Source organism: Corylus avellana, chromosome 1 (genome assembly GCF_965113065.1).
Source record: "Corylus avellana chromosome 1, dhCorAvel1.hap1.2, whole genome shotgun sequence".
NCBI classification, from domain to species: Eukaryota; Viridiplantae; Streptophyta; class Magnoliopsida; order Fagales; family Betulaceae; genus Corylus; species Corylus avellana.
The window spans coordinates 19,508,427-19,628,624 of NC_142490.1; the positions used below are offsets into that span (position 1 = coordinate 19,508,427).

Here is a 120,198-nt window from a genome sequence, read left to right on the forward strand (position 1 = left end):
GGTTGCAATCTTAAACAGAATGCTGCTTCTTATCACAGAAAAGACTCAAAATAAATTTTAAGCTACGGTCCTAATTTAGCAGTTGAAGAGCCAAAACAATCACTCAATTAGGCTGCCAGCCTGCCAAGTTTCAGCAGCAGCTTCTTTGGTGGAAATGCCATTAGAATCAACTCTGTGATATGTTTTAGGGCTTGAAGGTACAGAAAATTAGGGGTTTCTTTTTTTTCAAACTCAGGGCATTCACAAATAAGAACAGATTCAAGGAAACGTGCGATTTCCACCAATACCATCTACAGAAAATATCCATAATCATTCGAATTGGCTATCAAGAAAAAGAAAGAACAACCCAAAAGTTTTCAAGCAAAATTTCCCACGTCGACAAATTAGAATTAAAGGTTTCAATTTTCTCGTGTCCCAAATGGTAAAAACTCTGACACCGCAGCAAAACCTTTTCTGGGTACCCAAACAGACAAATTTTCTTCCAAAGGAAACCCTTTTGCAGATGAGTGAAGTAGCTAAACTACCACATAAACAGAAGTGAAAAAGCATTCCCATATCTATATTTGTACATACACTACTATACACATAAAGAAAGCTATACATATACCTATATATCTATATATATCATTTGGGATACCTGGTGAAGAAGCTTTGTGAAGTGTGGTGCTGTTGTATTGTAGTCTCAGTCAGAGAGGATGCTGGCGGAAGAAGGCAGAGGGTAAACGGTGGTGAACTACGCCTAAAACCCTTCTGTGAGATTTTTTTTTTTTTTTTAATCGGTATTATTATTATTATTTTGTACTTTTTTGTCGGTTAATTATATTTTGAGTACTCTACTTTTCACTTGCAGTTTGTATTTACATGAGAGAGAAAGCATGGAATGACATTAGTTTTTTAATTGGACGTAAGACCAATTTATAAAATTGTTAATTGTGGTATCTTCAGGCGTCAGAAGTACAAATTTTTATTTATTTATTTATATTTTTTTAATGTTAGAACGAGGACTAAAGTTTTTTTCGAGTTCTCTTATATATGATGTGATTTTTAAAATCAACAATAAATTAAAATTTAATAATGATTATAACAATTTACAAATTTAATTAAAAGAAAGAAAAACTTTACTTACTACCTTTGAGATTTCATCGCTTTTGTAATTATGTTTTTAAACTTTTAAAAAGTATCAATTTAATGTATCGATTTTTCAACCTTTTTCAATTTCACCCCCCATTAGGATTTTCTCTTAAATCGAAAAGGAGGGGTGTCAAAATTTCTAAAATACCCCTCTATTACAAGGATTTATGCCTTGGTTAGGATTTAATGAAATTTGCAAAAACCTGAATCTTTAGACAAAAAAATTAATATATATATAAAGCAATATTTTTAGAAATTTTAGAATTTTGATAGAATTTAACAAAAAATGTTAACAGTGGTGCGAAATTTAAAAAAATTGAAAGATAAATATACTAAATTCACACTTTTTAAAAGTTTAAAGATATAATTGTAAAACTAATAAAAAATAAAAAATAATAAGTAAAGTTTTCCTAAAATAATAGAAATCAATAGTAACCACACAGCATACAACGATCTGTTGGCTGACACGTCTTTATATTAATGAAATAATAGAATTCAATAGTAGCCACAAGGCATAGAACTCTATTGCATTTGTATATATAATACTCGCGGTTGGTCTTCGTCAATATCAAGTCCAGGGGTGTACAACCAGTTGCTGTAACTATTATTTTCTCATAACTGCAACAACAACTAATTTAGGCGGTTATCACATTTTAAAGAAACGCAACTGCAATAGGCGGTTATGTAGTTATTGAAGATCAGTTATAAATCAGTTATTAACCGGTTTTAATAAATAATTTTATCATATTTTTTCTTTGTTTTTATTTTTTGAATAAAACGTCTAGCATATCATTAATTAAGCAAATTGTTGCTCAAAGATTACAACTTCTTGAATACAACTTGGACACCAAGTGTCCATTGCCAATCCACACTCAAAGAAAGAGCATACTTTGCTAGACAATGTGCAGCATTGTTAGCACTGCGTTTAACATGAACAATATTCCAAGACCGAAAGAGACTCAAACATAATTTAGCCTCATTTACAACCTGACCAAACCGACCCAAACAAACTCCCTCCATCTTCAATGCTTGTACAATCTCCAGAGAATCCCCCTCAAACAGCACACTGTGGTAGCCCAAGGATGCAACAACTTCAATCATTTTTCAAGTAGAAATGGCTTCAGCAATCCCTGGATCCAAAATGCGAGGCTTAGTTGCACAGAAAAAAGCAAGCACACGCCCAACAGAATCACAGGCTAAGAAATCCATGCCCATTTTCTACTCACGCTTACAAATTGCAGCATCCCAATTAATCTTAATAACACTAGCAGGCGGAGGTATCCAACTCAGAATACGTTGTGGCTGAGGAGGGCGTATCCTACCACTGAGTTGCAACTGTTCAGCACTAAGAAAGGCTTTCATCTACTCCTTTGCTAGATAAATAACTCTGGAAGGAGAGAGGAAATCACTTCCAAAAACAAATGAATTTCTCCTCAAGCAAATCTGTCTTGCTACTACCGCAAAGAATTGTAACTCTTCAACATCCAATCTTTCCACGAGAATTTCAAGTAAAGGGAGAAAAGAAACAGGAGCAAAAGAGCATTTTTGGAATTTTATTAAGATTCAGTCCACACATCCATAGCAGAAGGACAACACCAAAGAATGTGTTCCAAAGTTTCAGTCTCCAGGGTACAAATAGGACAATAAGACTCAGGGACAGCACCTTTCTTAGCTAAATTCTGCTTAGTACGGAGGATATCATTACAAGCCTTCCAAATAAACATTTTAACCACACGTGTTCCCTGGATGTTCCAAATCTGATTCCATAACCTATCTAGATTAATAGAATCTGAACACATACCTCTATCCATAATCGAAATCTCCTTAGAATGATGGTACGCACTTTTAACAGAGAACGGACCATTATTAGTGCCCAACCAAATCAACTTATCTGATTGGCTTCTAGGAGAAATGGGCATACCACAAATAAGACATGCTTCCTCAACTGAAAAAATCTCATTAATAAGCGAAATATTCCACCAGTTGGAGTCCGCATCAATGAGTGAATCCACTGTAGCATCAAGCTCAAGAAAGCAAACAGGGTACTGGATACAATAGGATGAAGGGGAAGGAATCTAACGGTCTTTCCAGATTCTAATGGAGCTGCCATCACCTACCCTCCAAAAAAGACCAGCAGCTTCTTTGCATACCAAATGCTTATCCAAGCATAAGAAGGCTTATACCTGATGTGGTATTTTTGTGACAAAAAATATCAATAATAAAAATAACCACTCGCAATAGGACGAATCTTTGTAGGATACGGCTATAGAGAGGGTGTCAAACCTCAAGGACTGCAGGGGTTTGTTATCAAATTCGAAAGATTAAAATTAACTTAATTAAAAAGATATTTGATTTGATTTTCTTTAAAACTAAAGTGCATGAAAATAAAAGAGATTTAAAATAAGAGAGAGAGTGTAGGGTATTGACTTCACCTCTATCCGCACAATAATGGTTAATTATAATTAATCCCAGAAATTCATTCTATGCATGTTATAAATAAACAAAAAACTACCTTATTAAAGAATAAGCATAATCTATTTTCGGTTGGCACGGATCGTCTACCTAACCACTAAGATGCGGTACGACCCGTCTTACCTAGGTATAAATTATCAAATTCTTTAACATGATACATACAATCAATGAATAAGTGTAACCTATCTTTGGTTGGCACAGACTGTCTACCTAAATTATACTAAACTAGGGTGTAGTACAATCCGTCTTCCCTAAACATGACCTATCAAATCTTATTGATCATATGTCAATTAAACCCATTGTATAACCATCATCCTCATAATCACAGAAAACAAGAATGATTTGATTTCAATAAAAGCAAAATACTTTCTAAGACAAGAGAAGAATTTCACAAATATTGATTTTGGAATTTAAGAACAATTGCATTTAATATGAAGAACAGAAATCAATTGTAGCAATCCTCATAGTTATACAATCAACATGCATAAATTGAAAATCTAGAAATTAAATACAATCAAACCATTGTGCTTAGATAGGATTACATCAACACCCCACAAAGGGGTTTAGCTGCTCATGATCTTCTAAGCTCCAAAGACAAATTTCTGATTTCTTGCTCCAAGAAGCGGTGTGTCTTTTTTCTCAATGCTTAGAGGCCTATTTATAGGGCTTAAGAGAGTCCTAGAAGCCTTAGTAATCCTATAAATTTCGGAGATTTAAGTCCAAGTCCAATTAGGATAAAGAAAACCTAAGTCCATGGCCAAAATACCGAGACATATGCAGAATCCAAATTTGAATCGAATCCGATTTTGACTCCAATTTGAAAAATTCCGAATTAATCCTTTTCTTTATTTGATTAAACTTAACTACAACATATAGGTCCTCTGTTATGATTGGCTAAGCTTAATCATCTCAAAGTCCGCTTTTAAGCCCAAAATCAATGAAATTAATTGCATCTTTATTTATAACCTGAAAACACAAAAACAAAACAAAATCAAACAAATAACAACGCTAAGGAATTAACATATGCAAATTAAGGAGTTTGAATGTGCAACATTCGGCGCTCATCAATACCCCAATTCTGAATCCAAGAAATCAACCTTAGAAAAATATTTTTCCTTCATAATTCTTGCAGCCAAGCCATCTGGATTTTGAAGAAAACGCCATCCTTGCTTAGCTAACAAAGCCAAATTGAAGCACTCAAGATCTCTATAGCCCAAACCTCCCTTCTTTCTAGATCTTCCCATTTTGTCTCAACTCATCCAAGAGATGTTAGAATAATTATATTTGTGCCCCCACCAAAACCTAGCCATCATAGAATTAATATTGGAACATAAGGCCTTAGGGAGCTTAAAGACACTCATGGTGTAAGTTGGAATAACTTGTACAACAGCTTTGAACAACACTTCCTTCCCAGCCTGAGACAAAAACCTTTCCTTCCAACCATTAATCTTCGCCCAAATCCTTCCCAGCAGATTGGAAAATGAACTAATCTTTTCACAACCAATAAAAGAAGGCAATCCCAAATACTTTTCATAATGCTGAGTAGAATTCACCCATGCCACACCCAGAATAAGATCCTTAGCTTCTTCTCTAGTATTACTACTAAAGAATATAGAAGTTTTATCTCTGTTAAGCTTTTGTTTAGAAGCCTACTTATAAAGTAGCAAGGTGTCTTGAAGAACCAGCCACTCAAAAATGCTTGCCTTCCAGAACAATAGATAGTCATCCGCAAACAACAAGTGAGACATAGGAGTACCTCCCCTCGAAACAGTAATACCATGTATACTCTTATTCACTTCAGCTTTGATAAGAAGAGAACGAAGACCTTTAGCACAAAGAATAAAGAAGTAAGGGGAAAGAGGGTCTCCTTGCCTAATTCCCCGAGAAGGGAAAAAGGGATCATACGGTTGGCCATTGACCAGAATTGAATAAGAAACAAATCTAACATACATCATAGCACAAGGTATCCATTTCTCTGCAAAACCTAACTTCCTCACAATAGCTTCCAAATAATCCCTTTCGATTCTATTATACGCCTTAGACATATCCAACTTTAAAGCCATAAAACCTATTTTGCCCTTCATCCTACCATCCATAGTATGAAGAGCCTCAAAGGCTACAAGAATATTATCAGTTACAAGCCTTTCTAGAACAAAGGCGCTTTGATTTTGAGAAATAAGAGAGGGCAGAACCTTCTTCAGCCAATTGGCCAAAACCTTGGCAATAATCTTGTAAATTATGTTACAAAGACTTATAGGACAAAATTGTGACAAGAAATCAGGTTGCTTAACTTTGGGAATTAAAGCAATAAAAGTTTCATTTAAACCAGCCTCCATAACACCCAAATTCAGAAAGTTGAAAACCACCTTACATACCTCATTCTTCACAATATCCCACAACTGTTGATAGAAACAAGCTTCAAAACCATCAAGACCTGGCGACTTTAAAGGATGCATGGAGAACAAAGCCTCTTCAATTTCTGCAACAGTGCAATCCTTAGTAAGCAAAAGGTTCATCTCCTCTATTACCTTCTCCCCCACCCCACTAAGACATTCTTTCAAGCAATTAACTGATTCAGTTGAGAAGAGGTTCTTATAAAAATCAACAAAAGCCATCCCAATATCAGAAGGCCTTTTCCATTCATGACCAACAACATCTTTAATCTTATGAATAAGTTTTTTTGTCTTCTATGAGTAGCCCAAGAATGGACAAAAGGAGTGTTGTGATCCCATGTTGATACCAATTCTTCTTGGACCATTGTTTTCATTTAATGTTTTCTTGTTCTAATATGACATCAATCTCTGACTGCAAGCTTTTAATAACCTCCTTATTATCTCTACCCTCAACACACTAAAGCTCTTCCAACAACTAAGTCTTCGCTGCAATCTACGAAAATTATTCCCAAATTTCCTAGCACTCCAACTGGAAAGAATGGACTTACAACTTAGCAACCTCAGGGAAATAGTGGACGAAGAACCTCGAATCCTCACAGTATTTGCAGACCAGGCATTATTAAGAACTGGAAGATAGTCCTTGTCGACCAACATGCTTGCTTCAAATTGAAATCCCCTCGTACAACATGGCCTTTCTTCCTCATGGAAAAGGAAAGAAATGACCAAAGGCTAAGATCTGAGGATCTAGCTACCAAAACATTAACCACCACCTCCTTGAACATTTGACACCATTCAACATTGGCAACAACACGATCCAAACGCTCCTTAGTAAAAAAATCATCACTCTTCCCATTCGACCAAGTATATTTAGAACCTATGAAACCTAAATCATTTAGATGACAGTCCAACAAAGCCTCACAAAACATGGCCATTTACCGTTCCCTCTGCAACATAGCACCAAATTTTTCGTTACAAGTTGTTATCTCATTAAAGTCGCCACAACACAGCCAAGGACAAGGCTGAAATTCCTTGAGATGCTGAAGGAGGGCCCAAGACTCAAAATGTTTAGCACTTTCAGGATGACCATAAAATCCTGTAAATTTATATTCAAAGGCTACATTAGGTTGCTTCACAATAGCATTTATATGCCTTCTCGAGAAATTTTGAATCTCGAGATCACAATCATCCTTCCATAACAACGCCAACCCACCACTACGACCAATAGGATCAACAACAAAGACCCCAGAAAAACCACATTGAACATGAATTCTTTCCGTCAGAGTCTGCTTACTAATAGTCTCCATAAGAAACAGGATGGATGGTTTCTTCTCCTTCACCAAAAGGCGAAGGTCATGAACTGGACGTGGGTTTCCAAGCCCACGGCAGTTCTAACTTAAAACGATCATGGATCTTGGCGGGGTTGTGAGACAGCCTCCACCATATTGGAATCAGAAGAGTCAATGAGTTGAAACTTACCTCTTGCTTTCTTGCTGTCTGTTGCCGCACCAATAGGTCCAACCAAAAGCTTCTTATGCTTTCCCAAGCCCAAAGAAATAGGAGCAATAAGAGAATTATGCATAGAAACCCGCCGCGCTTTCTTCTTCATGTTGATGAAAGAGCTTTCCCCTTGAACCTCAACCAAGACCTTTGCAAAGAAGCAACAAACATCAACAGACTGGGTACAATCCACATCAAACATACCATCAACAAGAGTTTGAAGAGGTGCACATTTATTAACAGGACTCACAGCCAAGTCCGTATTCAGACCAAGAGAAAAGTTATCACAGCAATCAACTCATGCCACACCTTTAGACAACAAATGGGGAATCTCCTCAATTCCATTCTTTTTAAAAACAGAATCTATTCGACTAATAACAACATCGTGCTTTTACGTGGCAGAATTATCATTAACCCTATGACGTGTCAAAACGCCCACACTTTTAACTGCTTCAATTGATTGTCCAGTTAGTTGACAGTTACCATGAGAATGGTTAGCCTGAGAAGAAAAACGGCCTCTTGCCAAGGATCTGGCCTGAAAATTATCACCACCATGAGAACAATGTTCCTCTTCAAACACAGGACATGCTGCACTTCCCTTGTATCCAACAGAACCACCACCACCATGGCGCCTTGGATCCTCCGCACGTAACTTGACACCCCATTGTTTGTCAACCAAAGCAGAATTAAAACGCATATTCTACTTGAGAGGACAGCCCTTCAAGCCATGCACAATACAGCCGCAGTTAAAACAAAATAGAGGAAGCTTCTCATACTTGAAGCTAACCCAAATAGCTTTCCCTTCCAATTGCAGTGATCTACCTATTCTAGAGGCTTGGTAATGTCAATAGACACGCGAATACGAAGACACCTACCCTAGCCAGTGCCATCACCAGCCACATCCACGTCCTCTGGGGCTCCCAAGGATTTTCCAATTCTAGCACCAACCCCTTTGGTCATACAAAGAAGAGGTATATCATGAACCTGAATCCAGAAGGGAGAAGAGGAGAAATCCATTTGAGAAGGCGGAACTTGCCCATCAAACTCCTTAAGGAATAAAATCTGACAATCGAAAGACCAAGGCCTTCCCTCCAAAACTCTTATTTTATCATTACTAGCAGCAAATTCAAAAAGCCATAAATTATCTTGTTATTCCTTAAAAACCACATTGCCAACAGTACGCCAAAGCCTAGACAACATTGTTTTGAATGCCTCTTTATTAACTTTGCGATCAAGTCGAAGACACCCAACTAGACAATTGGCACCTTTGCTACGAACTTCGGCAATTTCTCCTTCAGAGACAAAATTCTACTCTTCTCACCATCAGTCAGCGAAACCTTCCCACACAATCTTTCCAAATCCTCCTCCATAACTAACACCAGAAAACCAAAATAGAGACGAAGCACTCAAAATACTGTCAAAAAGGCACGAAAACTCCAAGATCTAACTGGCAGAAGGAGACGAAACCCTTGACACCATAAACTACTCAGAGAGCATTCTAGACGAGGAATTACTTTATCATTTTTTTTTCTTTAATATAAAACTTCAAATTTGTTAATTCAAATGATAAACAATGTTCATATTTCATAATATATGGTTAATTCAAACTACTAAAGTATTAAGGCCTTATAATGGTGTTATTATTTTATGAATATATTGAAATAACAAATGAAAATTTATATTATTTCTTGTGAACATGTGAAGAGTTGAATTTATTTAACTATTTTTAACAATGCAACCTATAATAACTGTATTAACAAACTCAACTGGATTATTAAAACAATTCTAAAAACTTTAATAAAGAAGTATATAATAAAGTGAAACTAGAAAGTAAGAACCTGCAAATTTCGTTTGCAAGAAATACTTGTATTGCTTGAGAGCACTAAATTCTTCCTCTTTAGTTGCCAACACTCATGGGTTTCTTTCTCTTCCTTACCGATAATGCGTCCTATCTTCTTCTTCCACTTGTATTTATATCACTCTGGTTGGTCCCCGTCAAGATCAACCCTCTTTAATATCTCTCTTCCAGTGATAAAAACACAAGGAAAAAAAAAATTCAAAATAAGTTCTTACGATTATGTTCAGTTACAATTAACTTTATGCCATATGAGAATTGGCTAGAAATTTCATACAGTAAGCAAAAAATATATATTTCTTACAAATTGATTTGTAGGAAATTCAGTCTCTAAAAGTGATGTTATATTGCGACATAGATCTCTGCAACTAACTTTGGTTTAAAATTTTAATGAAAACCATTAGACTAATATGTTAGCACCAATCATACTACTGCTAGAGATGCTAAAGATGTTCTAAGAACACCAATAGGAAGCAAAGTTAACTTTGGTTAGCGTTAATTATTCAGAGAGAGACTCTGGTTAAGAACACAAATAGGAAGCTTAACTAATGAGTACTACTTTCAATACTTATTTCCTTTAATTATTCCAAAAGACATTCCTGGTACACTTTTTAATTATCATCTCTCTTTCTCTAAAGCAATGCCCATGAGATTTTTCTATTCCTTTCCTTTGTTGAAGTTACTTCTTTTTTAAAAATTCTTTTCTTTAGGTTGTTGGCAATAAACAACGTGTTCGGGATGAATGACATGGAGACTTATACTTCAGAGTTAAGTTTGTTGATGAAGAATTTCAACATGAAGAAGACATTGAAGATCCTTCTCAATGTTTCTTGGATTTGAATTCTCCACCAACTTATGATATGTCGACGATGAAGATCTTATAGAGCTAGAGAAAAATTTTCTTTTCGAAGGGGAAGAAATAGTTGATCATTTTTGGGAGATTTATATGCCGCACGAATGAGAGAAGATAAATAAATACCGTGTGAAGATTGGAGTATCTCAATATGATATGAAGAGTTTTCAAACTACTATTTGCAGTCATGTTGTGATGGGTTGTAAATTGTTTCTCTTTTGGTATCAAGTTTTATTGATGTTGAGAAGTACAGGATGGAAGGGATTAATTGGACATCAAAAAGATCGATGAAAAGATGATTTGAACTCGAGGGTGAGTTCTTTCCAACCCGGAGAGATTGATGCAGGAGAAATTTGAGAAAATTGTTATTTTAATTATACATGTGTGTTTTAGTTTTCCTTCTTAATAAGGATTGGGTGTTTCATTTCCTATTAGGATTTGTTTTCCTTTTCCAATTAGATTTGCTTTTCCTTTTCCTTGTTAATTTGGGAGGTGTCTAGCTTAAATAAAGGTATCTAATCTTCGATATTTTATGGTTAATATAGGGAATTAAAGTTTAGTTTGTGCGTGACATTGACTACCCAGGACAAAAAATATAATAAAATAAAATATAATAAAATGTAATGAAATGAAATGAAGGGTCTTTAAGGAATATGATCTAAATGGATTGGAGAGTATCCAGTTCATTGTCAGGATCTCTTTAAAGAGATTCAACGATCACAACGATGCCACGTGTCCTATTAATAAAAAAAAATATTATTTAAAATTTTCTCAAAAAAAAAAAAAAAAATTTTTTTTTTTTTGTTTTTTTTTTTTTTCATTTAACCCTTGGGGTGGCCGAAGTCACCCTTAGGCCCAACGGTGGCCCTCGGGGGGTGGTACGGCTACCCCCAAGGGCCAAATAAAAAAAAAAAGAAAAAAAGGAAGGCCCTTGGTGGTGGTATGGGGGTGGCCAAAGCCAGGATCTCTTTAAAGAGATCCAACAACCATAACGATGCCACGTGTTTCATTAATATAAAAAATTATATATTTTTATTATTTTGTTTTTTATTTTTTTTTTTAATTTTAAATATTATTTTTTTATTAGTGGGACATGTGGCATTGTTGCAGTCGTTGAATCCTCTTCTTTGAACAAATCCACTAATCCTTGTCATGGTTCGCATATCCTTCAATGCAATTGTTTTTGTTAGGGATATTTCAGTCCAATTGTTTTGAATTGGCCTATGAATCGAAGCAAATTGATAATTTAACAGGATGATAGATTGAGAAGATATAATATACTTTTTCAAGGTTTCTTTAATAGATGCAAAAGGTATAGGTATTTGGACTCTTGGTGAGTTACAAGCACTATAAAGTAGATGTAGTGGTATTAAATTATATAACTTAGAAGAATATAAGCAACAAATTTGTAATGACTCAGAGAAAACGTTAGCCACATATTCACTATCACCTTAAAAAGGACTAGTCAATTTGTAGCTTCCATAGAATCATTTATAAAGCTCAAACTCCCGTAGTAAGTAAGCATTTGAAACTTACTATCCATGAGTATCTTTATAAACCACCCGCTTTATGTGAGCTACTAATCTTCTCAATGTGGGATTGGAGTATTACAATCTCTCCCTTTAAACTCCCAACGTCCTCGTAAGAACCATGTCATGTAGTGCTCCACTACCACACGACGTTACAACCTGACTCTGATACTATTTGTAACGACACAAGAAAAACGCTAACCATATCTAAACTATCATCCAAAAGGACTAGTTAATTTAAAACTTCTTTAGACTCACTTATAAAGCTCGATCTCACCTAATAAGTAAGTAATGTGGAACTTAGCACTTATGCGTGTCTTTATAAACCACCCACTCTATGCGGGCTACTCATCTTCCCAATGTGGAACTAAGGTGTTACAAAATCGAGACAAAAAGCAAGTTCCTTGATTCTGCTAAGCATTGCAAGCATTGCAGGTAGGCCCCATTGTGAGTTTTTGGAATATTCTGTGTAGAAAAATTCAGCAACGGTACTCCTTTTAAGTTTCCAATCTTCAAACTCTTTTATGATCCATCTATGTTGCACGAAGAAGATACCATCCTAAGAAATATAGTAAAAGAAGCTGTGTAAATGCCAGTAACTTTTGTGAAATTGTTGGTTACCAATCAAGTTACAAACACAAAATTTGGCTTGATGGCTACAAGGCTGACCTAATTTTTTTGATACTACAGCATGTTGGAGAATAAAAAATCATGTTGAATAATGGAATGAATGTAATTGGAATGGGAACTTATAAACAAGTCACAACAGAAATAAATGTGGAACATAAATTAATACATTTGTCATGTGTGGGAAGTTAGAGTAGTGGAGGGTGATATGAGCAGTAGCTGTTACCAGACATTTGATCATGCACAGTGATAATGAATGAATGCTTAAAGATTGAGAAGGATTATAACTTTATTTAAAGTACTATAGGATCAAGAAGATGACCAAATATGGGTCAAGGCAGTGAGAAATATGATGAACTGTGATATATTGATTGTGACATAGGTGAGAAATGAATGCTGTAATTGATACCAAGATGTTGGTTCTACTTATAGTATATAGTAGAACCTAGAGTGCTCAAACTAGAGTGCTAGTCCCTTCATCTTTGCTGTGTCACCTTTGCTCAAGTTCATATTTTCACAAGTTGCACATTTGAATGGATTATGGTTTACTTGTAATTATCCTTTAAAATAGATTTCTTCAAGGAGAGGATCTTTCTGGTATACTTCCACCAGCTCTAGTGAAGCTACCATACCTGAAGCTAATGTAAGGAGAGTAACCACTAATATTTTTATCTTATTAGCGACTGAAAATTGATATACGCTTCTAATTGTATAATTTGGTCTTGATTGTAGTTCTCTCTCACGCAACTACCTCAGTGGTAATATACCACGTGAATGGGCTTCTATGCAGTTGGAACATATGTAAGTGACTTCTCAGTTCATGTGCAAGGTTAGCCAATAAATGCTCATTTTTGTTGAATGAACTCACTGCAGGTCTTTCACTGTGAACAACTTATCAGGACCAATTCCAAGCTTCTTGGGAAACATAACCACTCTTCAATATTTGTATGCTCATTTTTATGTTTTTCTTTCTCACAAATTATTTACAAAGTAAAACTATGTCATAGATTTTTCAAACCCTGCTTTAACGTTTAAGGGCATTGTATTCTCAGGTCCATCGAGAACAATCTGTTTTCTGGAACTATTCCACCTGAGCTTGGAAATTTAGTTAACTTGGAGATTCTGTCAGTATTTCTTTCTCGTCTTTTATTTGAATTTCATATCACATTTGATGAGACACTTCTAAATTCTAAATGATTTGATTAATCACTTTACACTTGAGCTGCTGTGAACTTTCCTTTTGGTGACTACAGCATTCTTAGTGGTAACTATCTAAAAGGACAGCTGCCCACGGCTCTCACCCGCCTAAACAAATTAAGAGAATTGTAAGTGTTTGTAGCCTTTTACACTGATGTACTAATGATAACATCAGATTTCACCTAGAAAAATCCTCAAGTTTTATGTCATTTAATTTCTTTCATTTTTGGTTACATGCAGTAGGATTAGTTGTAACTATTTCACAGGAAAGATACCAGATTTTTTTCAAAGTTGGACGCAACTTGAAACATTGTAAGTGCGCTTTCCTGTTAAGCATTCTAAATCTCCTTGATGTAAAAGTTTTATGATTTATTGTCCTTGACAGAGAGATCGAAGGTAGCGGTCTCAAAGGACCAATCCCTTCTAGCATATCCGTCTTGAAAAATCTAATTGAACTGTGAGTTAAACTTTCAAAGATGATAGTTCGAGTTGCATTATCACAATTAAAACTTATTAGCAATAATTCCTTTATTCTGAAAATATATGCAGAAGGATTAGTGACTTGGAAGGAGAAGGTTCACTTTTTCCACCCTTAATGAACATGACAAAGATGATGCAATTGTAAGTCATTCTTGTAGTCTTAAAATGCTACAGAATTAGAATAATTGTCAATTGACATGACCTTTCAGAAAATTGTGATCATACAAACTCGATTTATTTTGCAGGACATTGAGCAGCTGTAACATCTCTGGAGAGATCCCTTCATATATATCAAAGATGACAAATCTTAGAATACTGTAAATGTGTTCTTCTCATGGAAATTTATCATTTTTGTTATCGTTATGATTACACTGTCAACACATTCATAAATTCATAGTGAAATACGAATTTTCCCTTCTTTTTTTGTTGCATGATGTATATATTTAGGTCTCAACGTTTAAAATTGAGGCGGAAATATGTTTTAGCTTCTTGTGATTAGGTATTAAACAGGGAACTTCCTTGAAATTCAGTTTGTACATGCAACTTCCTTGTTGTTAGGTTCAAGGTGTAAAGTGAACTTATCTAGTCTATAACCAATCACATTATGGTAAGTCATGAATTAATATATACAGTCTCCATCCTATCAATGTATATAGCCAAATGATAATGATGATTGTCATCCTGAAAGTGAATATAAAAAATATTCAGTAAAATTACATTTTCTTTTTGGCTAGGAGATAACCTCTACCTTAAATTTGACTTTCATACTTTGGACATAACCATGAGAAAGTTAAGTGTTACAAGCTAAATTTTAGAGAAGTTTCATGTTTTACATCCTAATCAGAAGGGGAAATATATATATATATATATATATATATATATATATATATATATATATATATATATATATATATATATATATATAACCACCACTTGTTATAGCAACAATGGTTTGAACTCATGATATTTGGTTCTGATACCACGTTAAACCACTCCTTGTCCCAAAAGCTTAAGCTTATAGGAAGAGGTAAATTTAATCATGGAAATACCGCTGGTGCTTCTCAAACTAGGTTATCCGAATATGTTCATTTTACAGTTGCAATCAAGAGTATTTATTGGACTGAAGTTGATTACTTGTGGATTTCATTCTGCTGAAAATTCTTGAATTCTATTTGGAATTTATGTAAAATTCTCTGTTTAAATCTAATAAAGTAAGTGCAAACCATTGATGAGGCTTTCCATATGGAAAGAGGGTTTTGTAAGAAAGATACTGGCTCTTTATAGCCATTGCATCAGATGTCCTATGTAAACATAATTGAATTATGTCTACGTTTGTTGCTCTAGTCTCTGCAGCATCGTTGTTGGGCTCAAAGATGAATGATGGATCTTTGGTTAACAATTAAAAAAAATTAAGTTATATACTCTTTTAAGTAACATCCTGGGCCATTGATTAAGTATATTACTTTTCTTTTTCTTTTTTTCTTTTTTTTTATCTTTATGACTGACTTATGCCTATGGTTTATGTATGACCACGTTTTTAATGGTAGTGCACCTTTTTATCTTGATTACTATATTCTGTTTGTAATAAAAACTTTGTTCCATGACATCTGTCTTGCGATGTACTTGCAGGGATCTCAGTTTCAACAGATTGGAAAAAGAAATTCAAGAATTGGAAAGTCCAGTAAATTTGATGAACATGTAAGCTATGTGGATTTATGAGAGAAACTAGCATACCTTGGGTCTGCATAGGAGGCCTTGAAGATTTTGTGATTCTATATTCTGAAACTTCCTCAGTTGTTGAACCATATATATGAGTAGTCTAATAATAGAAAGTTGGAGTTTAACTACAGTGTGATATAAGTTGAGCCATAGTGTGATTATGTTGCATACTGAATAGGTATCTAACAAGCAACTTGCTTACTGGAGTTATTCCAAACTGGATGAGGAATTGTGAAAGGTATGTTTTTCATGCTAAAATGTTGCACGAGCTTATCACTTCTGTATATATTATATATGTATTTTATTTGGAATGCATGGAAATTACATAAGATGAATGTGTTTGCTTGAAGGAACGTAGATCTTTCTTACAATAATCTTACTTGGAGCTCTGAAGACACTTGTACAGGAACAAAGCTGTAAGAATATTTGTTTCTTTTTTTTTTTTCCCTTCCTTTGTTTTGTTCTGGTCTTTTTAAGCATTGAACATTTAACTCTCGATTACCTTCTAATCTTCAAAAAAACTTGTTTTTCATTTCATCAGGAATTTGTTTAAAAGTTTTAACGGACAGAAAAACTCGTAAGCTTCTTAGTTATTAAACTTTCAAGTGTCAATCTATTTCCTTACTTTTATTTTACAGAAGTTAATGTTTTTTTTTTCTTTTTCTAATCAGTGTATGCCCAGAAGACGACCGATGCCCTAAAGGTAATATACATTTACACATCTCTTTGAATATAATTATAAGGAAAATGCTTCAATTTTGTTGGATTTTCTTCTCGATAATTTCAATGGAGGAAAAAGTCAGTTAAATATCTAAATATATAAATTAATAAAACACAACATCATTTTCATCCCATTGTGTTAACTTAAGTATTGAATACCATTAACATGCTACTGCTTCTGTGTAGATTACTATTCATTGCATATTAATTGTGGTGGAAGTATAACAACTATTGGAAGCATAAAATATGAAGCGGACACAGATTCTGGAGATCCATCAAAATTTTATGAAGCCGGAACTAGATGGGGATTTAGTAGCACGGGACACTTTCAAAATGCAATCAAAAAAGACCAAAACTACATGGCAAATAACGTATCTGTGCTCACGATGGATGACTATGAATTGTACACGAATGCACGTGTCTCTCCTCTTTCTCTTACATATTATGTGCAGTGCTTAGCAAATGGAAAATATACTGTGAGACTTCACTTTGCGGAAATAGTATTTAGAGGCAACAAATCTTTTTACAGTCTTGGAAGACGGATATTTGATGTTTATATTCAGGTACTCAACCAAATCAGTTATGCGCTCCATATTTGTTGAAGATCATTTGATTCGATTACTTAATATGTTGCAGGGGGAACTGAAGCTGAAGGATTTTGACATTGTGAAGGAAGCAAAAGGGGTTGATAGAGCAGTCATTATAAACATTAAGGCAGTTCCAGTTACTAATAAAAGTATAGACATTCGCTTTCATTGGGCTGGGAAAGGGACAACAGCTGCTCCAAGAAAAGGAACATATGGTCCTCTTATTTCTGCCATCTCTGTGGAGTTTAGTAAGTAATGTAGTTTTTTCTTTATTCATCTTTTTCTGGTTGACATGGTAGTACTTCTCTCCCTCTCTCTCTCATTTATCTGCATTTCATGATCTTTTATTATCATTTTTTTACCTGGAGCAGATTGATGAATAAATAGATTGAAATAGCAAATATAGTGGAAGCAGTTCCATTATTAGTGGTGTGAAATTAGACTTAAAAGAAGTTTCCTTGGCAATTTGGTGGAAGTACAATCCAGAAGTTTCCTTTTCAGCTTGCATCTCTGTAACATCCTATCATATCATGTGTGCCTTTATATTCAACACACATCACAGAATGCAATCATACAATTTATTTTTTTTTTTTTGATAAGTATGCCATCATACAATTAATATTCATGGAAAATTTTATTTTCATATAGATTCCAGATCTAGCAAATGGGAGAAAATCATTGCAATTGGAGCCACAGTTTTTGTGTTATGTGTTATTTTTATGATTTTAGGCATTCTTCGGCGGAAAGGCTTTTTGGGAGGCAAGATTTCAAGAGTAAAAGGTAATAAATACCATGCAAATCTTGATGTAGAAAGGTTTAAAAAATAATAATTTTCTCCAGCTATTTGAGTAGTCAGAACATTGTATTGCATTTGAAAGACTCAGTACTCTATTGCAGCTTCCAATAAACTTTTTTTTTTCCGCCTTTATGCCTAGATGAAGAATTTGCAATTCAAAGTAGAACCTTAAAAGGAAGCTATATGATTGCATAACATAAGAACCAATCTCTGTAACACCTTTTTTTGGTGAAATTTTAACACTGCATGAAATCAGAATGTTGCAATTTCAACTATCTTTAGTAAATGAGCTCACCCGTTTACCATTTATATTTTAGTTCATTGCTTATTTGTAAATTTTAAATGATGGCAATGTTTATGCAAGCAATGATTAGATAGTTCAAGCTCACCACTCGAGCGTATTTGTTAGAATCATTCTGTTTCAAGTATGGGAGAGGATAATGAAATTTGGTTTAAGTTGATTTGTTTTCACATTTCCACAAAGTTGTATAAAATTGAGCATATATCTTAGAATTAATTTCATTTCTTGGTATGGTACTCTCAAAGATCATCTAAAAACACTAGAGGCACTTAGATACAAAATTAAGAATAACTATTTTGTAAGATTCTGTCAAACTTCTCAATCTCATTCTTTGGACAGAATTGAAAAACTTGGATCTGCAAACTGGTTTCTTTACCTTCAAACATATCAGGGCTGCCACTAACAACTTTGATGTTGCACATAAGATTGGGCAAGGTGGTTTTGGATCCGTCTACAAGGTATCCTAGATTTCATATTCCTTTCTCTTTTTCTTTTTTGTGAATGTTTTGCATGTATGCTCCTATTTGATTTCTTTCATATTGGTAAGCAAAACTTAGAGGAAAACCTCATGTACATACCTGAAAATATATCTTTCTAATGCAGGGTATACTGGTAGATGGTACTATAATTGCCGTTAAGCAACTTTCTTCGGAATCAAATCAAGGAAATCGTGAATTTGTGAATGAAATGGGCACGATATCTGCTTTACAGCACCCAAATCTTGTTAGATTGTATGGATGTTGTATTGAAAAAAATCAACTATTTTTGGTGTATGAATACATGGAAAACAATAGCCTGGCGCGTGCTTTGTTTGGTAAGCTTAATGTTTTGTTTTAGTATTTATGTTGACTTGAGAAAGCATAAGAACTTAGCACCGCAAATGGTCTATATCATGAACTAAGTTGATGAACTTCTCATTGGACTATCCACAAAATATGCAGGTCCAGAGGAGTACCGCTTAAAATTGGACTGGCCTACGAGGCAAAAAATATGTGTTGGCATAGCAAGAGGTTTGACTTTCTTGCATGAGGAATCAACATTAAGAATTGTTCATAGAGACATTAAAACTTCAAATGTGCTACTCGATAGGGACCTTAACCCAAAGATTTCTGACTTTGGCTTGGCCAAGCTCCATGAAGAGGAAAACACCCACATCAGCACCAGAATTGCTGGAACAATGTGAGCTACTTTTTTTCCTCTTTCTTTTATTATGGAGTTTTTTTGTGATTCTATTCTTCCTTTTCTTTTGGCCTCCCAAGCTATTGACTATCAGATAAATAGGAACATATATTGATCTGTATGTCTCTATGAGATGCTTTCCTAAAAGCAACCCCAGACTTTACATCATTTAAAGTCCCTGTATATTTGAAAAGCTGAAACTGGAAGCAACTAATGTAAGGTCCAAAGAAGCTGCTGATAAACATTGTCGGTACAAATAATTTCAGGAGGGGGATATGGTGATGGTGTTTCTATGCAAAGAAAGATTTCCAATTGGAACTTATAGCAAGCTCAAGCCAAGGAAATATGGGCCATATATATATTTGAAGATCTACAACATAAGCATAAAGGCATTGAGTTGTAGACGTTTGGTATTCTATTTCACTTTTCATTCAAAACTGAAACTTTGTGGGTGGATTCCGGATATTTTTGGATCAAGTTGCTTAATCCAAATCCCCCATCATCTTCCACTGCATCAAAGAGGCAAGAATTTATATGGTTAAGCACTAAGCCCTACATCCAAGGGCAAGCTGGCAAGAAGAAATTCACTATCAATGGAAGAAATTACAAGAAGAGAGGTCTAGACACTTAGAGGAATGGTGTACAACCCAAATACCCCTACTCTTACAATCCCACGCTCTCAGAATGTATTTAAACACCTAAACACACCTTGAAAGCAGCCCAAATACCTTGAATCAAAGCTTTGCAAGAGATAAACCCTTGTAGAGCAAAACCCCTTCCTCTCTTTTCTCTTTTATGTCTCTCATGTGTATATATATAAAATCACACAGTGCATACAACTTATTAAAGAGAAAGACCACTCCTTCTTACACCGCTGTTATGGTCTGTTAAACTCATTCTCACATCTCTAAGAATGTCTTTTCAAAAAGAAGATAGCAATAGAAACTTATGAAATAAGCATGTAATATCACATTCCCAACGTGGACATACTTTGTTGAATATGAAAGATCAAAGGTTAATACTAGTTTTGTTTTGTTTTTTTTTTTTCTTTTTTCTTTTTTTTTGAGCATTCATAGTAGTGATCTAAATTAATTATAATCTTAATTTACAGAGGATACCTGGCGCCTGAATATGCATTATGGGGTTATTTAACCTATAAAGCAGATGTCTATAGCTTTGGGGTTGTTGCACTGGAAATTGTTGCCGGGAAGAGCAACATGAAATATCGAGCAAATGAGGATTGTGCATGCCTTCTTGATTGGGTAAGATTGATCATTTTCTTTTAATATGTGCTACTATAAATAACATTTGGAGGCTTGGTTGCCTTTTTGGTCCCATTCCACTCAACTTCGTCACTCTAGTATGTTATTCTAGATTCAAGCAGCAAAATAAACTAAACAAAAGTGAAATTGTTTGACTTGTTCACTTCACACTTGAGTTCAGCTTATTTCCTTTCCAAATGTGCGTATGGCTACTTTATTCTCCTTTTCTGACTTGCTACTTTTCTTTTTCATTCTCTTTTCTATTCCTATTGAAGGCAACTATTCTACGACAAAAGGGTAATCTAATGGAAATGGTGGATGCAAAGCTGGAGTCTGAGTTAAACAAGGAAGAGGCTATTAGAATGATCAAAGTAGCTCTCTTATGCACAAGTCCATCACCAGCACTTAGACCCACCATGTCTGAAGTAGTAAGCATGCTTGAAGGCCGCACCATTGTTGATGATTTTGTCATAGATCCAAGTAGATATGGTGATGAGTTGAGGTTTAATGCCTCGAGAGACCAATTTGATCATATCGAAACAGTACTAATTAATGATCTCAACTGAAGCTGAGAGCCTTATGCATTCATCAGATGCCACATGGAGTGGATCTGCTTCTGCATCTGCCCAGGATCTTTACCTAGATAATCTTGCTTCTCAGTAATTTCAGCATAATATTGCCCCAAACAATCCTAAATGATTTTTCAAATTAATAAAGCTGCATTGCTTTATTAGCTCAAAGGGTTAAATAAACAATTGTGTGGTTTTAGTCCACTGTACTAGTGTAATTTGGTTGGGGCTGTGGGATTACCATAGGAAACAGTACATACCTTTGTTGTTTTTCCCATTGTTGAATTCTGTATAAAACAATATGCTGTAACTGAAGATTGTTATAAGCTATAGAAATTCTGATGGATCTGAAAAGTGTGAAAGCCGAACCCAGGAAACGCATGATATGTGCGATCTGTTTCACGTGCATGGAACAGGGGAGAATATAGGAGTTATTTTGTGAAGGTACTTCAGAATTGTTGTCTGCAGTAGTTGACTTTGTTGTATCCTAGAGGTGAATTGCTTGCAACCCGACAGCAAACTCTTTCAAGTGGGGGCAATTATCACCTTAAAGATAATGTTTATACACACCTCAAAGTCACATTGATTTTTTCTAATTATTGTTTATGCTTGATTTTCCTCAAAAGGGGCAATGTGCAACTTGCAAAGTAGGTATTGCAATAGGTGTTGTGGCTGCATCCTGTGCATTCAAGAAGCAAGATTAAGTGTATGTGACTTGTTATGTACGGATGTTTCATGTAGAAGGGGCAGGAAAATAAAAATCACGCATGAGGCTTAAAATCTCCTTCCATTTCCATTCCTTATCACTATCAAACTCACCTCTTGATCATAGACTTTGTTACATTATAGGAGTTAAACACCATAGTGCATATATCCCATGAATAATACCTTCTAGTTCTCTCTGCACATCCTGTTGTGTTGGAGAAAATTGATGCTTTTAGACTGCATTTGACAAAATGAGAAATGCAATTTCGTTGGGATTCCTATGATGTCTCTTACTCTTCTTGTATGCGTGAAACTGGCATTAGAATGTAAAGAATAATGGAGACTACCTTAAACAATGCAAAAGAAATCACTTTATAGTGAAAAAGATTACAGCAAACATGGTCAATTCACACGGCAATTGATTTGTTTAGGCCTTCCAAGTCCAAAAGTCTATAGCGTGTGGGGCCTCCATGCACACAAGCAGTTGACCCTATTTTCCAGTCTTTCATTTTATTGGCCGTGTTAAAGGGTCTGGACCCAAAAATAAAAAAAAATTCAAAACCAATTCTAACATTCTTACGTTTTACATTACATTAATTATTTTTTATTATTATTCAAATAAAAAAATTACTACAGACAAATATTTTTATTTTTTTATACAAAATATTATTATTTCTTTTTTTCTTATGTCAATCAAATTTACTACAGTTTCACTTCTTTTCTCCATTCCATTCTCAAACATAGCCATTATTTTCTACTTTGCTTGTCCACTCAGCTCAACAAACCAACTCCGGCGTACTCGTGCCGACCCATTAAATGTAGAAGGGAGGAGTACAATAATTTTTACAATATTTCTAACGTGTTTTTTGGTTTTTTGGTTTTTTTTTTTTTTGGTTTTAATCCCATGTCTATATTATATATATCTACGCAGCTTTGCAAGTGGAGCTGGTGGAAAACTCTTGTCAGTGGAGAGGAGATGGCTGCAAGATGTCTTCTATATGTTTGTTTTATTGTACTACTCATCTTGTTGCGTATTTGCATGGAAGCACAAGCTGGCCTGCTATGGCCTACTCCTGATGAGGAAGGTGATGATCATGGGTTTTTCTTCTTCTTTCTGTCTATTAATTTATGTGGGTGAACTTTGGAAATCAAAATCTATAAATTCAGGCCTCACCCCAATGACGCTTTTAGTGGCAGCATGCCATATACACTGTGGTATGTAGAAGGGCAATACTGCCATCTAGTAGACAGTTATCTGTGGATACACAATGGTGACTTTACTGCTGTAATTTGGTCAGCTTTCAAATGTGGAAGAATTAACCAGAATTCGTTGAAGTCTCAAATAATTTTGTCATGGAATTTACTAAATCAACAACAAAAAAGTTGAGACACTACACTTCCAATAAAAAAAATTAACTTCGATAAGATTGATGTGTGCAGTGGAAGCCCTTGGTGAAATAGCTAGAAAATTAGGGAAAAAGGACTGGAAGTTCAGCATAGATCCATGCCTTAATGACAGTACAAGCTCGTACAATAATAGTGTCAGCTGCAATTGCCACTACCCTGGAGGTGTTTGTCACATAGAACTCATGTAAGCTCTCTTCCACAAAATCCTTCAATAATTTTCTTGATATAGGGTTTTCTATGGTTGGCTTAATTTTTTATGATTTATTTCTGTTTTGGATTTTTAGGTTTTAGGATTTAGTTCTTTATAATTAATTCTTCGAAATGTGATATCGAACGTTTTTGGAGAAACTGTAGTTACTATCTTATGTGCGGAAACAGAGAATATTTGGAAAACAGAGAATATTTGGAAATGGCAGCTTACTTGATGTTGCTGACCATTCTTTCATTTATAGAAGAGTTCGTAGCTTTACAAATGAAGATAAAGATAACATGTAACTAAATTACAAAATTCAAATAATACATTTAAATAATACAGATATCTATCTTATCAACGGAGAAGTTTGAATATTAGAGGATGACTTATCCAAGTGATAATCATCATCTGATATTTGAACTGAAAATCTCTTATCAGTTATACCAGCTGCTGACTTGGAATCATTGGTAGTAGATAATATCTTAACATCTTATGCTATTATTCTATTTATAATATTGTTTTTATTGAAGTATCAATTTATTCGATTGATATCTTAATTTAAATAAAGATCCAGAGCAACCAAAATATGGGTGATAAAAATAGTAAACGGAATTTTATTCGTGTGTGTTCTTCAGATTAGAGAGATGGGTTACTTAGGATATTTCTATGTGAAAGCTAAATCGTTAGAGATTCATTATGAGATTGGGATTGGTGGTGTCTGTATAGTAGAGAGGAGTCGACGTACTTTCCGAGAGTTGGGTAAGCGTAGTTTGGCTGATGAAATTGTTGGAGGAGTTGATCAAAGGAGAAGACCCAAATGAATTTTGTAGGACATTTCGAGGGGGCAATCCGACGTATATCATGCCGCAACGGGAAAACAATCATGGCAGGTTCCTGGAGTTGTCGGATGCATCAACACATTTGTTGTTTGTGGGAAGTTAGAGCTGTGGAGGAGAAGATGAGCAGTAGCTGTTAACAAACATTTGATCATGTGCAGTGATAATCAATGAATACTTAAGGATTCAGAAGAATTATAATTTTAGTTAAAGCAACATAAGGTCAAGAAGCTAGGTGAACAAATTTTGGTCAAGGCAGTGAGAAATATGATGTCTTGTGATATATTGATTATGATACAGGTGAGAAAGGAATGATGTGGTTGATACCAAGATGTAGGTTCTACTTATAGTATATAGTGGCATCATGAAAGTTCTCAAACTAGAGTGCTAGACCCTTTTGATATTTCTAATCTATGCTCAGTCACCCTTGCTCCAAGCTCATAATTTCAAAAGTTGAACATTTGATTGGATTATGGTTTACTTGTTAATATCATTTCCATACAGAAAACTTAGTGGGGAGGATCTTGCTGGTATACTTCCATCAGCTCTGGTGCAGCTACCATACCTGAAGCATATGTAAGATGAGTAACCATTATTTGTTTTACTTATTAGCGCCCAGAAATTGATTTATGCTTCTGATTGCAAAAATTCCTCTTGATGTAAGTGACTTCTCGGTTCATTTCCAAGGTTATCCAATAAATGATCATTCTTATTGAATAAGATGAACTCACTGCAGGTCCTTCACTGGGAACAACTTGTCAGGACCAATTCCAACGTACTTGGGAAACATAACCACTCTTGAATATTTGTATGCTCTTATTATGCCTTTCTTTCACACTAATCATTTACACTGTAAAATCATGTCATAGTTTTGCTTGGCCTGGGCTTGCTTTAATTTTTAATGCATTACTCAGGAGCATAGAAAACAATCTGTTTTCTGGAACTGTTCCACCTGAGCTTGGAAATTTGGTTAACTTGGAGACTCTGTCAGTATTTCTTTCTCCTCTTTTGTTTGACTTGTCATATCACAGTTGTTTAGTCATTTCTAAATTCTCAATGATTTACTTAATCACTTTACATTTGAATTGCTATGAACTTTACTATTTGTGACTGCAGGATTCTTAGTGCTAACAATCTAACAGGAGAGTTGCCCGCGACTCTCACCCGCCTAAACAAATTAAGAGAATTGTAAGTGTTTATAACCTTTTAAACTACCGTACTTATGATAACATTAGATTTCTACTTGAAAAATCCTCAATGTTTGTGTAATTTTATTTCTTCATTTTCGGCTATGGGCAGTAGGATTAGCAGTAACAACTTCACAGGAAAGTTACCAGATTTTTTCCAAAGTTGGAAGCAACTTGAGAAATTGTAAGTCTGTGTTCCTGTTGTCCATTCTAAATCTCCTTCATGTAAAAGTTTTAGGTTGTATTGTTATTGACAGAGAGATCCAAGGTAGCGGTCTCAATGGGCCAATCCCTTCTAGCATATCTGTCTTGAAAGATTTAATTGAACTGTGAGTTAAGCTTTCAAAGTTCATATTTCTTGAGTTTCGTTATCGCTATAAATTCGTATTTGCAATAATTCCTTAATTGTGCAATTCTATGCAGAAGGATCAGTGACCTGCATGGAGAAGGTTCAGACTTTCCACCTTTAATGAACATGAGAAACATGAAGGAATTGTGAGTAATTATTTTGATCATAAAATGCAATGGAATTAGAATAATTGAAATGAACTGTTCAGAATTGTGATAATAGAAACCGAGTTTGTTTTGCAGAAAATTGAGCAGCTGTAACATCTCTGGAGAAATCCCTGCATATATACCAAATATGACACATCTTGGAAAACTGTAAATGTGTTCTGCTCAGGGGAATATATCTTTGTGGTTATCATTATTATGAGATTATTATACTGTCAACACATTCATAGACACATAATTAAATATGAGTTTTCCTTCATCTTTTTCGTTGCATATGTATATATTTAGGTATCAAAGTTTTAAAATGTAGGGAAAAATATATTTTATCCTCTTGTGATTAGGCATAAAACAGGGAACTCCCTTGAAATTCAATGCTACATCTTGTCTTGTTAAGATATTAAAATCTTAAATCAAGGTGTTCTTTATGAATAACTTATGCCTGCAGTTTATATATATGACCACATTCTTAATGGTAGTGGCCATTTTTATCTTGTTTATTATATACAGTTTAGTTGTTATTAAACAACTTCCTCCCATGACATCCATCTTGCTATATACTTGCAGGGATCTCAGTTTCAACAGATTGGAAAAGGAAATTCCAGAATTCGAAGGTCTAAAAAATTTGACGAACATGTAAGCTTTGAATACTTATGAGAGAAACTAACGTACATTGCAATGCATAGGAGACCTTGCAGATTTTGTGATTCTATGTATTGTGCAGCTTAGTTGTTGAACCATAAGAGTAGTCTAATGATATAAAGTAAGAGTTTGATCAAAATGTGATTATGTTGCTTACTGAATAGGTATCTAACAAGCAACTTGCTTACTGGGGACATTCCAAACTGGATCTTGCACAGTAATCAGTATGATTTTTGTACTAAAATTTTTCAAAATTTTCCAAGAGGTTTATTTTCACTTCTGTAGTTTCTTTAGGCTGCAGGGGAAATTACATTAGAGGAATATGTTTGTTTGTAGGAACATAGATCTTTCTTACAATAATCTCACTCGAAGCCTCGCAAATACTTGCACAGGAACAATTCTGTAAGAATATTCTTTTCTTTTACTTTAGCTTTGAACATTTAGCTCTATTTTACCCTCTAATCTTTGGAAAAACTTGTTTGTCATTTCTTCAGGAATTTGTTTAAAAGCTTTCATGGACGGGAAAACTCGTAAGCTTCTGATTTATTTTACTTTTAAATGTCAATTTATTTCCATACTCTTATTTTACAAAAGCCAACTCTTCTTTCTTTCCCTACACTAATCAAGAACACTCGGTGAGTGCCCAGACGACAACCAATGTTTAGAAGGTAATATAAATTTACACATCTCTTTGAATCTAATTATGATTTGATGCTTCAATTTTGTTGGACCTTCTTTTCGATAATTTCAAATGGGAGACAAAGCCCATTTAATATTCAAATTATAAATTTTAATAAAATATGTAACATTATTTTTGTTCCATTATGTTAGTTTGTATCAGAATACCATTAACATGCTGTTGTTTTGTGTAGATTACAATTCATTGCATATTAATTGCGGTGGAAGCAATACAACTATTGGACCCATAATTTATGAACGGGATATAGACCCTGGAGGTCCATCAAAATTTTATGAAGCAGGAGATAAATGGGGATTTAGTACCACTGGACACTTCCAAAATGCTAAAAAAAATGACCAAAATTACATAACAAATAACGTATCTGTTCTTAAAATGGATGACTATGAATTGTACATGAATGCACGTGTGTCTCCCCTTTCTCTCACATATTATGTGAGGTGCTTAGCAAATGGAAAATATACTGTGCAACTTCACTTTGCGGAGATTGTATTGAGAGGCAATAAATCTTCGTATAGTCTTGGAAGACGGATATTTGATGTTTATATTCAGGTACTAAATCACATAAGTTATGCATTCCATGTTTTTTGAAGATGATTTGATTCAATTGCTTAATATGTTGCAGGGGGAACTAAAGCTAAAGGATTTTGATATTGAAAAAGAAGCAAAAGGGGTTGACAGAGCAGTCATTAAGAACATTACAGCAGTTTCAGTTACTAATAAAAGTCTAGAGATTCGATTTCATTGGGCTGGGAAAGGGACAACAGCTGCTCTAGAAAAAGGAACATATGGTCCTCTCATATCCGCCATCTCTGTGAATTCTAGTAAGTAATGTAGTTGGTTCTTTATTCATTCTTTTTCCAGTTGACATGTTAGTATATCTCTCTCTCTCACACACACACACACAGACTTACCTGCACTTCATGATCTTTTATTATCAACTATTTTTTGGGAAACTATACTTAACCCCATCGAACTGACACCTCATTTACAACCACACCACTAAACTTTAAAAAGTGAAAATTGACCCCCTTAAATTATGAGGCACTCACTTTGCCCACACATGACTGTTAATTTGAACAACATTTTGAAGAAGGCATGTATAATGGACATCTTAAGTCATGTGTGGGTCATGTGATGTATTTTCTATCCAAGTTAACAGAAAATTCTGATGGAGGGGGCAAAGTGAAAGTGCCTCATTTAAGGGGTTCAATTATCACTATTTAAATTTGGTGGGATGATTGCAAGTGGGGTGCCAGTTTGCGGGATAAGTGTAGTTTCCTCTTTCTTTTTTTTAAACCTAGAGCAGATTGGTGAATAATAGATTGAATAGCAGATATAGAGGAAGCTGTTGTATAATTAGTGGAAGAACAATCCAGATGCTGCCTTTCCCTTCTTTTCTGTAGCATCTTTGTACATTCCAATCATATCGTGTTTCGGATTGATCACATAAATTTGTGCCTTTATATACAACACAAATATCAGAATGCAATCTTAAGATTAATCTTCTTGCAAATTTTTCTTTTTCATATAGACTTCAAAGCTAGCAATTGGAAGAAAGTCATTGCAATTGGAGCCGTAGTTTTCGCAGTATGTGTTATTTTTATGATTTTGGGCATTCTTCAATGGAAAGGCAGCTCGGGAGGCAAGATATCAAGAGAAAAAGGTAATAAGTACTATGCAAATCTTGATGTAGAAAGGATTAAAAAAAATTCAATTTCTCCAACTATATGAGTAGTCATTTCATGTATTGTGTTTGAAGGACTCAATACTCTATTGCAGACTTCTAATAGACTTTTTTTTTTTTTTTTTTTTTGGCTTTATGCCTAGATGAGGAATTAGCGATCCAAACTAGAACGATGAAAAGCAGCTACATGATTGCATAGAATATGAACCAGTCGTTATAATACTTTTTGAAAAACACCCAATGACCCCAAATAACAACTAGAAGGGGGTGAATAGGTGTTTGGAGACGATCACAACCAACAAAAATATCCAAACCACAATAACAATCACCAAAATTAAACTAAGGAGTAAAGAAATAAGACACAAAAATTTTTATGACGAAGTGGAAGCCTTTTGAAAAATTATTCAAAAGTAAAACCGCTCTTGAGGCGGCTAACCTCAGGAAACTTATCCACTATAGTAGAAAAATTACAATAAGTTTATACTTACAAAACCCTTGTAGTTAAAATTTGACCTGTACCCAACAAATGACTCGTTTGTCTTTTATCGAAGTAGCTTTAGAACTCTGGCCTTTCTTCTATAACATTTCCTCTACAACCAAGAACTCTAGTGGCTAAAGTTTTTGATCTGTGTGGTTTAATGGAATAGAGAGATTTCAAAATCAAAGCATAGGAAGATAAATTCACTCTCTAAGAACAAGCTGCCTTGGACAAAATGATCTCATTCAAACGCCATTCAATCGAGGTTGCAAACAAGCTATTTTTTCCTTCACTTTGAACCAAGTTTTTGATATCTTTTGAAGACCAACTTCAACCTCAAACCTAGACTTACAACATAACAAGTTTTGACATTGAATTTGCCAACATGAAACCTAACAGTACGTGAAATTAGAGTGTTGCATTTTCAACTTTCTTCATAAATGAGCTCACAAGTTTACTATGTAAATTTTAGTTCATTGCTTATTTTTAAATTTTAATTGATGGTGCTGTTTATGAGAGCAATGATTAGATAGTTAAAGCTCACTACTTGAGCATAATATATCTTAGAATCAGTCCATTTCAAGTGTGGGAGAGGAAAATGGGTAATTGACTTTGAGTTGATTTGTTTTCACATACCCACAAAGTCGTATAAGATTGAGCTTTTTTGTAAGAATTAGAGTTGGTGTCTTTTAGTTGCATTTCTTGGTATGGTTCTCTAAAAAATCATCTAATCAATCTAGAGGCACTCAAATACAAAATTAAGTTGTCTAATTTTTTTCTAAGATTCTGTCAAACATCTTAGGCTCATTCTTTTGACAGAATTGAAAACATTGGATCTGCAAACTGGTTTCTTTACCTTCAAACAGATCAGGGCTGCCACTAACAACTTCGATGCTGCAAATAAGATTGGGGAAGGTGGTTTCGGATCCGTCTACAAGGTGTCCTAGATTTTATATTCCTTTCTTTCTCTTTCTCTTTTTATTTTATCTCCTATTTTTGTGAATATTTTGCATGCATGTTCTTATTTGTTTTCTTTCTTATTGGTAACATAAATTATAGGAAAGTCTTATGTGAATACTTGAAAGTATGTATTTTAAATGCAGGGAATACTGTTAGATGGTACTATAATTGCCGTTAAGCAACTTTCTTCAAACTCAAATCAAGGAAACCGTGAATTTGTGAATGAAATCGGCATGATATCTGGTTTACAGCACCCAAATCTTGTTAGACTTTATGGATGTTGTATTGAAGGGAATCAACTATTTTTGGTATATGAATACATGGAAAACAATAGCCTAGCACGTGCTTTGTTTGGTAAGCATAATGTTTTTATTTTAGTATTTTATTTTGACTTGAAGCATAAGTTGATGAATTCCCAATTGGACCATCTACAAAATATGCAGGTTCAGAGGAATACCGCTTAAAACTGGACTGGCTTATGAGGCAAAAAATATGTCTTGGCATAGCAAGAGGTCTAGCTTTCTTACATGAGGAATCAACACTAAAAATTGTTCATAGAGACATCAAAACTACCAATGTGCTACTGGATAGGGATCTTAACCCAAAGATTTCTGACTTTGGTTTGGCCAAGCTTGATGATGAGGAAAACACCCACATCAACACCCGAGTTGCGGGAACAACGTAAGCTACCTTTTTCCCTATTTCCTTCAATGTGGAGTCTTTCTGTAATTCTATTCTTCATTTTCTTTTGGCCTCCCAAGGATTAAGCACTATTGACATCCTGGATTAAGTATTTGGTACAATTTCTACTTGTTTGTTGCTTACATTTGCAACTCAACCATGCTTATACAGGAAAATTCATGGCTACATGAATCATATATCTACCAATATTCATGCTTGGCAAACTTGCCTATACATGAAATATGTATTATTAACCTGCTATAACTATCATATGCCTCAATCCTTGATGTATCAAAAAATCAGCTCAATTTCCTAATAAAAATAAAATTGCTGGATACAAGAAAGCAAAAAAGGAAAGAAAAAAAAAAAACAAAACAAAACAATCTGTCTATTAGACTATTAACACAAACACTCTGACTCCTAAATCTTGTTCTTTGATTGCATAATTACATGATGTATTTCTGGTACCCAAGTTTCTCTTGATGTTGGACTTTGTTGAATATGAAAGATCAGAGCTTCATACTATTGGCCTTTTTTTTTTTCTAGAGCATTCATACTAGTGATCTAAGTTATAATATGATTTTTATTTGCAGAGGATACATGGCACCAGAATATGCATTATGGGGTTACTTAACCAATAAAGCAGATGTTTATAGTTTTGGAGTAGTTTCATTGGAAATTGTCGCTGGAAAAAACAACATGAAGTATCGACCAAATGAGAAATACGCATGCCTTTTAGAATGGGTAAGATTGATATCTTTCTTTTAACACACTCTACTATAAATAATGTTGGGAGGCCTAATTGCTTCTTTCTCCTCTTTTCTTTTTTATCTTTTTTTTTTGAAGGGGGTGAGGGGAAGGCATTTACCCTTTTCTTTTTCTGTGTATGTGGCTGCTTTGTTCTCATATGTTGATTGGCTACTTCTCATTTCCATTCTCTTTTCTATACTTATTGCAGGCGCTTGTTCTACAAAAAGAAGGTAATCTAATGGAGCTGGTCGATGCAAAGTTGGGTTCCAAGTTAAATAAGGAAGAGGCTATTAGAATGATCAAAGTAGCTCTCTTATGCACTAATCCATCGCCAGCACTTAGACCCACCATGTCTTCAGTAGTAAGCATGCTCGAAGGCCAAACCATTGTTGATGAAGTCACCTTGGATCCGAGTATATATGGTGATGAATTGGGGTTTAGTGCCTTGAGAGACCAGTTTGAACAACTCCATTCAAAACCAACGATCACAAGTGCAGCAAAAAGCCTTATGAATTCATCAGATATGATTTGGGTCGGATCTTCTTCTACATCTGCCCAGGATCTCTATCAAGTTAATCTTGATTCTCAGTAATATGATGTCTCCAATATCATTTGTATTTGGTATGATGTCTTTCATTCTCTTCTTCTTGACAATTTATTTATATGCCTAGAAATACCATTAGAGTAAAACATAAAGGATAATGGTAGAGTGCAACAGAGCTTGACTAGTTCCAGCTACAAGTAAATCTACAACATAGTTTGGATTCGTATGATGTCTTTCATTGTCTCATCCATTAGACGATGGATACGTTTTTTCTTAGTTTGGTTTTCACATTTTCTATTTAGAAGAAAAAAAATAACATGAGAATTCCAAGAATTATGAATTCAATTCTATGATGCATTATTAATTTCATCAGATTAGATGTATACATTAAAATAGGTAACTGTATCTACTATTTCTTTAATCTCCATTTATATTTAGGAGGTCATTTGAGTAACATTTGAAAATAGACAATAAATAAAATGTTGTATAAAATCTATTAAGTTACTATGGCTATTTTAATAGACAAAATTGTATTTAACTGGTGACACAACATTCTGAATCAAGCAGTAGAAAAAAACAAAATAAAATAAGTTAATCATACAAAACATCAAAATTTATGTGATTTATCTTAACAAAATAAATTTCACTATTAAAAGATAAAGTACAAAATAATAGTCATAAAAAAATCACTCAAACCCAATACATTCAGAGCCTTGCACTCTTCACAAAAGAAGAAACTTTCTTGCTCTCTTGGTGTGGTTGCTCACAAAATTCTCATTTTTTTTGTGTATTAGGTGGCTCAAAATTTTGTCTCTCTATGTCGTGTAGCCGGATTGCACGGATTGAGATTCTTAGCAATTATCTGCTCCAAATTGCTAGTATTCTGGACAGGCAATTGTGAGAGGGCCCACCTACCTAAACATAACTTGATCAAGCACCTACTAGCCCCTATAGGTACTCTCTCACGATTGTCTACCCGAATTGCTAAGTAATTATTGGAGATCTTAATTGGTGTGGCACTCTCTTCGGCAATGTCTCTTTTTGTTTTTCTAACCGGATTTATGCCCCCTTTAATAAGAATAGATGTTGGTTAGGTATTTAATGGAGGCTACCAAAAACTCCTACTTGAAGACTATCACTGTAGTTACTGGTGAATAGTTAAATATTTTTACCAAGCTAACCTAGCTAGAGTAGAAGTCTATTTGCATTCATGTTTTTCCTATAAATAGAATCATATTATATTGTAAATATTACTCAGAGAAATAAGAGCTTAATGCAGCCTTAGAGTTTGATCTTGTGGATATAGGTCATAGACCGAACCACGTATATCTCTAGGCTTAAACTTTAATATATTGATAATAGAAGTATCATAAAAAGAAGAACATAAGTTGCCTCCCAATAGGATTTTAACCTATTCTAAAAGTTGTAAAGACTTTTTGTCTTATCCGTTAGACAATTATAGACACCTTTTTTTTTTTTCTTTTTTTTTCTTCTTAGTTTGATTTTCACATTTTTTTTTTTTCATTCAAAGAACAAAAATATGTGAGAGATAAAGGTTTGTGCCCCACTAGATAATTGGTCCATGCACGTATCCCTCTTTTAGTTGGCAATTGTTAGACGCAAATGAGTTGTTTGTTTGTTTACTTTACTTTCTATTGTCTCTTGGAGGCCGACACACAAAGAAATATCATAGAGAAAAGTGCTTTACATCTGTCAATGAAATCGACCCTGCACTACCTTCGTCAATCAAATCTAGATGTCATGTCACACAAAGTACAAAGTTGCTCAACTTTACTCACCAAGACGCCGGTCACATCTACTTATCTTTCTACAAGTATTAATTAACTTTTTAGCGTCTCTTTTGGCTGTGTATGACAATGAAATGGAATGAAAAAAATAGAAAAATAATATTGTAGCAGATTTGATTAATATAAGATAAAAAATGAGAAATATTTTTATATAAAAAAAAAAAATTTGTAGTAATTTTTTTTACTTGAATAGTAGTGAAAGGTAATTAATGTGATGTAAAAAGTAAGAACATTAGGTTAATTTTGAGAATTTTTTTTGAATTTTTGGATCTAATCCGATCCGGCCCTTTGACAAACACAGCCAAGAGGTCTGAGAAAGCAAAATAAAGACAGGAAAATGCTTTACCTCTAGATGTCATGTCACACAAAGTACAAAGTTGTTCAACTTTACTTGCAGGGTCTCACTAAGACGCCGGTCACATCTACTTATCTTTCTAAAAGCATTAATTAAGTTGTAATTAGAACTCTAAATTTTTTTTTTTTTTTTTTTTTGAAGTATAATATCTCTTATTAAATAATTAATGTGTGACTTATGGTTTGTTTGGATGTGCGTTTGAGCAATTTAAAAATGCGTTTAACACTTAAAATATCTGTTAAAAAAAAAAAACTTATTTGATAAAAAAAAAATTAAAAGCACTTCTAAAGATCTTCAAAGCCCAAAAATGACCAAAATATACTTTTAGCAAAAGCTTAAAAAGCAAAAAGAATTTTTTTTGACTTAAAATTCTATTTCTCAAACATAACCCAAACATACTCTTATCATCCATAAATTCTTTTTCTTTTTTCTTTTTTCTTTTTTTTTTCCTTTTTTTTCCTTTTTTTCAAAAACTACACAGAAAAGCGACATGGAATGGTGGCTCACTGGCTCACATGACTTGATGTCAATTTGGGAAACTACTGATCAGACTCTGCTTTTCCAAAATTTGAAGTTGCTTTAAAACTAAGGTTTTGTGTGATAATATAAAGTTTTGAATTTTTTTAAATAGTAATAAAAGAATAAATGATGCCATATAAAAAGTTATAAAAATGAGAATGTTTGGATATTGATTTTTTTGAAAAAAAATAAATCGTGATCAATAACAAAAAGTTTAAAGGATTTGCCAACCACTACCTAACTGCAATGGCGTGAATCAAAGACTTATCTCAAGTCAAAGATGGCGGGAATACAAATCCAAAGGCCAATCTCCATCGTTGAACACTTGACCTAAAAGGTTATCTGTTGATGAGATGACATTTAATGGATCACGTTTCAGACCAATGTTGAAAGGTGGTTCTTTCCATACGTGACGGGTGTTCAGTATACAATTCTGGCTGTCAATTTTCGATTAACGAGCCTTCACATCAAAATAGTCCAACATATAATAGTCAACGGATGCTGCTACATACCAACCAAAGGCTCTCAAAGGAGAATTCTTATCTGCATCATCTCCATGCAAGTTTGAAAGCAAACCAATTAACTTGTTGATCGGTGGAGGAGCTAGAAGATGGCAAGCCAGCCTTGTATTCCAAAGACCACCTTTAGTTTTGTCATGGTTTTAGTGCTCACCATGTGCATGGGAGAAAGCAGAGTAGTCAAAGCACAAGCAGGGCTTCTTCCGGATGATGAAGGTGCTTCCTTTTCTGTATATTGCATATTGGTTATTCTTTTTTTTGTTGCTCATCATCTCTAGATTGAAATTTCTACTTATGGAAGTTTAAAGCAGCAACAAAGCAGTCAGAAAACTACCATCAGCTACAGCTAATATCTGGGTCTTTGGAACAGAGCAAATAACTGTTTGATGTGTTTGATATGTGCAGTGGAAGCCCTTCGAGAAATTGCTACACAACTGGGGAAGAAAGACTGGAATTTCAGTGTAAATCCATGCAATGACTCAAGCTGGATAACACCACATTCAGATGATGAGAGGCCATTGTACAACAGTACTGTCAACTGCAATTGCTCCTCCCCTGATGGTGTATGCCACGTGGTTAACATGTAAGCTCCCTCCACTCACATAATGCCAACTTTATTCTTATTGAAGTTTCTTATTTATGATGGTTAATTGCAAGAAGCAATTAGTTTATGAGTACTTTACCAATTGCTCCTAATGAAAAATAGTTGGCTCCATAGCTCTTGGGTCTCTCTTCTGTTATTCATAGCTCTTAGCTGTGTAATGGACTACACCTCTAACTTTATTGTGGTTAAGGCATCCTATTTAATCTAGAGCATAGATTTGAACTTTTTATGTACACACCCCGCCAATATAAATACAATAATTTGCATTATCCACGCGGTGCTACTACTATTACCTTACAATATTGCGGCGGAAATAAGTCACCGGAACACAAACCACAATACATTGTTTATAGTCACATAATCACATCTGTCTTTCCAACTTGTTGGGACAAGAGAAATCCCTCCAAAGGCCCATTACCGAACCACCGGCCCCTCGGGTCGGCATGATGAAAAGGTCCTTATTTACACAAAACAAAGCCCAAGGGCCCATGAAGTATCTCACTGGTCACCTTTGACCCACCCGTGAGCCACTCACGAATGGTCGCCACCCGACTCGCATAGGAGGAGGGTCTTGAGTCGCCAGGAGTGTCTCAAGTCGCCCCTCGAACTATGAGAAGGTTGCCACCAACCCCCCTCGCCTACCAAATTTCGAGCTCGTCACCTTGTCGCACCAGCAATAGCCAAGAAAAGTCAAGACCAATAGTGACCCAAGCAGACAGACCTACATCTGTCCCATCACTATATCTCGAGCCCCAGGCCTACACCTATGCTCAACAAATTTGGTGAACAATGTAGCTCAACAATTCATAAGTTAAATTAATTAAAAAATAATATGATTTTCTCTCCTCCTTGGAAATAGTAAAAATAGATAAAGAAATGATATTTTAAATAGAATAACGAAAGTGGCTAGCTAAAATGTTGAGCTAGATGTAAGTATTTTAAAAAAATTGATAGTTAAAATAAAATAAAGTGTTATTTAGCAAATATTTAGTGAGCCGGACATGAATGCTTTAAAGGGGAGGGGGCTTTTGTTGATTGAAGAAGAAGAAGAAGGGTCGCTGGGGGAGGGGGTGAAAACCCTTAAATTTTCATAATTTACATAACTACCTCAAAAATCATTAATTTTTCTTCTTTCCCCCTTAGTTTATTTCTAATTAAATTAGGCAAATCCCCTTAACTCCCCTAATTATCTCAAATTTTATCATTTAAAATTTTATTACAAACATTTATTGTTAATATTTTCCATATTTCCTGAGTAGGGTACTACCTTTTATCTACAAAATTTGTAATCTATCATCTTTTTTTTTTTTTTTTGACATGCAGATTTCTCAAAGGGCAGAATCTTGATGGTGTGCTTCCACCATCATTGGTGAAACTAACCTACCTCAAGACAATGTAAGAAGAGCTTCCAATTATTTATCTTTCATCTTATTACCAAAAGTTTAGGTTATAAGCTTCTATACTAACATCAAATTTTTCTCTTGCTGATAGTGATGTCAATAGGAACTACCTTAGTGGTACAATACCACAGGAATGGGCTTCTACAAAGTTGGAAAATCTGTAAATGATTCACTAAACTTTTGTGTCCAAGGTTGACGTGTAAAATCTAACTACTGACCTAATGGAATGTATCAAGTGCAGGTCCATCAGTGCAAACAACTTATCAGGGCCTATTGACTACTTGGGAAAGATTACCACTCTTAAATCTCTGTATGCTTTAGATCTCTATATTAAAATGATCACAAAGTTTCATTTGGTTTAGCCCTTTTGTAATCTTGAAGGACTGTATTTCAGGACCATAGAGAGCAACCTGTTTTCTGGACCTGTTCCCCCTGAGCTTGGGAACTTGGTGGACTTGGAGAGACTGTTAGTGTTTCTTTCTTCCAAATAACATTTCTAAATTCTCAATGATTTTAGTAATAATTTAACATTAGAATTAGTCGAACCGGTCTAAAGTTTTCATCTGATGACTGCAGCATTCTGAAAGCTAACAATCTCACGGGAGAGTTGCCTGCTACTCTCACTAATCTAACCAAATTACAAGAACTGTAAGTGGTCATAACCTTTTCCTTTGCTTTATTAGCAATAACTTTAGATTTTTTCTTGAAAAATTTTCAGCTTTTTATTTCACTCAATCTTGTTTCCATTTGGCCCATATGCAGCAGGATTAGCAGTAACAACTTCAGTGGAAGAATGCCTGACTTCTTTCGAAGCTGGAAACAACTTCAGGAATTGTATGTGATTTTTACTTCAATGCTATGTAAATCTCTTCTACCTGAAATTTTCAGGTGTAAGTTGAATCCATTGGAATTGTGTTCTTAACAGAGAGATCCAAGCTAGTGGTTTTGAGGGGCCTATTCCTACTAGCATTTCTATCTTGAGTAATTTGACCGAGCTGTGAGTTTTGCTTTCTAATTTAACATTTTCGAGTGCATAATCTCTATGATACATTCATGTGATTTTTAAACTAATAAAATGTGTTGCTGAAGGCGATAACAGTTCTTGATTGATGATGCAATTCTATGCAGAAGGATTAGTGACTTACTAGGAGAGGGTTCATCTTTTCCGCCATTACAAAACATGAGAAGCCTGGAAAGATTGTAAGGCATTTTTATGTTGTAAAATGCTCTGCAATTGGAATAATGCACCTCTTGTAGCAACACTTACATGAAGTTTGTTTATGGTTCAGGATGTTGAGGAGTTGTAATATCTCTGGACCAATCCCTCCATATATCTCAGAAATGGCAAAGCTAAGTAGATTGTAATTCTTCTGTCTATTATTTCTCTACTTTTCAGTGCAGTACATGGAGATTATGACTTGTATAATAATATTTACATTGAAATGTATGGACTTATCCTTCCATTGGAGCTTCTTGCAATTTGCTAATATTTGGCATTCATAGAAGTTGGAGACCTTTTAATGTTAGCTTGACAGAATAGAATGTAGTATTAGGTGTTAGCAATTCAAGAGATAGGATGGTATCTGCTTTATAATGAATGTGACTTTCAATGCCAAGACAGAATGTTAGCCAAGTACACATATAGATTAGTAAGATAATGAAATTGCATTGGTTTGGAACTCCTGCACATCTCATTAGTTTGGTATGACATGAAAGCCTGTTGCATTTTCAAAAGTTTGCTTGATAACTGAGAGTTTTAGTACATAAACCACACAATACATAAAAGTGACAAGTAGATCTAGAATTTTATTTAGGAAAGGCAAGTAACTTAACAATGGGAGAGGTCATATAAGAAATAAGTCAATATTTGGATGTCTAATATTCATAATACCATGATAATGAGATGAATCAAGGTCATTCAAAAAGAATCAAGGTTGAGACTAATCATTTAGGTATATCTTACACATAGATATTTGTTTCGGAGTGTGTTTCATGAGACAAATTCTAGCTGCTTAAGCCCATTTCTTCAGCCACCATATCTAGAAATACCATTTGTGTGATTCTCAGTTGGGTTATTCTGTGCAGCTATGTATTCATCAGATACGCACTAGGTACTCATTGGATTATTAGTAGAAAATAAAATAAATTTACACCAGGAGTGTTAAAGTATTGATTAACTAATTAAATTTACTTCTTTCTATTATCTTAAACATTTTGGGACAATTGATGATTTAACATAAATTTCCCCACAAAACACTCTCATTTGGGAAACACACATATCTCTTGTCTCTACCATGTTCAGTCGAAAACTTCTTTATAATTTTTTGTTCTTAGACCTCTGTTTTTCTTTCTTTCGTTTGTTTTCTTTCTTTTGCAGAGATCTCAGCTTCAACAGATTGGAAGGAAAAATTCCAGATTTCGAAGTTCTAACAAAATTGGACACCATGTAAGAAATCTAAATTCTTGAGGAAGGCTAACTTACAGCCTGATGCCTAGGGGCCTCATTAGTTTGTGTTAAGCTTGACATTGATTTACTCCCAAAAACAATTCAATGGTTTTTTGTCCTCTTTTGTTTTTCAGTTTTTGCATAGATGACCCTAGCTAATAGCTTAAGCTTTTGGTACACAATTCTTTTAACTTATTTTGCCATGCAAGGACTGCAATTCAATATAAGTTTTCTATAAGAAAATTTAGTGCAGCAGCAAGTTTAGATACTAAATAATTTGAACCAGAATCACTAGAATGCAAGTAGCACATATTCACACAATCATCACCTTTAGGATTGTAGCTTAACAAAGAGATGAGGCAAAAGTTTTAACCCTCGTCGATCCACTTGGAATGGACTACTATGATAACAAGTCATGTCTGAAGGCTTCATACATATGGAATCAGCTCATGGAAGCTTAGAATTTAAATATTTTTTTCTGTATGAACGTTTCAAATAGTAACAATCTGAACATTTCTAACGGCAATGTGATTTTTGTTGATAACTGGATAGATATCTGACGGGCAACTTGATCAGTGGGCCTATTCCAGAATGGATCAAGAGCAGAGATAGCCGCTAGTTAGTTTTCTATCCTAATTTCTACATCATTTTTGCATGAGATTTCCATTCATTTATGTATTACACTTATTTTAGACTGCAGAAGCATATTCATTAAGTTGTTAACATTTATATATCTAGATACGTACACATGAAATCCTACTGTGTGGCCAGTGCTTCATCAGATGACCTCACTGGTTATCAGGTGTGGGGAACATTCTAGCATTTTGCTTCCATCTTCCTCCATGTGTTGTCACCTAGAAAGAGCTTCAATTTTTCATTCCATTGTTTGATGTTTGTTTTTATAGCTTGCAAGTTAACCCCATACTAGTGTTTGTTTAGCTTTTACAAATCCAGTGTGAAGTGTTACAAATGTTGTAATATTGTAATTAGATCACAATGTTGCTTTAGACTACTCCTAATATAAGGCTGGCCTTTCTCAGAACATCCATAAAGATGGTATTTTACTGTATTGTTTCATTGTTTAGCTAATTATGGTAAGCCTAAAGATCTTGTGTCAATGGGTGGTTAGTAAGGTACTAACTTTGTATAGAGTTCTCTGAGTTATGAAACTCTTTTTGTTAAAAAATCAATCTAAATTAGATCAACTTAAATATGAACATCAAATGTATCAATATGGTTGGTTCAATACATTTTTCTATGGGGTGGGATTAGAAAGACTAAAAGAAATTATGCTTTTGTGCAGCCAAATAGACATATCTTATAACAATTTTTCCACGAGCTCTGCACCAAATACTTGTCCAGACAACCTGTAAGAATTTTTCCCCCCCTTAATAGAAACCTACTTGAGCATTACAACTTTGATTTCTTCATCTACCTGTAATCTTTATCTGTGGAACTAACTTGTTTGTAATTCAACAGAAATTTGTTCAGAAGCTTTTCTGGATCGGACAACTCGTAAGCGTCTCTTTTGTTAAACTTCTAAGAAAAAGGAGCCTTTATATATATATATATATATATATATATATATATATATATATATATATTTCAATTTTGTTATCCTAACTCATCTTCTTTGTGCTACATTTTAATCTAGAATAATTACAGAGTGTCTGAAGAATAATACATGTTCAAAAGGTACATCTATTGAACTAATACATAATTTATATTTCTTCAATTTTTTTTATCAAAAGAAGAAGAAGAAGAAGAAATTGGTTAATTTTTCAGGGTGCATAACAACAAGATTAAACTTTCAAACATAATTGAATATCTCTTCAATCATGTTTGGTTGCATCTAATTACCTTGTAATGATACTATCCAGATCAGTACTCATTGCATATAAATTGTGGTGGAAGGGCAACCACAATTGGAGACATCAAGTATGAAGAAGATTTAGACCCAGGAGGTAAAGCAAAATTTGTTCGCATGAAAGATGATACTTGGGGCTTTAGTAGCACTGGATTTTTCTGGGATGCTGCCGGTACCTCAAAAGACTACATAGCAGAAAATGTATCCAGGCTCGAAATGAATGACTACCTATTATACATGAATGCACGTCTCTCTCCTCATTCTCTAACATATTATGCACGCTGCTTGGCAAATGGAAACTATACTGTGAAACTTCATTTTGCTGAGATAATACTCCGAAACAATAGATCTTTTTCCAGTGTCGGAAGACGGATGTTTGATGTTTATATACAGGTACAGGTAGTAAATCAGATTGTTTTTCTTCTCTGTATTTTATAGAAGATAATTTAACTGAATTACTTCGTTACAGAATGAATTGGTGTTGAAGGATTTTAATATTGAAAAGAAAGCACAAGGAGTTGACAAAGCAGTCATTAGGAATTTTACAGCAGTTGTTCAGAATAAAACTTTGGAGGTTCGCTTTTATTGGGCCAGTAAAGGGACACAAGATATCCCAAAGAGAGGAACATATGGTCCTCTTATATCAGCAATCACCATAGACTCTGGTGAGTAACATAGGTTATACTTTCTGTGTTCCTTTAACATCGTGAGACATTTCTAGTCTATGCCACTCTCTCTTTCATACTAAGTGTTGAATTTCTCAATATTCCATGTCTTCTGCTCTGGGAGTAGATTGACAAAATAAAAGATGTTTACTATAGAGCGGATGCAAAATAAAATACTTGAAAGAAAGTTAATGTGCAGCCAGGTGGAAGACTTGTCCAGATTTTTGTGTTATACTTTTCTTTTATTTTTCTTTATTAGTTAATCCATGTCTTGAACCATCGAGATGTATTGTCTCTTACACTAGATCTTATGCTACTACAGACAAGAAAAAAAAAATGCAGTCCAATAATCACTGTTGTTTGCTACCTTTTTCTGCAGATTTCAAGCCTCCCAATGACAGAAAAAAGAAAATATTCATTGGGGTTGGAACTGCAATTTTTGTGTCAAGCCTTGTTTTCATGATTTTAGGAATTCTTCGGTGGAAAGGCTATTTAGGAGGGAGGACATCAAGGGAACAAGGTAATTTAGTTCAGACATATTAAGTAGTCAGAACACCCAAGCAGTCTTGTAATGTTTTAAGATGCAGTCCAACATGTTAACCTCGTTCCTTTTGCAGAGCTGAAAGGATTAGATCTGCAAACTGGTTTTTTTACCTTCAGACAAATTAAAGTTGCCACAAACAATTTTGATGCTGCAAACAAGCTTGGGGAAGGTGGCTTTGGAGCTGTATACAAGGTAATCTACTATTCCATCATTGTCTTCTATCTTTGTGTGAAAGCATTATATATATATATATATATATATATTCTCTCTTTCACAACTTTTACTGGTTCGTTACATTTTCGGATATAGTTTATACATAACTAATAATGCATACTTTCAATGCAGGGCACGTTATTAGATGGTACCATAATTGCCGTTAAGCAACTTTCTTCTAAATCAAAGCAAGGAAATCGAGAGTTCGTGAATGAAATAGGAATGATTTCTGGTTTACAACATCCAAATGTTGTTAAGCTGTACGGATGTTGTATTGAACGAAATCAATTATTGTTGGTGTATGAATACATGGAAAACAATAGCCTTGCACATGTTTTGTTTGGTAAGCTTTGTGTTTTATCCTTGGCATGAAGAATAGGAATTGAAAGCCATGAATCATATAGGTTGAACTAAAATGTTCAATATCATTGATTGAGCTATATGCACCAATTGCAGAGCCAGAGGGTGGCGGAGTGAAATTGGACTGGCCTACAAGGCATAAAATATGTGTTGGCATAGCAAGGGGTCTAACTTTCTTGCATGAGGAATCACCACTGAAAATTGTTCATAGGGACATCAAAACTACCAATGTACTACTAGATAGGGACCTTAACCCTAAAATTTCTGATTTTGGGTTGGCCAAGCTCGACGAAGAGGAGAACACCCACATTAGCACCCGAGTTGCAGGAACTATGTGAGCTACCTTTATCTCTTTCCTTTAATATAAATTTTTTCTTCTGCTCTTTTTGTACAAAATATGCATCATAATGTCTCTAAAGTCAAGTTTTTTCCCCAATAGTAAATCAGAATAAGGTTGAAATTGAAGTCTCCATAAACGAGTTCGAGCATCTAAAGTACCATGGAAAAACTGTTGGCTTTAGTATTGCTGGTAGGTTGTTTATGTTAGCCATCTGCATTTGCAACCTAATTGCACATTTATTAGTATCCCTGCGTCACAAACTATTTTCTAAGCATGATACACTTAGGTATGATCTACATACTTAGTTTACCTCAAGCTTATATGAAATTGAGTAACAACACAGACTTCTCATAAAAAAAAATAAAAATAAAAAAATAAAAAAACTCAAGAATGCAACAAAAGGATTAGAAAACTGTTTATTCAATACTTTTTAACTTCAATTGATGGATTCTACCTCTAAATGTTACTCTCCTCCTTATACAAGGAGTGAGCAATATACAGAAAATTGTATTTATATTTATATGTTCAGGTTTCCTGTATGGCTAATTGTGCATGACTTCAACTAACAATTTGCAAGGGCAAATATCAGTCACAGATATTAAGTGCAGTTTTCGAGGCCTGCAGTAGTTAAGAATATGAACTCTTATTTTTGTTCTTAGTTGAACTTTCACTCTTTCAAGTGCAGCAAACTTGTAGGAGATAAAGCAAGCTTTATTAATGGCACTGATTACTTGCCAAGATGCCAATAATTATTAAGATGGGAAATCTAGTACCTAAAATTATTTGGTTATGGAGTTGTTTTATAGTGAAGCTCGTAGCCTCCTACCCAGGAACCCTTACTAATAGAATGATCTTTTTGTGCAGAGGCTACATGGCACCAGAATATGCATTATGGGGGTATTTAACATATAAAGCAGATGTATATAGTTTTGGAATTGTTGCATTGGAAATTGTTGCTGGGAAGAACAACATGAAATTCCGACCTAATGAAGATTTTGTGTGCCTCCTAGATTGGGTAAGATACGTCTTCATCAATTGTTTTTCATACAACAAACTAAAAGCGTAATTATGAGCCCTTGTCAATCATTTAATGATTGCTCTATTTGGCTTTGTCATTGTATTTTCCTTCCATTCTAATGCTAGTTTGTTTCCTTTTTTATTTTCTTCTCCTTTCTTATATAGGCCCTTGTTTTACAACAAAAAGGGAACTTGATGGAGTTGGTGGATCCAAACTTAGGGTCTAACTTCAGTAAAGAAGAGGCAGTAAGAATCCTTAAAGTAGCTCTATTATGTACTAATCCATCGCCAGCACTTCGACCCACAATGTCTGCAGTTGTGAGCATGCTTGATGGCCAAACTGTTGTTCATGAGTTGATCATGGATCCAAGTATTTATGGTGATGAGTTGAGATTTAAGGCTTTAAGAGACCAATTTGATCAGATCTTGGGACAAAGCTCAAGTGACACTCAAAGTCTCATTCAATCGTCAGACGCCACATGGATTGGCTCTTCTACTACATTATCAAGTCGATCTTAACTCTACGTAAAATAACCATAACATCGCCCTTATGGCGATGAAAAGTTCTTGCTTAATGATAAAAAGGTATATTGAATCCTCTAGTGTGAAAATATTTCTGTTTGGTTAACATTCTTGGGAAAAAATGTTGTAACATGAAGTTGAGGATACATTAATTATTAGAAATTCTCCCTATACATGATTAATCATTTGATATGTTCCCATGGTTTTACCCTCCTGCATGAGTTATCTTGGAACATGTTAGAGCAAACTAAGGTTTCCAGCAAAGTTTAATATAGTTGGGCATTATAATGTTCAACCAGCATGTTGGTTGTCACATTGAAAGTCATATTTAACCCCACAGGAAATTGGATAGGGTCGAAGGGTATTTCGAGGGTCATACTCTTATTTGTGTCCCCTGCTTTGGGAATTTGGGTAGGGTTGAAGGGTTTCGAGATAGTCATGCCCCTTCCCGTCACCTATTGGTCTGTAGTTTGTTTCGTTGACAAAACTTTGCCTACATTAATTATCTTTTTTGGTGGTATCAATTCTTTTGATAGGCCGGATTATTTATTTGACTGATTCCCAAATGTTCCAAGGAAGGCGTTGTCACTTTTGTTGGTTTTTTTTTTTTTTTTTGACATGTCCACACAAGAAGAAGGATTCGAACTAATGACCTCCGCTTCATAAGAAGTGGTCCCCAGTCAATTAAGTTACCTCTTGGAGACTCCTTTGTTTTTTAGTTTAAGAAGCTATCCTTTGTATGCTTCTCAAAAGTGTTAAAAAAAAAAAAAAAAGTAAATTTCCGTTATTGCGTGGGTTGCCCTATTTTAATGTAACTATTTTACTCATGAAATAGTGATGTTATGCCCCCTGCCCTTTGGGGGCAATCTTTGGCTGCCTGTGCAAATTGGCTTGTGCAAATTGGCTTATGGAGTAGGCATGGATTAGCAAGCCAGATCCTATCAAGACAAAGCTTTTCTTGAAATTTTTGCTAAATTTTCTTGGAAACTTACATACAAAAAAAGTGTTTTTTGAGGTAAACACCAATTTAAATTATTGGAGATTTTAATCCGAAGAAGAAGAAGCAGATGGGGAGCTAGACAAAGATCGGCTCATTGTCGATTTCCCTTGAGAAAACCTAGACTTTCGAGCTTCAAACTCTTCCTATTCATAATCAAAGGCTCCTATAAAACAGCCTCAAATCAAAGCAACATACTTATAAAGAATGTCATTTGCGCCCGAAAGCCAAGCCTTCTCACTCCTAGGTCAACCCAAATATAATATATTTGGTAAAGAGTTTTAAGACGAAAAATGAGAAAGAAATTGATTAATATGATATAAAAGGTAAATGAAGTTTATAATTTTTTGTTAGCAAAAAATGGTTACATATTACGGGTGGCCCAAAATGTAGAATTTCAAAAATAAAATGACTTCAAAAATCATAATTTCATCAAAATTTAATAATAATCAATTATAAAATTAATTGTGATTTTAAAAAGTCACATTATTTTTAAAGTGACATAAAAGAGACTTCTAACATTACTAAAAAACGAGCCGCTCCTAGGAAATAACATTTGTTTTTATCTTTCATGAAAAGAGACTTCATTCAAAAGTAAATAGAAAAGCTTGTCAGTGAAGCAACTCCAAAACCAATCCTCCAGTAATCTTCGTTAGAGTAAAGGTCAACCAAGATTAATAATAATAATAATAATAATAATAATAATTTTTTGTGATTATTATTTATTTATTTATTATTATTTTGTTTGTCTGGCATCCCTCCCTCTCCAGTCTCCTCTGTCGGTATGCTATTAATACTTTGAGAAGAGGAATATAGATGCAATCTAAGTTAGATATACAATAAATAAATAATAATAATAATAATAAACAAAAAGAAAGATATTCCTAGTTCACCAACAGCTTAGGGAAGTCAACGTTGATCGAAACAGACAAAAGGACTTGCTTCAATTCATGTTTTGGTCTTTGTATTTTGTTTAGTTTAGTTTTTCCTTTTTTTTTTTTTTTTTTTTAATAATATTTATTTTATGATCAAAATTTAAAATTTGAACATCTAACCCTACACATAACTTTAATGATTTAAATTTTTTTAAAGACGTATCAACATTAACTTCATATCTTATGAAAAAATTATCGGTGTCAATAATTTGCTTATATTTTATCGAGGAGGAGGAGAATTTGAACTAGTGATCTTTGCTTATTAGGCGTGGTATCAGCCGATTGAGCTAGTTCTTGAAGACCACCAATCATTTCTCTTGATGCTATAAGTCTTTCTAGAATCTTCCTAGAGTCATCCTAAATGTGATGTGGCTTTTAAAATCACCAATAGATCACAAGTCAATAAATCACATCTCAAATTCAACGGTGATTTTAAAAGCCACATCACATTTGGGATAACTCTAGGAAAACTTATAGCATTACTCTTCTCCAATTGAAACCATGAAATTGAGAGAATCTTGTTCTCTTATAACATGTGTTGTTGCATAGTGACACCTAATGGATTATATTATATCTATTTCAAATGAAATTTATAGTATTTATTAAAGTTAATGCATTTGACGGTATATAAATATATCGTTAGATACACTAATTTTAAATCCTAATCAAGATTGAAAAATCATAGAATTCTATAAAGAGAAATGTTACGGTTCCTCATGGCGTTCTCATTGTTCTACGCAGTGGCGGATTTAGGAGTTGGAGTTACTAAGGGCGCAAAAAAATAATAAAACACAATGATAATTTTGTTTTCTCTTTATGTATTATATTTTTATTATAATATGATAAATACAATCAAAAAATAAATTATACCATAGTATATGTATCATGAAGCAAATCAAACCCATCAAATTACCCAACAAAGAAAAATACAAAGATCAAAGTAATTATTAAAAATCTTCATCTAACAACATCACAAACACATAATAATTTAAATTACTTGCGAAATAAACTAAACACAATTAAATGACGAAAAATGAGTACCTTTTAGTGAATTAATTATCTTGAAGAATCTCTTGAAAACACACTGACCACAAAATGGAGTTAGTCTAACAATGCTGCAAACCAATAAAAACAAATAATTAAAGCAATATTCTTGTTTATAATTAAATTGTCTTTATTTTTTTTTCAAAGCAATAATATTCTTGTGAGTTTTACTATCAATTAAAGACTAAAAAGTAAAAATAATTTTAAAGACTATTTTCCGGCTACTATCTCAACAAATTTTTTTTTTTCCTAAGCAATTCTAGAAAGAAAAAAGATAATGACAAATTACTTCCTTCATCACCACTCTTCACGAATCACTTTCTCCTTTTTTTTTTTTTTTTTTTTTTTTCGTCTAGTGTTTCACTTTCACCCACACACCGAGTCACTGACTAACTGAGACACGGCCACAACTAGATTCAAGACCCAACTTTTTCTTCTTCTTATCTTGTAGCGTGCCTTGTAAATTTTGGCATGTTCAGTGGCAAGCAGGAAAACACTTCTATTTTATTTTTATTTTTTATTTATTAAAATTTTTTTGGACATTGCAGTCCAGCCAGTCCTCTCTAGTCTAGTAGAGAAAATAAAAAATTTGTAGGGGTACATTTTTGGATTTTGCTGGGCAGGTTGGAGTCCGTAGAGTTTTTATTTTTACTAGGGGTGCCCTTCAAATTTGTACTTAAAAATTTTAAAAAACTTTTCTTTTAAAGTAGATTAGAAAAATAACAGAACTGGGGAAGAAAGACTGGTTCAAAGTAGATATAAGTGGGGTCGCCCCCACAGATATAAGTAGATATAAGTGGGGGCGACCCCACTTATATCTTCATCTACTTTAAAACTTTTCTTTTAAAGTAGATATAAGTGGGGTCGGCCCCACTTATATTTGTTACTGGTTCTACCTAGATATTGTTTTATAAAAGAATTTACTCCACCAGTCCCTAAAAAAAAAAAAAGGCAAAAAATAATATATATATTAGAAAAATAACATTCATTTTCTACAAATTCGTTAGGATTTGTACTTTAAGTGTTGTAAAAAGAACTACAAAAGATTTTATGTATTTTTTTTTTAACGTTCCAAATATAATTTTATTCTCTCTTTTTCATAAAAAAAATTGAAATTATTTCCGTAATGTAAGCTTTGAAACCTTGGATAAAGATTAAAGAGCATTATATATAAAAATATTCATGAAACCATTTAGTCAAAGACGTAGCGGGCACACAGATCCAAAGGCCAGATGGATTGGCTTTAAGAACCAATCTTGATGATATCATATTAAATGATGGATCAAATATCTGACCAACTCACTCTCAGAAAAAGGCATGGGCAGAAGGCAAGTAGTCTATGGAGTCCAAAAGATAACAATAAAGAGACAAATATATATATATATATATATATAAAGAAATGGCTATGGGAAATGTATACACATCTGCATTTCTCCGGCAAGTTTGAAGGCAAAGCATACGCCAAACCAAGTTGATTGGTGGAGGAGAAATGGGATTCTTCTGCCAGCCTTGTATTGCAAAAACCACCTTTAGTTTTACTGTGCTTATAGTGCTGTTCATTTGCATGGGAGCAAACAAAGTCGTCAAAGCACAAGCTGGGCGTCTTCCGGACGATGAAGGTTCTTCTTTTTATTGTATATGCAAATGGGTTTTCTTTTTGTTTGTTGGTTAAACTCAAGTTGATGCAAATGGTATCTCTCTAGATTGAAGTTTCTACTTATTGATGGCTGGATGCCATTTGGGTGTGCCTTTACAGTAACAAAACAGAGTGAAAACCACCATTATATATCAGCTAATATCTGGGTCTTAGAAACAGAGGAAATAACTGTGTAGGAAAGATGGGTTTTTTGTTTTTATTTTTTCAAATCTTGGTAGGGAAGTTGATGTGTGTTTGATGTGTGCAGTGGAAGCCCTCCGCGAAATAGCTACACAACTGGGGAAGAAAGACTGGGATTTCAGTGTAGATCCATGCAATGACTCAAACTGGATAACACCATCTTCAGTTGACAGGCCATTGTACAACAATACTGTCAACTGCAATTGCTCCTTCCCTAATGGTGTATGCCACGTGGTTAGCATGTAAGCTCCCTTCCTTTATTGAGAAGTTCAATCTTAAGTGTATGAATATGATATGTAACTTGGTTGAGTAACAATGGAGTTGCATCTTCTTTTTTGTTTTGTTTTGTTTTTGTTTTTGTTTTTGTTTTGTTTTTTTTTAAGTCATCTATTTAATCTAGGACCTTACCATGAAGTTTTTACCACGAAATTTGTAATCTATCATTTTTTTAAAGGAAAATTTGACATGCAGATTTCTTAAAGGGCAGGATCTTGCTGGTAGACTTCCACCAGCATTGGTGAAGCTACCCTACCTTAAGGCAATGTAAGAGCTTCCAATTATTTGTTTTTCTTCCAATTAGACTTAGAGCTTCTGTACTAACAGCTCACTTCTTCTTTTTTTTTTTCTTCTTGATAGGGATCTCAATAGGAACTACCTTAGTGGTACAATACCAAAAGAATGGGCTTCTACACAGTTGGAATATCTGTAAATGACTTACTAAATTTTCATGTCCAAGGTCAGCAAGTAAAAGCTAATTGTTGAACTAATAGAATGAATCAAGTGCAGGTCCATCAGTGCAAACAACTTATCTGGACATATTGATTACTTGGGAAAGATTACCACTATTAAAGCTCTGTATGCTCTGGATCTCTTTGTTAAATTATTATGAGGTTTCATTTGGTTTAGCCCTGCTGTAATCCTAAAGGACTCTATTTCAGGACCATAGAGAGCAACCTGTTTTCTGGACCTGTTCCTCCTGAGCTTGGGAACTTGGTGGACTTGGAGAGACTGTCAGTCTTTCTTTCTTCCTCCTTTCTTTTTTCCAAATTACATTTGATTAATCATTTTAAATTCTCAGTGATTTTCGTAATAATTTAACATTAGAGTTAGTTGAACCGGTCTTAAGTTTTCTTCTGGTGACTGCAGCATTCTTAATGCGAACAATCTCATGGGAGTGTTGCCTGCCACTTTTACTAATCTGACCAAATTAAAAGAACTGTAAGTGGTTGTAATCTTTTCCATTGCTTTACTAGCAGTAACTTTAGATTTTTCTTTGAAAATGTTCAGCTTTTTATTTCACTCAATCTTGTTTCGATTTGGCTCATATGCAGTAGGATTAGCAGTAACAACTTCACTGGAAGAATGCCTGACTTCTTTCAAAGCTGGAAACAACTTCAGAAATTGTATGTGATTTTTTTTACTTACTACAATGCTATGTAAATCTCTTCTACCTGAAATTTTCAGGTGTAATCTAAATCCATTGGAATTGTGTTCTTAACAGAGAGATGCAAGCTAGTGGTCTTGAGGGGCCTATTCTTCCTAGCATTTCTGTCTTGAGTGATTTGACAGAGCTGTGAGTTCTGCTATCTCATTTAACATTCTTGAGTGCATAATGTCTATGATACATTCATTTCATTTTTAAACTAATAAAATGTATTGCTGAAGACAATAACAGTTCTTCATGATGCAATTCTATGCAGACGGGTTAGTGACTTACCAGGAGAGGGTTCACCTTTTCCACCACTACGGAACATGAGTAACCTGGCAAAATTGTAAGGCATTTTTATGTTGTAAAATGCTCTGCAATTGGAATAATGTACCTCTTGTTGCAACACTTACATCACATGAAGTTTGTTTATGGTTCAGGATGTTGAGGAGTTGCAATATCTCTGGACCAGTCCCTGCATATATCTCAGAATTGGCACAGCTGAAAATATTGTAATTACTCTGTTTATTCTTCTTTCTACTTTTTAGTGAAGAACATGGAAATTAAAACATATAATAAAATTTCGCTTAATTCTCCTAAACTATCATCCCTTTTGCATTCACCCCTTAAAGTTGAAAAACTCTCAATTTAGTGTATCCAACTTTAAAAAGTTTGCAATGTAACTCACCCGTTAGAATTTTCTGTTAAATACTAACGGAGGCCTTGTAAATGTTTTCCAAAATACCCACCCCCCCCCCCCCCCTTTTTTTTTTTAAAAAAAATGATTTAATTGAGGTAATTTTATAATTTTAATAAAGATCATTTCACTCATTTGCCGTCTGATTTAACCCCAAACCCTAACGGAAAGGGTGGCATTACAAAAATTTTAAATAAGGTGGCCACACGACCACTCCCTCAATGAAAGAGTAGGGTGGCCGCTGGACCACTAGGCTTGTTTTGGTGGCCACAGAGCCACCTCAAACCATGACAGAGGCGGCTGTGCAGAGAGGCAGGCGTGCGTAGCCACCTCGACCAGATCGGGTGGCCACACGACTACACTTATCATTTTTTTATTTTTTTATTTTTTAAGAAGTTAATTCCTTCCTGCAAAAGTTAAACACCTGTTGTGTTAAACTATTCCTTCAATAAGGTGTGAAATGTTTTGTAAAAAAGTGTCTTATATTTTGACTGGAATTTCTTTGCATTTCCCTTTTAAAGTAATGAAATTGTTATCAGACCTAAAAAAAGGGTCCCTTGCCTAATAAATTCACTTTAACAATTTCCTTCTCTTTGAATTCCCTTCCTCTTTACTTTTTGTTTTTTCTCGACCTTATAACGTTCCCCACAAAACAATCTCATTTAGGAAACACACGTAGCTCTTATGTTTACCATGTTCACTAGAAAAATTATTTATAATTTTTTGTTCTTATGACATCTGTTTTTCTTTCTTTCTTTTGCAGAGATCTCAGCTTCAACAGATTGGAAGGAAGAATTCCAGATTTTGGAGTTCTAACAAGCTTGGACACCATGTAAGGAATCTAAATTCATGAGGATGGCTAACTTACAGCATGATGCGTAGGGGCCTAGTTAGTGTGCCTTAAGCTTGAATACGACATTGACTTACTTCCTAAAACAATTCAAAGGTTTTTGGTCTTTTTTTTTTTTTTTTTTTTTTTTTCAGTTTTTGCATAGATGGCCCTAGCTAATAGCTTAAGCTTTTGGTACACAGTTCTTTAACTTTATTACCATGCAAGTACTGCAATTCTACATAAGTTTTCTATAAGAAAAGTTAATGCAGCAGCTAGTTTAGATACTAAATGCTTTGACCCAGAATTACTAGATTACAAGTAGCACATATTCACACAGACGTCACCTTTAGGATTCTAGCTTAACAAAGTGATGAGGCAAAATTTTGAAGTCTCATCCACTTGGAATGGGCTATTATGATAACAAGACATGTCTGAAGGCTTCATACATATGGAATTAGCTCACTGAAGTTTAGAATTTCAATATTTTTTCTGTATAAATGTTTCAAATAGGAACAATCTGAACTTTTCTAATGACAATGTGATTTTTGTTGATCATGGGATAGATATCTGACGGGCAACTTTCTCGGTGGGCCTATTCCAGAATGGATCAAGAGCAGAGATAGCCGCTAGTATGTTTTCCATCCTAAATTCTACATTAATTTTGCTTGAGATTTCCATTTATTTATGTAATAGATTTATTTTGGACTGCTGAAGCATATTCATTTAAGTTGTTAACATAATGCCTTATATATCTAGATACATATACATGAAATCCTACTGTGGATGGTGCTTCATCGGCTGACCTCAGTAGGTGTCAGTTGTGGGGAACATTCTCCCATGTCCAGTGGTTGACCCTTTTCCTGTCAACTTCATTTCCATCTTCCTCCAAGTACCTCGGAAGAGCTTCAATTTTTCATTCCATTATTTGATGTTTTCTTTTATATCTGGCAAGTTAATCCCAAATGGCACCAGCGTTTGTTTAGCTTCAAAAAATCCAGTATGAATTCTTAGAAATGTTGTGATATTGTAAATAGATCGCAATACTGTTTTAGTGGGGTGGGGTGAAGGGGATGGATTGCAAAGACTAAAAGAATTATTCTTTTGTGCAGCCAAATAGACATATCTTATAATAATTTTTCCACGAGCTCTGCACCAAATACTTGTCCAGACACCCTGTAAGAAAATTTTTTCCCCTTAACAGAAACATACTTGATCATTACAACTTGCTTCCTTCATCTACTTGTAATTTTTATTTGTGGAACTAACTTTTTATTCCACAGAAATTTGTTCAGAAGCTTTTCTGGATCGGACAACTCATAAGCATCTAATATATTAAACTTCTAAGAAGGAGGACCCTCTTTTTTATTTTCTATGTTTTGTTTCAATTCTGTTTTTAACATCCTAATTCTTCTTCTTTGTGCTATATTTTATTTTAGAATACTTACAGAGTGTCTGAAGAATAATCCATGTTCAAAAGGTACATTTGTTAGACCCAAAACAGTATTTTTACTTTTTCAAATTTTTATTAAAAACAAAAAAAAAAGACAGAAGAAATTGGCCAATCTTTTATACTGCATAACAACAAGATTAAACTATCAAACATCATTGAATATATCTTCTATCATGTTTGGTTTGCACCTTATTACCTTGTAATGATACTCTCCAGATCATTACTCATTGCATATAAATTGTGGTGGAAGGGCAACCACCGTTGGAGACATCAAGTATGAAGAAGATTTAGAGCCGGGAGGTGCAGCAAAATTTGTTCGCATGAGAGATGATACTTGGGGCTTTAGTAGCACTGGAGATTTTTGGGATGTTTGGAGTACCTCAAAGGACTATGTAGCAGAAAATGAATCCAGGCTCAGAATGAACGACTCCCTGTTATACATGAATGCACGTCTCTCTCCTCTATCTCTTACATATTATGCGCGCTGCTTGGCAAATGGAAATTATGCTGTGAACCTTCATTTTGCTGAGATAATACTCCGAGACAATAGATCTTTTTATAGTGTCGGAAGACGGATGTTTGATGTTTATATACAGGTAGAGGTGGTCAATGAGATTGTTTTCCTTCTCTGTATGCTATAGAAGATAATTCAACTGAATTACTTTTGTTACAGAATGACTTGGTGCTGAAGGATTTTGATATTGAAAAGGAAGCACAAGGAGTTGACAAAGCTGTCATTAGGAATTTTACAGCAATTGTTAACAATAAAGCTTTGGAGGTTCGCTTTTATTGGGCTGGGAAAGGGACAAAAGATATCCCAAAGAGAGGAACATATGGTCCTCTTATATCAGCTATCACCATAGACTCTGGTGAGTAATATAGGTTGTACCTTCTGTGTTCCTTCTTTAACATCATGAGACATTACTACATTATGCCACTCTCTCTCTCTCATACTGTGTTGAATTTCTCTAATTTCCATGTCTTGTACTCTTGGAGTAGATTGACAAAATAAAGAAGTTTAACTTACTGTCGATGCAGCAATCCCCATAACCACTGGATGCAACATAAAATACTTGAAAGAAAGTTAATGTGCAGCTTGGTGGAAGACTTATCCAGATTTTTCTCTTATACCTTTCTTTTGTTCTTCTTTATTAGTTAATCCATGTCTTGAACCATTGAGAAGTATCCTCTTTTACACTAGATTCGCCTATATATACGTTTATGCTAGTACAGACTAGAAACAAAATGCTGTCCTACAATCACTGTTGTTTGCTACCTTTTTCTGCAGATTTCAAGCCTCCCAATGACAGAAAAAAGAAGATATTCCTTGCAGTTGGAACTGCAGTTTTGTTGTCAAGCCTTGTTTTCATGATTTTAGGAATTCTTCGTTGGAAAGGCTATTTAGGAGGCAAGACATCAAGGGAACAAGGTAATTTAGTTCAGATGTACTAACTAGTCAGAGCACCCAAGCATTCTTGTAATGTTTAGGATGCAGTCCAACAACTTGACCTCGTTCCTTTTGCAGAGCTGAAAGGATTAGATCTGCAAACTGGTTTTTTTACCTTTAGACAAATTAAAGTTGCCACAAACAATTTTGATGCTGCAAACAAGCTTGGGGAAGGTGGCTTTGGAGCTGTATACAAGGTAATCTACTATTCCATCATCGTCTTCTATCTTTGTGTGAAAGCATTATATATATATATATTCTCTCTTTCACAACTTTTACTGGTTTGTTACATTTTCGGATACAGTTTATACATAACCAATAATCCATACTTTCAATGCAGGGCACTTTATTAGATAGTACCATAATTGCCGTTAAGCAACTTTCTTCTAAATCAAAGCAAGGAAATCGAGAGTTCGTGAATGAAATAGGAATGATTTCTGGTTTACAACATCCGAATGTTGTTAAGCTGTATGGATGTTGTATTGAACGAAATCAATTATTGTTGGTATATGAATACATGGAAAACAATAGCCTTGCACATGCTTTGTTTGGTAAGCTTTGTGTTTTATCCTTGGCATGAATAATAGGAATTGAAAGCCATGAATCATATCATTGATTGAGCTATATGCACCAATTGCAGATCCAGAGGGTGGCGGAGTGAAATTGGACTGGCCTACAAGGCATAAAATATGCGTCGGCATAGCAAGAGGACTGACTTTCTTGCATGAGGAATCACCACTGAAAATTGTTCATAGGGACATCAAAACTACCAATGTACTACTGGATAGGGACCTTACACCTAAGATTTCTGATTTTGGGTTGGCCAAGCTCGATGAAGAGGAGAACACCCACATTAGCACCCGAGTTGCAGGAACTATGTGAGCTATCTTTATATATTTCCGTCACTCTGATATGAACATTTTCTTCTGTTTTTAAGAAAATACGCATGATAATGTCTCTTAAGTCAAGTTTCTTGCCTGAATAGTAAATCCAAATAAGGTGGAAGTTGAAGTTATCCATACACGAGTTTGAGCATGTGCAGTACCATGGAGAAAGTCCTGGCTTGGCTATTTCTACTAGGTTGTCTATGTTAGCCATCTGCTTTTGCAATCTAATTGCACTCGTGTTAGTATCTCTGCTTCACAAATCATTTTCTAGGCACGAAACACTGGTATGATCTACAATTGCAATCTAATTGCACTCTTATTAGCTGGTGCAGTACCATGAAAATTGTATTTATATGTTCAGGTTTCCCTGTATGGCTAATGGTGCATGACTGTGACGACCCGCTTGATAAAAGCATGATTAAATTTTTTTTTTTTTTTTTAAACATTACCCACAACAAAACGGATTGTCACAGTGGCATGGCGATACCGCAGTATGCCACGAACCCATGCATTAACCTGATTGACAATATCATAAGTCTCACAGAGCTATATGCATCATCAATGATTAATCAGAGTTTATATCTTTGCAGCGGAATATAAATAACATAGACATAACTTAAGACATTTGAGCTGACCATACATCTATGTGAATAATGTTTTACATACAAAAGAATGGCTATACAAAAGTGTCACATACGACACGAGCCATATACAAAATGATAATGTCTAAGCATATACATGAATGCTCTACAAAAAAGGGCTATCAACTAGTCCAACAAAATAAACACCCAATGTGTCAAGGCCTCAGGCACCGTGGTAACCCAGATACATAGCCACTGAATCATCATCTAGGGTCCCTGTACCTGCATCAACAACATCGTCTGCATCACGGGAATCACCACCACCCATGATGCAGGCGGATTTCATGAGCCCGCCGTCTCCATAAAATAGAGACGCTCAGCAGTATGGAACTCACTAGGCTTACAAAAAGAATCATCATTTGAAAACATACTAGATTAGTTGTGAAAATATACGTAAGCCCGATCTTCCGCTCTCGGAACATGCGCATACTAACCCATCTAACTTTATACATACTTACATATTATATAGCTTAACAATAAAACATATGGAAAGTCACCATGCATCGTCTATCCATAACGATATACAAACGCACGGTTCCATCTCCCGTCTCGTATGCATACCGATACGTCTAGCATACAAATCATCATATACAACAATGCAAGCATCATATATCATCATCATCATCATAACATTCATATGCCATGCAAGCTCATGCTCATCATTGTCATTCTTGTTTCATGTTTCTCTATGTACCATTTGTCCCTGTCCTTACTCTGTTTGCCTCTACTTGTGCCATCTACAGAATAAGGCCAATCCTTGTTTTGCTTGCCCCTACTTGTGCCATCTACAAAACAAGGACCGTTCTTACTTTGCTTGCCGCTACTTGTGCCATCTACAAAGTAAGACCAGTTACCTTTCCTTTAACATCATTTGTCTCTATCCTTACTCTGCTTGCCCCTACTTGTGCCATCTACAAAGTAAGGCCCATCCTTGTTTTGCTTGCCCCTACTTGTGCCATCTACAAAACAAGGACCGTTCTTACTTTGCTTGCCGCTACTTGGGCCATCTACAAAGTAAGACCAGTTATCTCTCCTTTAACATCGTTTGTCCCTACCTTACTTTGCTTGCCGCTACTTGGGCCATCTACAAAGTAAGGCCGGTTACCTTTTCTTTAATATCATTTGTCCCTAGCCTTACTTTGCTTGCCGCTACTTGGGCCATCTACAAAGTAAGACTAGTTACCTTTTCTTTAACATCATTTGACCCTAACCTTACTTTGCTTGCCGCTACTTGTGCCATCTACAAAGTAAGGCCAGGTTACCATGCCTTTATCATCATTTTCATGCAATCATATGCTATGCATGCTCATGCTTATGCTTATGCTCATCATCTTGTGCCATTTTCATCATGAGGCCAACCCTGCGGTAGGAGACTTGTCATCACTACTGGTCGCCGTCATGTTGTTTTCCGTTATACATGAGGCCAGCTCTACAGTAGTGAGACAATGCTCAATCACCACCGGAGTTGAACCCCGTTTCCGTTATGCATGGGCCAGCTCTACGGTAGGAGACTTGTCATTGCTACCGGAGTTGAACCCCGTTTTCATATCAATGCTTATGCCATGTTCATGCTCATGTTAACAAACCTTGAACTCATATTCTATCATAATTCATATCATGGAAATCATAGAATCATGTCATAAATCATACAAATCATCGAAATACTCATGACAACATAATCATCACATTATCTTGCAAATCCATAAAAGCTCATAGAAACATTTCATCAAACATTCAACCAACACATCTCATAGAACACCATCAATAATCATAGTATCTCTAAACATCATAAATCAATCGTTCAACCAAAACATCTTTTATACTTTAAACATAGTACCCTTTTTGCCCAGTAAGTAAAATACTTACCTTGATCCGCTTGGGTTCTCTTAGCAACCTTGACCCACTTGCGATTACCTATATATTTACATGATAAACACATAGTTAAACTCTATTATAGGCTCTAACAATACAAACTTCACCAAGATACTTGCATCCCACAAGCATCTCTCACTACATCGCTTACTCTCCTAGACATTAACTCAGCACCAAAGACCCTCCAAATAAGCCAACACAACTAAGGCCTTATTCTAATTAATTGTTTTACACTAAGACATGCAAGGTTACCATATTCTTACACCATGTATTAACTTGATTACTAAATACACACTTAATGAATTCCATCTTTACATAAGCAATTTATTACTTTATCAAATTACGATAGGGAAGTATATTTGGTACTTATATAATTTAAATGCATATTAAGTTAATCCAATTTCAATAACGCTCTTATGTCACTTTTATTGTACATATATATTTGATTGCAATACTAAGTGAATCCAAAGTCTAGTTATGCATTTTTACAACATAACCAATTTATACATACAATACTCTAATGCCTTAAGGTTATATTTGGGCAACCAATAATATACAATCATCTCATCTTAAATCATTTTATTACATAACCTTATCATACTCTATGTTTATCAACATGTTTACCATTATACCCATCTACTTATCTATTTACTACTTATTACATTAAATACTCATTTACTCCATTATCATACGTAACATAAATATATATTCATTCTCATTGTCGTTTACCCCAATTTATAATATACTCATAAACACTTACGATAATTACCATGATTCTAATATGACATTAGAACCTAAACCCATATTCATCAATTTCTATTAAACCCATGAAAGCCTAGGGTTAATTAACACTTTAAATGTAATTAACCCATTCAAACAACATTCCTAGTGTTCACATACCAAAAGCCCCAATTTAATACAAACTATACAAAATTAGGGTTTATGCCCATACTTTACCAATAGGTAAAATTAAAGTTTCAACCCATAAATTAAATAACCCAAAACTTGAATAATGCATAGCAATCCACTACACATACAAGCCCCACATTAATTTTATGAATTAGGTTTTCTTATCAAATTTCTCCAATTTTCGAGCCTAATTAAAAATCCTCCAAATCATTGTGATTTCAAGCTTGGAATCCAATGGGTAGAACAAAACCTTAAAGAGAAGCTAAAGATTCAACCATATAACAAAATCCCCAAAATTCCTTTCAAGAACCCTAATTTTTGGACCCAAATCAAAGCCTCACAAATCTACACAATTTCTAGCTTCTAATCTCATGGGTAACACGAAAATTACAAGGAAAAACTAAAGATTTTACCTCTCAAGCACCCCTAGCCGGAACCCCCTTCAAATTTCGTCACTTTCCTTTTCTTTTCTTTTTCTTCTTTCTTCTTCTCCTTCTTCTTTCTCTTTCTTTCTCCCAGCCAGCAGTACCCCTCTCTCTCTTTCTCTCAATCTGCAGCCCTTTCTCTCCCAATCTAGGCCATGTGTGTGGGTTTGTGGAAGGAGAAAGAGTGAGGGAAAATGGGAAAAAGGGGCTGCTGTGTGTGTGTGTGCGTGAATGAGGAGTGAGGGAGAAAGAAAGAAAGGAAGAAAGAAGGAAAAGATGGGGGGGGAAAAGTGGGCTGCTGGCTGCTGCAGGGGGCCCACCAAAAACTTATATAATTATTATTTTTTTGCATTTTTCTTTTAAAACCAAGGAGATAAGGTATCTCCAATGGCCAATAAAAATTTGACATGTGGCATAGGATAAGATTCTATTTCTATTATTCTAAATCATCTCATGTTTTATCTCATTAATTAATTTAGATTACTATGAAATTATTAATAACAAACTTAATAATTATCTTGGGCGTTACAATGACTGCTTTAATTAACAATTTCCAAGGACAAAATTCTTCTGTTATGTAGTTGTTTGATAGTGAAGCTTGTAACCTCCTACCAGTGAACCCTTACTAATAGAATGATCTTTTTTTGCAGAGGATACATGGCACCAGAATAGCATTATGGGGGTATTTAACATATAAAGCAGATGTATATAGTTTTGGAATTGTTGCATTGGAAATTGTTGCTGGGAAGAACAACATGAAATTTCGACCTAATGAGGATTTTGTGTGTCTTCTAGATTGGGTAAGATAGGTGTTCTTCAATTTGTAGAGGAACCGTGAATAACGATATAATATGAAATGTTTGAGATCAGAATGTTGACAATATACAAATATCATGAATCTTGAAAACATTTTCATTTTTGGTTTTCATTATAAGTTATAAACTTATCATCTAATGCTAATTTGTTTCCTTGTCCATTTTTTTCTCCATTCTTATATAGGCCCTTGTTTTACAACAAAAAGGAAACTTGATGGAGTTGGTGGATCCAAACTTGGGGTCTAACTTCAGTAAAGAAGAGGCAGTAAGAATCCTTAAAGTAGCTCTCTTATGTACTAATCCATCGCCAGCACTTCGACCCACAATGTCTGCAGTAGTGAGCATGCTTGAAGGTCGAACTGTTGTTCATGAGTTGATCATGGATCCAAGTATTTATGCTGATGAGTTGAGATTTAAGGCTTTAAGAGACCAGTTTGATCAGATCCTAGGACAGAGCTCAAGTGACACTCAAAGTCTCATTCAATCATCAGATGCCTCATGGATCGGCTCTTCTACTACATTATCAAGTCGATCTTAATTCTCGGTAAAATGAGCATAAAATTGCCCTCCCGGTGATGAAATTTTTTGCTTAATGATAAGAAATTATATTGAATCCTCTGGTTGTAAAATATTTGTGTTTGGTTACCATTCTTGGGTAAATAAATGTTGTAACTTGGAAGTTGAAGATACATTAATTAGAAGAAATTCAATATTTACATGATTAAAACATTTGATATGGTAGCTCATGCTATTTTCCCATGGCCTTTACCTGAGAAGTTGTGATGTGATACCCCTTTTGCAGCAAACTTGTGTTTCCTGTGGAATATAGGGAGAAATATTGGATCAACAGATGATAATCTACCCAAAGTTGATGATTTAGATTAAGGCATGTTGTGAAAGTAATCGATTAACTAGCCTCCGCTTTAACTTCTAGTAGCTTTATTTCATCACAAGCTTTAATTCAGATATACTGAGCATTTTTCCTTGTTAATGTGGTCAATGGATCAGAGATTTCAGAGAATCTTTCAACAAATTTCTGATAGTACTCGACCAGCCCTAGAAAGATGCGAACTTCTTGAATGTTGGTCGGTGTCTCCCACTTGGCAACCGGTTCAATCTTGCTTGAATCCACATGCAAAGACGCCTTCCTTAGATATCACATGTGCATAAATCCATCTCTTTTCTTCAAGAACAACCATAGAAACTCCCCATGGAGACATACTAAGGCTGATTTTTTTTATTTTTTTTTAAAAAAAAGGGTAAATATATTATAAATCCGTGAGTCAACTCGCCAAAACTGTAAAATCCCGAATTTTTATTTTTTAATTTTTATTTCCCAAGTTAATCGAAATGCTAAATAAATCTCCACTGTTAAATTTTGTCAAATTTGTGTAATGCCCGTTAGTCCCAATCAAATTTGTGTAATTTTTATTTCCCGAGTTAATCGAAGCAACTGATTTGTTTATTTCTTCAATCAGATCTAGACATGTTTGTTTACAGAGAGAAGTATCATGCTTATCAATTTGCATCACAAGCATCGCTTTCTCTGTACTGTAGTGTTATGAAAAATTAAGCAGTTGAAAGGTCGCCTGAGAAAGCAAAATAAGACAAGGAAAATGCCAACAACTTTGTCAATAAAATCGACCATGTACTGTCTATTGATGTCACATCAAGCACAAAGTTGTTCAACTTTACCCATAAACAAGTGAGTCAAACTTCAGCCGATTTTTAATCCTGATTTGTAAAGAACTCAAAATTTGTTTTAAACCAATTTGTAAAAAAAAGTGTATAAGAAGCTTATATATACATAGTTACCTCAGATCATAACATTCTATCACGTTTCCTAGTCGATGTCCACGTCGAACTACTCTATCGACACTCACGCGATAGCCATTTTTCTTTCTGTGACTCTACTCATTTATGAATATTCAATGCGGATACATACTCGTCGGCCATTCTATGACTTGACCACCAACTTGTAACTCCTTCAATTTCATACTCGACCATTTATATTTGATCTCATATTTAACAATGTAGATAGTTTTGATATCAAATTGCACAAACTTTGGATAAGGCCGCTTGCAATGACAGAGTGTCTAATTAAAATTGTTCTGAACATTTATTTACGTGACAAATACTCAAGGGACTTGAGAAAAGAAGGGAATAAAATAAGTTAATCCCAATTCCCACGGTCCCACGGAACCCTTACAAGAAAATTCTACTAAAAAAAAAAAAAAAAGAGTAGAAAATAAAAGAAAATAAAAAACAAAGTAAAAGACAAAGAAAAAATTCTTTTGGTGCACTAGGAACAATCCACGGATTGGGATCCCAGCAATGGTTAAAAAATTGCCCATCAAAAAGGGCTGAAATCCTAGCCATTGAATTTCATCCAATCGTTTATAGTTTGCCACATGTCTCTTTAATTAAAAAATATTAAATTATTATTTAAGTTTTAAAAAGAAAATATAAAACAAAATAATAAAAAATTATAAAAAAAGTATGGGGTGGCCAACCAGCCCCCATCTGAGACATGGGGGTGGCCGAACCCACCCTCAATGGCCGGTTGGGGGTGGCCGGATCCACCCCCATGGCCAAAGGGGGCGGCTCGGCCACCCCCTAGGGCCTTAGGGGGTGGCCGAAAGGAGAGGGCTGGCTGGCCATCCCATCTGAGACATGGTGGTGGCCGAAGCCACTCCCAATGACTGGTTGGGGGTGGCTGGATCCACCCCCATGGCCAAAGGGGGTGGCTCGGCCACCCCCTAGGGCCTTAGGGGGTGGCTTCGGCCACCCCTAAGGACCGGTTGGGAGTTGCCGGAGCCACCCCCATGGCCTTAGGGGGGTGGTTCGGCCACCCCCAAGGATCTTCGGCCACCCCCAATTGGCACTTGAGGGTGGCTTCAGCCACTCCCAAGTCTCAGATGGGGTGGCCGGCCACCCCTAGGGTCGCCGGCCACCCCATACTTTTTTTTTTATAATTTTTTATTTTTTTTTTAAATTTAAATATTATTTAAATATTTTTTAATTAAATAGACATTTAGCAGTGTATAAATCTATGGGCAATTTCTCCGCTATTGCTGAGATCCCAATCCACAATCCACGGCTTCTCTCGCTTTTCTTTTGTCAAAAAGTCATATCACAGTATGTATAGCCATGGCTTCGGCTCTGAAACATTGGATACAAATATACAATGGATAGAGAGCATTTTCCATATATAAAATATTAATAAACAATCTGGTTGTTTTTTCTCTTTCAAACTTTGAAGTCCCACTAATCCAAAACCCAGATGGATTGTAGTCGACATAAACAGTCCAACGTATACTAATCAACCGATGCGACAAATCTACCACGACCAACCAAAGGTTTTCAAAAAAAAATTCAACGATTCGGTGATGCTATATATGTAAACATATCTGCATCTCCATGCAAGTTTGAAAGCAAACTAATTTGTTGATTCGTGGAGGAGAAGATGGCAAGCCCGCCTTGTTTTCCGAAGACCACCTTAAGTTTTGTCATGTTTTTAGTGCTGATCATGTCCATGGGAGCAAACAGAGTAGTCAAAGCACAAGCAGGGCTTCTTCCGGATGATGAAGGTACTTCTTTTTTGGGTATATGCATATGGGTTTTTTCTTTTTCTGTAATCTCTGGATTGAAGTTTTTACTTATGGAAGTTTACAGCAACAAAACAGACAGAAAACTAGCATCAGCTACAGCTAATATCTGGGTCTTAGAGAAACAGAGCAAATAACTGTTTGATGTGTTTGATGTGTGCAGTGGAAGCCCTTCAAGAAATTGCTACACAACTGGGGAAGAAAGACTGGAATTTCAGTGCAAATCCATGCATTGACTCAAGCTGGAGAACACTATATTCAAATGAGAGGCCATTGTACAACAATACTGTCAACTGCAATTGCTCCTACCCTGATGGTGTATGCCACGTGGTTCACATGTACGCTCCCTTCACTCACATAATGCCGACTTTATTCTTATTGAAGTTTCTTATTATGATGGTTAATGGCAAGAAGCAATAAGTTTATGAGTACTTTACCAATTGATCCTACCAAAAAATAGTTGAAGTGGCATGCTTAATCTACTCTTGAATTTGTGGTTCTCCCAGCATAAGACACAGTGGTTCTCCCAGCATACTCGGCTGAAGTGGCTTGCTTAATCTATTCTTAAATTTGTTTGTTAGTTTTAATTATGATTGATTTAAGGTTGGATTGAGCATGCCATATCAACTGAGTATGCTGGGAGAATTCAAAATAACATTTCTCTTAATATTGTCCGTATTTCTTGAGCAGGGCATTACCTTTTTTATATAAGGAATTTGTAATCTATCATCTTTTTATTTTTCTTCTAATTTTTGACGTACAGATTTCTTAAAGGGCAGGATCTTGCTGGTACGCTTCCACCATCACTGGTGAAGCTACCCTACCTTAAGGCAATGTAAGAAGAGCTTCCAATTATTTATTTTTCGTCTTATTATTATAAGCTTATATAGTAACATCAAATTTTTCTCTTGTTGATAGTGATTTCAATAGGAACTACCTCAGTGGTACAATACCACGGGAATGGGCTTCTACAAAGTTGGAAAATCTGTAAATGACTTGCTAAACTTTCTTGTCCAAGGTTAGCCAGTAAAAGCTTACTACTGAACCTAATGGAATGAATCAAGTGCAGGTCCATCAGTGCAAACAACTTATCAGGGCGTATTGACTACTTGGGAAAGATTACCACTCTTAAATCTCTGTATGCTCTGGATCTCTATATTAAAATTTTCACAAAGTTTCATTTGGTTTAGTCCTGCTCTAATCTTGAAGGACTGTATTTCAGGACCATTGAGAGCAACCTGTTTTCTGGACCTGTCCCCACTGAGCTTGGGAACTTGGTGGACTTGGAGAAACTGTTAGTGTTTCTTTCTTCCAAATAACATTTCTAAATTCTCAATGATTTTTGTAATTCGATAACTTGCTAAATGCTAATATTTCGTATTCATTGAAATTGGAGACATTTTAATGTTAGCTTGACAAAATTGAATGTAGTATTAGGTGTTAGGATTTCAAGAGAGAGGATTGTGTCTGCTTTATAATGGATGTGCCTTACAATGCCAAGACAGAATGTAGGCCAAGTACACATAGATTAGTAAGATAATGAAATTACATCTCACTAGTTTGGTATGACATGAACGCCTCTTGCATTTTCAGAGGTGTGCTTGATAACTGAGAGAGTTTTACTACATAAACCACACAATACACCCCATGCTTCTTGTGGAGGCCGTGCAGCCACCCCGATGCACATCCACTCTAATCCTTTTTTTTTTTCTTTGAATAATAAGTTAATTCCTACCTGCAAAAGTTATGCACCTGTCTTGGTAAAATATTTCTACAATAAGGTGTGAATTTTTTAATAAAAAAGGTGTTTTATATTTTGAGAAGCTTTTCGTGTTTTGAGTTGTTTTTTCCTGGTTTTCTTTGCATTTCCCATTTAATGTATTGAAATTATTATCTGACCTTTAAAAAGGGTTCCTTGCCTAATCAATTCATTTGATCAATTTCATTCTCTTTCAATTCCCTTCCTCTTTAATTTTTGTTTTCTCTCGACCTTATAAAGTTGCCCACAAAACACTCTCATTTGGGAAACACACATATCCCTTATGTTTACCATGTTTACTTGAAAAATTATTTATAATTATATGTTCTTATGAGATCTGTTTTTCTTTCTTTCATTTTATTCTTTCTTTTGCAGAGATCTCAGCTTCAACAGATTGGAAGGAAAAATTCCAGATTTTGGGGTTCTAGCAAGCTTGGACGTCATGTAAGCAATCTAAATTCACGAGCAAGGCTAACTTACAGCATGATGCCTAGGGGCCTTGCTAGTGTGTTAAGCTTGAATACAACATTGACTTACTTCCTAAAACAATTCAAAGGTTTTTGGCCTTTACTTTTTAGATTTTGCATAGATGACCCTAGCTAATAGCTTAAGCTTTTGGTACACAGTTACTTTTTTTCTTTTTCATGTAACAACTGCAATTCTATATAAGTTTTCTTTTCTATGAGAAAAGTTAGTGCAGCAGCTAGTTTAGATACGAAATACTTTGAACAAGAATTACTAGAATACAAGTAGGCACATATTGACAGTCTTTACCTTTAGGATTGTAGCTTAACGAAGAGATGAGGCAAAAGTTTTAATCCTCATCCACTTGGAAAGAGCTATAGCGATAACCAGTCATGTCTGAAAGCTTCATACATATGGAATCAGCTCACTGAAGTTTAGAATTTAAATATTTGTTTACTGTATGAATTTGTTAAAATAGTAACAATCTGAAGGTTTCTGACTGCAATGTGATTTTGTTGATCACAAGATAGATATCTGACAGGCAACTTGCTCAGTGGACCTATTCCAGAATGGATCGAGAGCAGAGATAGCCGCCGGTATGTTCTCCATCCAAACTCCTACATTAATTTTGCGTGACATTTCAATTCATTTTTGTATTACACTTATTTTGGACAACAAAAGCATATTCATTTAAGTTCTTAACAAGATGCCTTATGTTAGGAAGAGAAACACCAAGGAAGTGAACAAGAGTATATTAATATACGACACCACTCTATCTCAAAAGCCTGAGTTAATGGGTTTAGAGTCCACTTAGGTATATTAACTACTCACTCTTTTTATATTTTCTCAATGTGGGAGACAAATTTTATAAGTCCACTTACAACAAATGTCTCTCTCATTTGCGAGTCTCTTCTCTATTGACCCAACCCCCCCTCAAGTGTGAGTCTTTTACAAATCCAAGATTGTCAACTGTAACTCAAGAGCGGAACCAAGGGAGTCAAACTAAACATGTCAAACCAAAACACTCGTATTAGCAACTACGAAGGTATCAATGTTAGGAAGATAATCGATAAGGGAGTCAACAAAAAGTATATTAATATATATTTTTGAACACCACTCTAGCCCAAAAGCCTAAGCTAATGGGTTTGAGTTTATTTTGATATATTAACAACTTACTCTCTTTATATTTTCGCAATATGGAATACAAACCTTATAAATGCACTCACAACACCATATATATTGAGATACATATACATGAAGTCCTACTGCGGATGGTGCTTCATCGCATGACCTCAGTAGGTGCCAGTTGTGGGTGAAATGGTCCCATTTTGCTGTCAACTTCATTTTCATCTTCCTCCATGTCGTATCACCTAGAATGAGCGTCAATTTTTCATGCCATTGTTTGATGTTTGTTTTTATATCTGACAAGTTAACCCCATTGTGCAGCGTAATAGACTTATCTTATAATAATTTTTCTGCGAGCTTTGCACCGAATACTTGTCCAGACACCCTGTAAGAAATTTTTCCCTCTTAACAACAACCTACTTGAGCATTACAATTTTGCTTTCTTCATCTTCCTTGTAATTTGTATTTGTAGAACTAACTTGTTTGTAATTCAACAGTGAAAAAACGCTATGCCGACTCCAAAAACTTGTTTATCACAATTTATGCGGAATTAATATTATGAAGCAATAAACAATTCAATCACCCAAAATATATAAAGCAATAAAGAGGCAGACACAGATATTTTGGTTACGAAGAGGAAACCTTTTAGAAACCGATCTAAAAGTAAAACCTCTCCGGGGCAGCCAAACCTAGGAAATCACTATCAAAAGATTATCCAGAGATTACAGACACTAGGAACACTTACAACCCTTTGCAAGACCTTGGCTCTGTAAGATCGACAAGCCTACAACTCGTCTCCTTGCTCACAATCTTCTTCAACGTGATTCTCCTTTACCGGACCCTTCCGATAGACTTCTCAATCGTAGATTTATCAAAGGAATAACTAAAACTCTAAGAGATTCAATTTAACGCTCACCACATATGATCTCTCTTAGCACAGCCTCCGACGAACTCTCTGGGGGTGAAAATTCGTGCTTCTCTCTTCTATAATAATGTATATATACCCCCGACAAAACCCTAAACCTAACCCACTTAAAATCATGTTTTTGGGCCTAAAACTTACGGGGTGTCCAGACATGTTAATGGGCGGTCCGGACACGGCTTCGCGGAGCAAGATTTTAGTTTCTGGAAATGAGGTCCGGACCCGGGGAATTGCGGTCCGGACCCGGCCTGTCCAGTCTTCATCAACAGCTCCGATCGATGGGCGTTTGTGGTCCGATTGAGCTGAAATTTTGCAAGGACGTTCATAACACATGAACCTACATTATGAATGGTGGAGATTGGATTCTGAGCATTCTATATCAATGTTTGAGCCGTGAACAGTAGCATCTGCATTTTGGAACTGAATTAAGCCAACACAAGAACTAACAAACAGAAATTTGTTCAGAAGCTTTTCTGGATCAGACAACTCGTAATCATCTAATTTGTTAAACTTCTAAGAAGCAGAAGCCTGTTTTTTATTTATTTTATTTTATTTCAATTTTGTTTTTTACATGCTAATTCTGCTTCTTTGTGCTACATTTTAATCTAGAATACTTACAGAGTGTCTGAAGAATAATCCATGTTCAAAAGGTAGATCTGTTAGAACCAAAACAAAATTTATATTTCTTCAATTTTTTTATCAAAAAACAAAAGAAGAAGGAGAAGAAATTGTTCAATATTTTATCCTGCATAACAACAAGATTAAATGTTTGATTGTATCTGATTACCTTGATAATGATGCTGTCTAGATCAGCACTCATTGCATATAAATTGTGGTGGAGAGGCAACAACCATTGGAGATGTCAAGTATGAAGCAGATTTAGAATTGGGAGGTGCAGCAAAATTTGTTAGGATGAAAGATGATACTTGGGGCTTTAGTAGCACTGGAGATTTTTGGTATGTTTGGGGTACCTCAAAGGACTACATAGCAGAAAATGTATCCAGGCTCAGAATGAACGACTCCTTATTATACATGAATGCACGTCTATCTCCTCTTTCTCTAACATATTATGCGCGTTGCTTGGCAAATGGAAATTATACTGTAAAACTTCACTTTGTTGAGATAATATTCGGAGATAATAAATCATTTTCCAGTGTTGGAAGACGGATGTTTGATGTTTATATACAGGTACAGGTAGTCAATCAGACTGTTTTTCTTCTTTGTATGCTATAGAATGTAATTTAATCGAATTACTTCGTTACAGAATGAATTGGTGCTGAAGGATTTTGATATTGAAAAGGAAGCAGAAGGAATTGACAAAGCAGTCATTAGGAATTTTACAGCAATTGTTAAGTATAAAACTTTGGAGATTCGCTTTTATTGGTCCGGGAAAGGGACCCAAGACATCCCAATGAGAGGAACATATGGTTCTCTTATATCAGCTATCGCCATAGACTCTGGTGAGTAACATAGGTTGTACATGCTGTGTTCCTTCTTTAACATCGTGAGACATTACTAGTCTCTTTTTTATTTGTTGTTGAAAGAAACTCAATACACTAGTCATCACTTTGTAAAGGTCTTGTATAAGTATATAGTAAATCTTACTGATGGTGTGTATTAAATGGAGTTGGACTGTTTAAATGATTAAAATCATTTTAGGATCGGATGTGAGTAGCATTTCTTTTGGTATTGACAACACCAATAGGCTTTGGTTATGTCACACCAAATTGATCTTGGACCAAGCCAACCTAATTGACACAACATGCCATGCTTTCTTTTTTGTATCATGCCACGTTTGCCTTATTGCCCATGCTAAGCCAAGCTGGCCATGTAGTTGTAATGTATATTATGCCTCAAACTCAATCTGTAATCTGTGAAATATATTCGTGTCCTTGTTATTGCTTCTATGATGCCCTCTCTTCCACATTGTCATCATACATAGAAGTCTAAGTTGTTTTGTGTTCTTGTTGCAGAACAATCTCTGAAGCATAATCGGCGGCTTATAACTGCAATTGGTATGATGATCTATAAAAGATGAAAGTTATTATAATCTATCATATAATGAAAAGACATTTATATTTTTGTAAGTTTTAGAAGAATGTATCATTTCTACAATATATTGTTTGGTAATTTTTCTTCTTTTTTTCTGCCCTAATGAAGTACATGACCTAAAACATTCTTGGTGTACAGGCATCTCCACAGCTGTGGCTGGGATTGCAGTGATCTCTTTTGTGATTACCTGTACCATTAAGAGAGGACACTTTCCAATTAATTCAATGGTAAGGTGGAAAAGAGATGCAAAGAATGATCACTTCAATACTGAGGAAATCATTAAGAACTACGGATCAATAGCCCCAAAGCGATATACTTATTCGGATGTGAAGAAATTTACCAACTCATTCAAAGATAAAGTAGGAGAAGGAGGATATGGTGTTGTATACAAAGGGAAGCTACCAGATGGGCGTATGGTGGCAGCGAAAATCTTGAGCATGTCCAAAGGTAATGGAGAAGAATTTATTAACGAAGTGGCTAGCATTAGTAGAACATCACATGTGAATATAGTCACTCTTTTAGGTTTTTGCTACGAGAGGACAAAAAGAGCTCTAATCTATGAATTTATGCCTAGTGGATCTCTTGATAAGTTCATATATGATAAAGGATCTCAAATTACAAATTTTCAATAGGACAGCAAGACTATGTTCCAAATTGCGATTGGCATTGCTCGAGGACTAGAATACTTGCACCGTGGTTGTAACACAAGGATTCTACATTTTGACATAAAACCACAAAATATACTTTTGGATGAAGATTTGTGCCCAAAAATCTCTGATTTTGGCCTTGCTAAACTATGCAAGACAAAAGATAGTATTGTGTCAATGACAGGCATGTGAGGAACTATAGGTTACATTGCCCCAGAAGTATTTAGTCGAAACTTTGGTGGAGTCTCTTACAAGTCTGATGTTTATAGCTACGGAATGTTGGTTCTTGAAATGGTTGGAGCAAGAAAAAATTTTGATGGTGGAATCTCTCATACCAGCGAAATATATTTTCCACATTGGATTTATAGCAAACTTGAACATGGTGAGAGTTTGGGAACTTTGGGGGATATAACAGAGGAGGAAGAAGACACAATAAAAAAGATGATATTGGTGAGCTTATGGTGCACTCAAACCAATCCTTCCGATCGGCCATCAATGGATAAGGTGATGGACATGTTAGAAGGTAGCCTTCAATCTTTACAATTTCCACCAAAGTCTTCAATGTATTCACCTGTAAGGTCGCCTCAAGATTCTTTCCCAACTTCAGAGTCACATATTCTAACACTTTAAGTGGCTGCAATTTATATAATAGGATTCAATTTTTTTTGAAAAAAAAAACAAAAATGGATTGTGTTGACGTGTCTGGTTGAAGAGTGGTGCAAAAGCAACTTGTCAACCCTAAGTTGAGTGGGGTCATACGCTCAACAACCTAGTGTTGAACGGGGATTATGCGTTCGGCGGTAGTCATAAGATAAGGACTAGTTTAGTTAAATAATTTATTGAATACAATTTTCAATTTCAGCTACGTGTATGTATGGTTGAGTTTGTAAAGCATGATTTGCTTTTAGTATGTTGCTTTATTATTACTTTTTCGGCAAATTAATTGATCAATGTCTATATGTACATGTTTTCATTTTAATGTTTAGAAGTGAGAAAATATGATAGTGTCAAAGTTAGTATTGAGTTTCAGTTTGATATTTCAAGTGAGAAGAAAAGTCTGTCTCTCGCTCTCGTTTTGATTTCACAAAAGAAATATTTATACTTCAACATTTCAGCAAAAGCGCATTATCGCATTGATTTTTCTGAATTATGTGTATCTGTCTTTACAGAAAAGTTTTACCTTGATTTCTTCTAACAATCAAAAGAGAGAAATTTTAATAAACAAAAAGGGGCTCACGTCACACAAAATGGTTGGATTCTTTTACTTTCTAAGTCGTGAATTCACACTTTTACTTGTAAGAGCGAAAGGCGGTGGGTGTAACGCCTCACCTGGATAAATGAATTATTTGTAATATTCACGTGTCACTACTACTATTCATAATAATCCACGCAGCGGAAAATATGCTATATATATTTTTTCTAAAACTACAAACTGACCTTTTGAAACACCATAGCACTAGCATAAACATAACTTACTGTGTTATGAGAGCCATTTTTGCTCTTATAGAGCATCTCTTTTTGTTTACTGAAAACTTAAAAGTGCAACACTTTTTTTTTTTTTTTGGGCAGTATCTCCGATTCTCCAACACCACTCAAAAATGATCTTTGTGTTTTTCTCGACTCGTCGAGTACATCAACATCAAGATATCATCAATGAACACGACCACAAACTAATCCAAGTAGTTGTGAAATACCCAGTTTACCGATAAAGATTGATGGTGCATTAACCAACCTGAATTGTATGAGCAAAAACTCGTAATGGTTGTACCGGGTTCTAAATGTCGTGTTATGCGCATGTTCACGCCTAATCATCAGCTGATGGTACCCTAATCAAAGATCTATCTTAGAGAACACATTGGCACAATACAAGTGATCAAATAGATCGTCGATGTGTGTCAGGGGTACTTGTTTTTCACTGTCACTCGATTCAACTCCCAATAGTCTAAGTACATCCGCATAAATCCATCTTTTTTCTTCAAGAACAACCATAGAAACTCCCAATGGAGACATACTAAGGCAGAAGAAGCCTTGTCTGGGACTGGGCAAAAACCCGTCCAACCCGCAGACCCAACCCTCCCCAACCCGCCCCGTGCGGGTTTAGTGTTTATTTTCATGGGTTCGCGTTGGGAATCTCCAACCCGTGCGGGGCGGGGCGGGTTTCGGGTTTATCAATTTTTCTTATGCGGGTACCTGCCCCGACCGACACTTAACCTAAAACACAAAAAAGTTGAAAAACCCTAGAGACCCTTAGACCCAGCACTCAACACACAACCTATCAGCCGCACCTTTGGATCTCTCATCTCACTCTCGCCTCTGGATCTCTCACTCTCGCCTCTCGATCTCTCACTCCGGCGCTCAGCTGCTCAACTCTCGCCTCTCGATCTCTCATCTCACTCGCGACTCTCATCTCTTTGACTCTTGCCTCTCACCGTCGGCTCTCAATGTCGGAGTCTCTCTCACCGTCGCCTCTCCTCTCTCCTCAGTCCTCACAGCTCACTGTCTCCGCTCCTCTCTCTCTCGCCGCTCATCTCTCTGTCGCGGCTCCTCTCTCACTGTCGCTTCTGCTTCTTACTAAGGTTTGATTATGGAACCTGCCTGCAAGTATACTTTGTTGATGGAAGGTACTGTAGGTTTCTGACCTTGCCTGCAACTTACTTTGTTGATGAAAGTTTGGTTTGTCTAGTCTTTTGTAAGGGCTTGGTTTAGCCTGTTTTTGGGTTGCTGTTGGTGTTTTGCAGCTTGTGTTTTTTGTTTGGTGTGGTTCTGGTTTTTGGCCTCTGCGTAGGCTATTTTCAGCCTGCTTTACCAGGTTTGTTTTAGGTGTTGATGTGTAATTGGTTCTTGTTTTGATCTATAAAGTTGCTTATTCATCAAAAAAAAAAAAAAAATTATGGTTTGCTTATGTTGTTTTGATCCCACCCGACCCAACCCGCAAACCAGCAAAACCCGCACCTATTTAACTCGCACCGCAATACCTGAACCCGCGCAGATCTTGGTCATTGGGCTCGGGCTGCAGGTTGAAAAATCCCAAACCCGCAAGGTGCAGGGCGGATGGAAAAAAACCCAATACCCGCCCCGCCCAGACCCGTGCCCAGCCCTACTTGTCCATAAGCTCATGTAGCTACAACTTCGGTGGGACTTGTTGGGAATGAAATAGAAGAATTTTTTTTACAAAAAAAAAAAAAAAAAGGGAATAATGGTAGAATGAAATTGAACATGACAAGTTGCAGTTGTGTATAAATCTACCCCCACAATGACATGTGAAGAATAATGGTAGAATGAAACTAGTTGTAGCTAGTTGAGTATAAATCTACCCCAGAATGACTTAAACTGAGAGCCTCTTTGAGATTGTATTTGAGAAATAGAGCTTTTAAGTAAAAAAAAACTTTTGAGCAAAAGCTTCATTTGTAAGCTTTTGCCAAAACTCTTTTTTGACCATTTTTTATACTTTTTGGACATTTAAAAGCGCATTTAATTAATTTTACCAAACAATTACATTTTTCTTCAAACGAATTTTTTGAGTGTTAAAAGCTCTTTTAAGCCCCTTAAACGCCCATCAGCATTCTTAAGACTTCAACTTTTCTCTAACATTCCTATAGAAGTATCAAAAAACGACATGCAAATAAGTTGCCTCCCAATAGGATTTTAACATATTCTAAAAGTTGTGAAGACTCTTTGTCCTATCCATTAGACAATGAACACCTTTTTTTTTTTTTCTTCTTTTTTGAATTGGCCTAGGGTTTTTTTCTTATCTCTCCAACGCCTCCAGCCAGAGAAAAGAACGTCTTGGGGTGGGAAGAATCGGCTGACCTGTTTCTTCCCACCCCTCCTTCCCTCTCCTTCCCTCTTCTATCTCTCTTCCTCTCTCTCTCTATTATACCTCTCACCAGTGATTGTTTTTCTCCGGTTTTATCCATCGCCTTGTGCGATTTATCCCATCTCCGCCAGGAACCCAACACCAGCCTCTCCTTCGACGCTCCTCCGCCTCCTCTGAGCCGCGGCTTCAGCCTTTTCGTTCGATTTTGTCGTGGGTCTACGATTTGGATTCTTCGCAGTCCGATCTCGTTTCCCATGGCAGCCCTGCCACCTATCACGCCCATCCACCATCATCTCCGGCTTCATCTCCTCCCTCCTCCGCGTTGCAACCATTTCTACCGCTGGGGTTGCTAATTTTTGGTTTAGGAGATTTTATTATGCTTTTATTTGCTTGTATTTGTTGTCTCTTTGTATTTCCTTGTGTTTTTCTGCTCACTGTGTTCATTTTCTGGACTAGATCCTTGATCTGGCCTTCGTTTGTATTTTTGACAGAGATCTTCTCCTTTTCGACTACTGATGGTCGGCTGTGTTGTTCTTTTCCGACCACTGATGGTCGTGTCGGCTACCCTTTGGGGTGTTCCGTTTACGGAATTTTGCCGTTTATTACAACCTTTTTCGGCTGTTTCGGTTCGCTTGATGGGCCGAGTCTTTTATTTGACTCATTCCCAACTGTTACTAGAATTTCTCTGTCGTTTTTGCCTTTAGTTTGTTTTGGGTCTATTGTTGGGGAGCTCACCCCTTTTTCGTTTTTAGGATCGTCCCCTCTTTTTTCCTTTCAGATTAGGAGTGGAAATGATCATTCCATGTAACCCCTTCCTTATTCAATTAAAAAAAAAAAAAAAAAAAAGAAGAACACTTTTTTTCTTACTTTGATGGTTGTAATCACTATATTATATATTCTCTATGCAAGTAGACATTTTAAATAATCTCTGACATACAAAATAAATATGATATGGTTATAAGTAATATTATTTTAAACACCGAATAAGTTGTTTTAATTATTTTAATTGAAAAAAAAAAAAAAATTATTTGACAGACAAAGGTTGTGCCAAGTAGCTAAAGAGACTGTAGAAGATGGTCATGGAAAAATCTAGCACACGTCGCAATAAATAATTGGTCCATGCATTATCCCCTCTTTTCCGTTGGCAAGTGTTGGAAGCAACTGATTTGTTTATTTCTTCAATAAGATCTAGACATGTTTGTTTACAGAGAGAAGTATCATGCTTATCAATTTGCATCGCAAGCATCGCTTGCTCTGTAGACTGTACTGTAGTGTTATGGAAAATTAAGCAGTTGAAGGTAGTGTTTGGTAAATGGGTTGGCCTAGACACTGTAGTTAATGTAGATTGATGTAAAAAAAAGTAAGAATGTTTGATATAAAAAAAATGAAAATGTGGTATGGAAAAGTGAAAAAGTTTTGTTTTGAAGTGATTTTTTTATTTGAATAATAATAAAAAATAAATGATTTGATATAAAAAAGTTAAAAAGTTAAAATATTTTGATGTTGATTTTTTTGAAAAATAATGATGAATAGTATTTAGGTCAACTCCAACCCTTTTACCAAACAAGGCCATGCACTGTCTGTTGATGTCACATCAAGCACAAAGTTGTTCAACTTTACCCATAAACAAGTAAGTCAAAATTCAGCCGACTTTCAATCATTAGTTTTACTCAAAATTTGTTTTAAACCAATTTGTAAAGAACTCAAAATTTGTTTTAAACTAATTTGTAAAGCAAGAGTGCCTATAAGAGTTTATATATACATGATTACGTAAGATCATAACATTCTATCACGCTTAGTAGCTGATGTCCACGTCGAACTACTCTATTGACACTCACTTGATAGCCATTTCTCTTTTTGCGACTCTACTCATCTATGAATATTCAATTCAAAGGGTAAAGATAAACAGCACGCGGCGTGCGTGGCACGCTCGTGCTGTTTAAAAAAAAAAAAAATTTTGCACGGGCGTGCCACGCACGCCTCGTGCTGTGAATCAGTTCTCCAATTCAAATACATACTCGTTAGCCCTTCTGTGACTTGACCACCAAGCTGTAACTCTTTCAATTTCATACTAGATGATTTATATTTGATCTCATATTTAACAATGTGGATAGTTTTAATATCAAATGAAACAAACTTTGGAGAAAGCGGCTTGCATTGACAGAGTGTCTAATTAAAATTGTTCTGAACATTTATTTACGTGACAAATACTCAAGGGACTTGAGAAAAGAAGGGAATAAAATAAGTTAATACAAATTCCCACGGTCCCACGGAACACTTACGAGAAAATTCTACTATAAAAAATAGTAATAAAATAAAAGAAAAAAGAAAACAAAAGTAAAAGACAAAAAGAAAAAATTCTTTTATCCACGGCTTCTCTCGCTTTTCTTTGTCAAAAACTCATATCACATCAGCCATTATGAGCTTTGACGTGTTGAATCCAAGTATGAATAGCCATGGCTTCGGCTCTGAAACATTGGATAGAGAGCATTTTCCATATATAAAATATTCATAAACAATCTGGTTGTTTCTTCTCTTTCAAACTTTGAAGTCCATCTAATCCAAAACCCAGATGGATTGTAGTCGACATAAACAGTCCAACGTATACTAATCAACGGATGCGACAAATCTACCACGACTAACCAAAGGTTTTCAAAAAGCTAAAAAAATATTAAAATACAATTTTGACAAAAATTTAAAAAGTAAAAAACGTTTTATTGACTTAAAAATACTATTTTTCAAATGCAACCAAAACATGCTCTTAGCACCCATAAATTCTTTTAAAATCTTTTATTTTTTTTTTTTTGGTTTTTTTCAAAAACTATACAGAAAAGCGACATGGAATGGTGGCTCACTGGCTCACATGACTTGATGTCAATTTGGGAAACTATTTTGCTTGGCTTGCATGGAAATGTGACCAGATTCTTATTTGCATGGAAATCCAGCCCGAGGGTCCGGCCCGAAGGTCAGCATGATGAAAAGGTCCTTATTTACACAAAACAAAGCCCAAGGGCCCATGAAGTATCTCGCAGGTCACAATTGACCCACCCGCGAGCCACTCACGAATGGCCGCCACCCAACTCGCATAGGAGGGTCTCGAGTTGCCCCTCGAACTACGAGAAGGTTGCCACCAACCCCCCTCGCCTACCAAATCTTGAGCTCGTCACCTTGTCGCGCAAGCAATCGCCAAGAAAAGTCAAGACCAATAGCGACCCAAGCGTACGAACCTACAACTGTCTCATCACTGTATCTCGAGCCCCAAAGCCTGTACCTATGCTCAACAAATTTGGTGAGCATGGTAGCTCAACATTTCATAATTTAAATTAATTAAAAAATGGGAAAAATATAAAAAAAGTCCCCAAAACTATCAGATGTTTTCGATTTAGCCCCCTAATGTTCCAAAAGTGATAAAGTAGCCCTCCAAACTACCAAACTATTGCATTTTGGCCACTCCGTTAGTCAAAACCGTCAGTTTGGACGAAAACTGCAAAACGACGTCGTTTTGTTCTGGGTAAGTTACTACAATGCCCTTTTATGAAAATTTTTTTTTTAAAAAAAAATATAAAAAAGCCCCCCAAACTACCAGTCGTTTTCATTTTAGCCCCTTAATGTTCAGAAAGTGATAAAGTAGCCCCCAACAAAATGACGTCGTTTTGAATTTTCGTCCTAACTGACGGTTTTGACTAACGGAGTGGCCAAAATGCAATAGTTTAGTAGTTTGGGAGGCTACTTTATCACTTTTGAAACATTAAGGGGCTAAATCGAAAACGACTGGTAGTTTATAGGGCTTTTTTATATTTTTCCCTTAAAAAATAATCTGGTTCTCTCTCCTCTTTTAAGAATAGTGAAAATAGATAAAGAAAAAATATTTTAAATAGAATAACTGGCTAGCTAAAATGTTGAGCTGAATGTAGGTATTTTGGAAAAGTTGATAGTTAAAATAAAATAAAGTGTTCTTTAGATAAATATTTGGTGAGCTGGACATGAATGCTCTAAAGGGGAGGGGCTTTTTGTTGATTGAAGAAGAAGAAGGGTCACTGGGGGATAGGGGTGTAAACGAGCCAAGCTTGGGCGAGCTTGGGCTGTCCAGGCTCGGCTCATTTATTTTTGGGCCAGGCTCGAGCTCGACTCGAGCCCGACTTTGCTGCTCGAGCTCGGCTCGACAGGGTTGAAACCCTGTTCGAGCTCGAGCTCGAGCTCGACTTTTTTTTTTTCTTTTTTTTTTTTGTAATTCAAGTGTATTATATTACAAAAATCATCATTACAAAAATATTTTGCACCTTAAAATACTAAAGAACATTAACAAACATAACAGATTAATGTCAACCTTACAATTAAAACTAACAAAATCAACTAAAATGCTAAAGAACATTAAACAAACATAACAAATTAATCCCAACATTACAATCATCCATACAGGATCAACTAAAATGTTAAAGAACATTAAACAAATATAACATATTAATCTCCACCTCACAATTCCACACATAATCAACTAAAATTTAAAAAAATAGTTATTAATGATAATATCATATATTTCTTATATATATATATATATATATATATATATATATATTTCTTATATGTTTTTATATTAATATATACATATATTATATATATAATATATATACACACATATGCATAAATAAAAAAAAATTAAAAAAACAAAGGTATATAATATATTTGTTATTATTGAGTAAATGAGTAATGTTGATTATATATTGTTATTTGTTACTTGATAAAAAATATACGAGCCGAGCCTAATAAGCGAGACGAGCCTTATACGAGCCGAGTTCACGAGCTGCTTACGAGCTTAGCCGAGTCAAGCCGAGCTTGCTTCGTTTAATATTCGAGCCAGGATTTGTGTTCACGAAGCGCTTCATTTAATATTCGAGTCGAGCACGAGTCGAGCTTATGCGAGCCGAGCCCGAGCTTGCTCGCGAGACGCTTCGCTCACTTAACAGCCCTACTGGGGGAGGGGGTGAAAACCCTTAAATTTTCATAATTTACATAACTACCTCAAAAATCATTAATTTTTATTCTTTCCCCCTTATTTTATTTCTAATTAAATTAGGCAAATCCCCTTTAATTCCCCTAATTATCTCAAATTTTATCATTTAAAATTTTATTACAAACATTTATTATTGTTAAACTAATGATTAAGTGATTAAATTCACCTCTTCCTATAAGCTTAAGCATTTGAGACAACTAGTGATTTAACATGGTATCAGATCCTGAGATCGAACCTTAACTCCATCAAATCACCCCCCACTTAAATTAAATATTCCATGTGTTGGGCATCACCTATTAAAACGAATTTTGAGCCTTCATGTGATTAAAGTAATTAAATTTACATTTTTCTATCAATTTAAGCTTTTAAGATAACTGGTAGTTTAACATGGTATTATAACCAAAGGTCCTAGAATCGAACCTTGACTCCATCAATTCACCCCATTTAAATTAAATATTCCACGTGTTAGGCCTCACCTATTAAAAAAAGGGAGTTTGAGCCCACACGTGAGGGGGAGTGTTAAACTAATGATTAAGTGATTAAATTTATCTCTTCTTATAAGCTTAAGCTCTTGGGACAACTGGTGATTTAACAATTATTAATATTTTCCATATTTCCTTAGTAGGGTACTGCCTTTTATCTACAAAATTTGTAATCTATCATCTTTTTTTTTTTTTTTGGCTTTTAATTTTTGACATGCAGATTTCTCAAAGGGCAGAATCTTGATGGTGTGCTTCCACCATCATTGGTGAAACTAACCTACCTCAAGGCAATGTAAGAAGAGCTTCCAATTATTTATCTTTCATCTTATTACCAAAAATTTAGGTTATAAGCTTCTATACTAACATCAAATTTTCTCTTGCTGATAATGATTTCAATAGGAACTACCTTAGTGGTACAATACCACAGCAATGGGCTTCTAAAAAGTTGGAAAATCTGTAAATGATTCTCTAAACTTTTGTGTCCAAGGTTAGCCAGTAAAATCTAACTACTGACCTAATATTGGAATGTATCAAGTGCAGGTCCATCAGTGCAAACAGCTTATCAGGGCCTATTGACTACTTGGGAAAGATTACCACTCTTTAATCTTTGTATGCTCTAGATCTCTATATTAAAATGATCACAAAGCTTCATTTGGTTTAGCCCTTTTGTAATCTTGAAGGACTGTATTTCAGGAGCATAGAGAGCAACCTGTTTCCTGGACCTGTTCCCATTGAGCTTGGGAACTTGGTGGACTTGGAGAGACTATTAATGTTTCTTTCTTCCAAATAACATTTCTAAATTCTCAATGATTTTGTTTGGTAAGCTTAATGTTTTTATTTTAGTGAATTTTGAAAGCATAAGGACTTAGAATTGTGAATGGTCTTTATCAAGAACTAAGTTGATGAATTCCCTATTAGACTATCTACAAAATATACAGGTCTAGAGGAATATCAATTAAAATTGGACTAGCCTATGAGGCAAAAAATATTTGTTGGCATAGCTAGAGGTCTGACTTTCTTGGATGAGGAATCATTACTACGAATTGTTCATAAAGACATCAAAATTAAACTACCAATGTTCTTCTGGATAGGGACCTTAACTCAAAGATTTTTGACTTTAGTTTGGCCAAGCTTGATGAAGAAGAAAACACCCATATTAGCACACGAGTTGCTGGAACAATGTAAGTACCTTTTCCCTCTTTCCTTGAACATGGAGTCTATACTTCATTTTCTTTTGTGGTTCTATTCTTCAATATGGAGCTGCCTTTGCTTTTCTTTTGGCCTCCCATAGATTAAGTACTATAGACATCCCAGATTAAGTATTTTGTAGGAGTTTATATGTTAATAGTATTTTGGTTGAAAAAGTGTTTTGATGTAGATGACATAAAAATAAAAGTAATGTTAACATAAAAATGTACTATTAACCTTGAGAGAAAAGATGGAATCACAAGCTTTCTGGGTAAAGTTCATTTTCTTGTGCTTCTTGAAGACCCAACAAAAGTTTTTAACATAATATCCAGGAAGGAGCAAAACAAAACAATCGGCTCAAATTCTCGTAAAATGAAAATTCCAGGATGTTTCCAACTTGCAAGTTGCACAATTAATCAAATATTCTTCTTCCTTGCCGGCGATAATTTTCTGTATCTTTGACAGAGTGAAATTACCTCTCAATTCTAGGAGTCTTATTGATTGCATAATTGCATGCTGAATGCAAATTATCTAAGTCATAATTTAATCTTTATTTGCAGAGGGTATATGGCGTAAGAATATGCACAATGGGGATATTTAACTTATAAAGCAGATGTCTATAGTTTTGGGATTGTTGCTCCGGAAATTATCGTTGAGAAGAGCAACATGAAATATCGACCAAATGTGAATTGTGTATGCCTTCTAGATTGGGTAAGATTGATCTTTTTTCTTTTAATATATATGCTACCATAAATAACGTTTGACGGCCTAGCTGCTTCTTTGTCCCTTTCCACCACTCAACTTGGTCATCCTGATTTGTTACTCTAGCCTCAAGTAGCAAAATAAACTAACATATGTTGAAATTGTTTGACTCGTTCACTTCACACTTGAGTTCAACTTATAGACCTTTTTTTTTCTTTTTTTTCCTAAGCGAGTATGGCTGCTTATTCTCTCTTGTTGATTTGCTACTTTTCATTTCCAAGTTTGAAGCGACATGAGTTTGAAGGGGTTTAGTGCCTTAAGAGACAAGTTTGAACAACTCCAACCAGTGCCAATGAGCCAAAGTGGAGAAGATAGCCTTATTCATTCATCAGAAGCGACATGAGTTCGATCTTCTTCTACATTTGCCTAGGATCTTTATCGAGTTAATCTTGATTCTCAGTAATTTCAGCACACTATTGCCCCCAACCATACTAAATGCCTTTTCTAATTAATAAAGTTACATTTGCTTTACCAACTCCAATATCAGTTGGATTGGTATGATGTCTTTCATTCTCAACTTCTTGACAATTTATATGTCTAGAACTACCATTAAAGGATAATGGTAGAATGAACCGAGCTTGACTAGTTCTGGCTACAAGTAAATCTACAACATAGTTTGTGTTAGAGTATATCTTAGAGTTCAAGAATAATAGTCACAGTATAAGACTATTACTGACTTACAATTGAAGAATATCATTGAGTCACACTTGAATACTATCAATGTAGTCATTGGTGAATAGTTAAAGATTATCACCAAGCTAACCTGGCTAGAGTAGAATGTAAGAATGCTATATATATTAAATGCTAATTAACAATAAAACTAGCAGCGGAAATAATTTAATATATAAGTACCTCCGGCCATTACTTTGCTCAAGCAGCTTGAAGAACAACTTCACAGCAACCAAACTAGAAAACAAAAATTATTGAGAGGTTCTTCTGACCTATGCCTACCAGTGAGTGCCAATTGATAGAATACACATGCCTTATTTATAGGTAGGTCATGAACCCTCAATTAGAGCTGTTATCTTAATTATTCCTCCCATCAATGAATAAAAATTAAATAAATACATCTAATTGATTCCACAAATGAAATCAGTAATGAAATCAAATACTTGTTCCACAAGAATTAAATTAGCAATTCAATTCAGAATATTTGATTGAAATCAATAAGCTTTAATTGGAATAAACTACTAAACACCGTATATTTTATAATTACAATAATATATGTGACATAAGGGAGATACTTTAAATAGAATTTCTTATATAGAAGTCTATTTGTATTCAACATGATTCTCTTATAAATAGGAGCATATTATATTGTAAATATTACTCAGTGAAATAAGAGCTTAATGCAGCCTTAGGACATAATCTTGTGGATGTAGGTCATAGACCGAACCACGTATATCTCAGTGTCATCTCTATCTTATTATTCCGCTTTATTATTTCCGCATTATGAATTCTTTCAGTTTGAATTCGTATGATGTCTTCCCTTGAGTCATCCATTAGACAATGCACGCCTTTTTTCTTAGGCTCTATTTGTTTCGGCATAAAATGATTTCCTTAGGCTTAAACTTTAATATATTCATAATAGAAGTATCATACAAAGATAAGAACATAAGTTGCCTCCCAATAGGATTTTAACCTATTCTAAAAGTTGGTAAAGACTTTTTGTCCTATCCGTTAGACAATTATAGACACTTTTTTTTTTTTTTTTTCATAGTTTGATTTTCATATTTTTTTCATTCAAAGAACAAAAATATTGTGGCCCACTAGATAATTGGTCCATGCACGTATCCCTCTTTTTTGTTGGCAATTGTTGGACGCAAATAAGTAGTTTATTTCTTCAATCAGAAGATTGTTTGTTTACTTTACTTTCTAGCGTCTCCTGGGGGCCGACACACAGAAATATCATAGAAGGAATCCCTTCATGCATGTCAATTTGCATCATAAACAAACATATCTGATAGCTCGTGTTATGGAAAATTAGGCACTTGAAAGGTCTGAGAAAGCAAAATAAAGACAAAAGGAAATGCTTTACCTCTAGATGTCATGTCACACACAGTACAAAGTTGTTCAACTTTACTTGCAGCGTCTCACCAAAACGCCGGTCACATCTACTTATCTTTCTAAATGCATTAATTAGGTTGTAATTATAACTTTCTAAAATTGTTTTTAAAGTATAATATCTTCTATTAAATAATTAATGTATGATTCATAGTTTGTTTAGGTGTGTGTTTGAGGAGTTTAAAAATGTGCTTAACACTTAAAAAATTTGTTTAAAAAAAATTAATTGGTAAAAAAATTAAAAACGTATCAAGTGCAGGTCCATCAGTGCAAACAACTTATCAGGGCCTATTGACTACTTGGGAAAGATTACCACTCTTAAATCTCTGTATGCTTTAGATCTATATATTAAAATGATCACAAAGTTTCATTTGGTTTAGCCCTTTTGTAATCTTGAAGGACTGTATTTCAGGACCATAGAGAGCAACCTATTTTCTGGACCTGTTCACCCTGAGCTTGGGAACTTGGTGGACTTGGAGAGACTGTTAGTATTTCTTTCTTCCAAATAACATTTCTAAATTCTCAATGATTTTAGTAATAATTTAACATTAGAATTAGTCGAACCGGTCTTAAGTTCTCATCTGGTGACTGCAGCATTCTGAATGCTAACAATCTCACGGGAAGTTGCCTGCCACTCTCACTAATCTAACCAAATTACAAGAACTGTAAGTGGTAATAACCTTTTCCTTTGCTTTATTAGCAATAACTTTAGATTTTTTCTTGAAAAAATTTCAGCTTTTTATTTCACTCAATCTTGTTTCCATTTGGCCCATATGCAGCAGGATTAGCAGTAACAACTTCAGTGGAAGAATGCCTGACTTCTTTCGAAGCTGGAAACAACTTCAGGAATTGTATGTGACTTTTACTTCAATGCTATGTAAATCTCTTCTACCTGAAATTTTCAGGTGTAATTCGAATCCATTGGAATTGTGTTCTTAACAGAGAGATCCAAGCTAGTGGTTTTCAGGGGCCTATTCCTACTAGCATTTCTGTCTTGAGTAATTTGACCGAGCTGTGAGTTCTGCTTTCTAATTTAACATTTTCGAGTGCATAATCTCTATGATACATTCATGTGATTTTTAAACTAATAAAATGTGTTGCTGAAGGCGATAACAGTTCTTGATTGATGATGCAATTCTATGCAGAAGGATTAGTGACTTACTAGGAGAGGGTTCATCTTTTCCGCCATTACAAAACATGAGAAGCCTGGAAAGATTGTAAGGCATTTTTATGTTGTAAAATGCTCTGCAATTGGAATAATGCACCTCTTGTAGCAACACTTACATGAAGTTTGTTTATGGTTCAGGATGTTGAGGAGTTGTAATATCTCTGGACCAATCCCTCCATATATCTCAGAAATGGCAAAGCTAAGTAGATTGTAATTCTTCTGTCTATTATTTCTCTACTTTTCAGTGCAGTGCATGGAGATTATGACTTGTATAATAATATTTACATTGAAATGTATGGACTTATCCTTCCATTGGAGCTTCTTGCAATTTGCTAATATTTGGCATTCATAGAAGTTGGAGACCTTTTAATGTTAGCTTGACAGAATAGAATGTAGTATTAGGTGTTAGCAATTCAAGAGATAGGATGGTACCTGCTTTATAATGAATGTGACTTTCAATGCCAAGACAGAATGTTAGCCAAGTACACATATAGATTAGTAAGATAATGAAATTGCATTGGTTTGGAACTCCTGCACATCTCATTAGTTTGGTATGACATGAAAGCCTGTTGCATTTTCAAAAGTTTGCTTGATAACTGAGAGTTTTAGTACATAAACCACACAATACATAAAAGTGACAAGTCGATCTAGAATTTTATTTAGGAAAGGCAAGTAACTTAAGAATGGGAGAGGTCATATGAGAAATAAGTCAATATTTGGATGTCTAATATTCATAATACCGTGATAATGAGATGAATCAAGGTCATTCTAAAAGAATAAAGGTTGAGACTAGTCATTTAGGTATATCTTACACATAGATATTTGTTTCGGAGTGTGTTTCATGAGACAAATTCTAGCTGCTTAAGCCCATTTCTTCAGCCACCATATCTAGAAATACCATTTGTGTGATTCTCAGTTGGGTTATTCTGTGCAGCTATGTATTCATCAGATACACACTAGGTACTCATTGGATTATTAGTAGAAAATAAAATAAATTTACACCAAGAGTGTTAAAGTATTGATTAACTAATTAAATTTACTTCTTTCTATTATCTTAAACATTTTGGGACAATTAATGATTTAACATAAATTTCCCCACAAAACACTCTCATTTGGGAAACACACATATCTCTTGTCTCTACCATGTTCACTCGAAAACTTATTTATAATTTTTTGTTCTTAGACCTCTGTTTTTCTTTCTTTCTTTTGCAGAGATCTCAGCTTCAACAGATTGGAAGGAAAAATTCCAGATTTCGAAGTTCTAACAAAATTGGACACCATGTAAGAAATCTAAATTCTTGAGGAAGGCTAACTTACAGCCTGATGCCTAGGGGCCTCGTTAGTTTGTGTTAAGCTTGACATTGATTTACTCCCTAAAACAATTCAAAGGTTTTTTGTCCTCTTTTGTTTTTCAGTTTTTGCATAGATGACCCTAGCTAATAGCTTAAGCTTTTGGTACACAATTCTTTTAACTTATTTTGCCATACAAGAACTACAATTCAATATAAGTTTTCTATAAGAAAATTTAGTGCAGCAGCAAGTTTAGATACTAAATAATTTGAACCAGAATCACTAGAATGCAAGTAGCACATATTCACACAATCATCACCTTTAGGATTGTAGCTTAACAAAGAGATGAGGCAAAAGTTTTAACCCTCGTCGATCCACTTGGAATGGACTACTATGATAACAAGTCATGTCTGAAGGCTTCATACATATGGAATCAGCTCATGGAAGCTTAGAATTTAAATATTTTTTTTCTGTATGAACATTTCAAATAGTAACAATCTGAACATTTCTAACGGCAATGTGATTTTTGTTGATAACTGGATAGATATCTGACGGGCAACTTGATCAATGGGCCTATTCCAGAATGGATCAAGAGCAGAGATAGCCGCTAGTTAGTTTTCTATCCTAATTTCTACATCATTTTTGCATGAGATTTCCATTCATTTATGTATTACACTTATTTTAGGCTGCAGAAGCATATTCATTAAGTTGTTAACATTTATATATCTAGATAAGTACACATGAAATCCTACTGTGTGGCCAGTGCTTCATCAGATGACCTCACTGGTTATCAGGTGTGGGGAACATTCTAGCATTTTGCTTCCATCTTCCTCCATGTGTTGTCACCTAGAAAGAGCTTCAATTTTTCATTCCATTGTTTGATGTTTGTTTTTATAGCTTGCAAGCTAACCCCATACTAGTGTTTGTTTAGCTTTTACAAATCCAGTGTGAAGTGTTGCAAATGTTGTAATATTGTAATTAGATCACAATGTTGTTTTAGAGTACTCCTAATATAAGGCTGGCCTTTCTCAGAACATCCATAAAGATGGTATTTTACTGTATTGTTTCATTGTTTAGCTAATTATGGTAAGAAAGCCTAAAGATCTTGTGTCAATGGGTGGTTAGTAAGGTACTAACTTTGTATAGAGTTCTCTGAGTTATGAAACTCTTTTTGTTAAAAAATCAATCTAAATTAGATCAACTTAAATATGAACATCAAATGTAACAATATGGTTGGTTCAATACATTTTTCTATGGGGTGGGATTAGAAAGACTAAAAGAAATTATGCTTTTGTGCAGCCAAATAGACATATCTTATAACAATTTTTCCACGAGCTCTGCACCAAATACTTGTCCAGACAACCTGTAAGAATTTTTCCCCCCCTTAACAGAAACCTACTTGAGGATTACAACTTTGATTTCTTCATCTACTTGTAATCTTTATCTGTGGAACTAACTTGTTTGTAATTCAACAGAAATTTGTTCAGAAGCTTTTCTGGATCGGACAACTCGTAAGCATCTCTTTTGTTAAACTTCTAAGAAAAAGGAGCCTTTATATATATATATATATATATATATTTCAATTTTGTTATCCTAACTCATCTTCTTTGTGCTACATTTTAATCTAGAATAATTATAGAGTGTCTGAAGAATAATACATGTTCAAAAGGTACATCCATTGAACTAATACATAATTTATATTGCTTCAATTTTTTTTATCAAAAGAAGAAGAAGAAGAAGAAGAAGAAGAAATTGGTTAATCTTTCAGGGTGCATAACAACAAGATTAAACTATCAAACATAATTGAATATCTCTTCAATCATGTTTGGTTGCATCTAATTACCTTGTAATGATACTATCCAGATCAGTACTCATTGCATATAAATTGTGGTGGAAGGGCAACCACAATTGGAGACATCAAGTATGAAGAAGATTTAGACCCGGGAGGTAAAGCAAAATTTGTTCGCATGAAAGATGATACTTGGGGCTTTAGTAGCACTGGATTTTTCTGGGATGCTGCCGGTACCTCAAAAGACTACATAGCAGAAAATGTATCCAGGCTCGAAATGAACGACTACCTATTATACATGAATGCACGTCTCTCTCCTCATTCTCTAACATATTATGCGCGCTGCTTGGCAAATGGAAACTATACTGTGAAACTTCGTTTTGCTGAGATAATACTCTGAAACAACAGATTTTTTTCCAGTGTCGGAAGATGGATGTTTGATGTTTATATACAGGTACAGGTAGTAAATCAGATTGTTTTTCTTCTCTGTATGCTATAGAAGATAATTTAACTGAATTACTTCGTTACAGAATGAATTGGTGTTGAAGGATTTTAATATTGAAAAGGAAGCACATTGAGTTGACAGAGCAGTCATTAGGAATTTTACAGCAGTTGTTCAGAATAAAACTTTGGAGGTTCGCTTTTATTGGGCCAGTAAAGGGACACAAGATATCCCAAAGAGAGGAACATATGGTCCTCTTATATTAGCTATCACCAGAGACTCTGGTGAGTAACATAGGTTATCACCATAGACTCTGGTGAGTAACATAGGTTATATTAGCTATCACCATAGACTCTGGTGAGTAAAATAAAAGATGTTTACTATAGAGCGGATGCAAAATAAAATACTTGAAAGAAAGTTAATGTGCAGCCTGGTGGAAGACTTGTCCAGATTTTTGTGTTATAGTTTTCTTTTGTTTTTCTTTATTAGTTAATCCATGTCTTGAACCATCGAGACTTATTGTCTCTTACACTAGATCTTATGCTACTATAGACAAGAAAAAAAAAATGCAGTCCTACAATCACTGTTGTTTGCTACCTTTTTCTGCAGATTTCGAGCCTCCCAATGACAGAAAAAATAAGATATTCATTGGGGTTGGAACTGTAGTTTTTGTGTCAAGCCTTGTTTTCATGATTTTAGGAATTCTTCAGTGGAAAGGCTATTTAGGAGGGAGGACATCAAGGGAACAAGGTAATTTAGTTTAGACGTATTACGTAGTCAGAACACCCAAGCAGTCTTGTAATGTTTTAAGATGCAGTCCAACATGTTAACCTCGTTCCTTTTGCAGAGCTGAAAGGATTAGATCTTCAAACTGGTTTTTTTTACCTTCAGACAAATTAAAGTTGCCACAAACAATTTTGATGCTGCAAACAAGCTTGGGGAAGGTGGCTTTGGAGCTGTATACAAGGTAATCTACTATTCCATCATTGTCTTCTATCTTTGTGTGAAAGCATTATATATATATAATTTCAGCAGTCAGCTCCCTATCTGGTTCAACAGATGGTGGCAAGGTCACGGGATGATTCCCGAGATTTTACCTCCAGAACTTACAGATGCACTACAGCAGTTCTCTACAGCTTACAGAGTTAATGAAGCAGAAAGTCAATTTCCTTCTTTGCTCCATATGGCAAAGAAATATAAAATCCCATGGCTCTTCAAGTGGGATTATGTCATTAATTAAGGAATTTGCAGAAGAAACAGATATGTCCGCTGGTGGGACAAATACAACATTCACAAAATCCTTTCATCAATACAGAGAGAATTTCCTTCATTCACCACTCAAAGCCAATTCTTGGCAAGCAAATCACATCTACAGACAAAAATTGCAGCAGCCATGGCCCAGGTCCAATGTAAAGAAGACCTCAAGGACCTTTGCAGAAGCCTTCTCCTTAAAGCAGAAGGCATTGAAAGTTTGTTTAAAATTTCTTGTTCAAATAAACCATAAATATTCCATTCATAATCCTATCAGTTGAGACTGAGAATTGGTTAAAAACATTTCGTTCTTCATATTGAATATCTAGTGGTGTAGGTCTAGAGTACCAAGTGAGGGCGTTAGGTGTTGGTCTAATCATTCTATTTACTTGAAATTCGCCGAATTGTTGTTCAATTTGTTGTATTTCTTGATCTGTAGTTTGTTCAGATTCTGAACTTTGTGTTTCACTTGTTTCAGATATGATTATTTGTTTGTTTTTTCTAATGACTTGGACAGTTCTAGATGGGGTGGCTTCAGTTTTGACATTTTCAAGGGTTTTTAGCGCGTCATTCTTGACATTTTCAAGTTGTTTTAGCATATTATTGACCTTTTCAAGGCAGGTTTCGTCTTTATCCTTTAAGTATAACGTTTTGGGTTGTGAAATTTTTAAGAGGGGTTGTTCGTAATGAGGTTTTTTCTTTTCAGTTTGAGTTTTAGTTGGGGGTGTAAATCTGTTTTCTATTCGGTCTAATTGTTTTCCTATGGTTTTGAGGCTTTGGTTTGTGTAATTGTTTTGTTCCATAATTTTTTTATGTTTTCGTCATCTTTGGAAGTTTTAAAAGGGGAGGCTAAAATTTTTGATCCTTTAAAGTTTACAAAAATCGGTTCTTTAGGAGGATGATTTGCTTCTATTATTGTTTTATCTTCTTTTTCCCATTGGGTTAACATGTTTAATTTTTTATTTTCATAAATTTCTATAAAGTCAAAGAATTTTATATGTAACTTATATTCATTCATAAATTTTTTCCATTCTGCAAAGATTTTTATTTTTTGTTCTTTCATATATTTTAACTTATATTTTTCTCTTTTTCTGTATTCCTATTCAGCACTATTCATCTGACAGAACACTGTTCATTCAGCACTATTCACCCGACAGAACACTGTTCATCTACAGTATTCAACTTTTAATTTTCTATTTAACGCTCCTTCAACTCTTGTAAAAATAGATCTGATTCTTCCAAACTAAACTCTCTTTTCTTTTCTCCCTCTCTGATCATCTGTGATATCTCACAAAATGTATGTCAGAGTTTCATCTATGTACAACAGAATGTTTTGTTCAATGAAAGCTTCTTCAAGCTAATTTTACAGCATCATATTTTCGTAAGTCTTTATTTTCATGTATCTTATTTTCATTATGTATATTCTGGAATTTGTGATTCCAATTGAAGTATCTTCAACATTTCATATTCATCTTCATAATTATATCTTTGTGTATCCATCTAGATATGCTGTTCATATTTTACCTAGATTCTTTCAAGCAGTCTCTGTTTAAATCACTATGTCTTTAATTCTTCCGCTTATGTCAACTCGTTTTGCAAGTCCCCTCTTGGTATCAGAGCCCAGAGTAGATCTGTTAAGTATATTTTCAGATGTTATCTTTAGCAAAATCTTTAAGTTCTATGGGATGTACGATTTGTGCCGTCAGCGCAATTAGGCCGGGTAGGCTTGTAAGTCGGAAGGACACACAGTAGGACACACAAATAGCTATTCTAGAACACTTAAAGACCAATTAAAGAGAAGCATTTGGAAGTAGAAAGTCTTCAATTTTGTTGTCTTGTCCTTAACAAATATTGTGAATTATGTCTAGATTGTTTAGATCCACATCTTCTACGAGCTCTAGATCTAGTTTACCTTCTTTACCTGATATAGTTAATGAAGAAGAATTTAACATCCCTGAAGCAAATATAGATTCACATGATTGGAATATACCCAAGGTCCCAACCAAAGAAATTTATAAATCAAGTTTTTCACCCTTGTCTTTTAGCAATGATTACAGCGTTAAAACAGGTGAACAAGTCTATGCTTTAAATAAACATCATGACACATGTCAATTACTTTCTAAAGAAGTAATTAAAAAACTTAGAGAAAAGAAAATGAATTTCCTTCATGTAGGATTAATCCAAGTTGCAGTAAAACCCCTAGTCCGTCTAGGAATTAATGCCTATGTACTTTTGTGTTTAAGAGATGCAAGACATAAAGATTACAGCACTAGCATGTTAGGAGTCATTGAATCTAGTCTTCATAAAGGACCAATTCATTTTAATTGTTTCCCTAACTTTACCTTAAGTTTAAATGATTCACATACCTTAAAAGCTTTAACTTTGAACATTAAAACAACAGGTTATGATATGTTAGAAGGAAGCCAACCTTTAGCATTAATTTACAGATTTTATTATAAATCAATGAAAACAGATCTTAATGTGTATGCTCTTGTTAAAAGTCCCAAAGATAAAACTTTACTTATACAGACACACTCTTGTGATGCAAATGTCAGAGTACCAAAATCAGTAGTATGGTCTGAAGTAGAACTTCCAACAGAATGGCTATTAGAAAATGAAAATATTCCAACAAAAACAGAAAATATAGCATTTGATCTAAATTACTTACAACAATACTTAGATGGTACTGTTAGGTTAAGTTTTGATAGATCAAGAATCAGCAAACCACCCTTCATGATAAAAGAAACAGCTTTCCAAGATACACTAACAAGCCATAGAAATCCACAAGATACAAGCCGTAAAAATTTTGCCTCTTCCTCCGTTAATGTTGAACCTTTAAGAAGAGATAAAAATTTAAAGTTAAAAGGTATAAAGGTAGAATCTGTAATAAGCTCCCCATGTTATACAGCTAACCAAGAAAATTTTGAAGAAGGACCAACTTCCCCAACACAAACAGATATAGAAGAACCTCCTTTACACCCACAATTAATGACTATAAGTAAACCATTTACTTTAGATCTCCAACCCTTAATAAAAAACTATAACTCTACCAAGAGGGGACTCGCAGAACGAGTTGACATAAGCGGAAGAATTAAAAACATAGTGATTTAAACAGAGACTGCTTGAAAGAATCTAGGTAAAATATGAACAGCATATCTAGATGGATACACAAAGATATAAATATGAAGATGAATATGAAATGTTGAAGATACTTCAATTGGAATCACAAATTTCAGAATATACATAATGAAAATAAGATATATGAAAATAAAGACTTACAAAAATATGATGCTGTAAAATTAGCTTAAAGAAGCTTTCATTGAACAAAACATTCTGTTGTACACAGAAGAAACTCTGACATATATATATTCTCTCTTTCACAACTTTTATTGGTTCGTTACATTTTCGGATATAGTTTATACATAACTAATAATGCATACTTTCAATGCAAGGCACATTATTAGATGGTACCATAATTGCCGTTAAGCAACTTTCTTCTAAATCAAAGCAAGGAAATCGAGAGTTCGTGAATGAAATAGGAATGATTTCTGGTTTACAACATCCAAATGTTGTTAAGCTGTACAGATGCTGTATTGAACGAAATCAATTATTGTTGGTATATGAATACATGGAAAACAATAGCCTTGCACATGTTTTGTTTGGTAAGCTTTGAGTTTTATCCTTGGCATGAAGAATAGGAATTGAAAGCCATGAATCATATAGGTTGAACTAAAATGTTCAATATCATTGATTGAGCTATATGCACCAATTGTAGAGCCAGAGGGTGGCGGAGTGAAATTGGACTGGCCTACTAATCCATCGCCTGCACTTCGACCCACAATGTCTACAGTTGTGAGCATGCTTGATGGCCAAACTGTTGTTCATGAGTTGATCATGGATCCAAGTATTTATGGTGATGAGTTGAGATTTATGGCTTTAAGAGACCAATTTTATCAGATCTTGGGACAGAGCTCAAGTGACACTCGAAGTCTCATTCAATCGTCAGACGCCACATGGATTGGCTCTTCTACTACATTATCAAGTCGATCTTAACTCTACGTAAAATCACCATAACATCGCCCTTATGGCAATGAAAAGTTCTTGCTTAATGATAAGAAAGTATATTGAATCCTCTAGTTTGAAAATATTTGATTTTGGTTAACATTCTTGGGAAAAAATGTTGTATCATGAAGTTGAGGATACATTAATTATTAGAAATTCTCCCTATACATGATTAATCATTTGATATGTTCCCATGGTTTTACCCTCCTGCATGAGTTATCTTGGAACATGTTAGAGCAAACTAAGGTTTCCAGGCAAAGTTTAATATAGTTGGGCATTATAATGTTCAACCAGCATGTTGGTTGTCACATTGAAAGTCATATTTAACCCCATAGGAAATTGGATAGGGTTAAAGGGTATTTCGAGGGTCATACTCTTATTTGTGTCCCCTGCTTTGGGAATTTGGGTAGGGTTGAAGGGTTTCGAGATGGTCATGCCCCTTCCCATCACCTGTTGGTCCGTAGTTTGTTTCGTTGACAAAACTTTGCCTACTTTAATTGTCTTTTTTAGGCCAGATTATTTATTTGACTAATTTCCAAATGTTCCAAGGAAGGCTCCGTCACCTTTGTTTTTTTTTTTTTTTTTACATGTCCACACAAGCGGGGAGGGGGGGGGGGGATTCGAACTAGTGACCTCAGCTTTATAAGGCGTGGTCCCCAGCCGAATGAGCTACCTCTTAGAAACTCCTTTGTTTTTTTAGTTTAAGAAGCTTTCATTTGTATGCTTCTCAACAGTTAAAAAAAAAAAAAAAAAAAAAAAAAAAAAAAGATTTCCGCTATTGCTCGGGTTGCCCTATTTTAATGTAACTATTTTACTCATGAAATATTGTTGTTATGCCCCTCTGGCCCTTTTGGGGCAATCTTTGGCTGCCTGTGTAAATTGGCTTGTGCAAATTGTCTTATGGAGTATGCATGGATTAGCAAGCCAGATCCTATCAAGACAAAGCTTTTCTTGAAATTTTTGCTAAATTTTCTTGGAAACTTACATACAAAAAAAGTGTTTTTGAGGTAAACACCAATTTAAATTATTGGAGATTTTAATCCAAAGAAGAAGAAGCAGATGGGGAGCTAGACAAAGATCGGTTCATTGGCGATTTCCCTTGAGAAAGCTTAGACTTTCGAGCTTCAAACTCCTCCATTCATAATCAAAGGATCCTATAAAACAGCCTCAAATCAAAGCAAAATACTTATAAAGAATGTCATTTGCGCCCGAAAGCCAAGCCTTCTCACTCCTAGGTGAACCCAAATATAGTGTATTTGGTAAAGAGTTTTAAGACAAAAAATGAGAAAGAAATTGATTAATATGATATCAAAGGTAAATGAAGTTTATAATTTTTTGTTAGCAAAAACTGGTTACATATTACGGGTGGCCCAAAATGTAGAATTTCAAAAATAAAATGACTTCAAAAATCATAATTTCATCAAAATTTAATAATAATCAATTATAAAATTAATTGTGATTTTAAAAAGGCACATCATTTTTAAAGTGACATAAAAGACTTCTAATATTACTCGAAAAACGAGCCGCTCCCAGGAAATAACATTTGTTTTTATCTTTCAAGAAAAAAGACTTCATTCAAAAGTAAATAGAAAAGCTTGTCAGTGAAGCAACTCCAAAACCAATCCTCCAGTAATAGATAAGCGACCTTATCCATACAAAAGCTATCATATCTATTTAAAATACAAATCAGATATGTCATCCAATAATCGCATTCAAATATTCAAATTAAGTGATACATGTAACCACTAAATCCTACGATCTTAATCCCCTAAGATCCCGGTAAGGATAACTACTCAAATCCCTTGTTTGCAACTGCATCGCAGAAACTCAGGGAAGAGTAAGTCATTGATTAGGGGACTTCCACCACTTCATGCCTATAAAGACGGATCACTTCTTTATATTTGGGTAAGTGCAACTTTAGCTCCTAAACTTGCTTTTGTTGCTTATAGTCTCTCTCTCTTTCAAATTCTAACTTAGGCATCGGAGTGTCCCCGCCGGCTCACCCCTGGTCTCTTCGATCCTTTTCTTTTCCCTTGTTGTGCAATCAAAGCTCTTGAGTGTTAGTCGACTCGGACTCGGCAGGTGTGCCACGTCACCAGCAGGAAAATTGTGCTTCAACAGTTTGGCGCCGTCTGTGGGAACTCAATTTTCATCAGTTCTTACCATTTATTAATCTAATATGGTGACCACCCGTTCCACTCAAGCAGGCGCCTCTGGCGCGCCGACTCCTAATCTAGCCGATTCCATGAAACAGATGACTGAATCTATGAATGAAGAAGCAGAATGAAGACCTCGCCACAAGGCTCACGGTTGCTGAAGGCCACAATAGCCGGAGGGACCAAGAGCGAGAGGAAAGGTGAGCAAAGTAGCATGAAGAGAGGCATGAGAAGGAGATGCATGCAGAGATCCATCAGGGAAAGCTAATTCCAGACCAGCATCGCAAAGAGGATACGAGTTCAGTTCAAGCCAGCCATCATACGACTGTCCAGAATGAGGAACATCGCGAGCAGGAGAACCCGGAGAGGTCTCAGCATACTAGGCCTCGACGAGAGAAATCTCGCCAAGAAGACCGCAATGATGGGCGAAATGAGAGCCAAGTTAATGCTAATATGAAAGATCTCGAGAAGAAGTATGAGGATCTAACTCGCCAGTTGGCCATCAAGGAGGAGAAAAGCACTGCGGGAGAGCTTATGGACAACACCGATTTGCCTTTTACTGATCGAGTGTTGGACTTCCCCTTGCCTGACAACTTCAAGATACCTCGTGTTGACAAGTATGACGGTAATGGTGACCCTGCTGAACACATGGAAAGCATCCGCGCTCATTTCTCCCTTCATAGAACTTCGGATGAAATCACATGCAGAATATTCCCCCTCACCTTGGCAGGAGTTGCCAAGGATTGGTTCGCCAAATTGGCCGCCAAGTCGGTAGATAATTTCAAAGAACTCGGGTGCCTCTTCTTAGGGCTTCTAGGGTTCTCCTAATCCCTATAAATGGGCCTATAAGCATTGAGAAAAAAGACACATCGCGTCCTAGAGCTAGAAATCAAAAATTTATCTTTGGAGCTTAGAAGATCATGAGCAGCTAAACCCCTTCTTGGGGTGTTGATGTAACCCTATCCAAGCACAATGGTTTGATTGTATTTAATTTCTAAATTTTCAATTTATGCATGTTGATTGTATAACTATGAGAATTGCTACCTTTTGATTATGTTCTTAATTATTAAATGCAATTGTTCTTAAATTCCAAAATCAATATTTGTGAGGTTCTTCTCTTGTCTTAGAAAGTATTTTACTTTTGTTGATCTCAAATCATTCTTGTTTTCTGTGATTATGAGGATGATGGTTATATAATGGGTTTAATTGACATATGATCAATAGGATTAGATAGGCCATGCCTAGGGAAGACGAATTGTACTACACCCTAGTTTAGTATAATTCAGGTAGACAGTCCGTGCCAACCGAAGATGGGTTACAGTTATTCATTGATTGTATGTATCATGTTAAAGAATTTGATAATTTATACCTAGGGAAGACGGATCGTACCGCATCTTAGTAGTTAGGTGGACGATCCGTGCCAACCGAAGATAGATTATGCTTATTCTTTAATAAGGTAGTTTCCTGTTTATTTATAACATGCATAGAATGAATTTCTGGGATTAATTATGATTAGCCATTGTTGTGCGGATAGAGGTGAAGTCAATACCCTACACTCTCTCTTATTTTAAATCTCTTTTATTTTCATGCACTTTAGTTTTAAAGCAAATCAAATCAAATCTTCTTTTAATTAAGTTAATTTTAATTTTGATAATAAAACCCCTGCAGCCCTTGAGGTTCGACACCCTCAATACAGCCCTATCCTACGGGATTCGTCCTATTGCGAGTGGTAATTTTATAATTGATATTTTTGGTCACAAAAATACCACATCACCGACTCCTATTGTAATTGGTAAAGTAGGTGGTATGATATAAGTGCAAAAATAGTCATATTTTTAGTCCTTAACTTACATGTTTTAATCCTTTAGTTTTAGTTAATTTATGCCATTTTACTTCATTTTTGTATTTTCTTTGTTTTATAGGCTTTTGAAAGAAAAGAAAGCGTTTCTGGAAAAATTCCAAGCTTAAAGGGCAAATTGGGAAGACCTAGAAGATATGGTTAAGCTTAGCCAATCATGGTTAAGTTTAATCAAATAAAGGAAATGATTAATTCGGAATTTCTCAATTTGAAGTCAAATCGGATTGGAGGCAAAATTGGATTCTGCATACCTCTCGGTATTTTGACCATAACTTTCAGCTAAGATATCTGATTGAGGTGATTCAAGCGGCATTAGAAAGATAACTCCAAATTATACAAATCATTGTGAAATATCATTTTCCCAATTAGGAGCGTCGCAAGGCAAAAACCACACCGTAATTTAAGACCACAATTTTGGGCGAATCCTATTCCGATTTGGACTTAGGTTTTCTTTATCCTAATTGGACTTGGACTTAAATCTCCGAAATTCCTAGGATTACTAGGGCTTCTAGGACTCTCCTAAGCCCTATAAATAGACCTCTAAGCCTCACAATTAAAAACATCCTTGGAACATCCTTGGAAGAGGCACAATTTGGGGAGAGGATTGGAGGCTACTTCTAGGAGCGGTTTTCGGTTCTTTCTTTCCCTTTTCTTTTTAGTTTTATTTTCATTATGTGTAACTAACTCTTTAGGAGGGCTAGATTGAATCCCTAATTATGCTCATTTAATATTTCAATATTGGCGTCTTTGTAATGATCTTGTTGTGCTATTTAACTTGATTAATGCCTACTTGCATGAATTCCTCATATGTGTGTGCATGATCAACATATGCATGTGGTATGCACTAGTTAGTTAAATCAATTTGGTATTTAACTTGATTAATGCCATGCCCTAGTTCCTCACCGCGATTCTTGGGTTAATCAACATGGGGAACCAGGAGTATATGCCATGCCCTAGGCCTCATGTGTTTGTCGATTTTCATAGAGTATATGCTTTCCTAAGGAACAACTTAATATACACCATGCTAAATCCCTTAGAAAAGAAAAGAGTTAGAGTATAAGACATGCCTAACTCGTTGCTTAGGGAAATCTATAGCTTAAGGAGTATACGCCATGCCCTTAGGTTGACAAACATTAGATATGCATAACATGATCAAAGCATTGTCATATTATTATATTATCTAAGTATGATTAGTGGTGGATATCAAAGCCCTGCCTTTACATTTACTTTATCTTTATATCTTTTTATTTTTCTTAATATCAAATCTGTGACAATTTGATATTTTAATTAATTCAAAACAAAATCACAATCCTCGTGGGATCGACCTCGTACTTGCGGCACTATACTATTGTTTTGATCTTGTGCACTTGCGAATTAAAACATACTAAATATTATCTATTAATTTAGGTAGTATTTGGCACATCATGGTAAAGGCAAGAATGAGCCAAAGGGTGAGCCGGCTGAGCCACTGGAAGACGTGGTAGTTGGTGAAGGCAGAATTTTGAAGATCGGGACGCAGCTCGGTCCCAGGATCTGAGAGGGTCTCGTCACCTTCCTTCGACAGAACCTGGAAGTTTTCGCATGGACTCATGATGATATGCCAGGAATCGGTCCTGAAGACATTCTCCACTAACTCAATGTCGATCCGAGTGTGAAGCCGGTAAAGCAAAAAAGAAGAAAATTTGCTCCTGAGCAGAATATGGCTATAGCTGAAGAAGTAGAAAAGCTGCTTAGAGCTCGGTTCATTGAGAAAGTCCATTATCCCGATTGGTTAGCCAATGTAGCATTGGTCAAAAAATCCAATGGGAAGTGGAGGATGTGCGTAGACTTCATTGACCTCAATAAAGCTTGTCCAAAAGACAACTTTCCATTATCCCGCAACGATGCGTTGGTTGACTCGACAGCTGGGTATGGCTTACTCAGCTTCATGGACGCTTTCTCTGGCTATAACCAGATCTATATGCATCCAGAAGATCGTGAGAAAACTGCATTCATAACTGACCGAGGCCAGTACTGTTACAAAGTCATGCCCTTCGGCTTGAAGAATGCAAGGGCAATATACCATAGGCTGGTTAACAAAATGTTCCAAGACCAGATCGGACGAAATATGGAAGTCTACGTTAATGACATGCTTGTCAAAAGTGTGCTGCCACGAAACCATGCACTTGACTTGCAAGAGAAGTATGCAACCCTCAAAATGTACATTCAGAGTCTCGTCGGGGAAATTCCTTGATTATATGGTGTCGAGCAGAGGAATAGAAGCCATCCCCGAGAAGATACAAGCTGTTCTAGATATGCAGTCTTCGAAGAATCTGAAACAGCTCCAACAGTTGACTGGAAGGATCACGGCACTAAATCGGTTCATCTCACGATCAATCGATAAGTGTCTTCCATTTTTTAAGATCTTGAGAAAGGCTTTTGAATGGACTGATGAATGTGAAGAAGCCTTTGAACAGCTAAGAAAGTATCTGATGAGTCCACCTTTGCTGAGCTAGACAATATCTGGAGAAGTGTTGTATCTGTACTTAGCTGTATCTCCAACAACTGTCAGTGCAGCATTAATCCGAGAAGAAGAAGGAATTCAGAGGCCCATATACTTCATTAGCAAAGCTTTAAGGGGAGCCGAAGAAAGATATCCCCAGATGGAGAAAATGGCTTTCGCTTTGATCATAGCATCCAGAAAGCTCCGGCCTTACTTCCAAGCTCATACCAAAAGGGTTTTGACTGAGTACCTTTTGAAGAAAATGTTAAGGAAGATTAGCTAACTGGGCAATTGAGCTGGGAGAGTTTGACATTGAGTTTCTCCCTTGGAATTCCCTCAAAGGTCAAACGCTGGCTGATTTTCTAGCAGAGTTCATTAATTTGCTTGATGTCACTGGCTGCCCAAGTGATGAGACATGGGTAGTTTATGTAGATGGGTCCTCTACGAAGAAGCCTAGTGGAGCTGGAATAGTGATGATTACTCTTGATGGGGAAGAGTTGTGCAGTTCTTTGAAGTTAAAATTCAAAACTACAAATAACGAGTCCGAATATGAGGCAGTTCTAGTAGGACTCGATTTAGCTTGTGAAATGGGAGCCAAATTCGTGGAGGTACGAAGTGATTCCTAAGTCATCGTCGGACATATTCAAGGTGAATTTGAAGCCAAGGGAGAAAAGATGAAGTTATACTTATCTAAGGTGCAAGAGATGCAAAGTTTATTCAAGAAGTTCTGCATTGTAAAAATCCTCAGGCCAGAGAATGAAAGTGCAGACAGACTGGCTTGAACAGCTTCGACATTAGATGGGAAGACTGAAGATGAAACACCCATCCAAATTCTTCCACAGTCATCCATTGCCGAGACAGTGTCGGTCTCGACAGCCAAGACCATACCCGACTGGCAAATGAAAATAGTGGAATACCTGGAAAAGGGAGTCCTTCCTTCAGATCGAAAGGTGGCTACTCGATTGAGGATAAGAGTTGCAAGGTTTACAATGGTAAATGGAACTCTTTACAAAAGGGGTTTCATGTTACCACTCCTCAAATGTGTTTCAAGAGAGGAAGGAAATTATATCCTTAGAGAGATCCATGAAGGGATCTGCGAAAGCCATTCTGGAGCTAGAATACTGGCGCACAAAGTTGTCCGAGTAGGTTTCTATTGGCCCAACATCGGGACTAGGCAAAATTTGTCAGAGATTGTGATAAGTGCCAACGATTCACTAATGTTACTCACCAACCCTCTAAAGACCTAAGTGTCATCTCTTCACCTTGGCCCTTCTCACAATGGAGGGTAAACATAGTGGGACCGTTGCCTCATGGCAAGGAGGTGTACGTTTTGCAGTTGTCGCTGTGAATTATTTCACCACATGGGCAGAGGTTAAAGCCTTAGTGAATATCACAACCAATGCGGTAGAACAGTTTTTATGGAAGAGTGTCATATGCCGGTACGTCATTCCCCATGCATTCGTTACAGATAATGGCAAGCAATTCGACTATGACTCATTCCAAGATTGGTGTGCCAAACTCCATGTAAGGAATTACTACTCATCTCTAGGACACCCTCAAGCGAACGGGCAAGTAGCGGCCACCAACAAAACAATCTTCAAAATCTTGAAGAAAAAACTTGACGATCGCAAAGGAGATTGGGCAGAAGACCTTCCAGAAGTATTGTGGGCATACCGGACAACCAAAAGAACTGCAACCGAGGAGACACCATATGCCTTGGCATTCGGGACTGAGGCGGTGATTCCAGCCGAGATAGGCTCGGGCAGCTATTGTGTAGAGACCTTTCAGCCCAAGACCAATAACGAGGGCTTACAACTACACCTGGACTTGCTACAGGAGAAACGAGATTAAACCCAAGTGACTATGTCAGTATCCCAGGCAAGAGTAGCTCGGTATTTCAATAGAAATGTCAAGCCTTGGAGCTTCAAAGTTGAAGATATGGTCCTACGTAGAGTCACGCTAGCGACCAAGGACCCAGATGAGGGAAAGTTGGCTCCTAACTGGGAAGGACCCTACAAGGTGATTGAGTATAGAAGAGCAGTAGCGTACCACTTGGAAGATTCCAAAGGTAAGGCTCTTCCAAGGCCATAGAATGCTGAGCACCTTAAAAAGTACTATGTCTAAGATGTTGTAATATGTGATTTCCTTTTTCATGTAGTTATTTTCATTCCAATGAATAATGTATCTCGGAGTTAAGCAGCATTCAAAGTTCATGAGTGCAACTGAAGAAACTTTGCTAACAAAAATATAAGTCTCGGAAAGTACAGCAGAAGAGGCTTTTCCGAGTCCTAAACAGACGTAGTTGAAAAAGATCTCTCTAAGCTTAATATAACCCAGAGCTCAAAAACCTAAGAGATTTCCTGAGACCCATCTTGGAGAAACATAATTATGGTTAAATTTGGGGTTAAGTCAAAAACCTAAGAGATCCCCCGAGACCCAACTCGGAGAAAAATAACAATGGTTAAATCTAAGTAAAATCTAAAGCCAAAAAGCTTTCTCGAGACCAAACTCAGACAAACATAGTTATGGTTCCTTTTATCAAAGGGTGTTATGTGTTGAAACTATACCCAAAGTGTTATCATTCCGAGACCTGATGTTAGACTTACGATATTTTTCAAAGAAGTTAAACAAAAAAATATACAAAAACTCACTTCATTAAGAGAATTGAGATATATACAAAAAATCCTTTAAGGATTATACATTATCCCTCTTTGGGGTCAAAAGCAGGAACAACATCAGGGGCCTCAGTAGATGTAGACTCGGCAATGTCAGCCTCGGCAGATTTTACATTACCAGGGACATCTCAATACCTTGGCACTGTTGATCCGTCAAGGGATCATAGAAAAATTCTTTTTATGCCTGCTGCATCGGGTATTTGTTCTTGGCCAAGGTTAACCAACTACGCCATAGCTGCATCTGAACAAGGGATGTCTTCAATCTTCACCTTGTCAAGATCAATTGTGCATGTCGAATCTTTAGCCCAAGCTTGGAAGGTTTCGAAGCCTAGAATAAGCTTGTCAGCCTAGGCATAGTTTCGAATCCATGAGGCAAAGGACAACTGGCACAAATAATTGGCAACTTGGGTCTTGGCTTCCTTTAGCTGAGCCCTCACCTGGATGTGCTTGCCATTGAAGAATTTAAGTTTCTCCTGGGCGACAACCTTGGCCTCAGTCACCTTTACCACTAAGGCTTTCTGACTTGTGACCTCAGCCTGGGCCAATTTCAGCTGATCCGAGACCTCCGCATGCGTTTCCTCCAATTGGCTCAGATCCTCCCTAATGATAGAATTGTCTTCCTGAAGTCGGTTCACTTCAGCTCGGAGACCTTCAATCTCAGTTGACAGCTCATTGGCCTTAGATTCAGCTCTTGCCCTAGCCGCAGCAGTCTCGGAGGCCTTAGCTTGCATTATAGACTATTGTCGACCCGAGAGTAGCAGCTCCTCATCTTGCCTAGCCACAGTTTCTTTCAATTTGGCATTCTCGGCTTCCAACTCAGAGACCTTGTCTTTGAGACTAATTGTCCCGGTAGCCGAGTCTGTGGCTACCTTTCGGAAGTAGCAATACAAGACCAACGACTTCATGATGCTCAATAACAAAATTTGATCAGTATATATGTAAAATAAAAAATAAATAAAAAAAGGTAATATACTCACAAAATGTTGGAAGAAAATCATCTACTCGGTCATGCTTTGAGCAGATGTGTCACGTTTCATTGTTAGGCTCTCGTGGGGAATTAAATCCACCAAGGCTTGGAAAAGGGTTGCCCTTCAGATCACCACTGAACTTCGCAAGGGGCCCGCCGATAGTCCAATCCACCCCTTGAGGCCTTATTAACAAATCGAAAGAAGACGAGGCCTCGACAGTAGAAGCCTTCTCGGCACGGGAAGATGTCGACATCCGAGCCTTTGCAGGTTTCGAAGCCTGAGCTATGGGCTCATCCTCAACAATAGAAGATAAAGGCCGAGGCTGTAGCCCTTCCCCCGCCGCTATAGTATGCCCCTTGGCCCTTTCACGCACCATCACTACGGAGCTCTCCAAGTGTTCCTCTAGCTCTATCTCATCCAAGATGTGTTGGATGTTTGAGCCCAAGGGTTGAAATGATTCAGACTCGATGGGAATTGCGGTCCCGGCAACAGCACCAACCAAGACTAGGGGAGTAGCATTCAACGGTAACGCCGAGATGTGCTCGTTTGCGAGGAAGGCCTTTACTTCTGCCGCAGGTTTCAACACAGGCTTAGGACCGGTCCTCCTTCTAGCGGCCAAGAAGCTGGCAAACTGATCTTGTACCTTTGCCTCCGCCGCCTTCACCAATTTCCACTTTTTCAATTGAGGAGCCTCGAGCTCCTAAGGCTCATCTACCAACTTCAAAATCCTGGCTACTCGAGGAGGAGGAGTGCTGGGTTTTTTAGCCTTGGTATCCATCTTTAGAGGCCTAAAGGTTCGGAGTTGTCGAGCTGCAAGTTGATCCGATCCCCAACTTATTTTTAGAGGCTCACTTGTAAGAAGTGGAAAATTCTTCTGTTTCGGCAGCTCCACCATCTTATTCTTGCCTTTGTCAAGAATGGGTTTTCGGGGGGTAGCTCTTCGAGTATTTGCTGCTGAAGGATCTAAGATGACAAGCTTTGGGTCCTGGACAAGTTTAGAAGTCAATCTTTTCTTTGTTTTGCCAGCACCTCCCTCAAGGGTTTCAAGTCATTTTCCTTCCAAGGCCGTCTTAATTAGTCTGGTGTAGCTTATCAGACTCTTATGTTTCTGAGCCCACGCCAAAACTTTGTTCACACGGCGCTGCTCATCGTTAGTAAGGATTGGTTCTTTAGCCGCATTTCCCGCAGGAACACTTGTTTCCCAAGCCACTCTCGGACCTTCGGCAACTTCAGTGGGATAAAACTCCCATTGACCCATAGCAAAAAAGTATTTACTCTTCTACCCGTGGTTGCTGGAATATTTGCCGTCCATATGAATGAACTTCCCTCACCGAGACTGGAAGTTGTACAGGCCTTCACACTTTGGGTTCTTTTGGAGCCGGTATACCCATAAAAACTCTCGTGCAGAGAGAAACTGCCTTGGTCCGAGAGCCATGGGCCAAAGCATGAGGCAGGCATAGAACAACCTCCATGCGTTGGGCACAATCTGTTGTAGAGCCAAGTTTACATGGCTCAGCAGCTCTCGTACTACCCTTGAGAAGGGCAGTCAGAAACCAGCACGAAACATGGTCTCATCAAGCAGACTTATGCGCATCAGCACGCACAATGGCACCCATCTATTCGTCATCAAACCAAAGCTTCACTGACTTGAGAATGAAACGTTCTTCCCAGATCCTGCCCTCATTAGCCTTGGTTAACTCTGGCTGCTAACAGGCTGGGTAAGTATTACTGCCGAGACCATCTGAGCCCGATCCCTTGTCACCAGACATGGTTGTGGAAAGAAAGAAAAAGAAAAAGTGAACGAAGAAAACTCTTGGAGAACGAAGAAAACTATCAGAGAACTAAGGAAACTCAAAAGCAGAAGCTCTTACCAAAAAAGAAAGAAAGTGAAGGAAAAAGAGGAGAAACCACCTTTTATAAAGGTTTGCCTTGGAAACATGCACATTAAATGCGCCGAAAGGGGTGCGCCTCTGCAACTGACATGTGGAGGCATTTAAGTACTTGAGATAATGAGTCGACGGAGTCTCGAGAATACCAACCGACGTCGCCTCAAATTTTGAAATTCAAATTTTCCTGCCAAAATTTGAAATTCAAAAATTTGTCCACCCAAAATTTGAAATTCAAATTTCAAAAATTTTTGGAAAATTTTCCCGCCTTAGTCGTCTCGGACATTTTCATGCAGAGACAGGACTCGGAAGATCATGAGTCGTCTCGAACATTTTCATGCAGAGACGGGCCTCGGAAGACAAACCCATTCCTTCAAACATGAAATTTCTGTAGTCATACAAACATGGAAATTTAGGGGTAACTGTTGGATCATAGATCAACCCATTAAATGCCCAGCAACCCTCGGGCCCAATCTAAGCATGGAAAGGTCCAAGCCCAGTAAGGTTTTGGGTAACCAGGCCCAAATCCCCAGCTTCCGAGACCTACAGATCTGAGACCCATAAGATCCGAGACCTTTGAAGCCGAGACCGTTAAGTCCGAGACTAACTCAAGACACATAGGATTCGGTAACAAGGATAACTCGGATACCTTAGGAGATACAGCTATTAATAGATAAGCGACCTTATCCATACAAAAAGCTATCATATCTATTTAAAATACAAATCAGATATGTCATCCAATAATCACATACAAATATTCAAATTAAGTGATACATGTAACCACCAAATCCTACGATCTTAATCCCCTAAGATCTTGGTAGGGATAACTACTCAAATCCCTTGTTAGCAACTACATTGCAGAAACTAAGGGAAGAGTAAGTCATTGGTTAGGGGACTTCCACCACTTCATGCCTATTGATGTGTGGTATTTTTTGTGATAAAAAATATCAATTATAAAATTACCACTCGCAATATGATGAATCTTTGTAGGATACGGCTATAGAGAGGGTGTCGAACCTCAAGGACTACAGGGATTTTGTTATCAAATTTGAAAGATTAAAATTAACTTAATTAAAAAAGATATTAGATTTGATTTTCTTTAAAACTAAAGTGCATGAAAATAAAAGATATTTAAAATAAGAGAGAGATTGTAGGGTATTGACTTCACCTCTATCCGCACAACAATGGCTAATCATAATTAATCCCAAAAATTCATTCTATGCATATTATAAATAAACAAGAAACTACTTTATTAAAGAATAAGCATAATCTATCTTCGGTTTGCACGGATCGTCCACCTAACCACTAAGATGCGGTACGACCCGTCTTCCCTAGGTATAAATTATCAAATTCTTTAACAGGATACATACAATCAATGAATAAGTGTAACCTATCTTCGGTTAGTACGGACTGTCTACCTAAATTACACTAAACTAGGGTGTAGTACAATTCGTCTTCCCTAGGCATGGCCTATCAAATCCTATTGATCATATGTCAATTAAATCCATTGTATAACCATCATCCTCATAATCACAAAAAACAAGAATGATTTGATTTCAATAAAAGTAAAATACTTTTTAAGACAAGAGAAGAATTTCACAAATATTGATTTTGGAATTTAAGAAAAATTGCATTTAATAATTAAGAACATAATCAAAAGGTAGCAATTCTCATAGTTATACAATCAACATGCTTAAAATGAAAATCTAGAAATTAAATACAATCAAACCATTGTGCTTGGATAGGGTTACATCAACACCCCACGAAGGGGTTTAGCTGCTCATGATCTTCTAAGCTCCAAAGACAATTTTCTGATTTCTAGCTCTAGGAAGCGGTGTCTCCCTTTTCTCAATGCTTAGAGGCCTATTTATAGGGATTATGAGAACCCTAGAAGCCCTAAGAATCCCAGAAAAATCGTAATTCAGTCTCCCAGTCGGATTGGGAGACTTAGAAAAACTTTCCATATCAATTTCGGAGTTTGTTTTGCCTTTGGCGCCTGTGTGCGCTCGAGCGCACTGTAGCTACAGTAACGTGCTACAGTACTTACTACAGTATTTGAATTACATTTTGAGCCCAAAATCAATGATTTTATTGTATCTTTATTAAACACTTGAAAACACAAAAACAAAACAAAATCAAACAAATAACAACGCTAAGGAATTAACATATGCAAATTAAGGGGCTTGAATGTGCAAAATTCGGCGCTTATCACACCCCCAAACTTACATATTGCTAGTCTCTTAGCAATACAAAACAGAAAATAAACTGAAAAACAAAAAGATAAGTCCATCTTTCGTGGAATGTACGATTGCATTTAGCGTATGCAACAATCCTTTTAAACCCCTAGGAATTCCCTAGTGGACGAGTGAAGTCTCGTGAAGGTTTTCCAGAAATGTTACCTACAAACATCATGCAAGAGTTCATGTTATCCAAAACTTAAGGTATCACTCAAAACCATGATTTTTCATTCATTAGCAAGCTTAAAAAGATAAATTCCATCTTCACAATGAATTGAAATTTTAAAATTTAGTTACTTACCAAGACATGCTAAGGTATCACAAGTTCGAAACAATGTAAGGTGAACTAGCACATAAATATGAAGCTTCCAAGCATTTCTAATGTGCAATGTCTCCATATCTAAAAGTTCACTGAAATCCCTATTAGAAAGAACAACAATGGCATTTTTTTTTTTTTTTTTTCGTCACGTTGTGCAATGTTTGGTTCCCTTAAGCTTTCCATGTAACGAGTGTTAAGTTAATGACTCCCAAACCAGATGATTTTAGGGCATTAGGTGTAGAGACACCCCTAGGACTTAGTAACTCGAGTCAAAAAGGCTATGAAACCAAACTAACCATGACATCAATCAAATCAAAATTTTTCACCTTTTGACATGAACACTTAATGCTTTGAGGCAAGAGGCCCTGTTACTTAGTGAAAAGCTTATCAATGATTTCTTTTTTCTTTTCTTTTTTTTTTTTCCTTTTTTTTCACATATGTTTATGCCAAAGTATCCATCTAATAAATCATCCAGTTTCACCCCAGACATAGAAACACACACATCAGACTTCATATGTCATACCACACAAATTATGTGCTAATGTGCTTGTGTAAGATTAGATCAAACATGTGAATTATCAACTGTCCTAAGCAAGTAACCAAACTAAAAAAATTCAATTATCAGATCATGTGTTCAAAATTTTAAGCTCACCAATGAAATCGAATCACAATTTTTAAGATCAACCAAAATTTTAAGACAAATATGAACATGCATATATTTTTTTCTTTTTGATTTTTCACAAATAAAATTAAAATAAAACTGGGACAAAGTGTGTGTAAAGTATCCACCATACCCCCAAACTTAAATTACACATTGTCCCCAATGTGTGTATAATATGGAAAGAATTTACCCGGGAGATGGACAAACTGTTTGAAGTAGCATGGCTCATTGCACACCCCCAAACTTGAATTGAAGCACACTTGTCCCTGCAAAACAAAGTGATACTCCAACCAAATACCAATCAAGTGCACACATTGTTGTAAAAATATAATCAAATAATGAAGCAACAATGGATAAAATAAACCTGGATGGAGATCATGTACCCTGGTGAAGTGAGGTTCAAGTACACAGGGCCTGCACTCGATCCTATGAAACTGACTCATCTAGTCAAAATATATGGAATCTACCAAGTCAACGGAATCCACATCCTTGATTTGCATAGTATTCTCTGACCCTTAAGTTTAAATTTGAAGCACCAATCTTTCTTCTCTTGGACCAAAGAGAATAAATTTTACCCACAAATGGGTAATTCCAAATGTCAGCATTTCAAGGTAGGTCCCTATAAGTATTCCCAAACAATTTCTCATCCGAAAAGGAATCATGAATTGGAATAAAATGGGGAGAATACTTAGAGAGTTTTTCTACCTCGATGGTCTCTTTTTGCTCGTCTAACTACCCTAACAGACTACCCTCCTGGCCTCTTAGTAAGTCATAAGAAATAATGACCGGGATAGTGTCATCAGTCCCTAAAAATGAAGATTTCAGATTACCTAGAATAGGGGCTTGGGGCTCATATGGCATCTCGGGAATTGGAGGTGATAGTGAAAAAGCCTTAGTGCTCGCTTCCTTGCTTTTTTCCCGATGTAGATCCTGTGGGACCTCAATTTTCTCCTCCTTTGGCTCCTCCTTCCTTTCTTCCACGTGGTTTTCGACCACCTCTCCACTCCTCAGTGTGGTGATAGCTTGCTCATGACAAGAAGTACTTTCTTCCTCCATGTAGTGTCCATCAGGATTGGCCACCAGCTGACTTTGAAACTCTTCTTCTTCCATCCTATTGAGGTGGTTGATGATTTGTTCAACATGAGCTTCCATCTTGGCGTCTATCGCGGCGAAGAATTGAGGGGTATAAAGTTCCTATTGAGGCTTCACAATCTGATTCGTCTCCTCTACTTCACTGAGAATCTTCAACACCGTATTTTGAAAGTCAGCATCTGACAGCGGAGGTGGCTCCTCTTAGTATTGTTGTTGTGAAGGCCAGTAGATGGGAGATGGCTCCTCTTGATATTGTTGTTGTGGAGGCCAATAGATGGGAGATGGCTCCTCTTCGTAGGCTTCTATCTTGGCAATGGATTCAGATTGAGAGTTCACCATCTCCTGTTGAAGGTTCACAGTCTGACTCATCTCCCTCACCTCGCTTCTAATCTCATTCATAAGTTTCGACATCTTTTCTAAAAAATTCTCTCGAGAATCTAACATTTTTTCTTGAAAGTCAGAACCCATCGGAGGAGGTGGTTCGGTTTGGTATATCTGTTGTGGAGTTGCCTGATATTGAGGATAATTGGATTGATCATTGAATTGAGGATATGCCTGATGGTACAACTCATGACGTTGTGGAGCATAATTCCCAAGAGCTTGAGCTTGCCACGAGAGATTAGAATGGTTGCTCCATGCCGGGTTATAGGGATCAGAATAAAGGTCATTCCCCGGTCTAGAGAACGGTCTGTTTATATGCTCATAAGAATAATTGGAAAATTGTCTTGATGTAGGACAGTCTCTAACATGATGATAAGGACTATAGCAATATGAACATGGTCCATGGGGTGTTGGATGCCTCCCCACATGAACTAAACTAATACAATTAACATAAAATAACAACAGAAAAATAAAAATAAATAAAAATAAAAACTCACAAACGGCCCTGAGGTGCCTTGGAAATTTGGATGCCGACTACTGCGAATGCGCTAAATTGCACGGCAGGGTACGCTCGAGCGTACTGCCGAAGATGGGTGTGAGCAGAGGAGTGGAGGGCTCAGGCGCAAAAGGTGGAATGCGTACGTGCGCTTGATCTCATGCGGGCTGCGCTCAATCGCAATCACAGAGATGGGCAGCTATGGACCTGCTTGAGAATTCTAAAAAAATAAAATAATAAAAATAAAACACAAAAACAGAATTAAAGTTAGCAACGGAAAACAGGAAAATAGATTATTAAGCTAAAATTAATCCTTAAAATTTGACAATAAAACCGTTAAGCAGTCCCTGGCAACGGCGCTAAAAATTGATGTGTGGTATTTTTTGTGATAAAAAATATCAATTATAAAATTACCACTCGCAATAGGACGAATCTTTGTAGGATACGGCTATAGAGAAGGTGTCGAACCTCAAGGACTGCAGGGGTTTTGTTATCAAATTCAAAAGATTAAAATTAACTTAATTAAAAAAGCTATTTGATTTGATTTTCTTTAAAACTAAAGTGCATGAAAATAAAAGAGATTTAAAATAAGAGAGAGATTGTAGGGTATTGACTTCACCTCTATCCGCACAACAATGGCTAATCATAATTAATCCCAGAAATTCATTCTATGCATGTTATAAATAAACAAGAAATTACCTTATTAAAAAATAAGCATAATCTATCTTCGGTTGGCACGGATCGTCCACCTAACCACTAAGATGCAGTACGACCCGTCTTCCCTAGGTATAAATTTTCAAATTCTTTAACAGGATACATACAATCAATGAATAAGTGTAACTCATCTTCGGTTGGCACGGACTGTCTACCTAAATTACACTAAACTAGGGTGTAGTACAATCCGTCTTCCCTAGGCATGGCCTATCAAATCCTATTGATCATATGTCAATTAAACCCATTGTATAACCATCATCCTCATAATCACAGAAAACAAGAATAATTTTATTTCAATAAAAGTAAAATACTTTCTAAGACAAAAGAAGAATTTCACAAATATTGATTTTGGAATTTAAGAAAAATTGCTTTTAATAATTAAGAACATAATCAAAAGGTAGCAATTCTCATAGTTATACAATCAACATGCATAAATTGAAAATCTAGAAATTAAATACAATCAAATCATTGTGCTTGGATAGGGTTACATTAACACCTCACGAAGGGGTTTAGCCACTCATGATCTTCTAAGCTCCAAAGACAATTTTCTGATTTCTAGCTCTAGGAAGCAGTGTCTCCCTTTTCTCAATGCTTAGAAGCCTATTTATAGGGATTATGAGAACCCTACAAGCCCTAAGAATCCCAGAAAAATCGTAATTTAGTCACCCAGTCGGATTGGGAGACCTAAAAAAATTTTCCTTCTCAATTTCGGAGTTTGTTTTGCCTCTGGCGCATGTGTGCGCTCAAGCGCACTGTAGCTACAGTAATGTACTACATTAACTTTGCTACAGTGTCCGCTACAGTACTGCTACAGTATTTGAATTGCATTTTGAGCCCAAAATCAATGATTTTCTTGTATCTTTATTAAACACCTGAAAACACAAAAGCAAAACAAAATCAAACAAATAACAACGTTAAGGAATTAACATATGCAAATTAAGGGGCTCGAATGTGCAACATTCGGCGCTTATCACCTATAAAAGACGGATCATTTCTTCATATTTGGGTAAGCGCAACTTTAGCTCCTAAACTTTCTTTTGTTGCTTATACTCTCTCTCTTTCAAATTCTGACTTAGGCATCGGAATGTCCCTGCCGGTTCACTCCCGGTCTCTTCGATCCTTTTCTTTTCCCTTCTTGTGCAGCCAAAGCTCTTGAGTGTTAGTCGACTCGGACTCGGCAGGTGTGCCACGTCACCAGTAGTAAAACTGTGCCTCAACAGTTAGCTTGTACGCTCCATTCCTTTATTGAGAAGTTCAATCTTAAGTGTATGAATATGATGTGTAACTTGGTTGAGTAACAATGGAGCTGCATCTTCTTTTTCGTTTTGTTTTGTTTTGTTTTTTTTAAGTCATCTATTTAATCTAGGACCTTACCATGAAGTTTTTACCACGAAATTTGTAATTTTTTTAAAGAAATTTTGACATGCAGATTTCTTAAAGGGCAGGATCTTACTGGTAGACTTCCACCAGCATTGGTGAAGCTACCCTACCTAAGGGAAACGTAAGAGCTTCCAATTATTTGTTTTTCTTCCAATTAGACTTGGTGCTTCTGTACAAACAGCTCACTTTTTTTTCTTTTTTTTCTTGTTGATAGGGACCTCAATAGGAACTACCTTAGTGGTACAATACCAAAAGAATGGGCTTCTACATAGTTGGAATATCTGTAAATGACTTACTAAAGTTTCATGTCCAAGGTCAGCAAGTAAAAGCTAATTGTTTTACTAATAGAATGAATCAAGTGCAGGTCCATCAGTGCAAACAACTTATCTAGACGTATTGATTACTTGGGAAAGATTACCACTATTAAAGCTCTGTATGCTCTGGATCTCTTTGTTAAATTATTATGAGGTTTCATTTGGTTTAGCCCTGCTGTAATCCTAAAGGACTCTATTTTAGGACCATAGAGAGCAACCTGTTTTCTGGACCTGTTCCTCCTGATCTTGGGAACTTGGTGGACTTGGAAAGACTGTCAGTCTTTCTTTCTTCCTCCTTTCTTTTTTCCAAATTACATTTGATTAATCATTTTTAAATTCTCAATGATTTTAGTAATAATTTAACATTAGAGTTAGTCGAACCAGTCTTAAGTTTTCATCTGGTGACTGCAGCATTCTTAATGCTAACAATCTCATGGGAGAGTTGCCTGCCACTCTTACTAATCTGACCAAATTAAAAGAACTGGAAGTGGTTGTAATCTTTTCCATTGCTTTACAAGCAATAACTTTAGATTTTTCCTTGAAAATATTCAACTTTTTATTTCACTCAATCTTTTTTCGATTTGGCTCATATGCAGTATGATTAGCAGTAACAACTTCACTGGAAGAATGCCTGACTTCTTTCAAAGCTGGAAACAACTTCAGAAATTGTATGTGATTTTTTTTTACTTACTACTATGCTATGTAAATCTCTTCTACCTGAAATTTTCAAGCGTAAACTAAATCCATTGGAATTGTGTTCTTAACAGAGAGATGCAAGCTAGTGGTCTTGAGGGGCCTATTCCTTCTAGCATTTCTGTCTTGAGTGATTTGACAGGGCTGTGAGTTCTGCTATCTAATTTAGCATTCTTGAGTGCATAATGTCTGTTATAGATATATTGCTGAAGACAATAAGAGTTCTTCATGATGCAATTCTATGCAGAAGGGTTAGTGACTTACTAGGAGAGGGTTCACCTTTTCCACCACTATGGAACATGAGAAACCTGGCAAAATTGTAAGGCATTTTTATGTTGTAAAATGCTCTGCAATTGGAATAATGCACCTCTTGTTGCAACACTTACATCACATGAAGTTTGTTTATGGTTCAGGATTTATAAAACAATCTTCAACATTATTTAATGAGAAGCATAAATAAATTGAATAAAAAACTTCATCCATCCCATTGACTTTGTCTGTTGTCTCTTTTGTCGTTTTGCATGTGGATCATCGTAGGATGGTAGATTCGAATCGATCACACCTTACTTTTTCATTTTAATCCAGAAAATAATATTACATTTCAATTAAGCTTCCTAATATATTTAAAATAAAATGACCAACCTCACGAGATGGGTAAGAGCCTATTTGGAATTTGGATGATGGGAAAGAGCCTTGTTTGCGATTACCGTAAAGAGTTTAAAAAGTTTTTTTTAGTACTTATAAAGTTGTATTAAACAAAAAGTTGACATTTTTTGTAAAAAACTCTAAAAGTACTTTTTTGATTTTTTTGATTTTTTGATTTTTTTTTTACTTTAAAAATGGCCAAAACGCACTTTCAACAAAAGTTAAAAAAATAAATAAATAAAATAAACCTCTTTGACTTAAAATCTCTATTTGTCAAATACAATCCCAACGATTATCAATTTATTTATTTTTTTAATGAGGTTTTCTTTTACCAAATTTGCGTAGTAAATTAGTATTTTTTTTTTCTCCCTATTAAATTATTGATTAAATGAATAAATTTATCTCTTTCTATTAGCTTAAACTTTTTGAACAAGTGATCATTTAACATAGTATCAAAGCCAAAGGTCCTCGGTTTGAACATTGACTCCTTCATCTAGGCAATTTTCAATTAAATATTAAAAGTGAATTTTAGCTCACACATGACAGAGAGTATTAAAGTTTTGATTAAATGATTAAATTTATCTCTTACTATCAGCTTAAGCTTTTAAGACAAGTGATGATTTAACATTCTCTTAGTCCTCAAAGTAGATATTTTGCTTTGTGATCCACACAGAGGCACAGGGCCCAGTAGTTATCGTTTCATTGTACATTCTTCTATTGCGATTTGTAATACCTCACCCAATTCACTTTTGGCTCCCCTAAATCAAACTTCACAGGAGTTGACCTATCCTGTTATTACTCTCACATAAGCTGGCTTAACTGCAGAGTTATAATGAAATCATGACCATCACGATTTTAAAACACATTGTCAAGAAGGGTGTAAGTATACATAGAAGCACATCTCCGTCTCCATACTTAGGTAATGTGGGACGCTACAATCACTTCCTCTTGGAACTCATCGTCCTCGCTGGAGACCCTCATGAAATCATCTCATTCTTGGCATCCCAGCGAGTGCTCGCTGGTGACCCCCATAGGCTTATGTACGCTCCTCCATCTCAGGTTCTCAGGTTGGATCGCAATAGAAGAATGTACAATGCAAACTGCCAAGTAGATCAGAAGGTAATAACACCTCCCAAGTAGATCCGTGAAAGCTACTGCCACTAAAATGTTTGGATCATTCGTCGTTCTACATCTCATTTCCAAGTCTATTAGAAGAAGTTATTGATGATGATCAATATTTAAATGTAAATTTTGTTTTTTGCTTCCTTTTTTTTTTTTTTTTTCTGGGGGGGGGGGGGGGGGGGGGGTTTGCATTAAATATTATAACCGTATACTGAAAAAGAAGTGGGTTTGGGATTTCCAAGTGTTGAGGATGTGATTGCTTTGTTTGGATTTTAGAAATCCTGAAATAATGGTTTCATCTATCCTTTATACATAATTTGATTTCTTAGTCTAAAAATGTCAAACAAGTAATCACTAATTGACCATTTGTTTTTTAGTTTTACATTTATTTTTTCTTCTCCCTCTGCCGCTGGTCCTCAAAGTAGACATTTTGCTTTGTGATCTAGACATAGACTCATCAACAGGATAACATGGAGGGGCTAGTAGTTATCGTTTCATTGTTCATTCTTCTATTGTGATCCACACACAGACTCATCAACAGGATAACATGGAGGGCCTAGTAGCTATCGTTTCATTGTTCATTCTTCTATTATGATCCACACACAGACTCATCAACAGGATAACATGGAGGGCCCAGTAGTTATCGTTTCATTGTACATTTTTCTATTGCAATCCACACACAGGCTCATCAACAGGATAACATGGAAGGCCGAGTAGTTATCGTTTCATTTTATTTTTATAGAAGACATTTCATTGTTCATTCTTCTATTGCGACCCAAACTGACGCAACACAATAAATAAACTGCTGAAACGATAACTTGCCCCTCCATATCATGTGATCCTGTTGAGTCTGTGTATGGATCATAATAGAAGGAATTGGGGTTTCTACAATTTCAAGGATTTGAATTTCCAAATATCGAGGTTGTTCATCACAAAAGAACATTTTTTTTAAAAAAAAAAGTACAAACGAACAATTTGATTTGAAGCTGCTAAGTTTTCAAACATTTACATGAAAATTTGAGTTTTTTTTTTTTTTTTTTAGTTGAGAAGACCACGCCGCATAAGGCTTAGAAAATAGAAGTTGATACTATACGGGCTAGGTATATAGAGCAGGATTCGGCTTACAGGTTGTTATTTTAATAACAGCATGTATGCTGTAGTTTAGGTAACGGTTAAGATTAAATCTTTTAAAAATCTCTCTTCATTTTCTCTCATCTCTCTTATTAAAAGCTTTTAAAAATAAAGCAACTATGAGTTCATTTTCTCTCATCTCTCTTATTAAAAGCTTTTAAAAATAAAGCAACTATGAGTTTTAATTTTGACTGTTGCCTAAACTACAGCATACATGCTGTTATTAAAATAACAACCTGTAAGCCAGATCCGGTACGTAGAGCATTAATTGACCTTTTTTTTTTTTGACATGTCCACACAAGAGAAGGGAGAGAGGGAGATTCGAACTAGTGATCTCCGCTTCAGAAGACGTGGTTTACAGCCGATTGAACTACCCCTTGAGGACATCATTACTTGAGCTTAATAGTTTGAGTAACACCAAACTAATAAATATGGAAAAACTTCATAAAACTTATTGAACCTTCACTGGTTTTGACACTATTCTCAAACTTTAAAAACTCTCAATTAAAAATATCGAACTTTCAATTATCCCATTATGTTAGGATTTTCAGTCAATTTTTGCAAAAATATTGCAAGATATATATATATATATACACGAAAACACCTTGATTTTTATAATTTTCTATTTTATTTTTTTTTATAAAAAAAAAAAAAAAAAAAAAAAAAAAAAACAACATGAATATTATTTTTTTTTTAAATGACAATTTTTTTTTTTAAAAAATCTAATAAAATAGAATAATTGACAGAAATTGTTCAATTTCGTAATTAAGATCGTGAAAGTTAAGTTTTTCCAATAAATAACAATAACCTCATAAAACACTGATGGCCTTGAAAGCATCAATTCGTAGGAATTCTCGAGTTAATAAAAGCTGTACGTCACCATACGGTTCTAAGGGGGTGTTTGTTAAACCCTTTTACATTATTCACCTTCCACGGCACTGTAGCGCTTTAAGTGATTGAACCAAAGACAGTCTGAAGAAAAGACTGTTGCACGCTGACAGTGACTGGGTTTATTGCCAACATTTCCTATTTTACCCCCTTTATCATTGTAGACAATGCCTATTTTGTCTCTTCAAAATAGGAAAATGAGAGTTCATTTGTTTTCTATTGTGTTATATGGGCATTTTTGTCTTTTACAGACAATTGGGTTCTCCCACACGCCAATGGCTGCAGGTAGGCAACAACATAATAGTCAAACAAAAAACAGTGCCGTGGGTCTTGGGGTGTGTGCTGGGGTTTGTTAAACAA

At 35.6% G+C, this 120,198-nt stretch overlaps 5 protein-coding genes, 1 long non-coding RNA gene and 3 pseudogenes across 9 annotated transcripts; 8 read left to right on the forward strand and 1 right to left on the reverse strand.

Moving 5' to 3' along the window:
• The first annotated feature begins 12,746 nt into the window (after window positions 1-12,746).
• LOC132168445 (putative leucine-rich repeat receptor-like serine/threonine-protein kinase At3g14840) lies at window positions 12,747-21,459 on the forward strand (annotated as a pseudogene). Its single transcript, XR_015911600.1, has 22 exons — window positions 12,747-12,772; window positions 12,929-13,000; window positions 13,090-13,158; window positions 13,231-13,302; window positions 13,410-13,481; window positions 13,611-13,682; window positions 13,795-13,866; window positions 13,940-14,011; window positions 14,104-14,175; window positions 14,280-14,351; window positions 15,664-15,732; window positions 15,932-15,991; window positions 16,104-16,169; window positions 16,295-16,330; window positions 16,628-17,036; window positions 17,110-17,308; window positions 17,709-17,840; window positions 18,497-18,615; window positions 18,761-18,971; window positions 19,099-19,336; window positions 20,448-20,598; window positions 20,874-21,459. The product of XR_015911600.1 is annotated as a putative leucine-rich repeat receptor-like serine/threonine-protein kinase At3g14840 (transcript).
• A 1,307-nt stretch (window positions 21,460-22,766) lies between these two features.
• LOC148588065 (putative LRR receptor-like serine/threonine-protein kinase At1g07650) lies at window positions 22,767-25,080 on the forward strand. Its single transcript, XM_088512299.1, has 4 exons — window positions 22,767-22,957; window positions 23,313-23,463; window positions 24,813-24,884; window positions 25,030-25,080. The coding sequence occupies exons 1-4, from the start codon at window positions 22,777-22,779 to the stop codon at window positions 25,031-25,033; spliced, it is 408 nt and encodes a 135-aa protein (XP_088368425.1). The 5' UTR covers window positions 22,767-22,776; the 3' UTR covers window positions 25,034-25,080.
• On the forward strand, window positions 25,030-32,666 carry LOC132168634 (putative LRR receptor-like serine/threonine-protein kinase At1g53440). The gene is made up of 20 exons (XM_088512269.1): window positions 25,030-25,116; window positions 25,223-25,294; window positions 25,425-25,496; window positions 25,608-25,679; window positions 25,753-25,824; window positions 25,919-25,990; window positions 26,087-26,158; window positions 26,573-26,641; window positions 26,812-26,871; window positions 26,984-27,049; window positions 27,142-27,177; window positions 27,275-27,315; window positions 27,520-27,896; window positions 27,970-28,168; window positions 28,879-29,010; window positions 30,329-30,447; window positions 30,613-30,823; window positions 30,913-31,150; window positions 31,744-31,894; window positions 32,109-32,666. The coding sequence occupies exons 6-20, from the start codon at window positions 25,965-25,967 to the stop codon at window positions 32,490-32,492; spliced, it is 2,181 nt and encodes a 726-aa protein (XP_088368395.1). The 5' UTR covers window positions 25,030-25,116; window positions 25,223-25,294; window positions 25,425-25,496; window positions 25,608-25,679; window positions 25,753-25,824; window positions 25,919-25,964; the 3' UTR covers window positions 32,493-32,666.
• Window positions 32,667-35,564: 2,898 nt separating this feature from the next.
• On the forward strand, window positions 35,565-45,840 carry LOC148588066 (putative leucine-rich repeat receptor-like serine/threonine-protein kinase At3g14840). Of its 2 annotated transcripts, none has more exons than XM_088512264.1 (24): window positions 35,565-35,860; window positions 36,050-36,227; window positions 37,572-37,643; window positions 37,740-37,808; window positions 37,890-37,958; window positions 38,043-38,114; window positions 38,225-38,296; window positions 38,411-38,482; window positions 38,574-38,645; window positions 38,777-38,848; window positions 38,938-39,009; window positions 40,026-40,094; window positions 40,647-40,712; window positions 41,398-41,463; window positions 41,574-41,609; window positions 41,749-41,789; window positions 41,975-42,354; window positions 42,431-42,626; window positions 43,006-43,146; window positions 43,244-43,362; window positions 43,516-43,726; window positions 43,840-44,077; window positions 44,948-45,098; window positions 45,266-45,840. In XM_088512264.1, the coding sequence occupies exons 1-24, from the start codon at window positions 35,737-35,739 to the stop codon at window positions 45,617-45,619; spliced, it is 3,012 nt and encodes a 1,003-aa protein (XP_088368390.1). In that variant the 5' UTR covers window positions 35,565-35,736; the 3' UTR covers window positions 45,620-45,840. The 2 variants fall into 2 exon arrangements, with proteins under 2 accessions (XP_088368390.1, XP_088368391.1); XM_088512265.1 differs by having other exon boundaries at window positions 38,780-38,848.
• Window positions 45,841-50,011: 4,171 nt separating this feature from the next.
• Window positions 50,012-62,541, forward strand: LOC148588067 (putative leucine-rich repeat receptor-like serine/threonine-protein kinase At3g14840; annotated as a pseudogene). Its single transcript, XR_015909785.1, has 24 exons — window positions 50,012-50,217; window positions 50,503-50,677; window positions 50,907-50,978; window positions 51,072-51,140; window positions 51,222-51,290; window positions 51,374-51,445; window positions 51,582-51,653; window positions 51,767-51,838; window positions 51,937-52,008; window positions 52,136-52,207; window positions 52,302-52,373; window positions 53,322-53,390; window positions 53,954-54,019; window positions 54,500-54,565; window positions 54,671-54,706; window positions 54,827-54,867; window positions 55,057-55,436; window positions 55,514-55,709; window positions 56,129-56,269; window positions 56,366-56,484; window positions 56,628-56,838; window positions 56,928-57,165; window positions 61,672-61,821; window positions 62,021-62,541. The product of XR_015909785.1 is annotated as a putative leucine-rich repeat receptor-like serine/threonine-protein kinase At3g14840 (transcript).
• On the reverse strand, window positions 57,771-61,254 carry LOC148588068 (uncharacterized). Its single transcript, XR_015909800.1, has 3 exons — window positions 61,010-61,254; window positions 59,682-59,729; window positions 57,771-58,055 (listed from the first exon to the last, which is right to left on the reverse strand). It is a non-coding gene; the product is annotated as an uncharacterized LOC148588068 (long non-coding RNA).
• A 2,307-nt stretch (window positions 62,542-64,848) lies between the features above and the next one.
• Window positions 64,849-67,056, forward strand: LOC132169353 (putative leucine-rich repeat receptor-like serine/threonine-protein kinase At3g14840). Its single transcript, XM_088513992.1, has 7 exons — window positions 64,849-65,426; window positions 65,608-65,782; window positions 66,208-66,279; window positions 66,363-66,431; window positions 66,514-66,582; window positions 66,667-66,738; window positions 67,038-67,056. The coding sequence occupies exons 1-7, from the start codon at window positions 65,303-65,305 to the stop codon at window positions 67,054-67,056; spliced, it is 600 nt and encodes a 199-aa protein (XP_088370118.1). The 5' UTR covers window positions 64,849-65,302.
• Window positions 67,057-69,123: 2,067 nt separating this feature from the next.
• Window positions 69,124-71,264, forward strand: LOC148588069 (putative LRR receptor-like serine/threonine-protein kinase At1g07650). The gene is made up of 5 exons (XM_088512298.1): window positions 69,124-69,180; window positions 70,169-70,204; window positions 70,325-70,365; window positions 70,524-70,903; window positions 70,980-71,264. The coding sequence occupies exons 4-5, from the start codon at window positions 70,628-70,630 to the stop codon at window positions 71,181-71,183; spliced, it is 480 nt and encodes a 159-aa protein (XP_088368424.1). The 5' UTR covers window positions 69,124-69,180; window positions 70,169-70,204; window positions 70,325-70,365; window positions 70,524-70,627; the 3' UTR covers window positions 71,184-71,264.
• A 623-nt stretch (window positions 71,265-71,887) lies between these two features.
• LOC132182091 (PR5-like receptor kinase) lies at window positions 71,888-73,443 on the forward strand (annotated as a pseudogene).
• Window positions 73,444-120,198: the final 46,755 nt, after the last annotated feature.

Bases quoted from the DNA above. Each gene is read 5' to 3' on its own strand.
- LOC132169353 (XM_088513992.1), top strand. From the start codon at position 65,303: ATGGCAAGCCCGCCTTGTTTTCCGAAGACCACCTTAAGTTTTGTCATG. The intron at 65,783-66,207 runs GTACGCTCCCTT...TTTGACGTACAG, and splicing joins GTATGCCACGTGGTTCACAT to ATTTCTTAAAGGGCAGGATC. The intron at 66,280-66,362 runs GTAAGAAGAGCT...TCTTGTTGATAG, and splicing joins CTACCCTACCTTAAGGCAAT to TGATTTCAATAGGAACTACC.
- LOC148588065 (XM_088512299.1), top strand. From the start codon at position 22,777: ATGTCTATATTATATATATCTACGCAGCTTTGCAAGTGGAGCTGGTGG. The intron at 22,958-23,312 runs GTGATGATCATG...TGATGTGTGCAG, and splicing joins GCCTACTCCTGATGAGGAAG to TGGAAGCCCTTGGTGAAATA. The intron at 23,464-24,812 runs GTAAGCTCTCTT...ATTTCCATACAG, and splicing joins GTTTGTCACATAGAACTCAT to AAAACTTAGTGGGGAGGATC.
- LOC148588066 (XM_088512264.1), top strand. From the start codon at position 35,737: ATGGCAAGCCAGCCTTGTATTCCAAAGACCACCTTTAGTTTTGTCATG. The intron at 36,228-37,571 runs GTAAGCTCCCTC...TTTGACATGCAG, and splicing joins GTATGCCACGTGGTTAACAT to ATTTCTCAAAGGGCAGAATC. The intron at 42,355-42,430 runs GTACAGGTAGTA...ACTTCGTTACAG, and splicing joins TGTTTGATGTTTATATACAG to AATGAATTGGTGTTGAAGGA.
- LOC132168634 (XM_088512269.1), top strand. From the start codon at position 25,965: ATGAACATGAGAAACATGAAGGAATT. The intron at 26,159-26,572 runs GTAAATGTGTTC...ATATACTTGCAG, and splicing joins ATGACACATCTTGGAAAACT to GGATCTCAGTTTCAACAGAT. The intron at 27,897-27,969 runs GTACTAAATCAC...AATATGTTGCAG, and splicing joins TATTTGATGTTTATATTCAG to GGGGAACTAAAGCTAAAGGA.
- LOC148588069 (XM_088512298.1), top strand. From the start codon at position 70,628: ATGAAAGATGATACTTGGGGCTTTAGTAGCACTGGAGATTTTTGGTAT. The intron at 70,904-70,979 runs GTACAGGTAGTC...ACTTCGTTACAG, and splicing joins TGTTTGATGTTTATATACAG to AATGAATTGGTGCTGAAGGA.